The sequence below is a fragment of the Aythya fuligula genome, chromosome 11, assembly GCF_009819795.1.
Source record: "Aythya fuligula isolate bAytFul2 chromosome 11, bAytFul2.pri, whole genome shotgun sequence".
In the NCBI taxonomy this organism is placed as follows: domain Eukaryota; kingdom Metazoa; phylum Chordata; class Aves; order Anseriformes; family Anatidae; genus Aythya; species Aythya fuligula.
The window spans coordinates 3,277,295-3,385,448 of record NC_045569.1 but is presented as its reverse complement, the minus strand read 5'-3'; the positions used below and the strand labels follow the sequence as shown (position 1 = coordinate 3,385,448).

At 40.0% G+C, this 108,154-nt stretch overlaps 1 protein-coding gene across 1 annotated transcript; it reads left to right on the top strand.

Annotated features, from left to right (window-relative positions):
- The first annotated feature begins 13,075 nt into the window (after positions 1–13,075).
- PRTG (protogenin) lies at positions 13,076–92,106 on the top strand. Its single transcript, XM_032195233.1, has 20 exons — positions 13,076–13,142; positions 13,991–14,293; positions 46,374–46,518; positions 47,554–47,687; positions 47,994–48,131; positions 49,259–49,417; positions 49,977–50,136; positions 50,813–51,060; positions 54,964–55,128; positions 56,172–56,477; positions 57,202–57,390; positions 80,340–80,435; positions 80,859–81,045; positions 82,515–82,642; positions 83,397–83,567; positions 87,097–87,279; positions 88,460–88,580; positions 89,518–89,683; positions 90,581–90,685; positions 91,717–92,106. The coding sequence occupies exons 1-20, from the start codon at positions 13,076–13,078 to the stop codon at positions 92,104–92,106; spliced, it is 3,561 nt and encodes a 1,186-aa protein (XP_032051124.1).
- Positions 92,107–108,154: the final 16,048 nt, after the last annotated feature.

Below are 108,154 nucleotides of genomic sequence, written 5' to 3'. Positions count from 1 at the left end.
TATTTTTATCCTGGTTTTGATATCCCATCAATAGGAAGAGAAAATCTGATTCCTGTTACCTGAAGTGGAACGGGAAAGTGATTTATACAGCAATCTTCTTACAAGATGTGGTTAGCTGTTCCAAGCACAGTATAAAACCTCTTACAAATTTTTCAGGAGCTTAACTTTTCTGGCTCAGTTGAACCATTTGTTTCAGTGTTTAACCAGGATGACTGGTGAAATTTGTTTGTTAGTTACTATAGTTATATAGCAACTGGTGTATCTGTATTAACTTTGTTTAGTGTTAAGCCTGAATAAATAAATGTAATGCAAACAACTAAATTATTTAGCTTAAAATAAAATAAAGTACAAAATAAGCTCAACTAAGAAATGCACAGGGCTTGTGGTATAAACTGGTTTTAATTCAAAGCTCTACATAGGCAAGGTTTTTACTCACTACTGTGAGTGAGGTTTTCTTAGATTTTCAATCTATATCAGTAATTTGATTTGTATTGACTTTTGGTATTTTGGTCTTTCTCTAGAATTGTCTTTCTCTAAATTTCTCATTTACTCTAAGGATTGTTATATATGTGTAAATGTTCTGTGTTGTGGTGTTACAGAAATGAGGCTTTAAGTGTGAATAAGAAATATCCAACAGTAACTTAGTATTTGGGGAGGGATTTTTTTTTTGTATTTATTTTTTCTCTTTCAAAACTCATCTCTTTTTATGCTAGGTTTTTATTATCTCAGATCTTTCATTTTTTATCAAGTGGTGTGATCATCCGTAACCTCAGCATTCTTACTGCATCGTGAGGCAGAACTGTGGGTTCTTAGGAGGCTAAAACAATTTATTTGAAGTGCAACTGAGGCTTCACGTGTGCTACTTGAAGGAGACGTGACTTAAAATGTTTGAATAGTATTAACGAGTCGTATCTAATGTATAAACTTTTTATTTTTAACTAGAGACATGGTTAAGTATATCATGCATCGAATGTAGGCAAATGATTTTCCTTCTTTACCCTGTTTTTCTCCTCTCTAACTTCATTGTTTCATACATAAACTTACTTTGCAAACTACCAGCTGCTTGGGGGTTTGATTTACTCTGTAAATCCATACCACAGTTGTGGTGCTGTTTCACTAATTGACTGTCTTTACCAAAATCTGTTTGTGTCTCATGGAAATCCACAGAAGTCTCTGGCATACCTTCAGCATGAAACGTGACCTGGATCAGCACAGATTTCCTTTTTTCTTTTGTTCTTTTTTTTTTTTTTTTTTTTTTCTTTTCTCTCCAGTGTAGCTTAAACGTTACTTAGTAAATACATGATACTTTTATCAAGTCCCCAGAGTGGAAATTACATCATTAGAATGAGAACATACTAAAACACATATGAAATATTTAAAACTGAAGATGTGTGTTTTTAAATAATGTTTTCATTTCATTTTATTGTGTTTTACATTTGACCACACATTTCTTCATTTCTTGTGTGGTCAAAAATAGTGTAGATTGTTAAAGCAGTAGACTAGTGTTTTTTTTTGTTTTGTTTTGTTGTTTTTTTTTTTTTTGTCTGTCATTCTTCATACTGTCTATTTGTGTTTTCCTTTCTGTTTCTTGTTAATTAGTTTGTTGTGGTGCTTGGATTCTTCACATAGGATCTTATCAAATGATTTCCTTTGTATGAGATTCTGCTTTTTGGGTGCAGTTTATTTTAACATCTCCTTTTTTAATGAACCATTTCTTTAAAGGAATCAACATGCAGTTCTTAGGATGTGAACTGAGAGGAGCTCATGTATTTATCTGCAGTTAGACCACCACTAACAACAACAAAACCATACCTCTGGTGCCACAGAAGCACCTTATTGAAATGTCTGTACATTTAAAGGGCAACCAATACCTACTATCTTCCATTCTTATCAATGAGAATTAAGCATTTAACTAGCTGCTGCGTTGCTCTATGTCATCACAAAATCAGCATGAGAAGCAAGCACAAGCTTTGGTACTCTTATACTAAGTCATTTTGCTTTGAAGTAGAGACTTAATTGCTTTTTCTGTGTGAAACATATATCATTAGCACACTAATCAGAATACAAACAGCTCACAAAGGGGATAATGAGGGAGAACTTCTATGTAATACTTGTTTTACATCCACGTGACTCTGTAGAAAAATGTTTTGTTTTGCTGAGCTGTCCTTAATTTGAGGTTTCTTGCTTAATGAGACTTCAAACAAATTCTGCATTGTAGGTTTCAGGTTTTCGTCCCAGAGAGAGGCTTGGGATTTCGGGGGGAGGGGGGAAGCAAAGTGCCTTGGAAAACCTGAACAAACATTAAGTGAGCATGCCTCTTGAGGAAAGACAGATAAGGCAGCCTTCCTAAATGTGATAGTGTAAAACTTTCAGCTGAAATATACCACAGACTAAAACGTGCATCACAATTTGTGTTTCTTAAGCCCTTTTGAGTGGAGGTTTAACGGAAAATGTTTTTGTAATTGTCTGATAGCTTTTCTGATATTTTCTACAAGTTGAAATATTTCTTACTCAGATTTTTTTTTTTTTCAAGGGCTGCAAAGTATGACCTTTTAGAGGCTGCAAATACGCATGTCTTACTATGCACTGCTGCTTGGGAGTAAGTAAAATGCTAAAGGTTTAAATCAAATTGCCCTGAGGACTGGTTACTGACCTTTTGAATGCAAAGCTGTCAAAACCTTCAACTAGACATCAGCTAGAGAAGAACACTTAAGGCAGATCAATGCAAATAGAAAACAATGTGGTTCTGACTTTTGGTAATTCCTAGTTAGTAAGAAACAGCTACTGTGCTATAAGAGCTGTTGGAAACAAACCTGCGTTGCCTAGGAGTTGCTGGGAGTAACAAGTAACAGGGTTGTTTGTTTGTTTGTTTTCAGGGAAAGCCTTCTATAAGCTGCTTAAGAAATTAAAAGTTTTCATTAATTGCCAAATCCTGATATAGTTATCTGAGCAGGATGCTGCACTGACTTCAAAGGGATTTTTGTCTACTTAAGGAATGCAGGGTCAGGCCCTTAACTAGTGATAACTTTCTTCAGTGGGTTGTCAGATATGACAAACTATGCCACTTTAATAGAGGTTACCCTCTCCATGCCATGCCATCCCTTTGTCCTGAAAGCCTGCTTTTTTCCCTTGCTCAGGTAATTGAGTTTCTGGGTGGTTGCTATATAGAAAAGCTTGGAAGTGCCTGAAGCTGCAGTTTCTGTGAATGTATTTTCTTCATGCTGAATAGCTATCGCACATTATTTTCTGGTTATGACATACAATAAATGCAGTTGCGGAAAGTGTTTGACGGATTTATGACTCTTCCCCCCATTCTATGAATTGCTGCCCAACAATTAGTCATCCATCCTTAATAATTTCATTCCTAATTATTTTTCATTTACTATTGCTTGCTAAAATGCAAATTTTTAAATAAATGCCTTACTTTCTCTGTCAGCTTATAGAAATGGACCAAAAAAGAGGGGATGAAGAAACTGTTCATTTGTATGTAGACTCTCAGTCCAATAATTGTGGGTATCCTCCTGTGTTAACAGTATTAAGCAATCATATATATCCTATGCTGAAGATTCACAGACTAATTATTTTACAGGTTAGTAAAAAAAAAAAAAAAAAAAATCACTATGCTTAATCAGAATCTTACAAGTGCTTTTCTGTTAGTGTAATTCAAAATTAACTATTAAAAAATAAGAGGTGCTGCTTCATCCAAGACAAAAATAATATAGTTGAGCTCAGTTAACATGGAGCTAAAAATTGTGCCTTTTTTTCCCAAAGTAATTAATTTTTACTGTTCTCCACAGTGAGAATTCAAAGTTTGTCAAGACTGTGAACATTTCTAAAACCTAATTTTCACTTGAAAAAAATGTAGACATTTACATAAGTGAAATAAAATGAAATTACTTAAGTACATGAAAAATTTCAGAATTAGGAAAGCAAATATGTCAGTTACATTTTGTTTAATATTGAAAAAAGTCTAGTTATGTAATTGATTCGTAAGGTGCAAACAGGCTGGCTCAGCTGGTCTCTCACTGTATGAAGAAACTAATCCTAGTCGTGTTCTATCTAACATGATGACTGAATAGCTGAATCTGTTCACTGGGGGCTGCAGACTGGGCTGCAGCTCAGCAGGGGCGGGAAGAGATGGGGACGGGGAGCTGAGCCACAGGGTGTGACTCAGGGCATCCCACACTGGTGGTGCTAACAGGGATGGGGCAGTAGCTCGCTCAGGGCACCTCAGAAAGAGCATTTGTCCCTTTCCGTCTCTCCTGAAATCGGCAGGAATTTCAATACTCAGGAAGATTTGGATGGCTCTCTGCTTGGTGAGGGTTTTCTCATCTGGTTAGTCTACAGCATGATGGTTTAGCAGCTGCAACAGCATGCTGACATTGAGTGGGATGCTAAGTTTTCCAGGCCATAACTTGCACTGGCCTGCTGCTCAGCTGAGCACATCAGGCCAATTTCGCTCACTTGCCTGGCAGAAAACCATTCCACACACAGTTTTCCTACTTACCTAGGGAGGATGAACATTTGGATGTGCGTAAGGTGTGTATTTTGTACATGCGTTATTTGCCTGATGCAACAAGTTCTGCCATGTGCTAACATTTGGCCACTGTGATCTTCCAGAGATACCAGAACATGAATAACAGCAAAACGTTATTTACTATTTAGGAAACATAATCCCGGGGTAATTATTAGATCCTGGATAGCAGCGCGGCTGAAACTACCAGCAGCCTTAACTGCTGGCTGTTCTCCTGGTCTCCGTGCTCTGCAGGCACATGTGTGTGTGCCACATGCTAAACTGAACCAGGGACTTAATGCCAGCAAAAAATGCTTGTAGTTTCCCCCCAGTGTTATTTCCATCAGGTTCAGCTGACTGATCCGATTCCTTGCTTGGCCACACAAGCCCTTGTGCCACCCCGGTACAGGCACAGCATGTTGCAAGGCGCTGAACTGCACCAGATGAACCAAGGTTGCCTGTGGCTGTGCTTGCAGGAGAGCCGCACGGCAGTGCTCCTGCCTCTGATCTCCTCCTGCTGCCCCCCAGGGCACCGCGATCCAGCCGTGCCTCCTGCCTTTGGCTCTTCCAGAGCCTCCAGAAAATGAGAAGTCCCCATGGGATCCCAAGTGATTCCAGCAGCCTCGCTGAGATAAAATCCCAGTGACTGTGGGTGATGGGGGTGGTAATTTCAGCATCAAAAGAACCACCCCCTGTGCTGCCCAGCTTTTGGCTCCCCTCAGCTCACCCCCCTCCCCTTGGCTCACTCCTTGCACCTGGGTGTTGCCTTTAGCGGTTCGGCCCGAATTCTTGGTGAAGGCGTGCTGCTGTAAGTCACAGCTTCACGCGGCCCTTCAAACATCTTCGTATCCATCCCCAGAGCCACGTCATGCATGGGGGCACTTGCAGGATGAGCCTGTGTGCGTGTGAGGGGGAGGAGGTGCTGGGAACATGCCTTGAAGGCTTCAAATCTGTTTATCTTCACACTCCTGAGAGGCGATCGCTCTCCCGTGACAGGGCAGCGCGCTGGAGGGAGCTGTGCTGGCAGCGAGGAGATAAACCTACGGGGCACAGGCTGCTTTGGCCAAGTGGCCTCTCCCTGACCAGCAATTCCTTATGTCTCTGTGAGATGAAATGGGACAGGAGCAGCAGGAAGCCTCCTCCAATCCTTCTTTTTAATAGTTCCTCAGGATAAATAGTAGATAAGAGGAAAGGCAGCATTGTTAGTAAGCTGAGAACGCTAAGACAAAGAAAAGAGCTGTGGTCTTTCACAGCAAAAATAAATAGGTATCTGTAGTGGGGTATATTCAGCAATATGTCCAACTGCTAGTTGGCCTCTGACTTGCTTTGTTTTTCATTTATTTTATTTCCAGTAATTGTTTCCTGATTGCAAACATATAGAGGAAAAAAGACAGAAATGATTTGCGTGTTTCCTGTTGTAACAGCAGAATGAAGGTAACTTACACAGGGATGAAAAGAGAGCATATTTCATGCCTGTTGCTAAACAAATAGCTGCAGAACAGTGGGTTGTCACGATAAACAAGAAAGACACTGACAAAAAGCTGCCTCTCTCTAGAAGGTTTGAGAGATTCCTTTGTAGATTCAAACAGAAAGCGGTAACCTAGGAGATAATTTCTTTCTGTTCATTTCTTCTCAATCTGAGACTTATCAACCTGGTGTATTAATGTTTTGATTTATAGATTATATCAGAGTACAGTTCTGCATTTTCAGGATTTTTACTTTTGTTTTGAGAGAGAAGCCTGTATTGTGCTATTTATTTATTTATTTATTTATTTATTTTAAATATTACGAATGCAGCATATGGGGCAGTTTTCTTCCACCTGCTGGCTGTTCCTCTTCCTCCTTGCAATTCCCACATATGCATAAAACCTTAATGAAGTTATTCCATGTGTTTTGGTGCACAGACACCATAGCTGCTGTTCTGTGCTATTGCTGTACCTTCACCTGTATGGTGCAAACTTTGGTGATTTTCCATTCATTTTATGCTATGATAAGCCAGGTCAGGGAGATAAACCAGGAGGAAAGAAGTCCTATCAGGGGGTGGAAAAAAAAAAAAAAAAAAGATTTTTCTGGAAGGTTTGGTGTTTGGAGGAGCTGGAGGACCTTACTGCAGGCAGTGGAGCATTGGCTCTGGCACAAGTGCTGGGAAGAGAGAGCTTGGGGTTGCAGCGCACCCAAACCCTACTCTGTTAAATCTCTGTGCTGTGCGTAAGAGAAGAGTACATCTGGGATCAGGTATGCTCTCAGGTGTGCGCCTTTTCTTTATGCAGCTGGGGCTGTGTGGTTTGTTAAAAGCACCAAGAGGAGGTCCTCTTTCTCCTGGCAAAGCTCACAGCAGAGCCCATCTTCACCCTGGTGTGGCCAGGACAGGGGTGAACTTCTGGAGGCTGCCTCCAGGGCACAGCGAAACAACGTGGCAGAGGCACACCCACTGATTCAGGCCAGCAGATTGGGATCATGGAGGGTGTCTGGAAGGAGGAAAAAAAAAAAAAAAAAAAAAGAAAACACGCTAGTGTGGCAAATAATTGTATTTCTTCCACTTTGGTGTTTGTTGGTTTATAACCGTATGAGATCTGTGTTAAAATCCCTTTGTCGAGGAGGTGTGCTTTTCCTGTACAGGAAGGCTCCCTGGAGAGAAAGTTCATTAGCATCCCAAGGGCTCAGCCCAAGGTGTGTTTGCCCATCTGCTCAGGGAAGGAGTGAATCTCCTTTGAGAAGGCAACCAAGATGGTAACTGTACACGGGTTCAAAATGAAGCAAGAAACCACTAAGTGACCAAATGTGCTGAAGGTAAACATTTGTATAGTGGATCTTAATGGAGTTAGCTTAACATATTGTAAATCTGTGAATACAGTGGTAATTGGATCAGGAGTTTGGCATGAGCAGCAAGGAAGTGGCTACACATGCCTCTAGTGACACCAGATCAAAAACACTCGGAACAAGAACTAAAGAAGAAAGGGGCTTCCCTGAGCAGAAGGGTTAATGATGCTGCACCAGGAGTGCAGACGCAGCCCGTTAGCTGGATTTTCAGGGCTCTGCTGGCTAAAGGCAGAGCTGAACCAGTGCAAATCACCGTAATTCCCCTGCAGTTAATAAGGCTCTGCCAATTACCACTGCTCTCAGCCTGCCCTGAAAAACGATTGCAGCTCCAATACAGCAGCAGCTGTGCTAAAGTGCTCGTGCTGGCTGTCCCCTGCCCTGGGTGCTTGTAGCTACACTTTCCCTTGTACCAGACAGACCCCAGCAGCTCCTGTGGGGACCTGCTGGCAGAGCCAGAGGCTGAGCTAGGAGCTGGCGCTGGGGAAGGGTTGGCTGAGCGGGGCTGGGAGCAATGGGAGCACCAGGAGTGCAGTTTGGATGATTATATACTGGCTCAGAAATAGGTGTGGGCCACGGGGCCGCACTACTGACTCTTACAGATACTATTCTCCACCCAGAGGAGCTCTTCCCTGTCGTTTTCTTTCCTGTAAACAGGGGACTGTCTCCCATGAAGCAAATCTACTTCCCCAGGTGTCTCAGAGCTTCTTGGGTCAGGCAGATGTGGTACTGCAGGTACCCAGCTCAGGCAGTTTGTGTCCAGGCCAATCATATTCTGTCACGGCCTTTCCCAGACAGCCAGGATGAGACAGCTACCACGATGCTATTCCTTCGTCTCTGGTTTCTGAGAAGGAAAAGGTAAACTGAGCTGAAATGTCGAGTACAAAACTGTCCACAGAACAACTGAACTATTTCTGGTTCAAAATGAAAGAAATGTAAGTGGTTTAAAAAAAAAAAAAAAATAATAATAATAAAAATATATATATATATATTAAACTGGAAGAAAACCACATTCTCCATCTGTGGCCTGGACCTGGGGCCCGTCGTGGCTACAGAGATCTTATAAATATGGAGTTCACCAAGGGGAAATGCAGTTGCAGGTGAATTTTCAATTTTTCCTTTTCCTGAGGCTGCCATTTGCCATCCCACTGAAGAGTCCTGCCTGTTAGCTTCTGTTCCAGAACTGTTGCCAGCACTTCAGGCAAAGTGCATAAACATCATGGTCATGAGACTTCATTCACCTTTGGAAAGTCCCTCTTTCTTCTTGCTGGATCATGATGTGGCCAAAATTTTGGATTTTAGCAACCACACACACAGAAGAGAAGTAGAATCAAGACCTGAGCTAGATTGGTTAATGTCAATCTGATTTTTTAAATTGTTGTTTTCAGGAAACATAAGCTGTGCTTGTTAGGGCTCGAGCTGAGAGCGAAATGCATCATGAGGTCAATCAGGTAATTCACAGACAGCAACCTGGACAGTGTGCTGGCTTTCCAGCTGCTGGTAGCACTTTAAAAGCGGTCTTGCTCAGGTCTTAAGGCATTGAAGTGGTGACTGCTGAAGTCACCACTTCACAAGTCACAAGTTGTGCACACATTTCAAAGAAATAATCTCCTTTGCAGACCCCAAAACCTAAGAGAAAGCACAGAAAAGGGTTTACGTGGTCTGAAAAGAACCACAAAACTGGGAAGTTTACATAGCTTCCCACATATGCCAAAAGTACAGATTGAGGCAAGTGTAAAAATCTGTGTTGGTGGGAGAAAAATTGCTGCCCTGGAGCAAAGTAGGCATAGATTTGTTTATATTGGCTGGCAATATCTTGGACCCATCCTGAACTGTCGTGGTTTTCTCATGATAATGCTTCTGTGAGACTGTTAGCCAAGTAGATAATTGTGTTTATTGGCTCCGTGCTCACTAACACGGTGCATTTGACAGAGCTCTAGCTGGCAGTGCCGTTAAGCTGTGGCTCAATGGCTTTATCAGCTAGTGGCGAAGTATGAATTTACATATGTTATCACAAGTCTGCCCTATCTCTGATCCCATTAATTACTGGAACACGTGTTAAAATAATGACATCCAACAAATTAAGGAGGGAGAGTTTGTGCTGATCTAGTCACAGCACTGCTTTATTCTAAGGAATTTATTTGTTTTGCTCTACAGAAATATGAAAAAGGAACTACTGGTGTTGTAGATGCCTGGATGCAGGCACAAGGAGTGCTCCAAAGGGACGCGCTTTTCTTTGCTAAGCCATTTAAGACTAACATCGTATTTGATCTCAGGAGTCCAGACCTCCTGCTGGCACAGCATAGTGCAGGGAGATGGTAAAGCAGCTTCACTGCCACAGCTGAGCACAGCAGCCAGCACAGACACAGTTAATGGAAACCAGCCCACATGTGGGACTACGGCTTGGTCTAAGCTCCCCTTCTGAAGGCATATTTGCCGTGTTGCCCACTAGGACCCATGCCTGCCTCAAAAAGGGCTGGTGAATGGGGAGTGGGACGGTGTCCTGTGCTGGGCAGCACTGCAGCACAGCCGCCCACCCGCAGGAAGTAGTGCCCTGCCTGAGGCTGTGCGGAACAAGGGGCTGGGGGGAAGTAACCACATCTAACAAGGGACAGTTTCATCCTACCCAGCGACTAACCAGAGCACATGATGCAGAAATGTTACCGGATAACTCAGAGTTGTGTTAATTTTGCTGTGTTAGTGATGCATGTTAGGTAGGTTAAAGGGGAAAATGTCGGTGCAAAGTGAGCAAAAATATCCCTTTGTAGTGTCAGAAAAAATATTATTTTGCCTCAAACTATGATGCTAAACACCCATGGCACTCCCTTTCTGTGTATTTCCTTCAAATCAGCATCCACCGGGGAGTTCCTGTATCCTGTCTGGAAAAGAAGCCTGTGGTAAGATCTCTGCAACGTGCACAGTGCTGGAGCAGCGCATTTGCCAGAGTTCTAGGTGGTTTCAGGAGTCACTTGTGAAGTGCTGCTCTGGGCAAGCGGAAACTCTGAGTTTTTTAAATAGGATTGCACTGGAGGACTTCAGTGGGTCCTTACCCTACCAAGGTAATCACAGTGTGGGCCTACAAAAAGCACCTCCAGGATTCTGAAACAAAAGTACTGCCAGGAGCGGTGTCCCTTCTCTACCTCACTGCTGTTGGCCATCCGGGAGGTCGCACCCAGCCCGTGTGTGAGCAGTGTCACAGGGACGCCCCAGACACAGGCAAGAAGTCTTCCAAGGGGCCCTGACTCCCACTGCATGGGGGGGCTTTGCTCTGTCACTAGTGAAGGATGTGGAGGGGAAACCCCTGGAAGCAATACGTCAAATCAGAACAGATCAGAAACGTATCTCAGATTACATCTGCAGTAATGGGAAATCCATATGGAAAATCAAGCTAACTGATAAATATTTGTTAGATACTCGTTGAAAATGCCTGCACTGTTTTTGTCACAACATAAAAGTGTGGGTTTCCTGGTCTTATTTAATGGGTGGGAATTGCAGTGCTGACTGAAGGTACATATTTGATCAGATTTGCCTTGGTAAGATGCTGTGGTGAAATGTTTGGCATCTCTCCAAAGAGCTTTAACAAGTGGACATGTTTTGTCCAAGCCTTGGAATGCATTTTGAATTGCTGTTTGTTTTGGAAATGTCACTGTATGAAGGTCTCAAAACCATTGATTTTTATCTATTTGTTTACCTTTATGCAACTTTAAATGCCTTAAATATAACCTTAATATCGACTTTTCGAATTAAGTAAGGAGAATTGCAGAAATATTAAATACAACTTTCTCATTTTATTAGCATTATTTGGAAGCATTCTGTTTAACACCCAAGTAGTTTTCCACAATTCCTTGGTACGCCTGATCTGTGAGGTCCAATGCATTCCTGGAGCATCATGCTGTGTGTAACGGTCATTAACCACTGAGGAAAAAAAACAAATCTTTAGATGTGTCCCACACTGTTCAAAGATAATACCTAATTTAGGACATAGCTAGAAGGGGAAATCGCAGATAGAAGTGTATTGATATTTTGTTGTTGGCACTGTCTCCGTGCAGCCAGTGAGAGGGTGACCATGGGACTTTACACCAGACACTTCAGGTGTATTCCCCGTTGGTGTGTTTGTCTTCTAGATGTGCTGAGATCATCTAGCAAATCTTGAATTCTGGTCACTCTGAGCAGTCAGAATTTAGTAGGAGAGAGTACAGTACTGGGATGAGCTGCAGATGGAGAGTGTGAGTTTGCCACAGGCAAGAATGAACTTTATGAATAAATTCATAAGCAATTTTATTTGGATTATTTTTGAGTTCTAATAAATGATACTTTTTTCATAATTCACACTCTTATCTTTAGTGACTGGATAAAGTAAAACACTGAGTAAAGTAAACACTATTCAAAAATACCGTGCTAAGGGGAGCCTGTTGCTGTACGTACCCCTATTCAGACACCAAAATGGTGGATGTTCGGTTCTGCTCTGCAAAGTGACAGTGAAACTGTGTGGATATCTCTTGGGTAACTGTGATTTGCATGCAAAGCTAATCTTTCCTAATTACCTTCCCCGAAAACTTACGCTAAGATCATAGCAATCTGGAATCTTTTGCTCATGTATTTCTGACAAGTGAGAAAGGTGATGTAGGTCAAACTATGGCTTACGTTGCATTTTTATGGCTTTGATTTTCTCCTGAAGGCTTTTAGAGGAGTCAGTAACTGAGGCTGTAGCCAGTCCTGGTGATGATGCAGCAGAAGGGACTGAGGTTAGCTGCTGGCTCCTGGTTCTGTGAACTTTGCAGCGCTGGCAGGAACAAAAAGCAGTAAAAACTTGCCTGTCACTGAAGTCAGCAGCTATCACAATGAATGCAAACAGGGGGCAAATCTGCTGAGTAAGAAGATGCCTTCCCTAGGTCGTAACTTTAGCGCTCTGAACAGACAAAAAAAGAGCTTAGAAACCACGTTTCCACACTGGCTGCCAGGGTGGTGTAAAATCAGGGGTGAAGCTGAAAACTTAAATTCTAACAGCAGCTTTTGCTTTGATGCCATCTCCCAAACACATCGCGTGCAGGATGCTGGTACCCTGATTCTCCAGCCCCGTGGTTGCAGTTTCGGCTCCCTTTTGGCGAGCTCCCCCGCTCGTGCCCCTGCTGGCACCCAGCGCTGGGGCTGCGGGCGCCGGGCGGGCATTGCCGGGGGCTCCCGGGGCTGCCCCGCGGCACCTGCGGCGGGCACCGCACGCCTGGCGCAGAGCTGCGGGCGGACCCCCGGCCCCGTTTCCAGGTGCTCCGCTGCCCACCGCCCCTCTCTGGGCGCCGACAGGAGCGAGCTCGGGACCCTCGCCCCGCTCCCCCGACGGCGGGCCCGGCCCCAGCGGCCGAGGCGGCGCCCTCGGGGCGCGGACCCGGCCGGGGGGCGGCCGCCCTCGGGTCCCGGCGGGGCAGCTCCGGGGGTCGGCCCGGATGGCGCCGGGCGCCCCTCGCGTGCGGGGCCGGCTCCGGCTCCGGCTCCGGCTCCTGCCCCCGCCCGGCCCGGGGGCATTGTCCGCCGCGGCCCGCCCCGTCCAGCCGCGGCCCTCCCCCGGCCGGCCCCGGCCCTGCCCCTCGCCCCTCGCCTCCCCGAAGGCCAATGGAGACGGGATGCGGAGGGTAGGGCCGGGACGGGCGCGCCGGGGCCGCTCCTTGTCCGCCCCCTGTCTCCTCCCCTCGCCCGCTGACCGGGCTCTCTGGCGGCGGCCGGCGGGGCACGCGAGCCGCGTCCCGCTAAATGGCGCCGCTCCGCCGCCCGCCGCTGCTGCGGGCGCTGCTCCGGGCGCTGCTGCTGCCGCTGCCAGGTGAGTGCGGGCCGGGCCGGGCCGGGTCCGTGCCGGGTCCGTGCCGCCGCCGCACGTGGCTGCACCGAGCCGGCACCGGCGGCCGCGCGGCTCCGCGCTTTGTTCGCCCCGCGACGGGGCGGGCGGGCAGCGGGGGGGTGCGGGCAGCCCCGCCGGCAGGGGGCGGGAGCGGGCCGCTGGGCACCGGCCCCTGGGCGCCGTTAACCGGCCCTTGGGTGCCGTTAACTGGCCCCTGGGTGCCGTTAACCGGCCGCGCGGCCCCGAGGGCTGGGCGCTGTGAGGGGCGCTGTGAGGGGCGCCCGGGCAGCGGGGACAGGACGGGAGGAGCGGGGGGGTAAAGGGTAGGCTCCGCTCGCCGGAGTGAGGGGTTTCCTTAACGCTTTCTTGTAAAATTAGCCCTTTACGACGCCCCAGCTCCTGTGACAGGCTTGTAAAATTAGCGAGCGGCTCGGGCGCCCGGCGGGTGCTGGCGGAGCTCCGGCGGCGGACAGGAGTTGGCACCTGCGTGGGGGCACGGCGGGGACCCCAGCACCCCGCTGCCTGCAGCACCCCGCTGCCGAGCCGGGGCTGTGCTGGAGGCACCCGTTCCCACACTCATCCCACACCGGGATGTGTCTGGAAGCCGGGAGGCAAGAGGCTGAGCAGCCTGGACCCCGACGACTTTACTCAGCTGGAAGGCAGTGGTGCAGCTTTCCCGGAGGGGGCTGGGGTGCAGCTGGAAGGGCTGGGAGGTCTCGGAGCCTTTAATAGCAGTAACGGGTCTGCCTCGTGTGTGTGGGATTGCTCACAAGTGCTCTGGGTAACAAGCACGGCCGTACTTACAGTCAAAATCTTTTTCTCTCCCTTAGGAGTGTGGTGCTTTAGTGAACTGTTTTTTGTGAAGGAGCCTCAAGATGTTACGGTCTCAAGGAAGGATCCGGTGGTTTTAGACTGCCAGGCCCGTGGTGAAGCTCCTATAACTATTACGTGGCTGAAAAATGGAGTCAAAGTATCTGAAAATGAAAGGATCTACACTTTATCCAATGGCTCTTTATACATCAGTGAGGTGGAAGGAAAGAAAGGAGAGCTGTCAGATGAAGGATTTTACCAGTGCTTAGCTCTGAACAAGCATGGAGCCATTCTCAGTCAAAAAAGTCACCTTACTCTAGCAAGTAAGTTCCAGCTCTTGTTTGTTAACCTGCTCCCAAGTCTGTGGCAACAGCTCCTGACCAGCACAAAACAACCTATTGTTCTGATGTTTGTGCGCATGAAAAGACAAATCACAAAAGCAAATAGCGAGGCAATTCTGCAAAACACTTGTTTCTTTTTGTATGTGTAAACATTATGAACAAATCTTGTCATGCCTCCGTTCAAGTCTGTGATGTGGCCGGAGTGGCAGAGCCACCTGTGAGCCCTCGTGATCGGTGGTGCCGTATGTGGTTCGCTCACCAGAGCAAGCTGTGCTGGTAGAGTGGTTGCAGATGATGCAGAGCCATGCTGCTACCAACCTTCTGGGTCTCATTTCACAAGTCCTGTTCTTGAAACTTTGCAAGGGTTATCTACAAATCTTTTTTTTTTTTTTTTTTCTTGTTCAATAGTCTGATGTTGTGATGAGTAGTGTTGGGGATATCTTGGGGCAGAGTACAATAATAATAGAGATGGCTCTCTTTGGGAGAGGAGAGGGGAAAGGTTTTCAGGGCCATCATGAAGATTAAATCAGAGAATCATTTAGGTTAGAAAAGACCTCTAAGATCATCTGGTCCAACCTTTAGCCTAGTACCGCCAAGCCCACCATTAAACCATGTCCCTAAATTACCAAGTCCTTGCTGTTCTGCTGTCTACCTTCAGCCAGGCGGATGGGTACTGTCCCTTTTGGAACTGCTTCAGGGTTCTGGAACCTGCCATAAGGACCTGTTACCTGGTGCCACTGCTTTAGGGTTCTGGAACCTGCCATAAGGACCTGTTACACAGTGCCACTGGGGGAGTCACACTTGTGGGCACTCCAGGCCCTGCTGCTGCCTGAGCGGTGAGGGAAATTGTTGCGTGTAAGTGCCTTTATAGCTTTAATGGTCTGACCCCAAGCGTGTGTTGCCCTTGGTTTTCCTAGCATCTTTAAATGTATTGAGCAAGAGATGTGCGTTGGGAACTGAATGCCATGCCTTCTTCCAGGACAGTGCAGAGTTTTGCCAGTAGGCTGGGGTCATTTCAAAGAGAGTATAACACAGAGTACACAGTTTGTGTAGTCCTCTCATGTTCCCTCTCTAATAGGACTTAACTGATGAACTTAATCTAATAGGAAAAGGCTCCCTTTGACCTCTTCAACCCTGTTCTTCGTGGCAAGTTGCAGTAAACTGTGGCACTGATACCTCTGTGGAAACTAGGCTTTGGCTGTGAATTGCAAGTTTTATCAAATTCAATCTGAAATTAATTAGTTAATACAGTTAGTACATTAACAGGCATTAAAAAAGTCTGAATGTTAAACTTTTTTTTTTTTTTTTTTTTTTTTTTTTTTTTTTTCCCCCGTGTGCTTCTGAACTGAATATAAAAGCTGTCCATAAGGTATCTCAGGAAGGTGTGAAATACCTTGTTCAGTGATCTGGAGCTTCAGCAGTTGAAGACCAGCCTGGTGGAAGCAGGTGGCTCCAGGAAAGTTACGAGTTTTCACATGCTGCAAGAGGCTGTGAACTCTCAATTTCTGAAAACTGGCTATTTATTACTTTGTATCATGGCATCTTACTCACTTTAAGGATTAGAGCCTTGGTAGTTCTTGGATACTTTTGACTAAATGATGAAAAATGAAGTATTAATATTGTTGACATTTACATTCACAACGTTAGGTTTCAAAGTGTCAGCACCATTAATAAACAAACTGAAGAAAGCCTTTCTTAAGAGGATAGGAATCTCATTTGTTATAAACATAAAGCAAAGCAGTAGATGATGGATTCTGGGTATAGGACTGAGGGAAAAATTAGGGCAATATTAAATATGAGACATTGCAGGATGAGCTCTGTGTTCCTCATGTGAGAGAACTTCTGGAATGGTATGGAGCACTGTAGTAGTAGAGCATAGTAATACATTGGTATGATCTTGTTGGTTTTTTTTTCTTCAGACAGGATTGAACTGCCGTAAATGTTTGTTTCTCACATACACGTCATTTCACCAGAAAGATGGTTTCACTTTGGTTTGTTTTTAAATAATGAAATCTTACCACCAGGGAAGACACACAAGCAAATAGATTGTGTGTTGTGAATGATACTCTTGTTTTGCAGCCTTTTTGCCTTTTTTTTTTTTTTTTCTCCTTCCCGTAAGACTATGACAAAAGGTTTCTTTTTCTTCTTTGAATGCTTAAAAAGGTTTCTTATGGCTGTTGGAGAAAACTAGAAGAGATAGCGGATCTGTAATGGTCACAGTAGGTGATGTTGACTTAGAGATTAAGTGGTTAACTAGTGACCAGACGTGAAATTATTCCATGCAGCAGTTTATTCCTTTTTGTCGTATTCCAATCTGCTGAGTTTCAGAATGTCATATCTTTACTGTAAAGCTACAAAAAAGGCAATATTTGGTGTCATTACCACTTGTATCACTGACGTCCAGAAAACACATGCAAAATTGCTTTTCTATCTCATTTTCCAGTGGCTCTACTGGCTGTCATGACTTGCAGAGGTTTAAAGGAAATGAAATTTGAAGTTATGGGTTTTTTTTAGGCTTGTAAGTTTTGTTTAGAATCAGTTGTGGTTGCTGCAAAAGCAAATTACCTTGTGGTCAGGCTACAGAAAGAACTATACATATTAAACAGGTGGAGAATAGGCATTAAATGGGCATTCTTTCTTGGGAGGAAAAAAGCAAATGCTCTCTTAGGTCTCTGGTAGCAGCAGGGTGCAAGGATGTTCTTTTACTCTGCCTGATCAGAGATTTTGCTGGTAAGCTTATCTTTTGCTTCAGAATTGTAATGTTTAGTGTTGCATTTGGAAACCAAAAACTTTAATCTGTCCAAGAGTTTAAGATTTGAACACACAAGGAGATCAGGTCTTGGTTTCTAAAGTTAGGAACTGGAAGCTGAAGGTTGCACTCTTGGCAAGAATTCCATTATTCATGTGCAAATTAAGAATTCACAGGGTTAAAAGGTTAGAAACTGGCCAGGATGAGGTTTACCCTTGTGATAAAGAGCAGATGACCCTCATTCATTGGCCAAAGCTTTCATGTAGCTCCTCTGCAAAGTTAGTGATTGCCATGAATTGTTCTTGAGGAATGCAGAAATTCAAATGTGAGCAGGCCTTTCCTTAAGTGTCACTATGGAGCCTTATCTCCCGAGCACATCAGAGTAGGTCTGCAGGGACAGGGTTCCTCCCCAGAGGCCCCAAGGCTTTGCTTTCCTGTTGTTCATCCATGCACAAAAGAATTTGACTAATTTAGGGCTTTTTTTTTTTTTTTTTTTTGTAAGATCTCCCCACTTTTTTAAAGGAAGCTGTGGAGCTGAGGTATTGCTTAGGTAAAACTAAATATTCGTATCGGTACATGCTTATAGTTGCATCCAAAGCTGGCTAGTTGATGTAGGGGGGAGAGAGGGAGGTTCCTGTGCGGGTCTTTGTGAGGCACCATGTAGGGGTAAAATGCTAATAGTGAAGAGTAAACGACTTACACAAAATTCCCCTTATTGCTGCCACTGCTACTAGGAGAGATCTCTCTAAACAGAATATAAAAGTCACGTACAACGTGGAGGAAGTCCAAGCACTTCTGGTACAATTTGAATAATCAGCTAAAAATAAATAAAGTGAGATTTTTGTATTTCTGCAATTTAAATGGTGAATAAAAGTTTAACCACAGTTGACTAAGACTCTGTCCATAAATACAGCTAGACTTGCAGTAAGGTAATGCTAAGAAAAAACGGAGAAAGGGCAATCCTGTTCTGAAGTTAGTAACACAGGCTTTGAGTAGTGATTGGATAGGATGCTCACTGTTTATTTCCTTTTCACAAAAAGTGGAAATTGAAGTCTTAAATGGATGGAAGGGATATATACAGCTGGTAGAAGTATCCCTAGAGAACCCTTTCTCCTCTTGTAACTTGGCTGAATGTCTTACGTGCGAATTACAAGAAACATTAAGCCCATTCTTCGTGAACAGGTTTCTGCATTACACCAGAATGAAAGGTTATTCGAGCAGAGGATTTCTTGGAACATGCTCCTTAAGGAAGCTGTTCGCTTTCGTTACAGTTTGAGAACTGCTGGGCCTAGTCCATGTGGCAGGGAACTGGTAATGTTTTTGTTTTTATATCCTACATCTTTTGCTCTACTTTCAAATATTTGATTACTTAAGAGTGCATCCAGCTGTGCATTATCCTCTGCTATGGCAATCACGCTTTCTTAGTACTAAACCATGCTTGTTCCAGCTGCTTGTTCCCACTTTTGCATTGTGCCCTACTTCCTGTGGGCACAGCTACACATGTGGCTAACTGAACAGGGAACTGATCAGGGTTAAAATAATAGAATTAAAACAAAAGATGTTTTTTAACCCAAATGAGTTCCCTGATGGGTTTTGTTATGGAGCCCCTTGCACTGATTGTACTGGTGTAACTGAGAGGAGTGTTGTGAAGGTGAAAATCTTGGTGGAGGAATGCTACCAAAGCTTAGATTGCCACAAAAATAAATGTTCTTCAAGTGTGGCCTTTTTGGAATGTGTACAGATGCAGAAACGTTGCCCTTCTGCTATTACTTTTTTAAAAATTAATTTTAGTGCCTTGCCTTAAATGAGGAGGTCAATAGCTGTGGTCTAATGCTTTTCTTTCAGTGTGGAATCTGTCATCTCAGGTATCCTCCAAATGTTTATAGATCTCAAAGGTATGTTTAATTATGTTAAATAGTGATGAAGGGAGAAACAAGTTCTGAGATGGGGGTGGGGAGCAGAAGGGCAGAAGTGTTTTCTGACTGAGATGGAATGAAGTGGCAAATGGCTGCTGTAGACAATAGTCTTGTATTAAAAGAGATAGCAAGGTCTTAATGCTGTAGGACTAGTGTGGTTACAGACAATTTGAGGAAGCGCTTGTTTTAGGTTTTTACAAGTGCTGCCTTATTGCTATTGCTTTGATTTGAGTGCCCTGGGAAGAGAACTGCTTCCTAAGCTGAGTGAATGTGGCTGATCTGCAGTGTATTTCCATTCCAGTATTTAAGGCAGGAGGAAGATGTTTAATGTTTAGTTTTTCTTTTTTTAATTTTTTATTTTTTTTTTCTTTTTCTTTTTTTTTTTCTTTTTTTTTTTTTTTTTTTTTTTGTCCCATCAGTAGACCCAGCTGTTCAATTGGGAATGCTAGCTGATAACAGTGAAGAAGAGCTGTAGTATTTTTGTACTTTAATTCAGATACACTGAAGAAATAAAAAAAAAAAAAAAAAGAGAGAAATGTATCCTTCTTAACTCTTTCTTTTTTAGAAATTTCTTCAAGAACTCCCCCAGACATTTTTTGACCTGGGCTTCTGCAACATATTTACAGAAGAAATTGTCAAGACATAACAAATTGTTACCTTTTTCCTTTTTTTTTTTTTTTTTTTTTTATTCTTTTGCACTAGGGCATTCCTTCTTCTTTCAGCAGAAACTGGTCTGCACGTGTAACAGGTCTTCCACAGGCTAAGGAAGGTGCTTTTACATACTTTCCAGGACAACAAGTATAAGAAACTCTACTTAGCACCTATGAACAGTCTTTGTTTGCGTTACCATGTCAGTAGAGAAGAGAGCTTTTCACAGGTTTCCTCAACGTCTCAGTTTCACATTTGTCAAGCATAATGTCAACCTGAGGCATTTTATGTGCTTGCTGTTCTTCCAAAATAGTGAGGCCAAAGTTATGATGGTTTTTACTGTTTTTTATCACCTTATCTTTATAACATATAAAGTTTTTACCAGCTTCTTTTTTTTTAAAGGGAAGCTCAGTCTGACTGGCAGTGGGTTCTGTAACTAATAAAACCCTCACCTGTGTGAGAAATGTCAAAGGGAAACGTGGTGCCGTGCTGCAAGTTGTTCAGAGCCACGACTAGAGGTGTTCTTACCTGATGCAAATTCTCCATGTGAAGCACGTACTAAACTGTTGAGATTTCTCTTCTCGCAGGGCAGCAAAGGATGCTGTTCTGTTCTTGCAGTGTGGTGCTTCCCCCCACCCCTGCCTTTCTTCTCCCTCCCTCTCTGCATTTCTTGGTGTAGACATTGTTGAAAGGGCATTCAGTAAGGCCCCCTTTTGTCAGCCAGCTCTGATTATCCTAAAGAAAAGGATCTCACTCTGAGCAGTTGTTTGCCTGGAGACTTGTTGTCACGTCTTCACAATTTAACAGCTGTGGCTATTGATGGTGTGCAGGACAACTTAAGACATGACAAAAGAGAGTCTTGGAGGAAGAATTTCTAAGTTACTAAGAACTTTCCTACAGATTTGTCCATCGATTGACATATTTGTGTTTCATTTTTGGGTGTTTTGCTCAACGTTTTGTATTTTTCTACATCTCATATCCAAAACTGTGTACATAATCTTTTGTTTAGTTTTTCTTTTTTTTTTTTTTCTTTTTTTTTTTTTTTTTTCCCATCAATAGGCCCAGCTGTTAAATTGGGATTGATTACTTCCAGTCTTTATAACTAGTAATCACCACCTAAGTGAAAAAGTAATCAACAACGTCAAACCTTCCCATTTTGTTGAGCAAGTGTGCGTTGTATGGTCAACATTAGTTACCAGGGTCAACCTCTACATTGCTTTTAAGCAGCAGAATTTTAAGCAACATCTACATTTTTAAGTTGATTGTCTTGGCAATTGAGTTAGAGGAGAAAAAATCAAACTAGAAGGTCTGTGCTGGGCACTAAGAAATCCATTGTGGGTAGTGTTCAAAGACCTGCATCTGTATTGAAAACATTTTTTTGTTTGTATGGATAAAATTGCTACTGGATGGAGATAAGCATCAGACATGGGAAGGAGATGGGTATGAAACCAATAGAGTGCGGAGGATTTAACTGTGACTTAAGTGATGAAATCATAACCTTCTCTTCTGTGTTGCTTTTTCTGTATGTAAAGATTTGGAGGGAGATGGCCTTCTTTATATTTTAGAGGAAAATGTAAATAAGTAGTACTAGACAGATTTTCTTTGCTGCCTTTTTTTTTTTTTTTTTTATCTTGATGCTTCCTAAATTTCAGCAGTTATTTATTTATTTACTTATTTTAATGAAATAGGATTTTATCTTCTCGAGGGAGGAAAAGTTTTGTTCTGTTGTTAACAATGTGAACATTCATGAAGGCAAAAAAAAAACAACAAACCAAAGTGGCATCTGGATAATACAATTATCATCTCAAGGCCCTGCTTCTCAATTGCCTGTCTCTGTTGGGCTTCTGGAAGGAGGTTTCTGACACATCAGTGCATCTGTAACGCAGGGGAATAGCATCTAGATATCAGTCCCCCCTACTCCCAGGTGCGCGTAGGTCTGCCATATGCTTGTGAAGTTCACTTAGTTTCTTCTCCTTATCAACCCCCCCAGAATGACAATGTACAGTCTTTGTGTTTTAGAGGGTAGAAATTTCAGGGTGTCTGAGTCTTTCTGTGCCACTGTTATACTACCAGCTCTTAACATCCTGCTAGAGTCAGGGGATGCCCGAGTTTGGCTGATGGGAAAAATCAGTACGTTTTTCAGTAGTTGTTGAGGAAGTGATGTTCTCTTCTAGCTTGGATGTTTCACTGTAGCAACTGCGATAGCAACTTGTGAGGATCTTCTTGTTCACTACGTGTCAGAGCAGTAGAATGCAACATGAGAAATGAAATACTGAAAACCAACATGTTATAAAAGATGCTGACAAGTTTTATAGCTAAAGCTGTTACTAGAATTTAATCATTACTTTGAGGCAAAAGTTGCAAAGTACCAGGATACTACTTCACCATCTCTGGAAGGGCTGCTAGGAATGAGTGTCTTAAGTACTGGGGGGGGAGAAAGTTGGCCAGGAGTGGAGTTTAGTCTTTTGTAGACTTGGTTCTTGGGTTTACATGTGTATAAACTAATTTATTCTGACTAATGTAACAATATACATATATTCCCATAAGTTATTTGAAAATGATCTTAAAAAGTTGTTTCTGCACATAGAAAATGCTTTAAGGAAAGACAAGACTTCTGGAATATGAAACAAGTGGAATGAGTGATGCACTGATAGAGATGTCCTAGCAAAATTGAAAACGGACAAGAATGTTCATTACAGAAATAGAAAATGAGTAGGAACCTCATTAAGTGGAGTTTCTGGCAGTCATGGGCATGGAGGCTGGTGAGGCTCGCAGAATGCGTGATGCACTCGGTCCCAGCCCCACTCCTTTTGGAAACCTGTCCTTGACTATCTAAAAACTCATGAGCGTGTACAGGAAACAACCAGGTCATGTAATTTGACCTTGTATAGCATAAATGAAGGAATTGCTTCTATACACAATGAAAAAGAAAACAAACAAAAACCCCCCACACAAAGCCAAACCAACCAAACAGAACACTGGAAAATTGAAAATCCAAAGACCAGGTGGTAGAGACGAAGGTACTCTTTTTTGAAAAAAAAGTGCAAAAAATGATTAGTAATCTGCAAGTGTGGAAACCCTGTGTTTAGATACCTCAGGAGACGCTGAGGTATGGCCATTTTTAAGGGATGTTGCTGCAGAAGAAAATACAGGTGAGCCATCTGCTCAGTCAGGTCAGTAGTAAAAAAACAAAACCAAAAGAACTCAGCAGTCATTTCCATAGAAAGCATAGAAAGTAATGATCATCACTTTTCCTCTCAAGACCTTACAGTTCTACTTTGACTTCTATTTTATCATTTTTTTTCAGTAGTAGAATACTACTGAGCAAATTATGTCTCCAGCCTGTGCCAAGTGACTACCATTAGAGCCCCTGTGAAGTTCTCTTGGACAGCAAGAAATAAGATTTCCATTGTTTGTGAATTATGAATGAATTCTGTTGTGAAAAGCACAAATCTAACTGGAGGAGAGGGTCTTGATATACCTTCTCATCTGTAAAATCTTCAGAAGGAAACTTTCTACCTAGAATCAATATAATGGGCCTGGTGGTAGGATGGGTTTTGTCTCAAAACTCTACAGTTCATCAAATCAGTATTTAGACGGGGAATGTCTTTGCCAAGCCTGTGCTTAAGTAGATGTTACCTAGTCCACTAGTCTCAGAACAGGCTAAAATTGTGATTTTGAATTTGAAAATAGCAATGTTTTCCTTTATCCTAGAAGTATGTGTAATGGAAATTAGCTGTTGTTCCATTCTGAAGTTATTTGAATGTGAGAGTCAGTTTTGAAAGAAATTATCACCAAGTCGACCAGTGGGAAGGGACTCACAAAAGTTACTACAGGCATTAAACATGTCTTCTGGTGTTCTTTTAATACATAGCTAGGGGGCAGTTAAACTAAGTCTTTGCAGCTTGTGATTTGTATCTTGGATCCACTGATGCCTGCATGTTAGAAGCTGGAGGAGATTTTGTGAACAGCAGCAACTCTTTAACTTCAGACTGATTTTTTTTTTTTTTTTTGTTTAAGCATCTTTAGATATGATTACTGTTCATATTGACTGATTACATTGTCTGTTCTCATTTCATTAGGTCAGAATTTCTTGTGCAAAACCCACCTGTCCTTATGGTATCATAAATTAATAGAATTATAGAAGAAAAAATGCTGGATTCTTAATTGATCTGTAATTTTACGACATGTGTAACAGTTAATCTGGAGATACCCTGGTAGATATCTACGGCTTACTTCTCAAGTCTTACATTACACTAAATATCTTTCTGAATTTTCTAGGTGAGGGTTTTGAGTTATTTATATAGATACATGTATAACTCCCATTTGAGCCATGTCAGGTTAAAGAGAAAAAACCACAAGAGAATAGGACTGGAAAAAGAATCTGTTCTTTTGTATCCCCTCAACCTCTGCAGTATTAATTTTTCACGTGAAGTAGCGATGATCAGTCGCCTTTTCTTACACCAACATCACCAAGGCCATCTATCCGCCTGTCACAGACTGGCTTGTTGTTTTTTTAAGCTGTATTGTGATGCACTCACTTCTGCACACCTTAACATAAGGAGAAGCATTGAATACAAAAGCTTTTCATTTGTTTGTTGATTGTTCTAATATTCACATTTTTCTCTGCATTTGTGTCCAGTGTTCCCACCCTTTTTTAATTCTCATGTGTCATAGGCAGTTTTTGCTGCGTGTATTTTTTTTTTTTTTTTTTTTTTAATATGCTATGTTTTTGCTTTGGACTTGCAAAACTGCTTCTGCTAATCCCCTCCTCCTCCTTATTCCTGTCTGGTGGCTGGAAGGAGGTACTGTTTTCCAGTGGAGCTTATTTTCACAGCTGTGGCAAAGGAGGGAAGTGTCATAAGATACTTAAAGGTCAATTTTGACCCCAAATTTAGATGAGGTAAAAATGATTGGACAGAAGCGTAATATCTTGTCTCAAGTGGTCTGGCTGTCATTTCAAAATCAGATAATAAGTATGAATAAGAAAAAGCTGTTTTGATAGCCTTTACAAAAGACAATAACAAGGGGACAGTGTTACCTGGTATTGGTTTTTGTTCCACGTTTTGTTACAACTGGAAGTTATCAAATAAGCCATCATGTTTTCAAGGAAACTTTAAAATGAGACTCAACGTCTTTGAACACGCAGAAGAGTTCTAAATAATTTCTTGCTTTCTCTTGCTAGTACAATCTTGAACATATTAATAATTGTTTGGGTAATTTATCAGCAGATTAACTAGTGTAAATTGTTAAATTACCATGTCACTGTCTACACTGAGATTCTAGTAAACCTCTAATAACTCTAACATGTGCCTCAGGCAGAGCTGTGCATTATGTATGCTCTTTGTAACGAGAATTCATTGACTTTATGAAGCCATTGACAGACATTTATCATTTTGTTCATTAAACTTGTCTGTGACATCCGGCAAATTGATGTTAACTGGAAATATTCTCCAGGAGTTCTGGCACGACTCTGTCATTTTGCCTGAGGAAAGAGAAACTTTGCATGTGGTGTGTCCCAAATTACAAGGGTGAAACTTCCTTCCCCTTCACCGTCCCCCAAAAGTGTAAATGAGCACATGACAATCTTTTTTTTTTCCCATCTTCCTTTTAGTGCTCCTTTATGCAAACAGCCCTGTGACCCACAGTTTACAAGCAGATTTATCATTGATCTTCTGTAGAGGTTGAAACTGGATACTGCTTTTATTAGTTCAGCCAGTCCGTGCCATGAGGGCAGCTCAATTTTATCACGACTGAGCTGTATACAGCATATGTGGCGTAATACAAATCTGCAGTGCTCTGTGCACTGTGGCTCATGCAACCGGTACATCTAAGTCTGTAGTCTGGTGAATCACTCTATGTGTTCTCAAAATTAATGTTTTGTTTATTTAAGAAGTGGATATGGTGCAAGGATTTTTGTTTGTTTTTCATTTTTGAAACATGATTTTTGTTGTTCCTTCCAGCTGGTAAACTTTTTTTTCTCCTTGTTTTAAGGCTGTGAACCTTATTTCTAGCAATAATTATTTTCTAGTATTTGGGATTCTTGGCTATGATAAACACTAGAAGAGGTAAGCATTGATACGGTGTGCAGTGCATGGAATTTTTGGTAATACTGATTGGAGTTTGTGACATTCCCAGCACATGGCATTTAGTACTTGTTTTTAATGGTCATCACCTTCACATGATATTGCTTATTGCTGATTCACATAAAACATATGGTAGATGACCAAATGCTTTGTTGAAAAGCTTCATAATATATGTTGTAGGGTAGTGATTCATTTGGTCTTTTGAAATTACAGTGTTTGGAATGATATCTTATTCGTTCTGCTCTTGAGCACCTGGTGTGAAAACTATGTGCTTTTAACACCTGCCTGTGTTTGATTCCTGTGGATAGCTATCTCCAGCAATGGTAGAGGTTGTTAATAGGATATCTGCCCACCTGCTAGTGTTCCTGTTGTGCTACCTGGATCCAGTTGTATCTGGGATCTTTCAGAGCAGGAATGAATGTGCTAACAATTTGTGGCATATCAGACTAAAATGCTTATTAATGGGTTAAAGACAAGGTTCAGATTGTAAAACCATCCAAAAATTGAACATCCCAAAATCTGTTAGGTAAGATGTTCATCTTTTGAGAGAAAGAGTAGAGCAGTTGGCTCTTTAAAATATATTGTGTCCCACTACATAATAGTTCACTGGATTAAATGAATTTATTGATTTCTGCTTCTTTACTGACACACATTTATGAGCAGTTTCTTTGGCACCATAGCCACATGTCAAAGGTCATAACTTTCCTTCACTGTGGAAGAATAAAAGCTTTCAGATGGTGAATCCCTGAAATCCACACAGTGCTTTATATGTTCATCCATAGCACCTGCATAGAATGATTGTGATTTCATGACTTTATGTAAAATAAATAATAAAAATATGCACGCTAAAAAAATCTGTCCTTATGTATCATAAATGAACTGCAGGAAACTATTTCTCTGCACACAAGGCAAGATACCTAATTTGCTAATAGGTATCATTATAAGATACATGGTATTATACTAGGCTTTGTTTAAGGTCATAGGTTATATTGAGAATATTTCGTTTTAAGAATATGATAAGCATTTCTCATGAAGAATTTCATTGGACTTCGGTTTAGAAACAGTGCTTCTTTACTTTTAGAGCTGAGTCAAAGACATATTATACTTTCTGCACTGGAGGTGATACTGGAGGTAGATCCTACCGAGAGAATAAAATGCATTCAAAACCTATGTTCTGTGTTAAGAAAAGCATTTGTAATGTTGATGTTTACTTTAATGTCCTTCATTAGTGGTAGCCTATGGGATTTTAGGTGGATACTGGATATGAAATTCCACTGACGACGTGATCATGAAGCTATTAAAAAAGAAACTGCAATGGAATATAAAGAAGTTCAATCTATCCAAAAGAGAAGAATCAATCATGCTTTAAACAAAAGGTGGCTGATACTAGTTTTGAAATTTTGGAAGTGTAGGGATTAGGATGCAGTAAATGCCATGTCTCTTGTTCAGTCTGTGGTGCTCATCTGATTGGTAACATGGCAGAAAAAACACCTTTTTTGGGGATATGTAAATTATTGAACTAATGTAGTTAGCTGTGATGATTTGAACTGGTGTCCTCTGGGATCCTACAAGTACTAGACCTGGCTTGGATATAAGCAAGAAGGAGTAGCTGGGATATGGGACTATCTGGGAAGGGTTGTCTCAACTTTTTGGAGCTATCAACTGGTAGAATAGCTCAGACCATCTCAAGAAACAACTGAGTAAGTCTGAGCTGCAGACTGTTTCTTGTAACTTCGTTCTGATTTGGAGTCATTGAAACGTCTGTGCTAGGTGAGGTGGAAGTTTTGGAATGTTAGCAGGGGTTGGCCCTGTATCTTTTTTTTTTTTTTTTTTTTCTTTCCCCTTTGGCTTTAATCCCAATAACAGGACTATTTCTGAAGGAATAGCAGAGCCTAGAGTTATGTCAATGGGAAAAACATCATTTTCTGAGAAGACAAATATCCTTCCTATCAAGTATCCCAAAACAGAGAATTGGCTGCTGAGCTTTATTTTTACATAGTACAGATGAAACCTGTGTTTTTTTTGTTTGTTTGTTTGTTTTTCAGTCAGGAATCTTGCTAAAAATACCAGCAGTCACCTTTCCTGGTCTGTTGATCTGTGCAAATGATGGTCTTATTCTGAGCAGACTGGTGGCACTGTCTGCCAGTAAACTTACCAAACAGTAATATCCCAGTAATATTGCAGTAATAATAGTAATAATAATATATAGCGCTATTGCAGGACTGCGGTTACTAAGTTTCTGACATGTTAACCTTTTGAATAGAAATTTGTCATGTCAATATCCATCTCTTTGTTATTAAATATCTGTGTCTTTTTAATAATTATTACTACTATTTCTTTTTATACAGTAGACTTCTGCAGGACTGCTTATCCCATTCACTCACAAATCTCAAGTAAAACTGCTTTTTCTGTATTTTTTTTTTCCACTAGGAAAGCATGGGAATGTCTACTTAGGGAGCAGAGACATAGGATTTGTTGGGAAGTGGTCTGGGAGTAGCTTTTTCAGTTGCTATTAAGATGTTTCCAAAGTTGGTTGTCCTGCAAATTGTGAGGAAAAATCCTGAGTTTGCACGCATTCAGCACGGCCTTACTCGCCTAGAGACACCGAGGGTGTTGTTGGTGCTGAGCATGTTGTTTGGGAAGGCCAAGCTGGGCCTGCCTTCCAAGCAGCTGCAGGCAGCTGTGGACTTGCCTTTTTCTCCTGCTCTGAATTGCTGAGGAGCTGAAGTGTGATCTAACACTGCCTGGAGAAACCAGCTGGCATCGAAAGCTGAAGTCAGCGAAAACAATGGCCTAATTACCTGGGGAGGAAGTTTGGGAGAGCAAGTGGGCGAGGTGGAGGTGTGAGTGGCCTCATGTGTCTAGAGGTCAGGAAGGGGAAGAGAAACGCATTGGTGGGAAGTGACCAGAACTGGGGAAAGGTCTGCGGAGGGAGGCCTGGGGTTGGCTCCGTGTGGAGATCACCATGGGTACAGGGTGGGACTGGGAGAGCACTGGGGGGCTACCAAAGCCTGGCTCCAGAGAAATGGCAGAGAGGAGTGTGCCTGTCGGAGCAACTTGCAGTGAGGACCTGGGAGTCCCGGACTTTTCGCAGGCACTTCAGGAAGGCAAAGAATAACCTCGCAGTGAGGGGACCTGCGAAGGATGGAAATTACATCACTGCTTCAACCAGGAGCTTCTGTGTTCTGTGCCACAACCAGGTTGGCCCTACCGGTCACAGAAAGCCTGTCATGATGTGCTGCTTTTTTCCTCTGTGCTTGATGTGAGGCTCTGTGTTTCGGTCTCTTGGAGCCGCAACAAGTTGGAGCTGTGCTTGCAGCACATGGGGTGCTGTGAAGGATCACTGTCATATCTTGGACTCCTAAAGTTAGTGATGTTTTGGGCCACCATCCGACTGTTTGTACCCAGCGGTAAAATTAAAATAATAATAGAACCTCGCCTTGAGGTGTTGTGTGAGTAAACGCGTTTCCATTTGTGAAGAACTGTAGTTCAGAGCCCTGCAGAAAAGGCCATAGGGAATTTAATAACTCTGTCTTCGCGGCAGGGCTTAGTAGAGTGCAATAAATAAGGAATGAGGCCACACACTGCACAGAGAGGGGAAAACAAAATATTGAATAGTTGCTCATTACATGAACACTATTCATTTGGTGCCATGAATAGTAGGGGAAGTGTGATTGTGCAAAGTTGGATTGTTTGCTAAGGCACGTATATAAACAAAAAATGGACTTCCATGAGCAACTTCTTCATCAGTTTCCTGACTTCTGAGCACTTGAGTTTGCAAATTTTCGTTGTGTGTGTATACACACATGTGAGAGGCAGATAAACTGAATGCTACATTAGTTGGAAAGCTTGGTGGTTAGCTTCATTTGTCTAACGTGTATGTAATACAGCAACAAAAGAAATAAATATACCTGAAAATACAAGTTTTATGTAGGCAGGGTGTCAGGAAAAGCCTTGTGATGGCAGAGTACCTGCCTCCTGCTACAGTTCTGAGACAAGTTAAATATCAGAACTGTCTGATCCAACCAAGGCATGGACTGGTGTGTCAGCATGTACGTGTATTTAACAATAGCTTTAATTTTAGTTTAAAATATTTTGGTGAACAGTGGGTTGTTATTGCCCTGCTTTACTGACCAGTGAAGATCTGGTAGAAGTCTGTAGCAGGACTTGTAAACCTGCTGGTAGTATTGTTTATCACAAAGTAAGCTGACTTAGGAAGCCTTATAACACAGAACTAACAAACCCCACATTTGATTTATACTTTTGACTACAGTTTAAGCTTGTGTGTAGACAGGACTTGTATGAGCACTGAGCTGTATAATTCTCTAGTGTTTGTCAGGGCAACTTTTATTCTCTCTGTGATCTGGTTCGGAGGGGAAATAGTGTTTTTTTTTTGTGTGTGTTTGCTTTGCTTGGTTGGTTGGTTTTCCTCCCCTGGTGTATGGGAGACAAGCTTTTTTTGTGGTGAGTGGTTTTAGGTCGGTGCCAGAGAGAACTGTGAACTGCAGTGCTGCGAAGAAATTAGCACCTGTGGGTCGCACCTCCTCCTCTATCTGGTCTGTCCATTACTTTTTAATTTTTTTCTCCCTCAAATATTTATGCGATGCTCCGGCTTATAGCCTAGAGCACCATGTACTTGCTAGGCTGTAGATCTTATCTGGAGGCACAGGGTGCCTTTCTGAAAATGTAGCTCACAGTGTTCATGACTTTCATGACTAGAGAGCAGCCCATCCTTTTATTTCCCCCCCCTCTCTTCCCAACACATTTATGCAAAGTATCTCAAAAGCAGTGAAGTAATCAGCACTTTGCACTTTTGGTGCACCTGGATCCTGTTGGGGATCTGGCTCTTTGTGTGCCTTACCTTCTTTCTCTAAGGATGTTTTTCACAGGCATGTTCAGTAGCTGGAATTATGAGGAAATGTTAAGCATTGTTTTTGCTTACTTTAATTGTTCCTTACCCTATTATTTAGTTGTTGCCGTGTTTGCCATTTTCTTGCTTTTACCTAGATAATAGTTGCCCGGCCTTTCACAAACTTGTGAAGAGGAAAGATGGTGACCACCTGAAACAATAATATCTGCAGCAGAATAGCCTGAGAACTTTAAATAACCGAAGGGGACCGTTTCCAAGGCAGCTAAGTGACCTTTGGATCCCAGAAGCGGGCTATTCATAGAGGCAAAGCCTTTGTCCTGCTTTGACCAGTGGTCAGTGAACTCTGGCAGGCCCCTCGGCTCACCATCTTGGCCCTAGACTAGCAGCTGGTGATTGATTCATTTAACTGTCCAGATTCACATTCTTTTGTCAAGGACTTGTCAAGGAAGAAAAAGGTTCTGTGGAGGGCTATTCATTTTGCTAAAAGGAAAGGGATGCATTATATGATTGAGTGGATTACGTTTGGGTCAGAAGAGTTCCTGCTTCTCTCCGTTTTAATTCGGCCTTCAATCAAAGAGAGATTTAGTTTATCAGCACAGTGTGATGCTCATGAAGAGGGACAGATCATTTCAATTCCATCAGTGTGATAGGGCTTTTTTTTTCCTCTTCCTTCCTGTGATTTCTTCCTTTCCTCTCAGATTTTTTGCCGACAAGTAAATAGATTTTTGTGATCAGTTAATGTAACAGGGTAGAGAATAGTAATTTTTATCAACCTTTTACCTAGTTTTAATGTGTAAAATGTATGAATATTGTATTTCTAACCCTTCCTATACCTCTCATATAGGTGGTGTTAAGCAATCCAGAAAAGACTAAAGCACGTAAAAGAAGATTAGTGAGTTACCTCCGTTTTAGATACAGAGAAAACTGAGAAGAGGAAGAGTTGTACGGGATCTAATTAATAGATTGCTTACCTACAGACACCTCAGGCAGCTGTAAAGATAGTAGAAGATAGTATCTTCTATCTAGTTCACATTTTCACCTGAAAAACAGAAGTTTGTTGTACAAACCCAGCATTCTCCAAATGGACAAGAGGGCCACCTCTCCATTTGTCTGATTCTGTTTTTAGAATCCCCATTGTTAAACAGAGGGAGGTGTTTCGTGCTTTACAAAATTTCAATCATATTTTCAGTTTTGTAGTTAATGCACCCAGAAACTAACTTTTGATTTGCACTGTGAAAGTATTTTTCCAGGCCCTTCTGTCCATCTTCCTTTCATCTGGGCCAGGTTTCCTTAGCGTTAAGATTTTTCTTTTCTTTTCCTGCTGATCCTCTACATAACGTACTGAGGAAAGAGTGTTGTTGCTTAGCTCCTTCCACTGGAAATAGCAGGCATTTAAGAGCAGATCTCGCCAGTTAACCTTCTGCATCTGTTTGAATGAGCACGATGAGCTGCAGCAGATGAAATATGACCTTCAAGTTTCTTTCCCCACTCGTATAAACTATGTATTGTTTTGATTTGGCTTATTGAACGCATTATGAGGGATTTCTGATTGGCTTCAGGCCAAGGTGTTAAACTTCTGCTGATGGAAGAACAAATGCATAATGCACAAGAAAATACAGTGGGACTTCCCCTGTTTACTCTTTTCTCTTCCTCTTTTTGAGGGAAATGGGAGAATTTTGTATTTGTTGAGATAAATGAGTGGCTTACGCTATCTTAAGAGCACAAGAGATGAAGGAACTCTGAGCTAATCTAACCGTGCTTAGCTATTCTCTGTTACACTGCTCTATAGATGTGGCAGAAATCTGGGCTAAGTACAACATCTGTTGAGTAGGCCTCCTTTGCCACTTGGAGATATTATTTCATGGGGGCTTGGTGATACTCTTTTCATGTCTACACTTGCATTTCCCGAGGATCAGTCCCGTTTCTTGGAGCTTGGTTGTTTCAGGCTGGAGTATGATGTTTGGGATGGGGGTACCAGCTTCTCCGTGCTCCAGGTAACATAACCTTGGTGCCTGGGGTAGCTGTGACTCATGGCCCTGAGCTGAAGGTAAATAATGAGCCTTTGAAAATCATGGGGATGGAAAATGGCTTGTCAGTGTGTATTAGAGCACATAAGAAATCTAATAAGCATAGGTATTACCTACTTAGTAGGACATCACTCTTGGCTTGTGCTGGGACCAGGCAAACTGGAAATCCAGCTCTTGCTGCCCACCCCAGCAGTCGACAGCCGTAGCAAGCAGCGTAAAATAAGGGGTCACCTTATGAGGTGACTTCCTCTAAAGACATTTTTTTGTTTATTCTGCTTGCTTTTGATATGAGGGCTTTTATGGTAAATCCAGAATAAATTTGCGGATTATTTTCCAGACAGATAAGGGAGTGAAATAAATATACTTAGGGGGAAATACAGGCATTTCCATGGCATTGAAGGCAGTGTGATTTTCATCTGGAAGCTGTACCTCTGATTTGTTACAAGGTCCTGCCCTTCCCCACCTCCAGAAATACTGCAGATAAGCATTTAACTAGAGGAATTAAATAGTTTTCAGCAAACACACAGTACTGAAAATGCTTTTTGTTACTTTTTTGTTGATGTGTGAAGTTTTTTTTCTGTTTTTCCCTCTGCTGCTCTCAGAGCCGTTCTGAATTTTGCTGTTAGTTACTGTGCTGCACAGAAAGGCTGTTCCTGGGGAGGTCTCTGGGCTGTGTAATGCGGTAGGGGGGCATTTGGTGACAGGAATGAGCTGAAGGCGTTTGGTCCTTGAGAGCGGAGGCATCTCTCCTTCCCTTTCCCCCCGGGAATGCAGCAATGTTGACATTTGGAGAGGGGGCTGAAGGGCTTGAATTCTCAGCATCTCTCCCCAGCGTTTTGCAGTGAAATTTTATGTTTTATTCTAGAACGCTGCTTCTGAACCACTATAAGCGAGACATGCAGAGCGCTCATAACTCTCAGGGGTTGCGTTTCTGACAGCCTGAAGACTTGCAGCACCGCCATATCAGCTTACACTCATTCATATGTGGACGGTGTCAGTTTGCCACTGTAAGAAATGGAACCTCTTCCTCCGCCTCTCCCCAGATGTGAGGGAAGGCGCAGTGGTGGGCGGCAGCAGAGGAATGTGTGGGGCCCCGCTCCTGTCCTGGGATGCGCTCTGCAGTGCTGCCCGTGATTGATGAGCGGGGCAGGGTGAGGGGAAGAATGGGTATTGCTTTCTACTTAGAGTCTTGTTTTATTTTAGCCAGGAATAGCATTTATTTATTTTTAAAGGTGTGTGACTGATAAATAGAGGTCTTACCCTCCTGCTGGCATCTGCGGTGGCATTCATTGATCAGAACAGGGCAGCTTTAGAACTTGCAGTGTCAGAGGCTTTTGTTGCATAGTGCTGAAATTGGCTTCTCTGTGTTTCACTGAGTAATTATCACATTTTCATTGATCTTTTTGGGGTCTGTTCTTTGAGGAACTTTTGAATCCTAGCAGTCAATCTTTAATTTTCTACTTCTATTCTTCTACCTGTTTTCTTTTTTTGCTGCCAAATGAGGATGGCTGTGAAGGGACATGTCTTTTGTTGCACAATCCTGCTTGTGTTCTGATCCTTCATGTTGTAAAGTGCAAAACTGTGCTGGATGTTCTCCGTGCAACAGTTGGGTTATTAAGCAGAACTAATTCTTCACAGAATGGCAACAACTCCAAAGAAAGGCATCTGTAGGATTAAGCACAGATACTGGAAGGCAATCACTTGGCAAACTGCTGAAGGAAAGCAGTCCTTGCAAGGGAGAAAGTGGTATGTTCTTTCTCCTGAATGCATGCAGCCACACAAGTTGAACGGCTTTGAAGCTGGTTAATGTGGCTTACTGTGTGCCTTTTCTGTACTATTTCCTGCGTTTCTTGTCTGAAGAAAAGCAGAGGGGAATTCCTTGATAAGTGCGTTAGCATTTATTGTGCACTTCTGTGGCCACACACTATTGCCTGGATGATAGATAAATCTGAGAAGGGAAAACCCCAGCTGGGAAGCCTTCGGAAGTGAAAAGATCAAGTCTCATGCTTGTTTACATGATTCAGTAGGGTGTATTAGTTGTACTATCAATAAACTATTGACTATACAGAACCACCTATTTCTAAACCTCAATCTTTTGTTTCTTTGAAAACAATGCTAGTGCTATAACTCCTGTGGTGATTTGCACGTCTGGCTTCATTCGGAAGGGCAGTAGTGCATATGTATCCTCTGCCATGTATTAAGCGATAGAGGTGGGGTAATGCACTATGTGTAGCCATGTGAATGGCTTATATATAGTTATATATATATAGCTTATATATAGTTGTGAGAGCTGGAAAGTGCTGTTGTTGCAACATCATTAACTGCTTTGACAAGGTAAAATAGAAAGACTTGTGCGAATCGTTCCTAGACCACCTTCCTTCAGGTTGGGAGTCTTGATGTTTATTGGTGTGTTGCAGTTCTCCTGGAGCACCATCTCAGCCTGGCTCTAAGAGCACCCGATGGGCAGGATAACCAACTGGAATCTGAGGTGCTCATGAGTTAGTAGGGTGTCAGGTAGGATCCACCTGTTATTTTCTGTAGCATGTTGGTGCTGCCTAGGATCCTGTTTATTGTCACAGTTATGTTAATATGTCATGAATAAAAAGCTCTCTCTGTTCGAATGGTCTGTAGAAGGAGGAAATAGTCTAATAGTCATCCTGTCAGGTTGTACTTTTCTGTTTCTGCCTTTAAAAGAGAGCTTTTAGAAGGATAATTGTCCATTTCTGAGGGGCCAAATTTCTTCACCTGGTTTGATGTTCTTCTTAATATACAACAGACATTAATTATGAGCTCCTAAGCTGAGGCTTTCCAAAATTTATGGTGAGTGTATGCCACCTATGCAGCAAAAGGAAATAGTATATTTCAAAAAGTCGCATATATCCTGAATTCAGATGATTGCTTCCATTCTTGGAAAAATGAATTGTTATCGTAGAGATTCCTGGTCCATTGTGATGCTTGTTATAGTAATTGTGAATCCACAGGTTTTCTGTTTGTTTGTTTGTAAAAGGAGAACTTAAACAGCCAGCCACATGTTTAAATGTTGAAAGCCTGGTGTTCCATTTGATGATCTGTTCTGTGCCCAGGAAACAAATATTTACAAGACTGAATGCTTCTGAGAATAAATGGCAGCAGCAGGGCTTGCTTCTGCCTTCAGACATCCATGTAAGAGTGGGTTGCAATTTCAAAACTTCCTCACCAAAGGGTTCCAGAACCAAATGCATCTTTTTTTTTTTTTTTTTTTTTTTTTTCTCTTGCTTTTTTTCTCTGGAGCAGCCAAAGATGATGCTGTTTTTGAGGCCGTCTCCAGACCTTCACTTCTATAGAGCTCTTACAGAAGGTTTGTTTTTAATGAGGGAAAACAAACAAACTTGAAACACCAGGAAATTGAAGGAAAAGACTGTTCTCACTTCTTTGTAGGAGGTTAAAAAAAATTTCTTTTCCTTATCTGGTCAAGTTTTTTTCTCCTTTCCTGTCAACTATCTTCTGCATGCATCCATTTGGGTCCTCCTCTTCTCTTGACTTTCTGCAGTGGGATATATCTGCAAACCTGCCCTTAACACAGTTTCCATTCTGTATGTGGAGAAGTCAGCATACTTTGCTATTTTCTGAGGGTACTGTAGGAAAGAAAGAATAAATCATGAATGCATTTCCCTAAAAACCTGTTCCAGAATAGTCCACTTGACTTCAACGCTGTCAGGAAGAGATGATATTACATGTGAAAATTGACGTAATTTGCTTCATTTTGAGAAGCTGATGGTTAAAACTGTGTTGCTGTGTGTGTGGCCAGAAACAGCTTTACAGAATCAGCCCCAGTCCGAGCGGTTGGAGAGCTTAGTTACATTCAGTGGGCATATTCAGACTTGGTTATTCCTGTACAGAGATTTTTAAAGTGATCATTTGTCAGCCACTGAGTTAGGAGCTTTAAAGAAAGGAGCAGGGAGACATGAAAGTGTTAGGGGAAACAAATGAGATCGCAGCTGACATCTCCAAGGGAACTTTTGTTCAAGAGTGCTTAGGCTGTTGACCTCTTTGCTTCTCCATTTCATTGCTTTTAGGTTATAGTATTCCTCAGTACCAGAGAAATAGCGGCTAGTTTGTGACTCTGCAAATGCTACCTTTTTTTTTTTGGGGGGTGGAGGGTGACAGGGTTTCCATGGACATTGCTGTGCAAAGGTTTTAATGCACAGAGAAACCAGTTTGCTTCGTGTTTTAAAAAATGTGTTCTTTATATATGAAGTCCATCATTTATTTATTTATTTATTCCCCTCTTACCAGAGGTTGGGGAATAATTCCTAGTGATCTACATCTTAGTTTGGAAATCAGTGTGTAAAATTACACTACTTAGGTACCTGCTAGCAAGTTAGCAAGAGTAAGAGGGAGGAAAGGAAAAACTAAAGCATAACATTGTTTCTATCCTTTTCTGTTCCTTTCTTTATTGCACCTCCCTCTCTTTGTTTAGTTTTGGTGGTAGAGCTAAGTGTATGGTGGCCTAGAAATAAATATTTTTACAATAAGGTGATCATAAGTTTTAGAGGAGCAGACAGTTTCCTAGATGTAATTGACTGGTGGTTTGTTGGCGGTGAAACTGCAGTAAGCTGTGCAGTGGAGCTCACCCATTAGCTTAGGAATTAGGACTTGAAGATTTGACCAGAGCATGAATTGATGATAGCAGAAAGGCAGATGGCCCAAATCCTTACTCATTACCTCATCAGGGGTCTCCTTGGTATTTATCAGTGAAAGCTGTCTCTAATTATCCCTACATGTAGGACAGATTTTGGTCTCTTCAAAACTCAAAATGTGATTTTGAAAGGATCTCACAGACTAATTCATCTGAAAGATTTGCTTCTTGCCTACAACCTGCCAGTATTACTCTAGGAGTTGAAACGTGAGGAGTAAGTGGTGTGAAGGATCAGTTTTGTCTATAGAAAATGTCAGATTTCGTGACCAAACATGGCTCGTTCATTCTCTGTGCTTGGGTCTTTCACACTTTTTCTAATCTCGTTTTTCCAGTATCTGGCTTTTTTTTTTAGTTGTCTATGCTTGTGTTTTCTGATGAAGATGTGGCATACTTAATGTTCATTTAAAAAAAAAAAAAAAAGTTAAAAAGATGACTAAAACCAGAACAACCCCCTTTGCTCTCCCTCTGATCCTAATGGAGTAATATGTTCCATAGGTCTGGATTAATACATACATCACTTAGAGAATTGATTAGAGGTACAGTATGTTCACAATAAAAGGTCTCTTACTTCTAAGACAAGGCCCTGACTCAAAGCCCATTGAAATGGTGTTGCTATGGGGAGGAATATTTGTCAGCAGTCTTAAACATCCCCTCTTTCTGGATTTGTTAACATATCTTGCATGGATGCTAATACACTATGCCAGTAGCTCCAAAATTTGTCATCCCATTTTGATGAGATCTATTCTTTGACTTACAAAAAAAAAAAAAAAAAAAAAAAAAAAAAGGTAGGAAGGGAAGAGGAACTCAAGTTGTAGTAAGCTAGTGGCTCCAAAGAAACCAAATGCAACTCTGGATACTTTTGCAAAGCCCCAGAATAATAGTGATCACTGTAGAATATGACTGTATTTTGTACAAGCTGTAATTCCAATCCTCCTCCTTTAAAATGCCTACTAGGAGATTCAAAATGTCGAATTTCAAAGAAAAAACTTTGGGATAAGCAGATTAATAGGTGTTTCATACAATTACTCATAGTGTCAAATCAATGCAGCAGTTTGTATTATTTAACCTCCCTATTAATTGTACTGCTCTAAGGTAATTGCTTGAGACTGGATTCTTTTTCCAATACATTTCTGAACTGTCTCCTTCAAAACTGCTGCTATGGTGTTCATACTATTGTAATCGTAAGAATTTTTTAATATCAGTAAAGTCAAAAGGGACCATTTTCTTTTCTTCTGTTTTAATTTTAGGAAGAGAAAATTGGTGTATTAGCTTTACCCTGGAAATATGTTTAACTTGAGAAATATCTGAGAAAATACACAGTGTAATCTGTTTAACAAATAGTGTAGTGATAGGCTAAATGTTATCCTGCTTGCTGATATTTCCAGTATACACAGCAGCCTGTAGAGTTTTTGTTCTGCATGTTCCTCAACAATGAAGACAGAACTTATTAAAAAAGGGAACATTATTTGCACTTCTGTGACCACTTTTCATTTCAGTTTGGACTAGAGGAAACATGACTTGTTATCCATGATTCTAGTTTTGTCTCGAGTTCATATTTTTCATGCTAAAGTGTTTACCTTAGGAAGAAGACAAGTTACAGAACTAAGAGTGAGTTCTTAGTGACTGGATTGATAGAATAAAGGAGAGAGAGAAATTAAAGGTGAAGTATGAAAGTGAAAAACAGAACAGAAGGGTAAAGGGAACTCTTTACAGGGTACTCTTTACAGGGATGAGCACATTTCCAGGCAATTCAAGGGAATACTGCTTTAAAGTCATGTCTAACTGTTTGCTGTTAGTACGTCATTAAAATCCAGGGATTAATAGAAGCAGTCTCTTTGTTTCACATTAAAAAGGAATTGGTTTAATTTGGGATTAAAGGGTGCAAAGAGCCGTTCTAGCAAAACTATTCCCAAGGTATCAGTAAGGTAAAGTGGGATGGTTTGAAGACTGTGGCTTCTCTGACTGTCCCAGTCATACTATATATCTGTATGGATATTAAAGTTGTTTTAAACCCATTCAATAATCTCTTATAATATATGTTATCTTTGGAAGTGAAATGATGTGGAAAAGCTTGTTTGAAATGCTTGGAAAGGCAATCAGATTTATAAGACAATTGGATTTCTAAGGCCATACTGCCTTTCTCGTACTGGATCTGTGTATGACTTACATTAGGCCAAGTGTATTCAAATCTGTGGATGCTGTTCTGAAGGACTGAACCTGTAAACAAGGCTTTCTTGGGTATCAGATCAGGATAATGTACAAAGCCTCTGCTCTTCTACAAGTCTGCAGGGGTGTGCAGTGTGTGCAAACAGATGGAACAGGGTTGGTCATTATTCCTCCTCCCTTTTGTACTCCAGGTGTTGCTAATTATGTAAGCGAGAAAAACATCTCTAGAGCTCTATAGTACGAGTACAGTGTGGTGATTGATTAATGTATTTGAGGAGAGGCACATGATGAGTTTATGGACACTACGTGTGTTTTCGACTGAACAACTTCAAATCTTGAATTCTTACTTAAAATGTAAATAAGCAGGTTGATGTTGGCTTCTAAAAGCCAGTAAGGCTATTCTCCTCTTTCCCATGTAATTGAGCAGCTGTTGAGACATCAAAGAGGCTACCTTCTGTAGCTATTGATTATCTTGTCACATTTTTCTCTGAAATATTTTGACTCTCTTGGCTTGAAAAGAACATAGATGTGGAAGGATGCTAACAGAGCTGTTCCAATACATTAGCTGTTGAATAGCAAGAGTGTACAAGTTGTTGTCCAACTGCAGGCAGTCCAAGTTATGCTGAACCTGTGGCACACCTCAGCTGTCTCTTACACCTTAGGGAACCTCTGGCTGACACTTGGGTTCTACAGAAGGGTTCTTCAGACACTGACTCTTTCTTACATACCCTTTTGTTTATGTACTAGCTTCATTATCTTATCTCCACAGGTTTTATGGCCTATTGATGTAAAATGTGCTACACTGATAATGCTCTGAAGAGCAAAGAAGAGTGAAAGAGAAGGTGGGAGGAGGTAGAGGGATGGAAAATTTCAAGAGCCTCTTCATACTAGTCTGCTCCGAGTAGTCTTTTTGCCTGGGGAAAACAGCAACATGCTATTAGATTCCAGAGTTTTCTGAGAGAGAAAAAAAAAAAGTGCTTTGGGAAAGGGTGTTTACTGTGAGACCCTTTGGGAAAGGGCATTTAGTGCGAGGGTACAGTAAGAGCAGTGTCACTGTCCCCTGGGTGGGTGGGTAGCAGCCCAGCCACCCCTTTTGGTAATTGTTGTATTGCCTCCCTTGCCTGCCTGCACCTCATGAATATCTTTTCCTTTATCAAACTCATCTGAACTTCCTCCACTACAGCTAAAGCCTATTTCTTCTTTTTCTGTTTTTAGTGATTAATGAGAGTCATCGTTCCCTGTCCTCTCTAATACCTCCTTTATATACTTGTAAGGCAGCTGTTTCTCTCCTTGGTTTCCTTTCCCAGGACTAATGAGGTCCTAGCTCTTTTAATCATTCCTTGTGGGTCAGGTTCCATTTTGTCATGAAATCTAACATTTTTATGCATTATAATTGTAGATCAAACAAGACTTGATCAAAATTTTAAGGGTGGATGTAAGAAATCACCGTGCTTGTGGTAGCCCATACAGAATGCTTTTCACATACAGTTACTTATAACTGTACCCACAGTGCTCCATTTGTGTGAAATTCACCTCTGAACTGTACCCACTTACAGTTTATATGCACACACACACTTAACTGTATATACCTAACTACTTCATTTAATTTCCACTGACATCTCCTGGATAATTTGGCAAAGACCCACCCATCAGATCACTTGGTGATAGCCCCAGCTTTGTGTACTCAAACTGCTGCATCAGAAATGGGGAGGACATCTGCATGTGTGTAGGTTTGCCACAGCTGGATCTGTCAGTGTTCATGTGTTATTCCTGATCCAGACTAGAGTGGCCACCTGAGTGACATATCATTTGGAAATATGTGTCCATATAGCCAGCTAACAGGAATGGCAAAACTTTCGTAATCAGTTGTAAGCCTCACTCCTGCAAGGATGGAGGAATCACACTACACTCAAGGCGAATACGTGCAAGTTGGCTACAGTACTAAAATCTAATACACTATGTATTTGTTGCATTTTTTTATCAACTGTTTCAGGGAGAGAGTACAACAAAAATTAGATCAAGAGGAGAAAAACACATTAAATTTATCACATGCTATCCTGAAACACATTGCTCAGGAAATAGACGTAGCTTTTTCTTAACATACAAGCTTATTTTTCCCAAGTGAAACCTCTTCACCTCTTCACCTGAGAATTAAAAAAGAAAAAAAAAAAAAAAAAAAGGTTTCATTTGCAGGTTAGGGCTATTGTTTAATTCTCAATACTATTAACACGTAAGTTCTAGAAATGGCATGATGCCATTAGGCACTTTTGTTTCCACCTGAGTAGCTCATCTATCTGAGTGGCCATTATCTCTTGAGAAACACACAAGTGTTTGATTTGAAGAGTTTCACAATATTTGCTGCAGTCTGGTTAGGTGAAACCCAATTCTCTGCTGCTGTTTCAGTTCAGGGGTTTTGTCTTCCATTCTTTCAATTTCTTTATTATACAATTACACTTCAGTCTTGGGCTAGTATCAACTGGTATGTGTGAGAAAATCAGCAAGATTTAGAAGTAATAAATACGTAGGTTGTTGGAATTTCTTTTGCCTTTCAAGAAGGCTCATTCAGAAAAAAACTTAGGGACATAAAGATCACGAGGCAGCCTTGACCTGCCCACAGCATCTGGTTTTAGTACACAGGTAGAAAGTGCAGGATGTAAGGGACCATCCAAAGTCATCTGGATTTGAGTTTGCATGAGCAATCTGCCTTCACTTAATTCCATGATTTCCTTCACTTAGGAGTGAAGGAAATGATTATTATTGTTAAAAATAATAAAGGACTGCTGTATTTTAGCACAACAAAAAAAAAAAAAAAAAAAGAGGGGTGAGCATTTCATTAAGTCTTTGACTTTATTGGAACATAACTGTTAAATCTATCTAAACCTGAATTTAAGTACAGTTTTCTTCTGTGTGTGCAGGATAGTTTTCAATACATGTATGTCATGGAAGACAGAAGCAGTGTTTCTGTAATATTTAATCACCGTGTGTTGAAAAGTCATCATTTGTCATTTGAGCCTGAGGATATTTGCCTCAGTGGTGAATGCGGGAACTCATACCTGAATTGAACTCTGATTCCCTTCTGTGTGGATAACTATATTGGCCAGAACTGGGTGTTTTATGCCATCACAAATATTTGTACTCAAAAGTAACTATACAAACATCTGCTCCCTTTACATAAATTGCAATAATTTTAAAAAATAAATATAGTTTATAGTAATTGAGTTTATAATAATTGTTTTCTTCCTCTGTGTGCAGCATTTGGTACCCTGCAAGTTAAAAAAAAAGGTGGGAGCACCAGCTTCTTGGAGTAACATTAATTGTTTTGTGTTTTTTTTCGGCTATAAACCTGGGAACAAAATGATTAAATAGACTGGAGAAGAGGGGGAAACCTCAAATAAAAAGGCACTTACATTTATTATGTTTTGCAGGGTTGTTTTCAGGAACAACGCAAGTCTCTTGAGACTTTGTTTCTTATCCATTTTATAGAGCTCTGGCCTCTTAACAGCACTGCTTTAATGACTTGTTCTTGGGGTTCTGAGTTGGTATCAGCGTTTGCCATGAAAACAAGTCTGTTACAAAGAGGTCAGGTTTCATGAGACAGCAATAGACTTGTAAAAACAGATTTTACTGGCACAAATAAAGTCAGAGTTAAGAAGAAACCACAGCTTTGCGTAAGGAAACAAGATACAGAAGGAGCAAGTATTGAGCTAAACTGATAAACAATTTATAAATTGAGAATGATTGGGAGATGAACAAAAGTGGTTTTTTTTTTTTTTCTCATTTCTTAAATGACATTTAGTGATGTTAATGATTTTTTTTTCTGAAGATTTTGTGCCGTTCTCTGCAATTCTGACTTTTGCTGTCATTAAAGATTAAATTTTGGAGGCAATACCTCTGTCCTGCTCAGGTGGAAAAATGTTCTTTAGATATTAGCCTAAAATTTTTTATTGCATTTTCTAAATAACATAGTTGAGTCTGTTCTTACTTGCTGTTGTAACATTGTTTTGTTCTTGTATTATTAATTTTCTTGAATTTTGTGGAGTTCTTGAGAAGCTCTCTTCTGTCTTTAATCTTTAGCTGTAATGTACAGGGTGCATTGGAATAAATAATTATATATGTTTATGTGTATATAATATATATTGTAGTATTTATTATATAGGGCACACACACACACACATATATAAATAAAAGCCATATATTAGATTTGTATTCTCACACTGTCTTTTTAAATAATCTCAGTGCTATAAGGAAATCTTTGGTGTGATTTTATAGTTCCTCTAGAGACAAAACTTTTAGAAGTCTGTACGAGCTTTGCTTTGCTGAGACCTCTCTGCCTTGTCAGAACAGTCCTTTCTTACCTCACGGGCTGTGTGGTACGTCTGCACTGCACTACACAGTGGCTCCAAGACTGCTGTTATGTTGATTTGTGCTGTTCTTATTATACCTTTATTACATTCCGAGAGATTTTATTTTGAAAGTTAAGCAGACTTGCTCAGCTTGCTTCATCATGCTTTCAATAAATAGGTAATGGATGCAAAGAACTATGCTACAGGGATTAGAATGGATGAGGAAGGGAGGAAGTAAGATGAGTTTGGATGCTTTTGTTTTGCTCTTCTGTAGTGGAAAGCTACAGTAGCGTTGGACAGCATCAAATTCAGCAGAAAGCAAATCCCCCAAGTTTAGAGTCACAGAAGCAATCTGGTATACATGCAGTTTGCCTTGCACTGAATCTCAGCTCTGTGAAATTGAACTTTGGTCTGTAGAAAAGAACTCTTATGTTTTGTTTTCATTCTGATGATTTCTTAGCAACCAAAAGAAAATATCTACTTAGGGAGAAAACTGCTCCAATGTTTCCTCTCCCTGTCCCATCTCCACCCCCATCCACCTGTAAGGCTTCTCTTGCAGCTTTTAATGTATGTTGTGGTATGTTGTGGCTTTTTTGATTGTTTGTTTGTTTTTTAATTAAGTGGTTAATTAGGACTTAACTGTGAGGTTTATGAATCTCTTACTGCTCAAAAGTGAAAGGAATAACTGAATGCACAACATAGGGAACTGGGTTAAATTCTGCTGGTGAGTGAGTCTGGTTCTCTCTGTGGTGAAGGTGGGTAAGTAGCCAGCTGTGCTGGGGCTGTGGGGACCTGCTGCCAAAAGCCACAGCCAAGCATGGAGCTGATCTTAAGCACAGATACCAGAGCATCTCTGCATGTGTCCTGGTTCTCAATCACGTTTAAGGTGCCAGGCCTGGATTCCAATGGCCGTGGTGGCAAGTGCTTTCAGGTGATTTTGCTGGAAAGGGTGGTTTGGTAGTCTTGTTAGCCAGCTTTTTTGGGAGGGCTGCTCACAACACTGCAACACTTGGATTCGGCGGGTATCATTAGGACTGTTCATTCCCATAGTGCTGATGGAACTACCAAAATGCAGTGGGAAAAAAGAAAAGATTTATTTTGACCAGGGGTATGAAATAGCTATCCTAGTAATAGGAATCTTTGACTTACATGGTTAAGTCAGTGTTAGGAGTTAGTTTGTGCATGGAGGGGAAAGCAATCAAGTGATGGCACGTTTCCTTCACACTCCAAAATGTAATTTATTGATGCTGTGCAGGAGTATTAAATTGTGGGGTAGTGCTGGTGGGAGGAAGCATTCATTAAGATGCTTGGTGTGCATCAGTGCTGGACATGCACCATATACAGCAGGGCATTATTGAGAACACCTTACAGCTAATATGATATAAACCAAATTCAATTAATAAACAACGTAGAGGAATTCTTTCAACACAAAACTTGAAAGTTAAGAGATGGGTAACTTACTAATATTGTCTGCTACATTGTGTTGTTTTAGAATTTACACAAGAGTAGAAGTTTACTCTAAATCTGATTTTAGAAACAAATTAGTATCATGGAGTTTTTACAGAGATTGTGCCCTGTGCAATTACAGGGAATGTGAATGCATGTGGAATTATTCATGTTGTGAGTTATCCAAAATGAGTTGCCGCTGAATAGATGCTCTTTGTGTTAATTATGTAGTGAGCAGCAGTAAATAGAGCAATTAATTAGAGGCTTTTATATTCCTTTCCCTTCAGCTTTTATTTCCTGATCAATTTCTTAGGTGCCTGTTAGATGGCAGGTATTTATTGATCTGACATTTCAGCTGGCTCAATTTTGCTCCTTTTTGGAGCAAAAAGGAGTTGGCTCAATTTTAATAACATTTAATAAATTTTAATAACATTTTAATATATAAATATTTTTTTTTTTTTTTATTTTGTAAAATTGAGTTGGTTCAGTTTTACTCCTGAAGTCGTAAGTGCTTGAAATTTTATAGGGAATGTGTGTTCACTTGGACCTTTGGGATGAAAGTGTTGGTTAAAATTTTGAGATTGTTGTAGGGTTTTTCTGTTTTTTTTTCTTTTTTTTTTTTCTTCAATCAAGCCAACTTGTCCAACTCTGCAAATGCTTTTACTGAAGTGAGTGTTATTAAATGACTGAAGTATGACTGGGATTCAAGTGTTGTTCCAGAAATTTTCTATTGCAGTCAGATTTTTTTTTTGATGAAGTGTAGCGGGACCCAAGGTTCTTGTATCAATGTGAATTTCAATAGTTTAATAACAGGTATGCTTTCTAGTTGCACACCAGTCAACTTGTTCACCTCATTCTATTTGAGAGATTCATGGTAATTTTGGTTGATATATATTTTTTTAAACCAAATTAAGTTAAAATAAAATTATTTTTAATATACCTGCAACCAATGAAAACAGGTGTTGAGAAAAGTTTATAAGGTAATTAGACCAGTCTTTCTTTCCATGTAGAAAAGAGGACTATTTGAAGTATTTTGGAGTATTCTTTCAAGTTGACCTATGATCTGGAGTTTGGTTTAGCCAATGTTTTTTCCCCACTTGACTCCTTCAACTCATATCTCCTTTTATTTTTAGCCATTTCTGCATTTGAAGTCCAGCCACTTTCAGCTGAGGTTCAGGAAGGTGGAGTAGCTCGATTTGTCTGTAAAATAACAGCAAACCCTCCTGCCGTTGTGACATGGGAAGTGAATCGAACAACTTTACCTGTAGCCATGGACAGGTAAGTAAACTTACACGTTTTAGAATGTCATTTATTCTCTGTGATAATTTTGGGCCTACTACAAGAATAAAATCTGAATACTTGCAATGACAGTACATTAAAAAGGGTCCATCTGTGTAGTATGTTCACTACTAATGAGACAGTAATAGTTGTGTGGTTAGAGTCAAGAGCACAGGCCAGTCACTTGCTGTTGTGTGTGCAATAAACATAGAATGAGAGAATGTCCATTGACCTGTGAATTGTTACTCACAAATTTTACATGCAAGTCATTCTTAGGAATGGGAATTGCTGTGGGATACAGAAAAAGAGGACTTTTTCTGTGGGGATAGTTTGAATTAGTGGGATTGTTTTCACAGGTGCAATGTAGAAGAATTGATGCTGAACCTGTGGATGTTTTTTTCTTTCCCTTTTTGTTTTTTTAAGACCCTATGAAGAACGATGTATGTAGAAAACTGAGTTAAAACACTTCATACTAGGGAAATTGTGCTCAGGGAGACTTGTATTTTGAGTTCATTAACTTGAAGCTTATAGCCCGTTCTGTGCTGGGTATTCTCCCTGGCCAGACCACGATCATTGAACCTACTCCCATCCTTCTTGGCATGTAACTTTTGTTGAACATGTTTAAGACACCTAGCATGCAAAGGAAGGTGAAAAGAGAAACATAAAAGTTGAAAGCATAGGTGGGTTTATTGGAAATGTTATGTTTATTAGGCTACAGTAGCAGAAATTGATGCCAAATAAACCCACCAACTTGAATAATATGGACATGGTAGCTGGCTAAAGAAGGCTGGGATGATTACTTTTGAGGATGAGAAAGATCTTCTGGCTAAAACAGATTCTTCTGCTCTCATGCTGGTGTTAGTCAGGGAATCGCGCCTGTAGTTGAGGAATGGAGAGAGGCGAGTCATGTATAGAGAATGTTTTTTAGTCTCCAGCCTGCTGTTCCAGGTCAGTGTAGCAATGGCTATTTATAAACCAAATACTCCTTTCACTGGTGGAACATTTATCTACATTTCTTTTTTGTTTCTTTGACAGAATAACCGCTCTACCTACAGGAGTTCTTCAAATCTATGGTGTTGAACAGAAGGATGCTGGGAACTACCGATGTGTTGCCACAACAATAGGCAGTAGACGTAAGAGCACTGAGGCAACACTGAGTGTTATTCCAGGTACTCAGCATGTGAGATTTTTCCACAATATTTTAGTTGTCCTAGTAGTGTAGCAAAAACACTTAATTGCATTGAAGGGCTGTAACTGCCCTCTGAACCACTCTGCAAAATCATAATTTTACTTATATCTTGTGGCCAAAATATTGTTCAATATATATATATATATATATTTTACAGTTACTGAAATTTGTATTTGATGTATATTTAACTTTAAGCATCCTTTAAAAATATATATAACTCAGCTTTTGTTTAATTGCCCTCATTTTCTTTGTTCTTTTTATTTATTATTTTTATTTTTCTCCAAAGCTTCAGATTTGAAGCCTTTTCACAAGCCAGCTATTATAGCTGGTCCTCAAAACATTACGGCATCTCTTCATCAAACTGTCATACTGGAGTGCGTAGCCACAGGGAATCCAAAGCCAATCATCTCATGGAGCCGGTTAGGTAGGTCTTAAAATTACAGCATACAACATTCAGCCTGTGGAGAGGAAGTGAAACTGGAAAGAAAGGATTTCAGCAATTATGTTACTGTTCTGAGGCTTCATGTAGTAAGCAATGATTTGTAGGTTAGGGTAGGATAAGTGAAACGCTTTGTCACGTACTTCCATACTGCTGTAGAGAACCCCTGAGGTTTCCTGAGGCTTGCCTGCTTCTGTTATCAGTCCTGAGTTGCCCCCAGTACGTTATGGACAAGGTGCCGGGTGGGGCAGTGACCTCCAGGAACCTGTGAATCGGAATAGAATCACTGGTAAATTAGGGCAGATTGGAGAGACTGCATCCTAGAAAACAATCCTGTAAATGTTTCTCCCCCTATTCTCCTTAGAAGCGGCATGTGAATGGGATTTGGACTTTGTATTAATGGGCTGTTCAGACCCTGGATTGCCTTAGAGCCCAAGTAATCTGACTGGAAGAGGAAAAGAAGAGAGGGAATGCAATAGGAGTAAGAATGTTCATCACTGGCACCTCTTTTTGCTATGCAAATTGCGTGTTTTCACGTCTCCTTTATACATACCTAAATGGGAAAGTCAAGACTATAAGTTTTCCTACCTTCTGTTTCTAGAAGTGGGAGAAATAACTGTGTTTCCTGGTTGATTCAGCAGCTCTTGTGGACAAACAAGTTTTATTAAAAAAAAAAAAAAAAAAGTGTGACAGTTAGCTTAAGGACTTTTTCCTTAGAAAAATAAAATATATGGTTATCAAATATGTTTATTTTATCCCCAGCATAATTCAAATGGAGGTGGATGATCCCCATAAGTAGTGATGAACTGAATCTTAGTGCAAGACAGATGAGGAGTGTAACTGGGAAAATGGCATTAGCTTTTAGCTGTGATGGAGAATATTAGATATATCAACTTACTAAGTGGAGTAACCTAACTGTCTGAATGGTCAGATAACTAAGAGTTAAGTGCAAAGCCAATACAAAATGGCAATCTCTGAAAACTCATCTGTGATTTTCCTTTGCATTTTTTGACCTTTAAACTCAAATCCATGCCATTACTATTTAGGCAACGTTATTCAGATGGGTTATTTGAGCAACTTCCTAACCATACTTCTCCCACTGTCTCAAATAGACCATAAGTCCATTGATGTCTTCAATACTCGTGTCCTTGGAAATGGGAACCTCATGATCTCTGACGTGAAGGTGCAGCATGCAGGCGTGTATGTCTGTCGAGCCACTATTCCTGGCACACGAAACTTCACAGTAGCAATGGCAACTCTCACTGTGCTGGGTGAGCCTGCTTTGACTTCTGCTTTGTTTCAACATCATGCTTCTGGCTTGAGCTGTGCTTTGTAGGGGGTTGGATTTAGGGAGGTTGCCAAGGTGAAACGGATCACAGATCTGTGGCTGCATTCTTTTGTCTCTTGACTCACGTGAGATGCGCCAGGCACTCAACATTTGAGTTATAAACTAATAGTTCATTTGCACTTAGAGAGAGGCAGGTGCAGTGTTTCGTCTGGGAAGGCTGACTTCCAAAACAAAATCTAGTGACAAAGTAAAAATTTGTAATACACTTATGTGAGTCATTAGCAGTTTGTTGTAGACTGGAGTTTGATTTATTGTTTGTATTTATAAATGCAAAATCAAAAATGTGTAGCAGTGTTGCTTTTTTGTGGAGGGAGTATGTGTTTTTAAACATGCTTTTTTCACACAAAATGAGCTTTCTGCATGGGTATATTTATGCTTGAGTGGTCCGAGGAGAGGGGCTTGTGTGTGGGAAAGTTCTTTCTTAGTCTGACTGTCCTGGCATTTATGTGGGCTTGATTGTTTTGCTTGTTACTTACCTGTAGCTCCACCTTCATTTGTGGAATGGCCAGAAAGTTTAACAAGGCCTAGAGCTGGTACTGCTCGTTTTGCCTGTCAGGCAGAAGGAATTCCTGCCCCCAAAATTTCATGGCTGAAAAATGGAAGGAGGATACACTCCAATGGCAGAATAAAAATGTACAACAGGTAAGATATCCATTGCTGCATGAGAAGTGTGTATGAGAGATGTGCCTGTGAAGAATACAGTTCTTATGGAAGGATGAGATTCCAGTAACAAAATATAGCCAAACAAGATATAACTCATGGAAACAAAATTAAGTGTAACATTATGGACACTGCACAGACAGAAGGAATGCATGTTAGCCAATACCTAAAATCCTCAATGAAGATTTTGTGTTCTCTACATTACCAGGGAGGAAACTGAAGTGATTTCACAATGGAGTTACTCTAGATTTACAGTAGTGTAGTACAGACCAGAATCTTGCAAGTTGTTTGAGGCCTGTTTTACTCCTGTATAGTGAATAGCTCATATTAAAGAGTTGGTTAAGAAATAACAACCCTAAGGTTATGCTATTTGCAGGGAGCAAGAGATTTACAGGCTTATTTTCACTGTGCCTGGCTTTGCAGGCCTAAACATGAATACTGATATGGCAGGTTTTGAGTAACACTACAGGTTGCTAAATTTCACAACAGCACATTAATTTCTAATTGAAAAGTTTGTGAAGTACAAATCATCTAAACTCATGAAATAGAGGAAATGTAACTGTTGTTGCATTCTATAGGGCTACATTTATTCAAGATGTAAGCTTTTTTCTTTTTTTCTTTTTTCCTTTTTTTATTTTTTTCTTCCTTTTGGATTCAGTAAATTGGTGATTAACCAGATCATTCCTGAAGATGATGCCATTTATCAGTGCATGGCTGAGAACAGTCAGGGATCGGTGCTCTCCAGGGCCAGGCTTACTGTAGTTATGTCAGAAGACAGACCCAGCGCACCTTACAATGTCCATGCTGAAACGATGTCAAGCTCAGCAATCCTGCTAGCGTGGGAGAGGCCACTGTATAATTCAGACAAAGTGATTGCATACTCTGTGCATTACATGAAAGCGGAAGGTAAGCACTTTAATTTAATGTGTATCCGTATACTGTTATATACTTACATATAGTAAGAACTTGAATGTCTGTCCAAGAGGTGCCGAATTTGAATGGCTCATGACCAGGGCTTCATCAGAGCATAACAGCATAAAAATCCATATTGTAACCAACAGAAGTGCATGGGCAAAAATGCTTTAGCCAAATCATCTCGTTTGTGGGACTGATTGGCCTTCCAACTCACCTTTGTTTCATCATTCCAGTGAACAGATTTTGAAGTCAGCAATGGGCTTTAAAAGTTGGGACCTCCCTACTAATGTCTAGGTTTCCCTCAATTTGTCCTCAGGGGGAAATTCTGCCTAGCTCTCTTCCATGTGTTTGCTTGGCTAGGAAGGACAGAACATATACCAGAGTCCTGGAGGCTTACATAGTTGAAATTTTCACTAGATTCAGCTCTTCTGTCTATATCCCCCAGTTCTTGTGACTTTACAGATTTCCATGTGTTTTGGAGGAGAATAATTGACATGGCTTTAGCTATTATCTCTTAGAATATTGACTTAGTGAGAAAATTTGCTCTCCTTTCACCCCTTGCTCTCCTACAGTGAGAAATATACAAACTTTCAAAATATGTGGAAATAGCTGTGAACTGTTTACTGTAGCCTCTTAAATATTATATAAATTCCTATGTAACAGGGAATGGATAATTACAAGAAAAATGAATAACTAGACATTTTTAATCACTTATTGTTATGCGATTCCTTTAAGTTAAGGAAATCTTTAGGGTGATAGAAAACAGGCATTGTTCTTAAGTAAGAGAAGTGACTGCCGAAGGACCTGAAATTTTGTTTGGTGTGTGGCTTAAACTAAGCTGTAATGCAGCTCTGTTTTCTAGGAGGACTGATTTCTTTTTTCATTTCTATTCAGTAACTAGTTTATTCAAGGACAGGACTGCAGATGCTCAGCTCTGTGTGGAATACCAGTCTGCCATCTGCTAAGCAGAGGACAGGAAGGACAGCTTAATTACTCTAATACTGATGCAGGAATAGCTGCCTTTGCTTTTGCAAGTGGGATTTTTCAGGACACAAGAGAATTTTGTCTGAAGGAAGGAAGGAAAGAGTTTTAAAAGATAATGAGGACAAGGGGTGCGGGAAATTACCCCCTACACTTTCAGTCACTGAGGTATTGTGCTCACAACCCCCACTCAAAGCTAATATGAATAAAGTCACACTAGATAAGCTATCTGGGTAATTGTATGTCCGGTGCCAGTGTAGAGAGCAGAGACTGGGTAACTTCAAAGAAAACTGGGAAATTGTCCTTAGGGAAGCTTGTATTTGTGCAGGAAATACTCCTTCACAGTAGTGAAAAATCTAAAACTTGTATTCTGCAGAATTGTTCTGCAGTCGCTGCGTCCTGCGTATACAAAGGTTGTGTCTTGTGAAATAAAAACAAAACCAAACCCACCAAATGCTGTATTATTTAAACTTGCTTTCTCAAATACTCATTTTGTTAATCTTTCCAGACAGCCTTGTGAAGTTTATTTCACGTAAGGCTGTTGTGTATCCTTTCACATTAAAAACTCCCCAGTGGGGAGTGGGAGGGGCTACGTTATGCAGAATAATTTCAGTGCTGGGAGTCAAAATGTGGGTGATTTGTGTGCCTTTTTAATTGGTACCAGAAGTTCTGCATCAGGGCATTAAAACATTTTTGGCTTGTTTTGTATTGTAGAAAATATATTTGTGTTCAAAGGCTAGTGGACAGCAGTCCTGTAAAAATAGTTACTTTCTAAGAGGTAGTCTGTCAACCTTTCAGAGGATGTTGCCCACGTCAGAGGCATTATTAAAAATCTAGAAAGCATGCCTTTGCGAGGAAGTATCGCATCAGTTAGTTCTGTAATCTATTTTAGGGCAACTATATTTGAAGAAATGTAAATTAAAGGATAATCTTTTGATTCAGTGAGATGACATTCACACAATACCTGGGCTCAGAGTTGCTAAAATTCACTGACATTGCCGTGTCTGGCTTACTTTGTAAGAATTCTGGGTACTTTGTGTAAGTGGTTTGGATCAAGGTATTGCTGTCGTCATTTTCTTCAGCCTGTCTTCCCTCGGTCCACCCTCACAATTTCAGACCCTAATTAATATTAAAAAGAACCTCAGATGTCTCCAACTTAACTGGAGCATATCTGACTTGCTTAAAGCTTCTTATGTGTGTAACTTTTTCCTTTATGTATTGCTCTGTGGTTTATTTAGGAACCGTATTTGTCAGTGTGAGTGGGTAAGGTTTTATTACAAAAAATAACAAAATGCTGGCTAAGTCTCCTACTGATGCTTATGATTCCATAAGTCTGAAACATAAAGGAAACCTGGACAATACACTAATCATATGCAGTTCCTGAGAATTTTCTGTAGAGTTCACAATGTGGTAGGTGCTTTGAATACAAAAGATAGCATCACTCATCGTTTAATTTCACAACTTGAGCATTCTGCTGCTTCCCTATAAAAAGACGTTCAAGTCCTCTTCCTTATTTAAATTAAAAAAAAAAAAAAGGTGTTAATGAAGTTAGTTGAATAAACTAACAGGTGGTGTGGCGTTTTTTGGTTTGTCGTGTTTTTTGCTTTTTTGTTTTTTCTTTTTTTGTTTCTTTTAAGCAGAATATTTTGCATTCAAATCGGGGTCATAGTAGCGAGAAGAATAAGGGTCTGATGAGCGTGCATGTTGGAGTGTGTTAATTCCTTGTTAGGGATTCAGAAAAGGCACAAAGGGAACACTGATTGTGGTGGAAGGCAAGCCTTGTTCTCTATTATGGCTGTTTCATTAGGGCCTCTGCATGAGGCCTAGCAATCCATTCAATGAGAGAACAAGTCCTTTTAATTTGAGCTCAAGGATCTTGTTTGGCAGGTCAGAAATCGTGCCTTGCAATTCGTAATTAACAAGCCATTAACTAGTCTGTTGTGAGATGCTCGTAATCTTGTCTAATTAAAATCCTATCAAGTTAATTCATAAATGTGGGAAAACTTAATGGTGGAATTTGCCTTTCGTTTTGTTTATAAATTCAGTTGTGAAGAGGAGGAGCTGGCTCTTACAGCGTTTTGATTAAGTTGACGTGCATTTGGTGAATTGTTCGTTAGCACAGCAGCCTTCACCACACGTATTCCACTTTATAGCCTTCGTCTATAGGAATAAAGCCCCACAAAGACAAGACTGCTGCTTGCATTGCTATGCATATTTTAATGGGAATTGCTGAGATTTTTTTTTCCTGTCTCTTTTTTTCTCTCCTTTTTTTAACGACTCATTAAAGAGAAAAACACTTTTGAAGTTCATTCTAGGCTATTCCTATTGGCCTTTTTCCAAATAAAAGAAAAAAAAAATGTCAATCAAATGTACTAGAATTTTCAGGGCTAAAATAAGATCCTTTCACTGAATAATTTCTTTCTGTTTGTTTGGTTTTGTTTGGGGGGGGTGGGGCGGGGTTTTTTGTTATTTTTTTTGTTTGTTTTGTTTTGATGGAGTGAAGGCTTTGCATTCCTCCCAGTCTGCTATAGTCAAAGCTCTGTAAATAGGTTTTGAAAAAACCTCCCTGACTCTAAACAAATAGATTTGGAAGTTTGCTATGAACGATAAGGCTATTAGAGCTCGTGTGTTGTGTTACTGTACATTGGGCACAGTTTGTTGTGACTGATTCTAAAAAGGGGTTTAGAGTTGCATTCAGTGTCCCTTATTCATGAAAATCCTGAAACACCATAATCTACACCACAGCAAGGCACAGTTACTCCTGTGCATAAAAGAACTCTACTTAGTAGGTTGAAAAAATAGAGGTAGGCTGGGGAAGATCATGAAATAACTTGGTAAAATCTCAAATCCAAGTACCGTGATGTTTAGAGATTGTCAGAAATTTTTGTTTCTTTAACCCTTGTTTTATGGCAGGTTTAAACAATGAAGAGTACCAAGTGGTCATTGGAAATGATACAACCCATTACATTATTGATGATTTGGATCCAGCAAGCAACTATACCTTCTATATTGTGGCATATATGCCTCTGGGAGCCAGTCAGATGTCAGATCATGTGACTCAGCACACCCTCGAAGATGGTAAGACAAATACCACTCATTTTAAGCGAGCATTTTTATTTGCACTGAATAGAAATGTGCAATCAAGTGCTAACATCCCCTGAGGATCCAGTGACATCAGTGAGACTTCTGGATACATGCAGTCTTAGACTGAGCTAGCTAATGAAAGGAATGAGAATAAGGTAACATTCTGACAGAAGAGCATTATATATTACGTAGTGTCTTTTTTTACACTGAAAGATGTTTCATTAAATCAAGTAAGTAATTGTTCTAGATCTTTGAGAACTTCCTCAGTGCTGAGAATGTGTTGGAAGCCTAGGATTTTGAACTGCACACCCAGTGTGTCTTCTGGAAATTTTGAAGGAAAATTTGGAATAACAATTTGACATACCAAAAAAAATGATAAGGTGGTAGTTTTTGATGTGTGTGTGGGGGTGGTGTCTGTGCTTGTTAGTGGAATCTGAGTTTCATAAAAAACATACTGAGTTATTTCTGCGCAGTGGTCTAACTATCCAGAACATCATGTCAACAACAAATTGTTTAGTACATCCCATTGGAACTGATTAACAAATTCTGCCGGTGTTAAGCTTTGGCAGCGCCCACATTGCCCATTCCAGTTATCTGCCTGTCGCTGTGCCAGGAGTTACTATGCTACCCTTACACCACGGTTGGTGGAAGGGAATATGCACAGAGTCTTCAGCACTGCAGGGGATTGTCTAGATTCCTAGTTTAAGCTTCTCCATCTAACCTTGACAGTCAGTTGGGCAAAGCAGTAAGGTGCCAATTGCCATCAATTCCTGTTGGCAGCATAAGAGATGAAAATGTTGAGGGCTTTACAGAAAGGACTATACTGTATGAAGTCGACACTGTATACTAAGTCTATGCTGTATGCAGGTGAGAAGTACGAGCAGTGTCAAGCTATTCTTAAAATAAACAAGACTCTACAAAACTTTTTAGATTATTTACTCTTTTTATTACAAGTACCTCATCATAGGTTAAGGTGTTGGATGAGAATTTTACATCTTTTTCCTGCGCTCAATAGCTTTTGTCCTTTACTTTTATAGTTCCCTTGAGAGCTCCTGAAATTAGTTTGACGAGCCGGAGTCCTACAGATATTCTCATCTCTTGGTTGCCCATTCCTGCAAAATACAGGAGAGGTCAGGTGGTCCTGTACCGTCTGTCTTTCCGCCTCAGCACAGAGAGCAAAATCCAAGTTTTGGAGCTTCCAGGGTCTACAGATGAATATCTCCTAGAAGGCCTGAGACCTGACAGTGTCTACTTGGTTCGTATCACTGCTGCAACAAGGATTGGCTGGGGAGAGGCATCTTTGTGGACTTCCCACCGGACTCCAAAAGCTACAAGTGTGAAAGGTAATTGTTATGTTACTGGCACCTTGGAGGTGGGGTCAGTTGCAGGCTTCATCTGAGGGCTACACATTTTTCTGACACGTAGCACAAGAATGTGAAATAGGTTTTCCCATTACATGTTCTTATTCTAATGATCTAGAAAATAGTGCTCTATGTATGATTTTGTGCGTAGTCTGCACAAACTTCTGACTCCTAGAATAATAAATTAAACACAGTTAATAGTTTTAGGATCAAATATTGGTGAGGAGCTAATCTGTTTTGTGCTTTACATGCGACAGTAGGAAGAAAAGCTGTTATTTTTGTGTTGATCTTTGATTCTTGTCACATGATGGTATTAACATATTTGACACAGTGGCAGGAAACTTTAAATCAAATGTTTTAGCTTGTAGCCTTGTTTCCAATGATAACACAGTTTTCTCCTGTTCTACATGAGTTTAATAAAAAATAAAAAATGAAAATCAAAAAGCATAGTTCTTCAGCATCAAACCCTTTTCTTCATTTTGGACATTACACAGTGGAGAGGCTGAATTCAAAAATGTCTTTTTCCTGATTTATCATAAATTATGCTTTTAGATTAGCTATAGGGAATCAAACATCCTAATAAAGAAGAATGAACTAGAATGAAAATCTTGAGTGAACTTAGGAGTGAGGGACGACCACATTTTTGCATAGATTTTTTTTCTCAAATACCATATTAATAATGATAAGTATATTTCTCTAAAACCAGCACCAAAGTCGCCTGAGCTGCGCTTGGAGCCAATGAACTGTACAACCATTACAGTACAGTGGCAGCAGGACTCTGAGGACACTGCAGCTATCCAAGGGTACAAGCTGTATTATAAGGAGGAGGGCCAACAGGAAAACGGACCAATTCTCTTGGATGCCAGTGATCTGGAGTATACTGTCAGTGGTTTAGGTGAGTGTATAAAATACTCCTTAACTGTTCTGGAAGACAACAAAACCAAGGGATGTCCTAGGGATCTTAAATATTCAGGCATGTAAGGCAACAGTGTTAGGTATGGCCGTGTATTTTCCCAGCAGTAAGGTTTGCAAGCTTGAGTTATGCTGCTGGTGGAATAAGCCTATCCCTAAATATACGCTGCACAGTGCTTGGATATCGAGGTCTTGTAAATCTTGTATAAGTTGGAAGAAAAAATACCAAAGATTTTTGTCTGGTGTTCCTAGCCTATGTCTCTGTTATTTGTAGCCTTTTTCACACCTACACTGCTCTACAGGCACTGTTTGTCATTGCAGAATTGCTGTAGGACGCACTACTGTACATCCTTGAAAATTTTACTGGGATACTGCAGTAAAAATGAACTACAATTATCTTAAAATATTAATGGGATAGTAACATGCATGGTGTGGTAGTTAGTAGTCCCTCTGAATGTTATTTCTTTTATATATATATTTTAAGTGGTACTAGTAAATATTTGCAGGACTGAACACAAAGATTAGAGTACAGAGCTTTCTGAGTCCCACTGGAGTCTTTCCATCGATCATCAGGCTCTGTTTCCTTCTGTAGCTCTTGCCAAGTGTATCAGTACAGATGTCTTGATATCACCCTTAGTTAGAAGGTGCTTCTGTTTGTATATAAAAAAAAAAAAAGAGACTTTTTTAAATAAAATATATGATCTATAATATAATCAGGAAATGTATTATAGGACTTGACACTTAGTATTTGAAATGTGTTGAGATAGTTTATTAGGGGTAGTGTGGAGAATTAATCTTTACTAAATTATCAGAATTGACCTGCAGTCTTAACTAGGTCAAATGGCCTCTTGACCATGCTTAGATAATTCTCATCTGCTGCATACAGTCGAGATACTATTTTAGGGGAGAGCATTCTGGTCTGTTAACTGGACAACTGACCATCTGTGACCATTCCTAGCCAGAGCATCTGTCAGCAGCTGACTGTTTAACCGAGCTGTGAGACAAAAGAGCAGTGGGTTGGAAGGATGTGGTGTCTGTGTCGTAGGACATAAATACATTTTTTGGTCTTCTTGTTATGCAGTTACTAAACAATAATTTCACACAGGCAAACTCATTAACTGTGTGGCATCCTTCCCCCCCCCCAAAAAAAAAAAAAAAGTGAATTTTATCAGTATACTAATTTTCCTCAGATTACAATATAGTTTTAAAGAATTCTGTATGTTTTTATTGGGTTTCCCTTCTAAGCACATAGAGGAGAAAACGAAAGCAAAGTGAGTTTGGGAAACAATGACATTCGCATTGGTGATTGGTAGCATTGATGATGTAACTACTGTAAATGACTTTCAAATGGTTACAGGACTCCTGATGGAAAGATAAGGATGATAAATCAGAATCAGCAATGTCACTGAAACCTATTTTACACTGCCTGAACATAAAATACGTCAATAAGAATATTATGCCACATTTTAATCTCTTGTTGGTTCCTACCGTATGTTTTTGAAAAGTGATCACTTACTCCAATGTTATGTCTCCCCAGTTATTTCTGTGTATTTTTTAACTGGGTTATTTAGCATGATAGTCACCATGTAAATAGAATTAAATGATCTGATCAGTGTCAGGGCTGCCTTTCTCAAAATAAGTATTCACAGTTTCACGTATACATTTGTTTGTGTTAAAGGTCTTGGCATTTATTTTTCAATAGCAGGCCATTTCCCAGACAAGTGTAAAATTCCATTATCACTTGAATTTGCCACAGGAGCAGACTCCTGAGTGCATACCATGCATTTTTGCCTCTATTTTTAATTCTTCCTTTGCTTCTTCCTGCTCTAGAAAGTTCTGACTCTTTACTTAGCAGCAAGTCTTTCGTTACGAGACTTGATGAATCTGCTGTTACAGGTTCTGTTTTGATAATGTTTCAGAATGTGTGTTCAGAAGTTGAAGTGAATTTGGTTGGTGGAAGGGTTTGTTTGGGAAACTTCTTTCCGTGGCTTCAAAAGTCAAAGGGAGTGTCCAGAGAAGGTCATTTCCCACTTTTCAATGTCTTCAGATCAATTTTTCTTAAAGAATTTTAAGCATGTGCATATATATCCCTGCCTCAGGATCACCAGTAATCACTGTTGCACTAGGTATTTATTTGCCTGCCACAGCTCACTGCACAGCCAAATATATGTCCATTAGGAGGGTAGAGCCTATACAAGACGAGCAGTGGCTCTGAAGAACCCATTTTAGGCTTATTTGGTTTATTGGAGCCAGGAACTCTTTATAACTATGTGGCACGACTGATGGGAACCTCCTTCTGCAACCTGCATCCAGAGAGATGAAAATCATGCAGCTTCTTGCTTATCAGAGTCAAGAAAATGTGATCCATGATGATGCTGCAACACAAGAACACAGTCCTTAAAGCTGCCTGGAATTAATTATAATTAAAGAAAAATAATAGTTCTTATGCTAGTAGCAGCAATAGTTTTACTAATTAAATGGATGCCTCTGGTGATGGGGGAATGCAACGTGTTCTGGTGCCATTAGTGCCTTTTACACTTGGAGTGAGGGAGGGAAGGAAGAATTCACTCTGCAAATTCATTCTTCTTTAGTTGCTCACTGAGAGCTCTACCACCTTGTGTGATGTAGTTACAGTGAGGGTTTCAGAAAGTTGCTCTTAGGTGACAAAGCCAACGCAGGGTCTCACTGAATGCATGCAGACCAGGAGGCAAGCAGGTTGTGGCAGAAATGTGTACACCCGAGGTGCTCTCTTGTTTCTGTTGCATACAAGATATCACGCAAAATAACCGTTTTCAGACAGAAACACCTTAGGGGATGGAAAAACTGGTCTGTTAGCTTTGAAAACGCCTTGAGCATGGGAGCACACATACCTGGGCCTTGCCCTGGCGCAGGGCCGTCCCCGGGAGAGCCTGTGGAGCGGAGCATCCATGCTGGGCACCGCAGCCCCCCAGGAGCTCCCCAGGCGGGGGCACTTGCAGGCTGCAGGGGCTGGCCAGGGCTTGCTAGGTGACTGGAGGACCATGAAATGGAGCCCAGCTGTTTCTTTTATATATGTGTGTGGGTATGTTTTATATATACACATATACACACACACACACATACATACGTATGTGTATGTATAAATATAATAATAATAATTGTTTGGTGGTTTCTGTGAGGCTTGGAGAGCCTGCAAGTCTTCTGTCTGTGAAAGCTGCTTCTATGCTGACCGGGGTTACCTGAAGGTGTGTGGCATGAGGGATGTCACAATCCCTTGCTGCTTCTCCTGGTACTCCAGTTTTACACAATCTACTGGCGTCCTCCTACTCAGTCCAGTTCCTCTGGAAAAATACTTATGTAGTGACAGACTCATTTATGCGATATACTCCGTGTTATCAAAAAGTTGAGTAGTGATCAGCAGAACTTCCTTGCTTCCCTGAAACTCCTCTTTGTCCTACCCTTTTCTAGTTACAGAGAGGAGAGATGAGGAAAAGTGTATTTCACCCCTCACTTGGACAAAATATCTAAGTGCTTTTGTGAAGAATTTGTCAAAGTCTGTATGATGCAAAGACATGTTTTGTGACCCTGCATAACACTCTGCTCTAAACACAGGGGGCTTGTGCAGAAGAATTAACAAGTTCCCTACTACATTTACCATTCCCCCAGAGATTTGGCCTTCAGTTGTTTAATTTCCCCTGGATCTATTTATATTGCTTTATAACCATGATTGTAGCTAAGTTTTAATCAAGAGCAGCAAAAACAAGGTCAATCTACAATCTACAGAAATGGAATAAAGATATAAAAGAAGAGTCAGCACAAAGAATTACTCCAACTGAACTGTCAGATGCATGTCACCCAAGTGCCTTTTGAAGTAATTTCACAGAAGTGCTTATGAAGTTTCATAAAGCAGTTGATATAATGGTCTGATATGACATAGTGCTTTGATTTTTTTTCTCTCCCAAACATATTGCGGGTGTATGCATGAGGAAGTGTACATCTTAAAATCTTTAGCTTTAATGCCATCTTTCTCATTAAGAGCTGCAAATGTTGTAATATGGAGAAGGAATATTCTAAGAGCATTGTCTATTTTTTCATTTCAGATCATGACTATTGGTGTGTCAAGATAGCTATTTCTGGTAGCTAGGGCTGTGTAATTTCAGTTTGATCCCAGGTTTTGTTTGTGTCAAAACGTAGCCTTGCATATTTGTATCTGAAAATTTTGGGATATCCAAAATTGCATATGTGGGAATTGATATTACTGTATGGTTATAAGTTACTGTGAAAATTTAGCTTGAGATTCACATACAAATTTCAAGCAACCAAGCATTTGAATGGTTTACTGAAATGATGTGAAAAAACCTACAACTTCAGCATTTTTTTTTTAATTCAGTTAATTAGGCTCAAATTCAAATTGATAAAGTATTTTCTAGTATTGCAGGTCTTTATTTTTGCTTGAGATACTCTATGTCAAGTCAGACATTCACATTGCACAAGTTGCAGCAGTCTTTTTAAAATAAATAAAGAAAAATCAGAAATTATGTCAGTTCTTAATAAAGAACAACTAAAAGCTCGTTTTTTGTTTTGCTTACAATAGCAGATGAGAGTCCTGTGTGCTGTGTATGCTGTAGCCATTATACCTACATGGTTGCGTAGTGAAAAGTGTCTAATAGCTCAGTAGGTGACCAGGACAAATATTATCATTTATTACCACTGTTTACAGCTGGGTCAGTCCAGTGTTTACTCACACTGATTACATCCTTAAACTAAACCTCTTATCTGTCAATTCTCCTGATTGTGTGTAACAGGCTTGCTACTACAACTTATCAGCTAAAACATGAGGGATTTGCTGAGCAAGGGGAGGAGGAATTGGTTGAATTGCATAGTAATAAACCCCAAAGAAGTAGGTTGGGTGTGCTTAAAGCAGCCTTTTCCTCAGCTGTGGCCTCTTACTCTTTTGCAGACGTGGCAGTTTGTGTATTTGTATTTAACAGTCCCAAACTCTTGGGCTAGTCCTGGTATGATATGTTTCTACTACACGTCAATAAACAAGAGGCACATTCCTTGCTTCATAGTCATGAAAGGCAGACCTGTCACCACTTTAAATGAGCCTGCCTTCCAAAGGCAGACATGGCGTATCTGCATATCATTTTTTCCTTGTTTCTTTTTTCTGGATTTAGAAGGGGCAGGGGAGAAACCCTTATGATTAAAAGACGCAAAGGTGGGTGGGGGGCTTTGCTACACTGGAAGTCGTTTTCACCTGTAAAGTATCAGAGCCAGTGCTGCTTTGATTAGCTTTTGTACCTTTTATGTACAGAGCTATATTGCATTTACGGGCTGTAAGTGTAAATAGTGATTATTTATTTATTTATTTATTTATTTATTTATTTATTTTTCCTGTTCTGTGGTTGGTATTTACAAACTGGTGCATTATATTTTGTTTCAAATGTCAGTCAGTGCTAGCAGTTTCTCTAGCTAGATTTGTAGCAGGGAGTTCCTTTTGATTCAGGTTTATTCTTGGATGTGTGAAAACTAGGCTGGGTGCCAGGGGCAGGCAAGGAGTGAAACCTTTTGTCTTGTGCAGCATTTTTGACTAAGTAATTGTTGGTCTGTGCGCAGCGTGGTGTGTGCCAGGACAAGGCGGTTTGGGAGCAGCAGGAGGCTGTTTTAGAGCAAATTCACTGAGATGAGGTGCCCAGACAAACAGATTCACAGACTGACCCGCTTCCTTAAATTCCTGCCTCTCTTATGGAAGAAAAATAAACTGCTCTGTTCAGATGAAAAATCGATTCACTCGGGTTATAAATTGAATTTTTACCAAGCAAAACTGAAGCTCGCTTTTACTGTATGTCCCTTTGTTGGAGCTTATTGGCATGGCATCCATTACAACAACTGTGTGTCTGGCTCCACTTTATTTAAGCACTCCTAGAGATGACGGAGTGGGAATCCTGGATAAATATCAGCTTGTTTTTGAGCAGATTTGCTCAAGAGAGGCCAGTTAACTATCAGCTGCTAATGCTGCATACTTATTGTGCAGTTCAAGTGCCACATCTATAAAAATGTAGTGCCTGCCTTCCTGTGCAGTTCTGTGGTTATATTCCTCTTGCACTGCGCTCTGTCACGTTTGTCTCATAATTACATACTTTCAGCTTAATTTTTGTTCTCAGAAAAAGAGATTACTTCTGACACTACAACCTTTATTAATAAATTTGATTTATTGGCTCTTTTTTTTTTTTTTTTTTTTTTTTTAGATTACTTCATAAGAACATCTGCCTGCATTGTTTTTGAAAATAAATGTTATTTCCACACAGTTGATTTGTAATGGAAAGCTTTCATTAATGTATAGTGTATTTGACAATATGAAATTACACCACCAAGTCTCTCAATAGTTTACTGATTTAGACAGCAGTCAAACTTAATGGGTGCTGAAATACTGAAATCTGTAAAATCTACATTAGCAGCATAACTGTTTAGGTGTCAATTAAAGTGTTACATACGACAAAACAGGGCAAACACTCATTAAGAGAAATCTCTGGGCTTCTATGAGTTAAATGCAGTCATGAAATAGTTTTAAAACTGATGGAGAATTATTTGTCTACGTGGTAAGATTGATTTGTGGTCAGAAAGACGTACTCTTGCTCTCTTAGATGGTTAAGATCTTTCAGAAACTGGTAGATTCTGCGTTGGAAGGATTGCCTAGCATTTTTTTTAATGTAACCTTCTCAAATGTGCTCCCTGAACTACTCTGTTTGAATCCATTTATCTGGGAAAATAGTCCTGACATCCTCATTTGAACATGCCTTGACTTTTGCAGTGATTCATTTTTAACTTCCTAAGTTAGTTGCACTTTAAAGGGGAGGGACAGGGTGAGGGAAGAAATAGCCAAGTGAAGATTGAAGAGTGAATGTACTGTACTTCAAAAAACAAAAGAGAGTGTTAAGACCAGTTAAGCCTGGCTCTCTAAAGAGATAGTGGGAGCTGTCAGGGTGAAGGAAGTTTCATTATTGCATGGGACGATGCCTTGCAACAATTTTATAGATTAAAAACATCAAGGCTTTACTAAGACAACATCAGAGATTATCTTCCATGGGCCCGCTCCAGTAGCTTGGAGGGTTATTGGCTGTATTTTGGGAAAACTCTCCCTTTATCAGCTGTCCCTGACGCTGAGTTGGGTGCAGTTGTTTTCACTCGGGACATCAGACTAATTATTTTGCACATCACACTAATTGTGTTGCAACTCTAAGAACTGGAATCAAGGGGGCTGGGCAAAGCACTGAAAATTGGAGGGGATGTGATTTGCAATCAGGCAAGAGAATGTGCCAGCTTCTAGTACAGCAACTGTATGTCTTCTTCAAAGTATTTCAAAGGAAAGTTTTCTGTGGTGGTAAAGGAAAATGCTTGCAGGAAATGCTCTCTGCTGCTCTGTGCTCTTGGGCTAGAAATTCCACCATTTAAAGCTAACCCTGTGTGGGAATTCAGTTGGGAAATTGTGTCACGTTGATTGAGTAACAGTTAGGATGTATGCAAATAGTGTTTCATTGTTCATTTGCTGGAGCTGAAGGTTAAAATTTGCTTGATGAAAAGGACACGCTGATCACTATTTGAAGTAATTTACAATTTTCTTGATGTAAAGAAAAACTCCCAAATTTGCTTTTGAAATGTTTTAACTATTACAACCAATATGTAATAACATATTTTTAATAGATATATTTTTAAATGTTACCAATAAATAAAGAGTAATTTATTGGAATTGGAAAATACAGTTTTAAAGGAAAAGAGCAAGCAGGTAAAATGGCAGGCGTGATCCGATAATTGCTTATGTTTCTTAAAAAACAAACAAACAAACAAACCACCACCAACAAAAAACCCACCCAACTATGTCCATTATGTTATACAACCTATCTTTTTAGATCTAAATGGAACTTTAAATACGGTAGTTTTTCTTTTTCTTAAGTGGGAGGATTTGTCTCTGGGAGACAGCATTATTTAATTTGCTATTTATTGGACTTCATTAGTAAAATACTTAAGTCCTGGATTGCAAAGAAACTGCTCCTTGGAGAAGGCTTAGAGAAAACTCCTGTTATAGGAAATTAAATCAACATTGTCCATTAATCATACTGCATGTCAACCCCCAGACCTTGCTTGATTGTTCTTGGTGAATGTGAGGAACCATTAGATGTGTGAGGTCCTTAAAGGTCTGAGTAAGTCAAAGGGGAAGAGTTTAAAAAAATGCCACCATTAGCACATGAAAGAGACTTCAGAGTGGACAGAAGAAAACATTTGCTGTACAGGGCTAGTTACATTTCTTAATTTTTTTTCCTCTGTGTTTTTTTTTTTTTTTTAATTATTATTATTGTTATTTTATTCCTTTGTTTAGCAAAAATTCAGATGTTGTGCTTGAAATGTTAACTTTATTTTCTCCTGATTTTTTTTCTTTAACTTCTTTTTGGGATTATGTCACTGCTTTTGATAAAGTTGTATGGGAAAGTTAACAGTGGGGTTTCTTTATGAAATCTGTGTTAGTGATAAATAAGTGCACTTCTAAAGCTGAGCTAATGTGCTTTCTGGTAACTTTCCTGCCCAGAGTAACACCTTGGTTAGAGTGTATTTGCCATGGCATTACTGCTAATAGAAGCGTTTTTCTATTTTGGGAAATGATGCAGTTGTGGAAAAGCCAATGTTTTTTCAGGCTGTCTGGAGTCACGCTTTTGTGGCAAATGAAGAGCGGGTATGTGGGAAGTGGGGGGAAAAAAGCAATCTTGTGTTGGAAGATGAAGCTTTTGCTCTGAAGCTTTTCTTCCAGACCTCTTCTCCTACATTAAAAAAAAAAAAAAAGTTTAGTAGAAATAAGTTTTGCATTAGAAAGCATATTTCAGCATTTATACCCGCTTCCACAGTATTATTGCCATTCTTGTAGCTGAATGTTGTACCTTGACTCAAGCTGGTTATAATTACAAAATCAAGACATTTGCTACTGCACGTTTTTGTAGAAGCTATGACAGGGGAATATTTTTTTCATCCAGTTTGGTAGATCAATTGAAGACTTGGATTTTCTGTCTGTTCCGTGCAACCACTTACGCATGTAGTGGGTCTTTGTGCAACTGCCATATTATATATTCAGACAAGGGAGCAGACGTAAAATATTGTTTAGAAATACATCTCAAAAATGTGGTCTGCACACCAGATACCAGAGCTTTCTAGAAAGGCGGTGGAATTGGAAATGCTGAGGAGCAGCAGGGCCGATGGTAGGAGGATGTGTAAGGGGGAAGAGAGGCAGATAGGTGAGTGTTGTGCTTTGCCTCGTGCCTGTTTGCCCATCAGTTCCCACCTTATCCTTCCCATGTTTAAGACATGGGAAGAAGTGTGCTCGCACCCTGTTGCCTGGCTCTGTATCTATGTGTCTATATTTGCAAGTTTGTGTACAAGATGCTAGGGGGAAAATGGGATATCTACTGTCTGCCTGACCTGGCTCCGTGTCTTAGTCTAGCCCAGCACTTGTTCATCAAAAATACACGTCCTACTGTATCGGTCTTTTCATATTACTTTTCATTTTCATGGTACTTGCTAATGTTGGCCTAACCTAGGCTTTGCCTTCCTTAGTGTCTTCTAGTCTTCACCTTGCTGCTCATGCCCTGCCTTTATCTAACTTTTCTCCCATCAGCCCTAGCACCTTAGTAGCAACAACCACATGCTTTGGAAAACCCTTAGCTGTAGTGCTCCCTGTCAGTTATTTGTGCTGAAACACAAGGAAGAGAAAGGCTGTTTTGGTGGAGTTGGAGCAGGTACTGATGCTTTAAACTGAATGTGGCATGATATTCCTCAAAGCAGTGCCAGAACTGATCCGTACGTTTCCAGATTGCTGGCTTTGCATTCAGTCTATTGTATAACAGCTCCCCCTTGAGGGAAATGTCTTTTACTAATAAATCCATGACATAGCTGTTCCATCCATCAGGGTTTTGTGTGGATGGGTTTGGGGTTCACGCTTTCTCCGAACTGTATAAAATGAAGGAGATTCCCAGGGACCACGCTGCATCCCACCTAGCTGGCCACAGCTGGCAGTACCAAGGGGGTTCTGCCTGCTATGCCGCCTGGGCAGTCACTTCGTTCTCTGAGCTCATCAGAACGCAGTTTGGAGCCCGACAAAGTAGCAAAAACTCTTTTGGAAGAAAATACCCCGTGTTCCTCATGTACCTGTCTGTGCTGCCACCCTCTGCTTGCGCTAACATTTGCATGGTTGCACAAGGACAGGAAGGGAAGTTGTCCCGCGTGAAAACTCAGCAAGGGGAGGTTGTGGCAGGAGTGAGTGCCCGAAGGGTGAGGGGAAGCAGGCTGGCTCCTTTCAGCAGCATCGTTGGCTAATGTTGCTTTAAAATGCTCATCAAACTGCAGGCTCAATTTAGCTTTTATAAAACTGAATTAATGATGGGAAAACCTTTTAATTGTGCAAAGGAGGATAGCTAGCTAAGAGTTAAGTAGCTTTGTGTTTATTTTACTGAAGTAATCAATCAGCCAGACTGCTTTCTATTTTCCAAGTATTGTATAAACCTCATATGCAGAGGAATTACATCAAGATTGTTTTGTTCTCCCCTTTTCAATCAAGAAAGCAATATAGCTTGGATTTAAATTTTGAACGGGTTAAGAAAGATAACAAAAGTAACCTTGTTTATGAGCAGTCTCCCAGTCTTTCATTTACTACCTTTCAGCTTGTTAATGCAGTGTTTGACATGTATTCAATACTTGTTCCTCACAAAACTAACTAATTAAAAAATATAGCAGGTATGGTGAAAGATTTAAATTACAGCTGGTTTGTGGTCAAACATTTTGACAATTACTTTGCTTCCAATGAGAAGTGATTTTGTTTGGAAAAAAAATCAAGAAAGAAAAACATTTTTAAGGCCAAATTCCTTTATATATAATTACAGAAAATACCTAAAATGTATAAAAGCATCGTTGGAAAAAGGGACACAATCTGTGGAAATTCTGTTCCAGGTCCTGTGAGGATGCAATTTACTTTTCCATGTTGTTATTGCTATTCTGAGCATCCTTTAAAGTACAGTAACACTTACCTATAGTAAGTAGTATTTACATTCAAACATTTTATAATCCATTTCCAAGTGGGAAAAATACATGTACTTTTTTTTTCCTTCACAAAACATCACAAAGTATAAAGAAATAGTAGGGCTATGTTTTCAGCCAGAAGAGCAACAAAAAATTTCAGAAGTTGTAGGAAGCCTGAAAATTTTCAGGCTACTCTTCTTGTTCAAACATTTCTTTGCACAGACAGCAAACAACATTTTGTAGGAGGGTAGTAGTACTCAGAACACAGTTCAGAAAATTACTCTTTACTAAAGCATTTGAGCTTTTGAGAATATTAGGGTGAAATTCACAATGTGCTTGAGCAGGTAGACCCTTTCTTTCTACACCACCTGCAAGGGCAGTCTGTGGTGCTCTCAGGAAGACTGATCCAGAGGTTTGGTCTTAATTAAGTAGTCTTCAAATAAACCGTTAACATCTATTTAACTAAAAGCAGCATTAACCGGCACAACTGCTGCCACTAATATAGATTTAGTAATCCTGCTGGTGAATTATCTTACAAGTACGGATTCTTGCCCTCGAAGACATGAAAACAAGATGAGGATTTGTACCAAATTTATGCTCACTGAAATCATACAGGAAGCAATAGAAATGTGTAGTGTATTGGGCTTCATTGCCTGGAGATGAGCTGTCACTTACTGTATTCTTTTAATAAACTTTTCTGCAAATTCCCACTGCAAAACTGCTGATGAATAGCTCATGCCGTTGTGCCAATGAATATAGCAGCAGTGCATGTTAGAGCCAAGGACATCGTAGGGTCTTGGATACTTCTCTGATCATTACAAATGGAAATTTTCTTTAGGGCATGTTTTACAAGTCCAGGATGTCGCTGTATGAAAATGTGAAAGCTAAAAATAACCCCGCTGTGCCAAACCACTAGGGAGGTTGTTCAGCATAATCTAAATGTAATTAAAATGAATACCCTTGTTAAATGTCAAAGGCGTGCAACCAGTGAGACTAGAAAATGAGGCAGCTAAGAAGATAGCGAGGGGAAAGTAACAGACACGTTCATATGTGGAGAGAGATACCACAATGCATCTCGTGGCTGAGGAAGCAGAGACATGTGTCCTCGTTACTTAAGGTGAAATTACCTGCTGAGCTAAGGCATGTGAGGAGGACTCTTTACAAGTGCTATTAGCTGTCTTCCTGAAGGCAGCCTGATGCCAGCCTTTTTTTTCTTTAGCCATTCTTAATACATCTGGATATAACTTCAGCAAAGTAAATAAGAGAGCTGCTATATTAGAACCAATAAATGCATATCAGACTGTTAGTCTAGGACAAATGCATCCGTTTAGCAAATTTGCTCTAAAACTTGTTAGTCTTCAAGGTTAACTTGCCCTTCCACTTTGTATATAGCAAATGTTCAGTTCTCAAATAACTGTGCATGCCACATATCCTGTGCACAAGAAGTGGAGATGAGCTCTTCTCTGTCTTCATACTGCATCACCGTATTGGTGTGTGACAAATGCAGGGGATTGCTCTGAGAGCGGGAGCATGTGTGGCCCTCAACGCCTGCAAAAGCACAACTTCCCACTGAAGGTTGGACTCCAATTACGTATATGTGTAGCTGGTAGTGGCTGTGTAGCTAATATTTGCCGTAATAAAATGGTTTCACTTTTACATACTTTATGCTTAATCATTGCTTGTTTTCCTTTTAGGACTGACTTGCTTTCCATATAGCAATTTGCAACTGTTTTAGTGTAGTTCCTCCTTGCCCTGGTAAGGAAGAGCTCCAGGCTGATGGTTATTTGCCCTACCTGAAAATTCTGCATGCTGTAGTCATGCTTCCACAGCACAACTCCTAAAGCTCGAGATCCAAGATGAGTCACCAGAACACAGATGTTTTTGCAATGAAACTGTGCACCTCCTAGAAAGTCACTGTGGTGCAAGTAATGATAGATAGTGTTTTCATTTTGCTGCTCAGAAGGGTCAAAATGGCATGGGGAGTCCATGACAGATCAGTAGAAAATGTTGGTTCTGTAAGAAAATTTATTTCATAGCTTCAGGGGAAAGTGTGGGTGCTGTGAATAGATTTCCTTTGTCATTGTGTAAAAATGTGTCGTTTGTAAGGTGATGCTGGATGTCAGGCAGTCAGTGCGTACATATTATAGTGCTTGGTATCTAAACAGTTGTTAAGCCAAACTTGCCAGACTGCTCACTGCACTGTGCTTAGATGCATTTTCAGGAAGCATTCCTCTTGGTGTGAAGGTCAGACACGCTGTCCACGCTTCCTTTCCTGCTGCAACACAGAAAGGCCAGTCTTCGCAGGGGGAGACCATCTTTTCAGTCTCTGTCTTATGGAAAAAAACTATTTGTAGCCCACCCCTTTCTTCAGGGTGCTTGTATCAGGATTATAATTATTATTAAATCAGCCTCTCTTGCGTCTGTCTCCAATTAACTGTTCTCTCTCGTGTACAGGTCTTACATACAGCTGTACGTAAGGGTCCTGTTGTATGGGGTAGCACGTCCTATTTGCAGCAGTGTACGAATTCTCGGTGAACATATCTGGGTTAGTAACTGGGCATATTGGAGGCTCTGCTGGCTCTTTCGGACGCTCCTTCCCTCCCCCTCTCCTTCCCTTTCTTCTTCCAGCGATGGCCTCTCTACATAATTCCATTAAAGTGATTGTGCTCCGAGGGGTGGACTGAGGGGCAGTGCTCTCATCTTTCAAAGCAGGACCAATGAGCTATGTGCTTTCCACTGGGCAGTAACAAAAGAAAAGGTCTCTTAGAAGAAAAGACGAGCACAAAAGATCAAAATTAGGTGTTTGTCCAGGCCTCTGGTATTGCTTTCAAGTTAGCTTTTGAGGGCTCACTTTGAAAATGGTGAGCCAGGCTAGTTAACATAAGGATGTCTGCTAGTTTTAGAGTGTGTTGTTAGAATAATATTGGAAGAGAGCTTTTTGCTGGTGTAATTTAACAGTTCCCTAAAGCATGAGAGAAGCCCAGAGACTGATCAAAACCTGTGCAGGCACAGCAGTAATGTGACACGGCCCGTACAAAAATGGAGCCAATTTGAAGTCCTTAAGATTTGCTTAATTTCTTTTAAAAAGATTAGGGACATTTAAATCTTTCTGTCACTTCTGTGGTCTCTAAAAGGCCCAAATGCTGGATGTTGGGAATTTATCCTCTGGCCCTCCCCTCAGTTCTTTGTATAACGCTGCCATTGCTGACTGTGGGCAGTAGGAGAGGTGATGTTTTTACTGCAAGGGGGTGTGAGGTGTTATTTGTCCTGGGGCCCTCGAAGGGGATAGCGCGGAGCTACAAAAGGGATACAGACCCTTTTCACATTTAGACAAATAAGCGAGAGCCATCCAAAGCCGTGGAAAGCCAGACCGTTTAGCTGAATCAATTCATATATGTCATACGTTCTGGTTTCTACCAAAATAAACCTTCACAATGTTGTAAAAAGAACAAATTGCTTAGTTTCCTCTTCAGTTATTTGGTTTGCAAAGGAAAACATCGGTGTCACAGACAGGCTTTGTTTTAACTGTTTAAAGTTACCTTTAAGTTGAAGAACAAGCCATATAGATGTAAAATGTTGGCGATTTGTAACTTTTCAGAAACTACTTCAATCTGCTATTAAAAAGTTATTATTTAAAATGTGTGATCAAATTAAATTCCAACTCCTTTAAAGAAAAAAGGCATTAAATATCATTATCTGAAACTTGTAAGAATGATTGGAAATCACATATCCAGAGCCTGGACGAGATTTTAAAAGCCATAATATAACAGGATCACTAAATTTGTTTTTTTGCTTAATCATATGTACCTGAGCAATGTAAAAAGGCATTTTTTTGAGGGGAAAAAAAAAATTAAATCCAGTCCTGAAAATCTGAGAGGGAATACCTGTTTTTTTTTTGAGGGGAAAAGACCTGAATTTGTGTCATCCTTCTACTTCCCAGCTTTATGTTACTGTTTGGCTTGATGTGCCTTTCTCTGGCCCTTTTGTCTAGTATATTTGAAATGTATTTGCTTATTTTCTTAATAAGTTTCTGCTGTATTTACATTACTTTGCTTCAAAAGTACATTTTTAAGGATAGTATTTCTCAGTGCTCTTCCTTTCCCACCCTTCCCCCTTAATAATTCCCCTGGACCTCTGTTGCTTGGAGCAGACTTCGGCTAGCCCCAGATTCGATGTCAAAGGCCATGACCCGATGTCAGAGCAGCCCATGCTGCTGGCCTCTTCTTTGAATAATTATCTGGAGTTTATTGTGTTGAAGGGATGGGCTTGGGGGCAGTGCAGTCACCCTGGAAAGCCAGACCAATGAGCTATCCAGCCGGACCACTACCCAACAATGGACCTGTGGGTTACACAAAAAATCCAGTGGCACAAAAGATTAAATTAAAATTGGACATTTGGCCGCAGAAGTTTTGTCCTTAGGACAACCGTTTTGTCAGCCTTCTTGGTACAGTACTGTTTTGATCATTTAAATTGAAAGGAAAAAGGTAGTATTTACAATTTGTACCTATGATGGACTGAAAGAGAAATACTTTGGTTATCTCCTTCCCACCTGTCAGAACCACCAGGTTAAATGCGGCTGAAAAAGTTGTTTCTATCCACTGTGCTCAACTCAGGACATGAAGACGCTCAACTCTTGTTTCCTAGAAATTCTGTGCAGTCCTAATTCTTTTAGAAACCAGAACAAAGCCCCAAATACTTTTATTTCTGTCAATATTTTGCTTTTAAAGTGCTGAGAGTGGGGATGTTCAAAACAAGTATGAAAGTATGCTCAGTATCCAGACTTAACGAGTCAACAATAAAGGGTAGTAAAATGTCCATTTTCTTTGGGCTTCCTTATCTTTTCCTCTCCCCAGAAAGGACTTAAAAAGTCTGAAATCCAGGTTGAGGATTGCTGTCTCTTCTTATCAGGACAAATGAAAGGCTGCTAGAGGTGGACTCACTGTTCTGGAGGGTTGAAAAGGGGGTGGAGGTGGGGGGGGTTCTTTCATGGTCTGACCTCGGATTCTTTCTTAATTTTATCTAGCCCTGACCTGTTGGCTCTGCTCTGCCTCCTTTCAAGGCCTTCAGAGCTTCACAAACATGCAGCAGCTGAAGGAAACAATGACGGGGCTTTTAGGGGTTGCAATATTACACTCTCTTGTAACCTTGACTAAGTAGCCTGTAAACAGATGCTTTCTATGAAGCCTTTACCAGAAAGCCAAAATTTTGGCTGTTTGTACACACCAGACACGTTTTGGGTAACTGTTCATTCAGCTGAAGCTTATATGGAATCCAAACTTGTAGTTCTAAATCAAAGGTGTTACAGAGCTGTATTTGCTGATACAATATGGTGATGGAACCTGCTGGTACATGTTTTATGGCTATCTTTAATGCCGTAGATTTACTTGGAATACAAGAATTGTGCGAAGACAAAGGATCAAAATCTCAGTGGGATAAACATTGTTTGGTCTTCTGCAGAAACTGATTTGAAGATAGTGTTAAAATGTAATCAGGACATATGCATTTCTGTTTTGTTTTGTTTTTTTTTGAGGAGGGAGGATGGAATTATATATTGATTAAGATTTTTGATTGGTGTCCTTCAAGCTGAGAGAGTTTTAATTATGTAACAGAACGTCTCAAGAATGGATTTTTTGTTCCATCTTGAATATGGAAGTGACTTTGTTCTTAGTAACTTTTAGTAAAAGTTCAGTCTGTGCAATCTTGATAATTTAAGAATGAGATAGTTGCATTAAAAAGTACTTCACCAGCTGCTAAGCGATTAGAAGCACATTTTTTTTTCTTTTAGATGTTTAATTGCTAATACAGGCATTTCATCTTTGATGCCTCTAGTTTTTCCAGCTGCGTTCATTGGAGGTGCATGAGGACACCATCTGGCAGTAATGAGGTATAACTCTACCAGATGGAACCAAAACACATCGGTGGGAGAGAGATGTTCCTTCCTCTCTGCATGTCACCTTTGTCATTAGGGAAATGTCTTCCAAACAGAGAACCTTTTTTTCCCTTTCCTCCAAATAATGATAGCTGCTATAGCAGTCAACCCAGAAAACCTCGATTTTCAGTGGATATATTTCAGAGGCCATTAAGGGTCATCAGGAGCATCATTTATTTTGTTGTGGAACAATCCCAGCTTGTTTTATGTTTGTGTGTGTGTGTATTTGTCTAAGCTCTTCATTTCTTCTAAAATACTAAGTTTGAGACACTGACTTAATGGAATTCCATGGAATTAATACACCCACCCACACTAAAACTTTGCCTGCCACTGTCTATTTACTAGACCATTTATATTTTTCCAAGCTTCGGAAACTAGTCTCTGTGCATTTAAAACCTGCCTAACTAAGAAATATACATGTATATAACTGGAACTTTTTACAATTTTAAGTTTTGGAGATAAACTGAGAAAAAATGCATATGAGGACTTCTGAATGCTGCTTATCTGCACAATAAAAGAAATGGGAGAATTGCACAGAAGCAAAGCTGATGGCAATAGTAACTGAGCTGATGCAATAAAATATAGCAGTTCCAAAGAACAGCCGTTCTCTACATCTGTTGCTGTTGAGCAATAGAACTTGTAAGAAATTAAGTGTCAGTTCTTCATGATGTTTTTGCAGTTTCTGTCAGTATCTTGCATCCAGATAAATAAGCGGATCTGATTCTCCCTCCATCCTGAGAAATGAAATGATTTGTCATAAAATCAGGATTGGAACATCTGAGTTCACTATAGCTTTTCTTGCTGAATCTGTTTTTACAGCACTAGCCTCAGTAACTGCTCTGAGCTTTCTATCTGCCAAGAAGCTAAACATAATCTCTAAAATTACACCTTAATGATGCAGTAAGACAATAAAATAGAGAAGTGTTCTCATTTGAACTCTTACCAAGCTTTGGCCACTGAAATGTTAAATGTGTTTTCCAAGTTATAATCTATGTTTTAAATGATAGTTCAATGTATTTTTAGCTCATACTTACAGTATTTAGCTTTGCCATAGTCCTACCGTGAAGTTTCTAAACCTATTGACTTGTAAAAGAAGGAGAAGGCTCCCCCAAGTGTCTTTCTGCTGAAAGACATATCAGGGTTGAACCTGCAGGGCTCACTGCAGATTTTTATGGGAGAGTGAATTACAGCATATGGGATGCCAGAGGAGTATCACTAGTGAGCTGTGACCTACCTACAAAAACTGTCATAAGAAAATGAGGCTAATCCTACTTTTTTTTTTTTTTTTTAAAGCAAAACAGCGATGTTTGGAACAGTATTTCTGATCGTTTTAAATTATTTATATTGATCGTTATAAAGCATACTTAGCTTCTTCCAAAGTGTATTTTATAGGAATATTATTACTAGAGGTGATATTTATGACCCTGGTTGAACCTACTATTCATGTGTTTTAAATATTGCCAGGCTTTGGTTATATAAAATGGTTGTAAGAGGCAGATCCACTGTGCTGTGTGAAGCTGTGCCAGCTTATCACATCCAGTCTCTAATGTCTTCTAAAAGACAGTCTATATACTCCAGAGGCACTCCTGTAATAAAATCTATGTATTAGCTCTGTCATGTCTATATTGACATCAGTGCTGGCCTCTTGCTTTGTATGAACAGTGTAGTTTTGTGTCCTTTCCACCAGCTGATTTAAGTAATGACTAAAAATGCCCATAAAAAGGCTGTGGGTGCTGTGATGCTTAATTTTATAACAGTCTAACATAGCCAGTAGCATTAAAACAAAACGGAACAAACAAGTGAGCAAAAAAAACAAACAAGCAAACAACACGTTCAACAGGCACAAAATAACTTTAACAAAATGAATCTGGTTGGTATATACATGTAGGCTAGAAAATTGCTCCTGTTCACCCCTTGTCTGGGAACAAACCTCCAACCACTACACAAATGCTAACAATTGGAATCGCAGGAGAATTAAATGAAATGATTACCAGGCTGTTCATGAAGATTTTGAAAATGCACAGGTGAAATCTTGATGTGAGGTGCTGTTTGTTTGTTTATTTGACTTAAATTGATTTTTTTTTTTTTGTTTAGTGTTTGAGTGAATCACCATGCCCGTTTTGTTTCTGAATAGCAGCGATTGTCTGTGGAAAGATGTGTGTTACTTCTGGGTCTTTTATGGGTGTGAATGATGGCCTCAGTGCTCACTCCCCTGATTTCTGAGCCTCTCAGCCTCCTGTTGCTGTATAATGTGCATGGATGGTGTACACTAAATTTGAGACTGGCAGCCCCTAGGTGGCCATGCCATCCACAATCTTTTATCAGTGATATATGTGTAAACTATTCAGGACACCTATGCAGGCTAAAGATGAGAAAGCTCCTGAAGTTCATTTTCTAAGGATATGTCTGGCTTTGAATGTTTGATCCAGTTGATGAATTGCTAGATAAAAGTGTTTACGCCACATTTGTGTTGGGATTGCCATTGTGGAGTAAATCATACCGTAAGCCTGTGGACAAAACCAATAGTTGTTAATAATGCACAGAAGAGAGGTTTCTATAGACAAAAAATATTTTCCAATATTTTCCAAGCAAATTTTATATAATTTTTTATTTTTTTTTATTTTTTTAGCTGCTTAATACACTGTCCTCTTAAAAATCTTTTGTATTTTCCATTTTGGATTTCTGTAGTATTTAGACTTTTCCAGGCCAGTACATAATGCAGCCCTGCTCAGATACTGTTTCAGTTACAGATACCACCAGCAGATTCTGTTTCAGCCATAGAAGCTGTACGGTACAGCTCAAAAACTGTGACACCCCATTTAGATTAAACCAGTCTTGCTGCCAACTGAACAGTGATGTCCTGTGTATGAAGTGGAAATAACCTTGTTTTTTAGATGGTAGAAGCTAGTTGAAAGGCTTTATTTTTAAACAGGTTCTTCTATATGAAGATAATTTTTTGAAACTTCTTGCAAGAATTTTTGAAACTTCTTACAAGAGTAAGATGAATGGTATTCAATGTTGTGCAGAATTAAGTAAAATACATTGGATCAAAAAAGTGCTTTCCTTAGACGTGAATTATTATTATTTTTTTCCTGTGGGAGTTAGATTTGCCTCTTCCACATCACATTCTTTTTCTCCCCAATCAAGCATTAATGAGGAATTCAAGTTAAAAAAAAAAAAAAAAAAAAAAAAAAAAGCAATGAGGATAAACAGACCTCACAGGCTCCTCATTCAGCTCAGCAGGGCACTAGACCTTAGCTATTCTTTATTTCACAGTGAAGATGATCAGTTCTGGGTGACCACTTTCAAAGGGCATGGAGTTTTTGAAGGTGCTCAGCAGGATGGTAAATTGTCATGTTTGTCATCATGTGTCTTGTGGAAATGCAGCAGGGGCCTCTTCTGCAGGAACTTGTAAAGAAAAAGATGCAGACTGTGACACTGGGCTGGTTGGGTGCCACCTGTTTGTGTGGAATTAGGTCAAAGGTCTGCTAAATAGTACTTGAATTCAAGTTTACTTTAAGAATGGATGAGAAAATCAAGTATAACAATCTCCAAAACATACTCCTAAAGAGATCTTGAAGATGTTTTGATGGCCTCAGTTTTTAATCTTGCCTTTGTTTTCAAAGATTGCAGTTCTGTATTAAATACACGTATTCCTACCACAGGTTAAGTAGGAAGTCCGGGGAGGTGGATCCTTTTGCTTTTCTGAGACACGCATTGTAATTCACATCAGAAAGTCATCGTAACTTGATTTGGATGTGTGGAAGTCGCTTGGTACTTCTGAAGTGTAGTAGTTATCTTTTTGGTTGGGCTCAGTGTTTTGAAATGCCCCTTCCCTTCAGATGAGTTGTTTTTCTTCGTTTTTTTTTTTTGTTGTTTGTTTGTTTGTTTGTTTGTTTGTTTGACTTTAAGAGATTGTAATGATTTATATATATAATATCGTGCTATCCTTCTGAATTTTCCATGTTAAAGTTCCGTATTTCCACTTACGTTGTGCTTAACATTATTCTTGGTGTTTGCATCTATCTCCTTTTGTCTGATTGTGATTTTGCTGACTAGTAACAACTGACTTCATCTGTTGTTAAAGTAACATTGTAAAGTGAAAAAATGTTTAAAAACTCATTTTCCAACATTTTACAATTTATATTGTTTTCTCACGACACTGAGGTCTGCCTGGAAAACGGGAATGGGCTTTTCTTGCCTATTCTAACATTAATGCTAAATATGTCAAAGAAATAACTGAAATCCAATTTTAAGAGCTCATTTTGCTCTACACCTAGATGTAGATTTTGGTAAAATAATCTTAAAAATAAACCTAGATGTAAACTGTATCTAGTGGTATTGCATTAAGGCTGATATTAGTAACTAAATCACAAAATTTCAAAATAAGCATGAAAACATTTTTACAAAATGCATTTTTATGAAGCAACTGTGCCTTATCTATGGAAGAACAAAATCCAGCTTTGTTGAGTTTGTATTGCTTATGCAGAGACTGCAGAGGGCGCTAAGGATCTGATATAAGCCAAAGTCCAGTTTGTGGGTAGGAAATGTCAGGGAAATGGGTTCCTGTTTATTTCAGGAGAAAGGCCATGTCAAATCTTGGCTAAAATGAGAAAGAGGAGAGCTTATTTTGAAAAGAGATAACATGGTATTTAGTGCAAGGAAAAAATCAAGTATAACACAGCCATATGACATCGGCCTAGACCTTCTTAAAACATTAATAGAAAGTAGTAGATTCGTTAGCTGTTGCAGTGGAAGAGGAAAATTATGTGTACATCAGTGCTGCTATGTAGTTTAGCTGTGCCCGTAAGAGCTCATATATGCTACCGCTTTGCAAATCATCCATTGTATGGGTGGGATTTGTTACAAATATCAAGAGAAAAGGCTGCAGAGAAGCTTGCTTTAGCACTGCAGCCATCCTGGTGGTTTGTACTCCATGCCATCTTCATTTCTGAAATGCTTAAGGACCCCCCCCCTTTCTTTTTTTTTTTTTTTTAACTTATTTCCCAGTAGTAATTTTTTCACTTGGACCAAGGCCAGTGTATCACTAACAAAACTGAGGGAAGCAGCAAACTGCAATATGAGAACCCACAGGCATGGCCAGAGTAGCAGCAAGACATTTAGATGTAGAGCTTAGGGATATGGTTTAGTGGGGACTGCTAGCGTTAGGTCAGAGGTTGGACTCGATGATCTTGAGGTCTCTTCCAACCTAGAAATTCTGTGATTCTGTGAAACTGTAATATGAGGACCCAAAGACATGGCCAGAGAAAGGGAAGCAGGGAGACCCTTCAAGCTAGGAGCAGTGACCCTCTAAGAATGCCAGAATCAGCTTTCAGGAAAACATATGGAAGCGGTAGTTTTAAGTCAAAGGTGTTATTAACAATGACTGTTGTTTCACGGTATTATATATCCTCTAGGAAGCTTGAACCAAAACATTTCCCATTTCTGTGCTGGATCCTGTCTTTCTGCATTTGCCTTACTTGCCCTGCTTCATTCCAGCCTGTTTATCCAGAAAAAAAATGTTGATTTCTATGGATCTCATGCTGTTTTTTCAACAGATCTCTGTTACAGACTGAAAGCACTTTTACTTATGCTGAATGAAACTATTAAAAAAATCTAGCTCTATAGCTGTGAATGTGTGAGTTTGTTTCAAATAGAAATGTGATATTTATCCCACTCCCCTCCCACTGATATCTGTTCCAAAAAAAATTATTTCAGTCTACTGGAAGCAAGACTGGGAGATGTAACTGATTCCAGTGCAGCCTAGGCAAAGATTCGCAGAAGTTCATAGGACTGGAGGAGAAAAGGCAGTCTTCCAAATATCTAACCCTTTTATTGGTCTGCTGACAATAGCAGACAAGTTTTGAATTGAATTTGCAGAACACTCAAGTTATCTCGCTGCCTGTAGAAGTCTGAAAATCCTTATTTTTTTTGTCTTGATTCTAATTATTCATTTTCTCTTTGTGCAGATCCTAGAAGAAAGTACCACGTAAGGCTGCTGGCATATAACAATATGGAAGAAGGTTATCAGGCAGACCAAACAGTCAGCACTCCAGGATGTGTCTGTAAGTGTTGTAGATGTATTAAGAGTTTAGTTCCAGGATTCCAGCAGCTCTTTTTAATCTATAAATAAACACTTAATTCAATGTAAAATAGAGAACCAGAAAGGTTGTATGTGTGACAAATACTGTTCTAGTCAGAGACAGTCTCTTGTTTTAATAAGTTGCAGCTGAGGAAACAAGATAGCTACCAAACACATTTTCCTTCCCTGTTGGATTGTCTGTGTCATCTAACCAGTGACGTGTCATATATCTTATCAGTTCAATGTCTTGAACCAGATTCCTGGGTCTGAATGCCAGGTAATACTGAGTGGGAGCAGATATGAACCTAAACCTATGGGTTCAGACCTGTCTCTTAACCTTAGCAGTATCTGTGTATGCTTCATTAAATAATGTATGCTGCTGTTTTTTGTTTTTTTTTTTTTAAAGCTGTCCGTGATCGCATGGTGCCACCACCCCCGCCCCCTCACCATCTCTATGCCAAAGCTAACACTTCATCTTCTATCTACCTTCACTGGGGAAAGCCTGCCTTCACATCTGCACAGGTCATTAATTACACCATCCGTTGCAACCCAGTGGGACTGCAGAATGCGTCTCTGGTTCTCTACCTTCAAACGTAAGTGCAGTGCTCTTGCATCTTCATTTCCCATTTCTAGATCCAGTTTCCAATTTTTCTGTCCTCTTTTAATCCACTTTAAGAGGGATAAAAGTTGTTGCAGTCAAAAAGCTGTGTGTTTTATCCAGTGGCTGCTAGTTGGCTGCTTTTTCTTTGGTTGTATAAGATGTGTTTGTAGAACACCTGAGTTCTCTTCCTGACGTCCTGGTGTTTGATCTCTGGACAAGCTCTTGAATTTTTAACAGGTTTATTAGCTAAGCTGAACTTAATGTTAAAGTCATTCTTTGGTTCTTCAACCAAGCAAAAACTATAAACTATTTTGTAGTTAGCTTCTCTGGTCAAAAATGGGACTTGTTACAGTGTCTGATTTTAACATTGGAGGCAAAAAATCTTGAGTTTTGAGGGGTTGAGTGTGTCCTTGTGGGAATGCCATGTTCCTATGTGGCATCCTGCCAGGAGAAAGCTAAGTAGACCTATAGCTTGCTATTCAGAGAAGCAACATGTGAGCCACAGAACAGTAGGACAGGGAAGAAATCCTGCCTGAGCTCAACGTTCAACTCTGTGCCCTGGTCATATGAAAGCAGAAGACTTTGCTCTATTGTGACTGTGTACAGTGGGGGACATGGTGCTGTTGAGGGAATCCATATGTGTGTAGCTCTCTCAATATTTGGGCTTACTCAGGTCTTCTAAAGAGAAGAAACGCTGTGTTAAAAGATAGCTTCCATCCTGACATTGATTGTTTTCTCTTCAAAGAACACATCACTTGCTGTAGGAGTCAACACGTAGACCCAGTACAATCACCATGTACAATCCCTGGCATATATTATGGAGCATAGCAGTGAATACTGCTTTTTGTGATAAGATGAAAGTATTGCACGTATTGGTGACTGACTGCACTATGGAAAATGAAAACACTAAATGAGACTTAAGTACGGAAGATTTGTATTCCACAGAGATCCCCTAAACGTGGGGGTGATAGAAGGCCATAAATGGAAGGAGGAGTTTCATGCATAGCCTGTATATTGTGAACTGAGAACAGAACCAAGAATAACTGATGGAGCCAACAGCAAGTGCCTTTTCAGCAGTGGCTGTAATTTGTGTTACTCCAGTTTAAAGCATAGTGTCATATGGATGAACATGGGAAGAGCTGAGTTTGGGATACCCGCTGGCAGTCTGGGCCATGATGTTCTTGGACTTGCTTATGCATCAGCTGTCCAACTAAGCTCTGTAAAAACCTGAGCTCAAATCAACTGATATCAAACATAGTGTGCTCCAGGGAGCTCCAGGGTTAGTAGAATTACCATTTTAGGTAGACAGTGCAGATGGCTCACGTGTCTGGACTTGAACTGGTTTGTTCTGTGTTGAACTGACAGCAGCAATCTACTCACCATGGCTAAGAGATATCATTTGAGTTCTGGATCTTCAAGTCAACATCTGCTGTTATGTTTCCTTTTTCTTCATCTGTACAGGTCAGAGACTCACATGTTAGTTCAAGGTCTTGAACCAAAAACCATGTATGAATTTGCAGTTCGTTTGCATGTGGACCAGCTCTCTAGTCCCTGGAGTCCAGTTGTCTATCATACTACCCTTCCAGAAGGTAAGGGCACTAGGCGAAGACTACAATGTTCTGAAAAAAAACTTGTAAGCCAAATAACCTGAGAAATTGCTTATTAATTTGGAGCTGTCTGCAGGAGAGATAAAGACTTTCCTCTAATGTACAGATAATGCTCTTCTCAGTGGAAGACAGAAAAACGCTCTAAAGAAAATGCGTTTTTTAGAACTGTGAAATTTTTTTTCAAAATCTACATAAAACCATCAACCATTTTAAAATAAAATGTGATACTAGCAACCACTGAAATAACTTGAATAAAAAAGAATGTTTATAGGAGAGGCACAGTTAATTCACAGGTATTATGAAAATGTATTTTAAAATCCAACAGTTTTAGAAACTGTAAGACAATTACGTATATACCTTCCTTTCTACTACCCTAGCTGCTGGTTTGTTTCTCTGTCAGCTTGGTCAGTGAAAAATCAAAAGCTTCAGTTTCACATTCTTAGCATAGCAATATTTGATGTTTGGGATGTACCTCTTCACAGGGAATCTTTATTTATTTATTTATTAAAATTTTGGCTTTGAAGGAAAAAATACAGAACTTGCTTTTACAAAATCTGAGCTATTAACCAGATCAGAGTTAACACAAGAGTTTCTGTTGAAGAGCAGTGAATATGATTTGTTTATGTTACCTGGGATGTAGCAATAGCCATTGGTTCTAGACAGCAGTTTGTTTTTGAGCAGTTTAATTACATGCAAATTAGGTTAGCCTAATAGTATTGTGTTACTGTTCTCACAGCACCATCTGGCCCTCCAGTAGGAGTGAAGGTGACTTTGATAGAGGATGATACTGCTTTGGTTTCCTGGAAGCCACCTGATGGTCCTGAAACAGTTGTTACACGATATACTATCCTCTATGCATCCAGGAAGTCTTGGATTGCTGGGGAATGGCAAGTGTTGCACAGAGAAGGTAAACTAAAATCATAAATGTATGAACTGGACAAACAGTGATGCTACTTGTAAGATGCTTCATTATTTTCAGCTCCCTTGAACTACAGCAAGAAAGAAATTCATATAAATGTTCACATGAAAGTCACAATTAGTTTAGAATTACTCCCATCTGATGAAAACATATTAAAAACCAATTAATACCTCAGAAGGTGAGGGGAGAGGGGTTGTCTATGTTGCTTTGGAGCTCAGAGTGTGCATGTGAACCAAAATGTCTCATAAATGCAATTACATCCATCATAGTTCTGGATAACAATGATTGTGATGGTTTTATTTTGTGAATGTGCGCTTTCAAATCTGAAGTCTCCAAGATGCCTTGCTCTTCAGAAATAAATTTACAAACGTGGCTGTGTGTTTCTATGTTTCTTTTGATCACTGCCAGTCCAGTTAGCTCAGTTTGACTTGAAGAACTTTACCCTACTCCCAGTAAATAGCTGTGCAAATTGATTTTAACTCTCTGGCTGTCTTTGACGGCTGAATCCCAGCTAGCTAATCTAACAGTATGTCAGGTATGGTAATGTGAACTGCAGTCATATCTTTGGGGTTACACGTAGACATAGTCTACGTTTTCATAGGTGCTTTCCAGAATAATACTATGATTTAGAGAGCTGCATTATGAATAGATTTATATTATAGCCAGGAAAACAAAGCAAAATACATTTATTCTTATGTTGGTATTCAAAATAGACAGAGGCAGTTCAGAATAGATAATGTTCCAATAATGTATTGTACTAAAGCAAGAACCTCAGTGTTACAGAGTAAAGTCGTGCTGAGCAGCTTAATTAAGAAGATTGCCTAGGAAGACTTATATTTCATCGTTCTGTTGTTGTTTTGTGGCTGAAAGCTTATTTGCCAGCAGAGAGTGATTCCTTAAATCTTCTCTATAGGAAAATACACAATACATAATGGCTTTAGAAGTGCACTCAAAGAGGACGATTCTTTTTTTCCAATTTCAGTGAGACAGAACTGTCTGTTAAAAATTGGTGGTTGACCCTTGTGCTGCTCCTACAGAGAAGATAAAGGACTGATAGCCACTTGGAAAGGTGTCAGTCCCACTTTGTCTTTGCTGAAGCAGAATAGTATTTTTTTTAAGGCTGACCTCTGACAGAAATTGTCAGCAGAAGAACACACAGCAGAAGAACAGCAGTGAAATGACTCTCAATCTTAAGCAAAATTTATGAAAAATATCTGGTCTTTGAAATATCCAAGAGCTGTAACTATAGGGGATTGAGTCCTTTCCCCCACCAAAAAAAAAAAAGTTTCAAAGAAACAGTAATATAGAGTTGTTACAAACTGTTCAAGGAAACAGAAAAGTTTTCATATTAAAGGACCAATCCAATATTAATTTTAATTTACTAAAATGCAGCAGATTTAATTTTAAATTCACAGAGAGCTTTTATTTGAAGAATAAATGTAATTTTAGGGATAATATACTGCATATGTTATGTGCAGCAAAGCAGTTGAGTTGCTGTTCCAGGTATATCCTTCAGCTCAGCCATGACTGTGCAACTGAACAGCATCTCAGATTTTTTTTTTACCATAGCTAGTTGAAATTAGGGGATGGCAGTAACAATAAACACAGGCACGTATTCCTGTACTGGAAGTGTTGGATGGGATGAGCAAATGGAAAGCTATAAATCTGTGTTACTGTGTCCATCAGTGTTAGTCACGAATTTCGTAGTTGGATAGATATATTTGGGTTTGAGGTGTGGCAGGGAATTCAGGACAATCTGTAATACTCCTACTTAAAGTACAGATGAGAAAATGTGAAAGAAAATGAGTATGTAGAAGAAAGATTGGGCAAATACTGGGCCAGTCCCTTGCCAGTCCTTTCATAGGTAATTTCAGGCAGGAGCAAGGTTAGACTTTTTTTTTTTTAAATGCATTTATTCTGACAAGATCAGCTAACCCTGTACAATAAAGAGGATTCTTTTGTTTTGACACCAGGCTTCTACAGAAGATTTATGAAATAAACCTATAAAAGTCCTAACATTGGTTTTAGTTTATGCATGAAAACATCTGCCAACCCACCAAGTTAAAAAACAAAAACCCAACACTTTAATTTGCCTGAGTTTGCGTTAGCCGTGGCAGATTTAGGATGTAACTGCAGTCTGTTGCTGGTTTGTGGTGTGAGCTAGCTTCCAGCCACCTCCCCCCTCTTCTCTAGCTCCCTTCAAGTGGCTCAGAAGCTCCAGCCCTTCCACACTTGCGGTGCAGTAAATCAGTACAAAGTGCTTACTTGCTTTAGCTTTGCAACAGATTTGCAAGGGGCTGGTGGGAAAGAGCCTCTAATATCGAAACCTGACCTTCCGCCCTTGCTGGTGCTAAATATTACAGCTCCTTTGGTTACAGATACCTCACATTTTACTTCAAATGCTTTCAGCTAATGGGTGTTTTTTATGGAAGAGCTGAAATAGCTTTTGAAGTAGCTTCTCTTTTGCCAGATGTATAATCTTTTCTGTCAACAAAACAACCTTATATTTCATATGCTCCCATGATGCTATAAATTCTGACTTCTGAAACTGATTTGAAAGGCTGAAATTTAGACTTACGCCTGAGAAAGTGAATGGAATTTGTGACAGAGAGCAGGGGATAGATTTGGTCCTGTAACTGCCATTATTTTGGGAAAGGAAAGCAATGTATTTCTATGGTAGGAAGAAACGGGCATTTTAGAAAGCAATTCGAATTTTAAGCAGCAGTCTGCAGTTCCCGGACCTGCAAAACTGTCATTGATTTTGATAGGAGTTTTGCCTGTCTAAGGATGATGCAAGTGAATCCTATTTATGTTCTTAATGTATTTCTCCTGCCTTCAGGGATTTTAGGAAAAGAATCCTTAACATGTGAGAGATGCTTTATGTAATATTTTTGTAGCACAGCTTAGGTGAACAGTAATCAAGGAAGCCTCCACATCTCTAAATAAGGTTTAATTTTATTTTAAAAGCATCATATAATGTACATTTCAAATCTGTCCTGTTCGTTTTACCAAATAGACCTGAAATGCGATAAGCCAAACCTGAATGATGTTGTTATGACATTTTTAATTCACATTCATGATACGGTGCCATTCCCACAGAGCGTCTAGGAGGCACGCAAATACTAGGGATGTCTCATGTTCTGCTTTCTGCGGCTGAAAGTCTGGGTAACAATTGGAGCATTGCTCACAGATAGAATCACAACGTTAACACGGTCAGGCACCGAAATGAAGCTAGTGCTAGACTGAGGATTAGTGTGCTCTGTATTGTAGCCAATACTTGACTCTTGTTTTTGAACTGTATTGGCACTTCACACTGTGCTGTGTTCAAGCAGTACGGAGAGAAAGACAGGAGTGTTCTACACCCTGTATATGCAGGCTGGAACATGTAAAAGTGATCACAGTCCTCGGACCAGACTGGGAGGTGGCACTGGAAAGAAAGCACACGTGCCAGTGTCTAAATCTCAGTCTGTTTCCAGAGACTTTGTCTAACTGCAACTGTATATTCATCTTTTCCTAGGAGCAATGACTATGGCTTTGCTGGAAAACCTCGTGGCAGGGAATGTCTACTTGGTGAAAATAGCAGCCTCCAATGAAGTGGGAGAAGGACCCTTCTCAAATGTGGTGGAACTTGCTGTACTGCCAAAGGAGACATCAGAGTCTAATCAGAGGCCTAAACGCTTGGATTCAGGAGATTCCACAAGTCAGTAGCAGTATTTTGATTAGTGCTGTCACAAGCACCAGAAAAAAAAAAAGATCCCTATTTGTTTTAACTGGTAACTGCTTTCTGGATAAACCATATTCCACATGAGGCAGTCCTAACAGTATCGCTTCTTTTTTTTTTTTTTTTTTTTTTTTAGTGCAACCATTTTGGAATTTCTGTCTCAGTGCAACTCAGAACTAGTTTAATTCTTTTGCTCAGAAGTTGGAAGTTTGCTTTTCAACTGGGAATACATGACTATTGTGAATTGTACTATCTTGGCAGCCCCTCTGCTAAGACGTTTCCTATTAGTCCTTTATTTGGCTTAAGATACCAGTAGCACTGGGTCAGTTAGAACCAGACAGCCCAGCAGAGATGAGATGGCATCTCAAATAAATCTGTTGAAATTTGGTGGCTCCTAGAATTCCAGCAACCCAAATCAACCTGTTAGTCAGTGATATATCACTGTATGTTTTCACCAAAGAATTCAGCCCCACCTGCAGCTCTTTAGGGAAAAATATGCTTTACCTTGGGGAAACCAAGGTGACTTCAGTGTTTTTTCCATGTAAGAATGGAAGAACAAATTGTCTGTCACAGAAAGGGATTTATCTTGGTGACTTCTCACAGATTTTAAAGTCGTTTGGGGACACCAGAGATAGTAATTATTCAGGTGTATGAACCTTTTAACCTTTCCCTGCTGCTGCACGCTGAATTGTGATTCATGCAGGGATTTATCTTGTTCAGGTTTTCTCCGCTCCTGGACTCCAGCTGTATTTCAGGCCAAATAACTGAAGTTGTGCCCTCAGGATTAGGTTAACAGGCATTTGATGTAACGAAGAAAAACTCTCCTAGGAGACAGCAGCTGGAATTCTCCAAGCCTTTTCCCTTTGTTATTTAGTAGCACCCTGTAAGGGGTGGGTTAGAGCAGGCTCCTCTGCTCTATGTTGTGTGTCACTGAAAAGGCTGTAGTGTGGGGCTGTCCCTTTTTCCCCTCCCATGCTATGGCTGCATATGGTCCTCCATTTGTGCTAGAAGTTTTATTTCCAAAGGTGTCAAAATGTATGACAGAGAAGGTCCAGAAATCTCATTAAAAGGAAGCATTTGTCTGTGTGATTGTGACTGTAACCCTATTCAGGTAACTCTTCTTATTTTCTGAGCCTTTAATTGTTCTTTTTTGCTATAGCTTATTCTGACTATTACCATCTGGACCAGAAATCAATGACTGGCATTGTTGTTGGAGTTTGCATAGCCTTGACCTGCATCCTTATCTGCATCCTGATCTTAATTTATCGCAGTAAAGCCAGGTATGTTTTTGTTCACCAAGAGTGAGATCTTTCCCAACACTGTTTCTGTATGAGCACAAGTCACCTGGGACATGTGTTCTTCTCTGATAGTGCTAAGTTCTTTGAAGTGCTTTGTCTCTTCACCTGTTTCAGCCAGAAATGGAAGCAAAGTTCCTAGTTTTGTTGGCTCTTCCTACTCTACCTGAACCCCTTCTACAATGAAAAGAGGAAAGAACCTACAGAGGGGGTCAGCAGTGCTTTGACAACTAAGCATGAGGCATGTTTCCAAACAAAAAAGCCCTTTGAGTCAGATAAACATGCTGCTTTATATCATCTCTTCCTCCTGCTTAGCCCTGCAGTCTGCCCAGCCCTGGTTTACAAGGCTTTAAACCTTTGATGTTGCTGGACAAGAGGAACTCTGACATGAAGCAGTTCTGTGATACAATTTCTTTGCACTAGTGCAAGCCACTGTCTGTCTTCCTTGTCATCAGCTGCTATGAGGCCCAGCCTGGCCCTAGTGACTCTGCCCATAACTTTGGGATCTGAACAAATATAAGTTACTAAAAATAAATACATTTTTAAAGCTGTCTGGAAGTATATTTTAGTAACAGGCTTTTTTAGCACACATGCAGGAGAAAATATGGATTGGGAGACAGTCTCTGTGTAGCATAGTAGAAAGGTCCTAATATCATTAGCGGTTACTTCCTTCAAGTATTATTAGTAATCATGAGGAATTCTTGCCTGCACATATGCTTGTAGCCTACTGCACATGATTAACTGGAAGCGGATGTTATTTTTATGACAAGCAATAATACACGTTTCATGAGAATTATATAATAAAATATAGATGCTAAAAATATACTAATATTACTTGATTAATAATAGCCTTGAAGTTTATACTTGATTCAATGTATTTTCTTCCTGTGGGTCAATTTTATTTCTGCTTAACATTGTGTAGAAAAACATCTGCCCCTAAACCTGTGCAGCAAAGTACTGACCAGCTGTCACATACCAGCATCTCATTAGCCAGCGCTAATGAGGCAGAGAAGAGTATTGAAGGAATCGCAGAGAATGCAGAATCCTTGTTGCCAATGATAGTGGGAAACAGCTTCATCGATGCTAAGGTACTGTGAGCTTTACTCACTCCCAAAACAGAAATCTTTCTTTAGAATTCATTGTTACAACATCTGAATCCCTATCAAAATTAAAATATGTACAATGCAAATTCACAGCAGTTTTGTTTAATGGACAAACACAAGTGTGGCAATCCAGGAACAAATTTTCAAGACTCATTTTTAAAGTTCAGCTAGAGATTTGATTTAATACACACTACTCTGTAGATTGCCAATTTTGGCAATTCTATTCTAAGAGCAGGAGATAGCCAAGAGAGTCCTTGTCAAGCACCTAGTTCAGTCAGTGCAATGCACAGTCTAGTCAAGTGTGGCACTAGAGCAAGTAATAAAGAAAATATCTTTCTTTATCTTTACTGGTAAGACAATGTTACATTTTAAAACTCATATTTAGTCAAATTATAGATCAATCTAGATGGCAGGATGTGTCAGTAGATGCGTAGAACCTTTTAGTATGACAAAAACACATTGGACATATTTTCACAGATAGACATCCTGATTTATGGCATGTTCTGTACATACTGCAAACTTGCATTGTACTATTCCTTCAGGACATATGGAAGAGCTGGAAAAATATGGAAATGGACCTCAGTACAGGCACTATGTCACATTCCAAAGGGTGGAACAGGAGCAGTGATTGGAACTGTTTGCTCTGGGTTTGTGGTATTGCACCTGTTAGGTCTGGCCTGTGGGCTTGCCAGATTTCGTGGAAATGGTCTTGACTAGTCTCAAGCAGTAGATGAATACCTGACCATAAAAAACTAACTGAGCGCTAAACCTCATTTGTCTTTCTTTTCAGTATGGAGCCAATGGTTGGAATAGAAAAAAATATTTTCAAATATCTTGGAAATGTAGTGTGTTAAAATCTCTCTCTCTCTCTTTCTATTGTAGGGGGGGTCTGATCTAATTATTAACAGCTATGGGCCTGTCACAAAAGCCAACTGCAAGAAGAGGTGGCTGTTCTTCCAGGATACTAAGAAGGTGAAGGCTGAGGAGGTAATTGGCATAGTGGGCAGAGGTGCACAATCTCTGCTGTAATACCATGTTTGCAAAGGAAGATATTTAGTTTTCTATGTATGGGAAAATGTAATTAGTAGCTTAAGTTTTAATGGAATAATATCAGTTTTGTTAGGGTTGATAGTATTCTACATTGTAGCATAGTCATATGGAATTTTAATTTTCTGTCCCAAGTTGTCAAATATTTTAACTCTTTACAATTAACTGATAACTTTCTTGCCTGTGCCCTTTATCTGTGAGCAAACAGATTTCTGTGCATACCGTCTACAGTACATTTGCAGAGACATTGTGTACATATAAACACAAATTAAATATAAACATCTAAGAATCCCTTGCTACCCTGATAGCTAACACCTTATGTTTGCTGAAGAGAAACCAAAAGAGGGAAGTGAAATGATTTATCCAAAGTATTGAAGAAATTTAGAATCTGAGCTAAGACTGTCATGCTTTTGAAATTGTTGCTCTGCCTGTAATTTCTGTTTGGATTCAATCCAAAACTGAAACGTTAAACCGAATCCTGAACCCTGTAGTACAAATTCACATCTATGGGGCATCTGACTGGTGTTTATTGAACACTAACTTATATTGTGCTCTTGGTATGTTTAAGGAATAGGAAAGCTTGAGCAGCTGTTTATTTTTGATGCCTTTATGGGAAAAATACTTGCTACCACCCAAGGAGTAATGCTTAAAGAATATGCATGAAGAGATGGGAGACAGCTCTATCAAGTATATTGTTAAAATACCATTAAGGTCTCTTTAGTGAAATCATTATTGATTAGCCATGCTTGGCAAGAGGGGATTGCTTCGTCTAGTATGGAAGAGAAAAGTATGCACAAGGCTTGAGATTGATTCTTCTTAACCTGCTGTAGGAAAGCCCAGGCTGTTACTCTAAGCCAATGCTGTAGTAAGCACTCTGGTGGAATAGGAGATTGGAAGTGCAGTAAAAAATTCAAACTATAGCTCAGCTTTTCAGAGGCTGAACAACCTTTTCCTCTCTGCTTTTTATATAGCCTCAGAGAAGATTTGTCCAGGCAGTGTGTCTGTATCAGCCAAGTACCACTGTGCTGATCAGTGAGGATGACTCCCCCAGCTCTCCTGGCCAGCAGTCTAATTTCCAGGTGCCATTCAGTATTGCTGCCGACACAGAGCATTCAGCCAACAGCGAAGGAAGTCACGAGACTGGTGACTCTGGAAGATTTTCTCATGAGTCCAATGATGAGATACACCTCTCCTCCGTGGCAAGTGCCACCCCTCCTGCTACCAGTCATTTTATAAGCAGTGACTTGGGTACGAACATGATGAGCCCTGCCATCAGCAACTGCAAAGAATCTCCTCTGCCGTTCACTACTGACCAGACTGCTACCTCACCTCTTCAGATACACTCTGCAGTGCAAAACTGACATCCTTAGGACCACACCAGACATTCTTGCAGTGTATGTCTGTTCGAAGGACAATGAACAGGAAGCCAAAGTTTTATTGTGGAAAGCCTGACAAACCCAGCAGGTGATCCCAAGTTTCTGTTGAATGTTTTATATTTGTTTATTTTAACTCACTCATTTTGAATGTTCAGTGGTCAACAAATGTGAAAGGACAGTGAAGATTTCTGACTAAAGTTAAGAATATGTCACTGGAGCAAAGGGAAGGCTTTAGGCCCTTTTGCTGACTATCTACCTCAGTTTGCCGAGAGGTGAACTCTGAATGACAACTGCTTTACCTCGTTTGTGTTCTAGTTGGTCTCAGCTATGGAACTGACGATACTTCCTAGTAGTGTTGTTTTATTTTGGGTTTCTTTTTTTTTCAGTTGTGTGTAGAATGAGTGTGTGTGTGTGTGCGTGTGCGCTCAGTGATCAGGGAGTTGTATAGGTAGATGAACAAGATTGTTTAGCTGAAGCTCTGTCTTTGAAAAGAAGGAAATCTCAGAGTATAAAGTGTAATGATTTAATGTGGTTGACCTAAAGGATGTTGAAAACTGAGAAAACTGGAGTTGGTGCTTCCACATGAAACAGCCACATGAAATCTTTTGTACCTCTTGATTTCTCATAGCCCCAGTAAGCCTAGGACAGTGCCTTTCCCCTAGAAACTTGTGTCAGCAACCGCTGACCGGATGAATGCTATATCCTTAGGGCTCTGGGGCATGTTGGGTTCCCTACAGAGACAAATACTGACCATTTATTGACAGTTGGTGCTAAAAAGCATGGCAAGATGAGGAAGTATTCAGCATTAACAAACAGTTTGATTCTGCCTGAGAGACGTGGAATAGATAATAATGCTGAGTATTCTGGTGTTGCAGTACTTCTTAGCAATGGTGCCTTGCATTATGTATAATGAAATTACTGATTTGCCTTACGCCTTTTTAGTATTCATAAAATTGCTTTGGAGTACAGAAGGATGCCTTAAATGCTTCTTGGATGTTATAAAGGAAACTGTATCATGAGTTAATTTTTTATCCAGCTTTGAGTGCTGATAAGCACTGCTTGCTTCATGGTATGTCTCAGAGCTGTTGTTGGGATGCAGCCCTGCTCCTTGCCTTTGCCTAGTATGCTGTTAGCCAGGAATTTTAGCTCAGGGAGTGACTTTACCCACAAGCCAATCTAAAACTCTCATTAGGCTACCATGAGAAATAGAAAGCCAGAGCTTTAGTTGAAGAGTCTGTTGAAGGAGGAGAGTACTGCTACTGCCTTGAACCGATACAATTCCTGTTTTATACTACCTCCTTTAAGAGTTATTCTAGTGTGTTTTTGTTTGTTTGTTTGTTTGTTTTTCCTGTACTCAGGGAACAGTTTGTTACTTTTGAGCTGCCTCACAAAAATGTGGAGCAAACTGACAGGGTATCATGTTTTATTTCTTAATGGGGTAGGGGGTGTGAGGGAGAGAGAGAGGAGAGGTTGGATTCATCCAATGTTCTAAACTTGCCTATATATCCAGTCCTCTGCTCTGTTTTCCCCATTTTACTTAAAAAAAAAAAAAAAAAAAAAAAGGCATTTTTTTACTTTAAAAAATGTTTAAAACCTAATGTGAGAAAGCAACCATGGAAACTCCTGGCTCTATTTAAGTCTGTTGGAACTCCCTCTGAATTTAAGGTAGGCCAGGCTGGCTTTTGTATTGTTCTGTAAGTATCAAAAGGTGGTCAGAAGTCATCGACAAGCCCTACCCTTCTGTCTGTTCCATTTTGATGAATCGGCCTGTAGCTATGGTAGTTCTTTAGCTTGTAACCGTTTGCTAGTTCAGAACCAGACAGTACGTGTTCACTTTTTCATCACAGTGTTGATTTAAAGGCTTTTAAAATAATCTTGTACCAAAGACTAATCCGTAGAAGAGAAGGAAGCCGCATATTTTCCAAAAATAATTGAACTAGTTAAAAGGTACAGGTTTGAACAGCTGAATACATTTTACTGTATAAGTAGTCACTAACAAAACCAATAGGGCTTCTATTGATTGTAGTACTTGATTGCATAGACGAGTTGTATGCTTCTACAATTTTAACTACCTTGTTACAAGAGCCTTTAAAGAAAGTTATAATGATACCAGCAGATATCTCCAAAGACTTCCAAGTGTAATTTTTTTTTCTTCAGCATGTAGCTGGATCAACAGTACAGTATTAAAAATATTTTTGAATATTTTTTTCTACTTGCTGAAGAAAAAGAAAACATTTTCACCAAAGATTTATTTTTGATCTCATCAGGCAGAATGTTTAGTGTACAGCAGAGTACTGTTTCTAATTAGGTAAAGTGTGAATTAACTGAACCTAGATTAAGAATGTGTAACTGTAGCATGAAGTTTCACACTTCATCTTTCAGAGTAGCCTCTTTTCTTAGTTTCATTCAGAAAGAGCTGATATGCAGGTGGTAACTATTTGCTTCTCCAAAGACTTGTTTGCTGTGAGTACTGATAATCTGATGTCATTTTATGACCTTCTTTACAAGTAAATACTTTAAATCCTAAACTTTTTCATCCAAAGACCCACTCTGTAGTTTAACCCATGGCGAATTTGAGAGAAAAAGGCTTAATACACAATTTGTCAGTCTAGTATAGGAGTTCTAACTTCAATAGCCAAAGAGATCAAAATATTCAATTTACTAGAGAACAGTGTATCCAGAATTCTATTAATCATTTAATGCTTTTTAAATTAAGGTACTTCTTATCAGCAAATAAAGAAAACCAAAGATATTTAAGGTTACCTCAGCATATAGGCAAGCTTAGTTAGACGTTAATTATTCTGTCTTTTCCTTTATTTTTATGTTAACCAAATATAATATGTTTCTCCAGAACCCAGTCTACATTCATATGCTTCCCTTTATTGTGTCACATAGTTAATTCTAGTTCTATTTACACGTTTACTGCAGAACAAACAATACAATCTCCTCAGAAATACGTGTTTTATTATTAATATATAACCATATTTTTTGTGAGGGAATAGTTGTTTGATGATTAAAAACTCCACCAATGTAGGCAGAGGAATCTCTGGAAAAAAATCTGTAGAAATCGATGCCTTCTTTACTGAACTGAATAGCAGAATTCTTTGTGATTTTAACAGTACAAAATCAGGCTCAACATTTAAATGCTTCATATCCTTGAAGCCAAAGCTTCAAATTATAGATGTGGTATTAGAGACATCAACTTTCTTAAAAGTTCATACTCCTTACAATATAAGGAAATCAGTTTCTCATAAATGAACTTTATTCATTTCATTTGCCTAGAAAGAGCTGGAATACTGAACAGGTTACAGGTTTTCCAGTATTTATTCTTGATCTTGTCTGTAAAACTGGGTCCTGGAGAAAACACTATCAATTTTTTAATTATGAATTAAGTATGTTCTGGAAGATGAACATAAATGTGGAATTTAGTGTTACACTATGTGAATTGATTTTGTTTAAGTGTATTAAAAAGTGAAGAGCCATGGCTGGTGTAATGAATGTATATGCAACCTTTGTACTTTAAAAGCAAAACAAAAATGTTGTAGGTTGATGTGACTTGAAGAGCATCACAGATTTGCAGACAAAATCTTGACACTGGTTTACCAGGCTAACTGTTTCCAAGCAAGGACTGTGATTGCCCTCCTGCTGGAAAAGCAGTTCCTGCTCTGTGGGCCCTGAATCCAAACCCAAGTGCTCAGTCTGCCCACAGTTATGCTTGTGTACTTTCTTCATGTTTTACAAAGAACTCCTGGAAGACGAGAATACTTTCTATCTCAGAAAATTGGGAATGTGTATGCTGTGCAGAACTGTGCCTGTCAGTAGATTTCTTTTATAGCTCTGCTTTTTAAAGAGAGACTTGAAAAATCCATATATCAATATTTTCCTATATTAGCTGCGCATTTTTGGTGTAATGTATTGGATTTTAACAGAAAAGAGTTTTAAGACATTTCTCTACCTGTTTTTAATTATATTTAATACTTCATTCCCTCTTTGGTTTCATTACCTTGTTTTAGTCTACGAGCTGAATCTTGTTTGCTTTATCCACACCAGGGTCCTTATCCTGTTTCTTTTTAAGTCAATGGGAGAATTAATTTTAATTTCAGTTTTCGTGGTCTTGACAGACAAAATGAGCTGCTGCATCTTGTTGTATTTATTTTGTTTTTTTAGATCTTCACAGTATTATTACTTCTAAAGGACAGGATTCTTAGTTGGTTATAACTCCCATTGGCAATTTATTTTTTTTAGTAGGACAAAAAGTTGCCATATACCAGAGGTTCACTGTAACTCTCCATGCATATACTCTTAGCCTGTAGTGAATACTGAGTATTTTAAGTCAATTTAACTCTTTTTCACTGTGATCTAAGTCAACTTGAACGACTTAATGTTTGCTGCAACCTGTGCATACCAGTTACCATACCATGAGTACTTACCATAGACCACTGGGTCTTAGTAACATGTTACTCTGACATGTAAGCTGTAAGACCAGGAGTTCTCACCCATTTTATCTGTTATAGAAGGAAGTGCAGGCAGGGAAAAGTCCATCCCCTAACATGGGGAATGATGTTCAGTTCTGTAGGGCACTCCATGTCTAGCCCAAAATTGCATTCACACCTAGTGAAAAGACAGCTGCACAGGTGTAACTGGCGATATTCCAGAGAAATCAATTTACTGGAATCAATCTGTTTAAATTGGAAGCAGAATTACACCTAATAATTGTTAAAGAGGTACTTCTTAGTTTGAACAATTGTTACATGCTTCTTAGTTGCTGGAAATGCAGCTTTGCTAATATCAAGTAATTTCTAAAGCAGATAAGTTTGTCTGCAGGAATATTGAGCACCTTTCTAAGAAGTTAATAATAAATTATTTTTGTAACTGCATCTTTTGGAACCTGTGTTTACAAAAAAAAAAAAAAAACCACACACACACAAAAAAAAAAAAAAAAAAAAAACAAATATTTTCTTCAAAATGAGTCTAAAACCAAGTCGTTTGCTGTTACTAGAAGCCAATCTGAAAAGAACACGCATTCAATTTGGCTCAAAGTTTCTCTCAATTCTGCTGATAAAAATGCAGAGTAAGTTTGCTTCCTTGGAATTTCTCTAGATTTACACTGAGGCTGGTCCTAAGTGACTCAAAGGGGATAAAAACACATGGTTAAAGTTCTGCCATGTTGGTCCCTCTGGAGTGCCATTGCAAGCTGAGCTCCTTGCAGAGGTTTTCAGCTGTCCACGGTTACATATACCTACATTGCATCTGCCTGCTGCATTTTCAGTGAAGACTGACTGTATATGAAAAACTTAAACAAAATGTTGCTTTTTGATTGTTTGGCTTTTTTGTTGTTATTATTTTGCTTTTTTTCCAAGTTGTGAATGAATTGCCAGTGTAGGAGCCAGGTATGTATCTCATTGTGGTGTTCTGGATCCTTTCACTCCGTGTGCCATTTTCTTCTAAGGGCGGCAATGGCTAACTGGCTAATGGAGGACGGAGCTGAATTGTATTAATTTTATACTTGTCTCAGGGGATCAGCTCTGTGAACTCCATTGCATGAGGGAAGCTAATGTTTGCCCTGATTTGAATGTAACTTTTTAATGTCTTTTTAAAAATATTTTGTTAAATAATGTGGATTTGTTTTTCTTTTTCTAGCATCCTAGTAAATGTTACCTAGTGTGTTGGTTCTTTTTTCCTCTCCAGGGTTGTTTATATACTACCCCAAGGTCATGCCAAAAATTAATAGAAGTTTAAATGCCAAATGTTTATGAAACTGCTGTCTAAATACTGATTGATTGCACAGTTTAAATAAAAAATTTCCTTAGTAAAATGCTGCTTGAAAAATATTTTGTTTTCATTGTCTCTGACTAGTGGCTCAAAACAAGGATGATATAAATACAGTTTTATTTGAGGCTGAGGATATGTGGCAATTTTGGTACTTAAAATCATGGAATGAGTTAGCAAGTAACCGGCACGTTCCTTATCACTGAAATTCATAGAAATTTCCCAAGCCTGTGCTCATATGCCATTTGTGTACCTGGAATAATTTCCTACCTAAAATCTCCATCTCTACTCCACTACTGTCAAGCAGCTGTGTGAGATCTCTGTTGTAGTTCACTTGCAGTAGATGTAGAAGATGTGGTTCTAAGCACATTCTCATAAAAGTTTGGAAAGCTACTGACAAAGCTGAACTACTGCGTTTTTGTCATCACTTCTACACCCACTGACTGATGAATCCAGTATTTCAACAAATAACAGGAATATTGAACATGCATTTGTGGTTGGTCAAAAGACAAATTACTATTTTTACAAATGATGATATTAAAGATAAGGGTCAAGTTAAGTTGGCAAGGAAATTAATCCCTATCGAACCTAGAAGTTTTCTATTGCTAGCAGGTTGGTTACTGATTGTCACATGAAAGCAACTGAAAAATTGGCCAGGTAGTTCAGTGAATTAGGTACAGCGTGGGAATTAGAGTAGTGCCCATACAAATCTTCCACTACTGGAAATGAAACCACAGTAATTACTACTGTACGCACACACCCCATAAACATAAGCTGTGCTCTGTGTGTCCTCCAGTCACAAGACATGGGCAGCCCTAAGACAGAAGGCATGCTGTGTAGCCTAAGAGACAGCAGCCACAGAATTAAGAGGGCCTCTGAGTTCTGGTCTTTTTAACATTGATTTTTCCTGTATCACGCAAACACTGTACCCACCCCAGTGTCACTGCAAATGGGATTTGTGTCCACCTGAGGATTCCAGCAGAGAGGGCTGTGGGAGGTGGTGTCAGCACCCAAGAGAGTGTCCCTAGGAACCTGATGCCTCTTAGAAGTGCCAGTGAGCAGATGTTTACTACAGAGTAGCAAGTTACCAGTGATGACTGTTTCCCAGTGGGGCAGCTGCTAACAGCTGCCTGCCGCCAGGGGCTGAGCCTTTCTGTGCTGGCAGCATCTTGTGCTGATGAGCTGGGCACCCTGGATTCTACAGTAAAGCCATGGTGTCTGTCTGTCTTTCCTTTTGACTTCTCTGATGAGAAAGGAAATCTGAAAAGCCTCATACTGCTTCTTTATGAATCACAGCTGTTCTTACCTGCAGAGTCTGCTGATAGAACCGTTCTGCCTAGTTGGGTAGCTTTTATGACATTTATCCCTGGGAGTATTAGAGCACCAGCTGTAGTGTCTATTTATAAAACAAACTCTAATCCAAAATTCATTATTCCTTATGTTTGAATGTAGAAAGACTGAAATATTGTTCTTCAATGGTAATTAGGCCCATGCTGAAAAGATAATAAAAGTTCAATAGAATATTTGTTAAAATGAATAGATGTCAATTACTAATGTAAATGTAATGTAAATATGTAACATTTAAAAACACAAGAAAGAATTTTTAACAGCTAGGGAGCAGTCGGTTCTGGACTGTCCAGTGGTATGAAAGCTCTACCAACACAGTCCATCAAAGACATAATTCTTTCTCTAAGTGAAAACAGAAACCATCTGCAGAACCTTATTAAGTTACTGCTGGTTAGTACAGGTACATTTTACAACCCAGAACCTTCATTTTTCATTACCAATAAAAAAAATAAATAAAGCCCTCTGTTTCAAGGAGTTTGGAAAGGAAATCTTCAAAGTGAACCACTGGTCTGTGACCTGATGCAATGTCACCTGCCTGCTGTCTGCCACCAACCAGAACGTCTTGAGCTTCAGTCAGGTGAGCGTGATGGGTCACTTACACTGAATTGAAATTACAACATTGCTGTTTCTTTGTGTAGCTTATCAGAGATGTCAATTCATTGGCTTTGCTTATCTGTTTGTTGGATAAAAGGACTGATACTTTAGAATACAAAACCCAACTTTCTGCCATGCTTTCCAGGTTGCTCAGCCCCCACTAAGTTGGAAAGCAGAGAGTAGGGAGGGAACGGATGTTATTTGCAGCTGTGGCAACACCCAGGATTGAGGTACCTTGCACTGCAACCGTGAACAGTTCTTTATGGATGAACTCTTCTCCCTGTCCTGCTCCTTTCAGTCAGCAGGTAAAGGCGATGTCTCTGTTAAGAAGCAGGCTCTGGCTGTATTTGGCTGCATTATGGCTGTATTTTTCCTTCTGCCTGCATGCCAGAGCCCAGGTAAACAAAGCACAGATCTGACAGAAAGCTACCGTACTGTTGCTTCCTGAAAGTGAAGGGTAATGCTTTATTTAAACCCCATGATTTGAAACCTATTTACATAGGAGTGCACCACTAAGACATCCAGAAAATGCAAATAATTAAGAACCTAGCTGTGCCTCACTAAAAGATACCATGCACAGCTGTCCCTAGTCTGTAGGACTGCTTCTGGCTGGCAATAGAAGTCCAGGGGGCTGGCAAAAGTTTGGGTGCTAATTGCTCTCTGGCAGATGTGTGTGCTCAGTGTCCTGGCAGCAACCAGTTTTGGACACTTGCTCCTGGAACAGCCTGAATCAAGCTGCCAATAGAGCATTTCAGTGGTGTGGGGTGAATTTCTGTCCGGCCAACAGGAACCAGCTGAGATGGTTTTCAGCAGCACTACGAGGTTGTTCAGGATCCTCAGGGTTTCTCTGAACAGATGGATTGAGCATCGCTGGAAGCTGACACCAGTTCCAGGGGGGTGCAGGGGATGTTACATTTACAATTCTGAAGGATGAAAATGAATTTTTGTGGGTGACCGAGGATGCGTTTCCTATTACACTGCTCTGTGGGAAGTGTGAAATCAGTGCCCAAACACTGGATTCTCCTTTAGCTGGAAAACAAGACATAAAAGAGTGGGAACTTCGCAGAGGTCTTGCTAATAGAAGGGGTTTGAATTTCCTTTTATCTGCATAGCAATATATTTAGAGAAAAGGATTTTCATGAGTAAAGCAGCAGATTTCTGGCTAGGCTGTGAGGTCATTGCACCACATGAAAGCAGAAAAAGTGTTGCTCGCACTGCAGTTCACTACAGTCTTTAACAATTTGGATTTTGGTGTGCTGGTCTAGGAAATTAACCCCTCTGGTTTGCTGAAAGCTATCGTCGAGGGATGAGTAGCAGAGCTTAATATATGCTGGCTCCTTACTTTTGCAGTTTACAGTCATATTAGCTTAAAATAATCCCACTGGACTGCTTCCACACAGACTTCTTTATATTAGGTGATGCAATTTAAGTTGCAAGTAAGACAGGTTACAGAACAGAGTGTAAAATAAAAATAATTTCCATTAAAAATTATATCATTTATGTTAGCGACCATCATGCTTTTGAATAGATCCTGGATATCTGAAAGTCAGTAACAGCTTCCTCAGTCTCTACCAAATAAAGCACAAGGCCTACAAAGTCAAGGCAGAATGAATCACTTGAGATCAAGATTTCCAACTTCAAGGGGTAAGTTAACTCTAAGCCTGAGGTTAGAATTATCTCAATTAAAATGTATCTGCACAATGTAAAGCAAGACTACCCTTCATTTGTAAGAGGAAAGAATGCTGATACCAGCTTGTACAATACTTAACAGAAAAATAGCTACATTAAAGAGGAAAGCAACTTGTTTGCTTTGTTGTTGTTGTTTGTTTGTTTTATTTGTTTGTTTGTTTTTAATACTGCATCTCAAGCTTTGTGATCTACATATGATAAAATAGGTGAGGAGGGTGTGCACATTGAAAGCCACTGCAGTACAGTCAACACCCAGGAGCCCACTTCTGGCATTGTAGAGGCTCAGAGGTTCACAAGAGCACAGCCTGCCCCTGCGATTAGCTTCTCAGCGCCGGCTGCAAATGGTACAAACACAGCGGAGTGGGGTGGTTGCATCATGTCCTGTGATTTAGAAATCTCGGCTCAGGTGATGAGGTTGCCATTTGCAGTTGACTAGAAAGTCTTCTAATGTGAGCACTCCAGTACTTGGTTTAACATTCAACAAGGTCTTAAGGGTTTGCCATGGTGTTTCTCTGCCATAGTGCAGCTAGGTCAAAATGTGAAGTCCAGCCCTGCAGTTGCAGATAACCAAATGACAGAATTCCTGCAGGAACTGATGTACAGCTCCCTGAAATGGCTGGCTGTAAATTTCAGATTTCAAATCACACTCAGTAGGCATAATACATGTCAAGCAGTTTAATCCAGTCTGGTGTTTGCAGACAGATAGTGCATATATTTTAAATAATTAGTTCCACATTCTTTTCTCAAAATCCTGGATTTCCTGTGAATTTTAGCCTGGGGATTAGGAAAGCTGCTCTCAGATGTAATGGGTGCGTACAGCATCTATGTAACTAGGTCATATCGTTCTTAGGCATATTTAGTTATCTTTTCTTGTGCTCATCCTTACTTTGGTGCACAATAACCAAAAGCGGTAACTAAGTTTTGTTCATGTTCTCCTCCTAAAGGGTAGCATAAATCTGAGATTTCTTGTTTGTTTGTTTTTTAACTACATTTTCGGACAATGGTATGTTTGTCATATGTTCCCTTTCACTTTGATTTTTCTTGCTTTAGCTGCATTTTCCTTTCATAGCCTACAGACCTGCAAATTCAGACACTAGCTGGTTTCTGCTTCTTCACAGCAGATCTGCAACTACTCAGACGTTGTTGCTTGTTCAAAATTGATTTCAGAGTTTTTGCTACTGTATCCCAGTAAATATTTTGCTTAAAATTTAAGACTAAATGGTAGTTGCCAATGTGAATGGCATAGCACATGCTGTCACGCAGGGCTAATCTCGGCTGTCTTCCAGCTATCCTCCTGCTCTTAATTTCTAAGAACCATAACTGTAATTGAAAAACTCAATAATGATCTGGATGGAGGGAAAGGCAAGTGACACAATTTGTCTGAGGTGGCTGCTGTCGTCTGTCGGGTTTCAATCAGCAAAGTTTAATGAGTTGGAGCCATCTCAGAGACAGCACCAGTGAGGGGTTGTCCTGTGAACTGCACTCTCCAAAGCCATGAAAAGCAGAACAGCAAAACAAATGTGTTTCTGCGTGGAACCTTTTGTAAGAGATGTATCTTATCAAATGAATATGGCTTCATATAACAAAGCTGGTAGCGCTGTATGAGAGAAAAGAGACAGCATAGGCATGAAGATTCCCTCCAGTGCAAGCAGACAGACAAGGGCCAGGAAGCACCATGCCTCCCGGGGCTCTTGCTGCAGCCAGCTCTCAGCTAACACTGAGGCCTGGGGCTGAGCTGAGCGAATACCCACACGGCTAAGCTAAGACTGGAGAGCTTTTTCTGCAAGATGCTCTGCAAGCGCTGCAGTTAGCATTACTCCTCCTTTAGCTTTATGGCAAAAATTTCACTTGGGCAATTCTACAATGGAAATCCCAGAGGAGTCATTGCCTAAATTTAATTACTGCAGCCAGGGATAAGGCTTTCTCATGTTTATACAGCATACAAGCTTCATAACTCCCAGCAAAGTTATTGACAGTCTGGCTCCAAGAACGGGTTCATATCCAATTAGTGCAAAGATCAGCGTGGCCTTTGCAGAAAACCAGGAGGGCTCTTGAGAGTGCTGTGTAAGTTCAGGAATTAAATGCTTGCCTTTCTTTTCATCAAATCATGATAAACAGGAAAATTCAAAGGGTTCAAGATGATAATCCAGAAAAAAAAAATTGCATTTCTTTCACTTCCCCACAGAGTGTCCCCATTTCACCATTCACTGACCAAGAGGAGAACACTTTGAGTAGAGAAATAATCCATTTTGTAGAGAAACTCACAGAGGTTTGTTAAACATGTATTTATCTTTGTTTAAAATTTATTACCTTGATAACCTTAATATGATAAACAAAATTCCATTTTACATATCCTAGAGGAAAAGGTGAAAGAAATCCTATATTCCTTGACAGCATGCAGGGCAAATAAGGTTCTATGCATATATGCATTTGTATCTCCAATGAATTTATTGACAGACTTTGGTAAATTAATACAATAATGAAACCTAGGTTCCTAAATAATCAGATGTTGTTCTTTGTATTTCAGATGTTTCTGTTCTGTATTTATTAACTTACATGTATGAGTTATAAAATCTTACAGTTTATAAAACTACAGAATAAATTGTAGCTTTTAATTTTTTAAGTCACATGTTGTTGGCAAGAGTATCTGAAAGCACTGGAGATTTTGTTCCTGAAATGCTTGAACATGGCTATATTCCAACTGTAAGCTGAAAAGGTAAGTGTGCACTCAAAAACAAACAAAAACTTTTAGTCGTACTGAGTTTATGAACATTCCAAGAGTTTATTTTGATTGTTAAAATTTTTGTTCCAGTATAGATGAGACAGTAGACTACCCTTTGCACATATTCGACATTTTTGTTGATCAGTCCTCTAATAAATTGTCTTGGAAAGTTTAGGAAAATGTACTTTATCAGCCAGGGAGTTGCTATGTGATGAGACAAATTCACGATCTTTCTCAGGCTTTTTACTTGACTTCAAGATACATCATGCATTGTATGGAAGAAAGCTAATGCAATGGCTCAGAGAAAAAATCTTATATTCTTTCAGTGAGTAAATCGTAAAGCAATCTTCTTTTTTCCTGACATTTTTCTATTAATTTCAGATTAAAGTTGAAACATGAACAGACAATTAATTAGATTTTGATTTGTACTTTATATTATGTGGATGAATGGTTAATACAGAAGTTTAGACATTCCTAGTTTTTGTTCATTAAAAGCAGAAATTAAAAAGAAATGGGCTTATGCGACCTGGTTTACATCACCTTAATGAATGAAGCATTCACCAGTAAGCCAGCAGTTTACACTTAAATGGCTTCAATGACTTATGATCAAACTGTTTCAGTTGCAGATGCAATCCCTGCGCCTGGCAGAGAGATGCTCTACATCTTACATACCCAGAAGGGACCCAGTTAGCACATCTTTCCAGTGCAATACCGGATGTATATCCAGCTAGACTAAAAAAGCATGAAAAGCGCATCTTTGTATAAATATGCATGTGTTCAGTTGTACTTCCCTGAACAAGGGAGATGAGGACAAATGATTCTGGAGGATGAGGTGTAACACTAGTATAACAAAAATAGATTTTTGGGCCTGGCAGAAACTCCCTCAGCCTTGATAAATAGTCCTATTTACCACAGCAGTACTGTGAAACAAGTGTAAGAACTCCTTGCAGAACTAACACTTAAATTTGTGTAACATGGAAATGGGCATCTTAGAAAAATGAGTTATTCCCTCCCACACACCCCTGACATCATAGGTGAGGGAATCAAGTCTGCTGAAGCTGGAAGACTGTGACTAGCGCAAGTTATCCGTGTCCAAGTTTCCCTAAATGTGTTCCCCTTCTCCATATCAGCATTTTTGTCCAGGTGGAAGAGAGACTACTGTCAGTTTGCCTGATGCTTCCACATGCCAGAATCCCCACACAGTGTGCTGCTGGGTCTTGCCATGCTCATGCCAACCCCTGATGCCATCCACACAGGCTGGACGATCTGCCTGAGCCTGCCTGACTTCAGGTGCATGAGCTGATGAATTAGGGTAACTGGACAGAAAGCTCTATCTGTTTTGTTTTATAACTTGCATGAGAGGAAAAGTTTTGTATTTGACCCTTGTACTGGAAGTGGTAGAGTTTCACAATTCAGCCAGCTTCCAGCTTTTTGTTTTTCCTTCTGATATCATGCTCTTTTTTTTTTTTTTTTCTTTCTAATTTTATTACTCTGGGATGAAGTCTTGGCCCCCATAAAGTCAAACAGAACGTTTCTTTCACTTTTTTTAATTTTTTTTTCATTTCCTTAAGTGTCAGTAAACTTCTCTTTGGTGTTATTTTTTTTTTTCCATTAGCACACTTGTATACATTCATATGTTGTCAAAATGGGCTTCTACTCAACTCTATTTGTCCGGAGGTACACAGTACATACACGTGAAGGATGTAGTAAAAAGCATTTAGACATTAACCCTGTTGTGGATCCATGTCTCACTGAGATATTTCTCTCCTGATAGTGCAGTGCAGCATTCATATGACATGCCAATGATTAGCAAAAGAACATTCTTTACCTACTGGTAGTTTGTACAGAAGGACTATTTTAGTACCCTTCTTTTTGAAGTCAATTCTGAAGGAAAGGGACTTAGATGTTACCAAAATGAGCTCCTCTATTTATATTCAGTAATGCTTTTAGGCTTGATGTCTCGTGATTGAAGCTACTGCTACTTCACCAAAGCTACCCTTCTCAACCGCTGGGGTGAGTTGTAAAGTATTAAATAGTATTTGTTCACACACGAGTACTCTGGCAGTAGACAAGACCTTTTTGTTTGGTTTATTATTGTTAAACAGAATAACATAAATTCAGAATAACAGAATCATTCAGGCTGGAAGGGACCTGGGGAGGTCTTGACCTTGACCCCAACCTCCTGCGCAAAGCAAAGTTAACACTGAACTCAGACCAAGCTGCTCTGGGCTTTGCCCAATTGGGTCTTGAAAACAATTCTACAAGTTATTTTGTTTTTAGTCCCTATGCCTGCTTAGCCTAATAATAGCATTTGCCCCCTTCACATCCTGTTGGAACCTCCCCTGTTTCTGTTTATTTTTTTATAAATTCAGCAGAATTGAATTTCTCATTCTGCTGTTACGCACTTCAACAGAGAACTCATCTCTCTTTTCTTGGAAACCTCTACCTGAGTATTGGAGGTTACCTATTAGGTGCCTCTGAGTTTTATTAATTAATGACAGCCTTTGGGTGGATGAAATGGTGGAGTAATTTTAAAGATAACTAATGAGCAGCAAGGCACTTAGCTGGTCAACAGTGTGTGACCAGAGTTTTCAGACTTTTGGAATGGCTGAGATGCTGGTGTAGGTCCCTGAACCTGTGAATTAATTCCTTTTCAGACACTGTCTCAGCCATTTTGCATGAAGGTTTAGAAGTGTACAGTTGGTCCAATAGGATTCTTACAGATTGCTCACTAAAATCCTGAGCACAAGTTAAAGCTGAATTTGGATGAACAGCAAAACAGACAATTTTTTTGCAATTAGAGCACTGGGTTAAAATCTGAATTCCCTGCTCACATTTCTGATGCAGACAATCATCCCCTAGGAACCTTTATAGACTCAGTGACATCAATCTGCGCATCCGTAATTACAGTCTACATGCTATTACAAGGCAGCCTTGCACAAAAGCTCATGCAGTCCTGGGAGAATCATCCAGGCCTACAGCGAGCTCCATCACAGAAAATGCAAATCTCTTCACAGATAAGACATTTTCCTCCAAATATAGAGTAGCTCACACCCACCTTGCTAATAACAAGCCATGCTTCTCTTCAGCAAGATTACACAAAATTAACCAGAGGATCCCATGAGGACGGTGGCAATGTGCTGTACCTCAAGGTACGTGCATTCCGGGATCGCTGCAAAGCAAAGACTGTGGACAGATAAAAACGATGTCTAGGGAAGGACAGAAACTGATGTAAAAACTGAATAACTTTATTTAGTTAGAAACACAAAATGTAAGAACAGAGACATCGCAAGAGTAGCAGCACCGACACGTTATCCTTTACACAACCATCGCTCCTTCCTGCGCTCCCCAAACGTGTTCCAAATACCGTGAAGTACAAACTGCGCGTCTGACAAGAAGCTGTGTAAACGAAGAGCACTGCTAGGTGCTGCGAAGTGTCACGAATGTATTCAGGTATGTCAGCAAAACCCCTACTGACCTGCTGGTGTCCTTACCCTAATTAAGGGAAGATAAACCATCACTCAGGATTTATTTAGTGCAGTTACTCGGTAGTTTTGCTCACGGACGAGGGCTCCAGCTCCAGCAGCCCTGTCCCCCTGCCATTTTGGCGGCGCGGTGGCAGAGGCAGGGCGCACACACGGTTCCCCCAGCACTCACCTGGCAGCTCGCCCTTCCCAGGGGGTCGGAGGCGCTGCTGGAGGGACCCCGCACGGAGCGGGACGGGGGTGGCGCTGAGGGGGAGTCAGGGCAGGAGCCCCCCGCTGTGCCCCCCCCACCCCGGCCCTAACGGTCCCAACGGTCCCAACGGCCGCGCGCCCGCTTCGCCGCCCCTCCCGTTGGCGCGGAGCCCGTCCCGGCGGCGGCTGCCCCGGGGGGGGGGGTGGCCGCAGCCCCGCTGCTCGCCGCGGCGGA

Coding starts and splice junctions, on each gene's coding strand:
- PRTG (XM_032195233.1), top strand. CDS start 13,076: ATGGCGCCGCTCCGCCGCCCGCCGCTGCTGCGGGCGCTGCTCCGGGCG. Junction 57,391..80,339: donor GTATACTGTCAGTGGTTTAG/GTGAGTGTATAA, acceptor CTCTTTGTGCAG/ATCCTAGAAGAAAGTACCAC. Junction 82,643..83,396: donor TCATACTACCCTTCCAGAAG/GTAAGGGCACTA, acceptor CTGTTCTCACAG/CACCATCTGGCCCTCCAGTA.